This window comes from Leucoraja erinacea, chromosome 5 (genome assembly GCF_028641065.1).
Source record: "Leucoraja erinacea ecotype New England chromosome 5, Leri_hhj_1, whole genome shotgun sequence".
Lineage (NCBI taxonomy): Eukaryota > Metazoa > Chordata > Chondrichthyes > Rajiformes > Rajidae > Leucoraja > Leucoraja erinaceus.
The window spans coordinates 98,300,612-98,438,111 of NC_073381.1; the positions used below are offsets into that span (position 1 = coordinate 98,300,612).

Consider the following 137,500-nt stretch of genomic DNA (forward strand, 5'->3'; position numbering starts at 1 on the left):
AATATCCACTGACTTGGCCTCCACAGCCCTCTGTGGCAATGAGTTCCACAGATTAATTATCCTGAAGAAGTTCCTCCTCACCTCCTTTCGAAATTCCCTTTAATTCTGAGGCTACGACCTCTGGTCCTAGACTCTCCCATGAGTGGAAACATCCTCTCCACATCCACTCTATCCGAGCCTTTCACTATTCTCTAAGTTTCAATGAGGTTCCCCCTCATTCTTCTAAACGCCAGCGAGTACAGGCCCAGTACTCGAGGCCTCAGCTAGGTCACCGCGTATTTTTCAACATGTTAAAAAAAATGCCTGGGAGTAAAATAAGGTCTCCATGGAAAAAAATTTTTTTTTACTCGTAGGGTTGAAGTAGTTGAAGTAGGTCGTAGTAGGTCGGCATGTTAGTCATAGATAATCGAGGGTAGTCAAAGGTAATCGTAGATAGTCTTCATCATAGTCGAAGGAAGGTCAAAGGGAGGTCGAAGGAGATCGATGGAGGATGTCTTGACTCTCCACTATTCGGTGTCGAATTTTCCCGAAGTTAGTCGAAGGAGGTCTTCAACATAGTTGAAGGAGGTCTTCAACATAGTCGAAGGAGGTCTTCAACATGACACTTTTTCAAGCTCTCCTAAACTCTTCTAAACTCACCAATTAGGTTGCCGCAGTGGGACAGCCCCTTAACTTCCACTTTGTTCTACCTATTGTACTTGAGATTGACTTGATTGGATGAATGTATGGTATTACCTGATGTGGCAGGATAGCATGGAAAAGCTCCCGGTGGCTGCTGTTGTACACCAGCAGCAGGCCCGACTCTCCTGGCGTGGAACCGGGAGCGGCCTGGGGGGGGGAGCGGTCGAGCTCTGGAGACCGGCAACCGGTGAGGATGGAGGAGGGAGCGGGAGGCGGTCTCTGGAACAAAGGGCTGGTGAGAAGAACAGGGGTCTTACCTTCTGAAGCCTCCAGGTTGGCAGCAGGAGACCCCCCCCCCCCCCGGGGCAAGAAGTGGGCGGGTAAGGAGAGGGACGACGGTTCACGGGATGATCCACACGGAGGGGACGGCTGCAACGGGCCTTGATGGCCAACTGTAGCTGGGACTTTGGAAATGGAGACAAAACACGGCCGTTCTTGCATACGGACTCAGTGGACTGTTTACATACATTCTGTACACAATCTGGGATTGTGTTTGCGTTTAGTTTAGAGATACAGAGTGGAAACAGGCCCTTCGGCCCACTGTGTCGGCACCGACCAGCGATCCCCGCACACCAACACTATCCCACACACATTAGGGACAATGTACAACTTTTTACCAAGCCTATTAGCCTACAAACCTGTATTGTGGGACGAAACCAGAGCACCCGGAGAAAACCCACGTGGATCACGGGGAGAACGTACAACTTCCGTGGAGACAGCACCCGTAGTCAGGATCGAACCCGGGTCCCTGGCGCTGTGAGGCAGCAATTCTACCGCTGTGCCCCATGTACAGTATGTATTGGCAATTATCTTACTGAACTGTAAGCAAGAAATTATTTTTTTCTGTGATAGTAGAATTATTGACAGCTAAGATTTTCACCGTACCTGGGTACAGGAGGTGATAATTTACCTAAACACGACCTTCCATCAACCCCCCTCTACACCTCACGCTGCCTCGGCAAGGCCAGAAGCATCATCAAGGACCAGTTGCACCCTGGCCACTCCCTCTTCTCCCCTCTCCCACCTGGCAAAAGGTACAGAAGTGTGAAAACGCACACCTCCAGATTTAGGGACAGTTTCTTCCCAGCTGTTATCAGGCAACAGAATCATCCTACCACAACCAGAGAACAGTGCTGCACTACTATCCACCTCATTGGTGACCCTCGGACTATCCTTGATCGGACGTTTGTTTAAGAAAGAGCTGCAGATGCTGGAAAAATCGAAGGCAGACAAAAAATGCTGGAGAATCTCAGCGGGTGAGGTGGCATCACCCGCTGAAGTTCTCCAGCATTTTTTGTCTATCTTGGTCGGACTTTGCTGGCTTTACCTTGCACTAAACGTTATTCCCTCATCATGTATCTGTACACTGTAAATGGCTCGATTGTAATCATGTATTGTCTTTCCGCTGACTGGTTAGCACACAACCAAAGCTTTTCACTGTACCTCGGTACACGTGACAATAATCTACACTGAACTGAACCCATTGCGGAGCTGTCAAATTGTCCTAAAACCACATCTGCTTCACTGATATCCCTTCAGGAAGGAAATTCAGACAGAAAGCAAAAAAAAATAAATTCCAATACGTTTCCAGTTGGAATGTCTTGCTCTGCATTTCCTCAGAAGCGCGTGTGTGTGTGTGTGTGTGTGTGTGTGTGTGTGAAGTCAAGTCAAGTCAAGTTTATTTGTCACATACACATACGAGATGTGCAGTGAAATGAAAGTGGCAATGCTCGCGGACTTTTGTGCAAAAGACAAACAACAAAACAACCAAACAAATTATAAACACAATCATAACACACATATTCTTTTACATAGTAAATAATGGAAGGAAAAACGTTCTGTAGAGTTAGTCCCTGGTGAGATAGGCGTTTACAGTCCGAATTGCCTCTGGGAAGAAACTCCTTCTCAACCTCTCCGTTCTCACCGCATGGCAACGGAGGCGTTTGCCTGACCGTAGCAGCTGGAACAGTCCGTTGCAGGGGTGGAAGGGGTCTCCCATGATTTTGTTTGCTCTGGAGTTGCACCTCCTGTTGTATAGTTCCTGCAGGGGGGCAAGTGAAGTTCCCATAGTGCGTTCGGCCGAACGCACTACTCTCTGCAGAGCCTTCTTGTCCTTGTCAGAGCAATTCCCAAACCAGATGGTAATGTTCCCGGACAAGATGCTTGTGCTTTTCCAACTGGTCCCTGACTGGCCTAACTCCAATCAATCAACAGTTCTTACTGTGTGTCGGGAGGAACTGTAGAAACGTTGGTTTAAACCGAAGATAGACACTAAAGGCTGGAGTAACTCAGCGGGACAGGCAGCATCTCTGGAGAGAAGGAATGGGTGACGTTTCGGTACCCGAAACGTCACCCATTCCTTCTCTCCAGAGATGCTGCTTGTCCCGCTGAGTTACTCCAGCTTTTAGTGCCTGTCTTCAGTTACCGCGTGATGCCCCTGGATTGAATTCTGACCACGCCACGTTGTGAGCAATCCACAGTTTCATCGATCAGAAAGGGACAAGGTAATCCTGGCAATCCAACTGAAGGCATACATTCGAACACCAGACATCATGATTTAAAACAGAAGTCGACAGTTCTCGAAATGTTGGGCTGGTGTGAACTTCTGGGAGATCTTTGCTCCCCAAGCTTGCATTTGTGTGCCAAGCATTAATCCGATACAAGACAAACTGGATTTCTACTCCGGCTTCCACGAGCTGCCAGAGGAGGTCGTTGAGGCTGGGACTATCCCAAATCAAGTCAACCTTTATCGTCATCTTGCAAAGCAACAATTGCACAGTGCAAAATGAGAAGACGTTTCCCAGGGAATACGGGAGCATCGCACATGAAACTTAAACATCTCACACATAATAACAGTAAAAACAATCCAGTCCCTGATGAAACAGTTAAAAAGCAGGTAAAACAGCAACATTAAAATACAGTAAAACCAATCATTACAATGTCCAGGGCAGCTGATTTGAGTGGCCAGTGCCAGAGTAATTAAAAATGTCAGTGCAAAGCCGCAGAATCAGGTGACTGTGAGTACAGAGTGACTGTTTAGCAGCCTCACAGCCTGTGGCAGGAAGCTGTTTAGCAGTCTGGTAGTCCGGGCTTTGATGCTACGGTATTTCTTGCCTGATGGCAGGAGATCCATGTGTGTGTGGGCACATTGGGATGAAGGGCCAGTTTCAGATGAAGGGGAAAAGATTTAATACGAATCTGAGGCGTGTTTTGTGTTTGATGGGACGAGTGTAGCTGGGATATAGTTGGCCGGTGTGGGCAAGTTGGGCCGAAGGGCCTGTTTCCACGCTGTATCACTCTATGACTACGACACATGATCTCGATTATTTCTTCTTCCTACTGTCAATTTAGTTCCGCTCAGAGATACGGCGCAGAAACAGGCCCTGTCCGGCCCACCGAGTCCATGCCGACTAGAGATGATATGATATGATATGCCATTTATTGTCACTATACATGTACAGTGAAAATGAAAGCTGCTCGTACTCAGTGCATACATACAATTTAGCACAAAAAACAAGAAACAGAAAAAAACAAAAACAGAAGGGGAGGGGGGGGGGGGGGGGGGGGGGGGGGGGAATAGGTGCACAAATTCTGCGGCGCTACATACATATATACATATATACAGATGGAAGTCCGTGTTGGGCGGTGTAGTCAGTGCATGTGTGAATTTGAATTTATAGTAGATATAATTCTCGGAAAGCAACTATTCCTGAGTCTGTTTGTCCTGGATTTGATGCACCTATAGCGCCTTCCAGAGGGCAGCAGGTCGAACAGTCCAAACGCAGGATGGGAGCTGTCTTTGATGATCTTCTTTGCCCTGCTAAGGCAGCGGGAGGTGTAGATGTCCATCAGGGAGGGGAGAGGGCAGCCAATGATCCTCTGCGCTGTCCTAGTTACCCTCTGAAGCCTCTCCCTGTCTGCCATGGTGCAGCTGCCATACCATGCTGTAATGCAGTATGTCAGCAGGCTCTCGATGGACGAGCGGTAGAAGGTCAGCAGCAGGTTAGAGTCCAGGTTGTGCTTCCTGAGGACCCTCAGGAAGTGCAGCCGCTGCTGAGCCTTCTTGATGACCGCTGTCGTGTTGCCCGTCCAGGAGATGTCAGCAGCGATATGGATGCCGAGAAACCGAAAGGTGTTGACCCTCTCCACACACTCGCCGTTAATGTGTAGGGGGACTAAGTCGGTGCTGTGCCTCCTGAAGTCGACAATGAGCACTATCCGACACAGAATAGGGACAATTTACAATCTTTACCGAACCCAATTAACCTGCAAACCTGTACGTCTTTGGTGTTTGGGGGGGGGGGGATGGGAAACCGGAGCGCCCGGAGGAAACCCACGCGGTCACGGGGAGAACGAACAGCATATAGACAGCACCCGCAGTCAGAATCGAACCTGGTCCTCTGGCGCTGTACGGCCCCAGGTTAATTGGCCCTGTGTAAAATTGCCCCCTAGTGTGTAGGGAGTGGATGGGAAAGTGGGATAACATAGAACTAGTGTGAACGGGTGATCGATGGTCGGCATGGACTCGGTGGGCCGAAGGGCCTGTTTCTGTGCTGTATCTTTAAAACTAAAACAAAACAGGTGCGTATCTACGTATAAATTTGGTCTTTCAGTAATTTGGTGATGTAACAGATAATGATGTTTCTTCTTAACTCCAGCGATCTCAGCCTACGTGCCTGCGATGGTACGGCAAGCTATTAATTATACCTGAACTTCAATAGACAATAGACAATAGACAATAACAGGTGCAGGAGGAGGCCATTCGGCCCTTCGAGCCAGCACCGCCATTCAATGTGATCATGGCTGATCATCCCCAATCAGTACCCCGTTCCTGCCTTCTCCCCATATCCCCTGACTCCGCTATTTATTAAGAGCCCTATCTAGCTCTCTCTTGAAAGCATCCAGAGAACCGGCCTCCACCGCCCTCTGAGGCAGAGAATTCCACAGACTCACCACTCTCTGTGAGAAACAGTGTTTCCTCGTCTCCGTTCTAAATGGCTTACTCCTTATTCTTACCCCAAGGCTCAGTACTGGGACCCCAGCTATTTACAATATATATTAATGATCTGGATGAGGGAATTGAAGGCAATATCTCCAAGTTTGCGGATGACACTAAGCTGGGGGGCAGTGTTAGCTGTGAGGAGGATGCTAGGAGACTGCAGGGTGACTTGGATAGGCTGGGTGAGTGGGCAAATGTTTGGCAGATGCAGTATAATGTGGATAAATGTGAGGTTATCCATTTTGGTGGCAAAAACAGGAAAGCAGACTATTATCTAAATGGTGGCCGATTGGGAAAGGGAGAGATGCAGCGAGACCTGGGTGTCATGGTACACCAGTCATTGAAGGTAGGCATGCAGGTGCAGCAGGCAGTAAAGAAAGCGAATGGTATGTTAGCTTTCATTGCAAAAGGATTTGAGTATAGGAGCAGAGAGGTTCTACTGCAGTTGTACAGGGTCTTGGTGAGACCACACCTGGAGTATTGCGTACAGTTTTGGTCTCCAAATCTGAGGAAGGACATTATTGCCATAGAGGGAGTGCAGAGACGGTTCACCAGACTGAATCCTGGGATGTCAGGACTGTCTTATGAAGAAAGACTGAATAGACTTGGTTTATACTCTCTAGAATTTAGAAGATTGAGAGGGGATCTTATAGAAACTTACAAAATTCTTAAGGGGTTGGACAGGCTAGATGCAGGAAGATTGTTCCCGATGTTAGGGAAGTCCAGGACAAGGGGTCACAGCTTAAGGATAAAGGGGAAATCCTTTTTTAAAACCGAGATGAGAAGAACTTTTTTTTTCACGCAGAGAGTGGTGAATCTCTGGAACTCTCTGCCACAGAGGGTAGTTGAGGCCAGTTCATTGGCTATATTTAAGAGGGAGTTAGATGTGGCCCTTGTGGCTAAGGGGATCAGGGGGTATGGAGAGAAGGCAGGTACGGGATACTGAGTTGGATGATCAGCCATGATCATATTGAATGGCGGTGCAGGCTCGAAGGGCCGAATGGCCTACTCCTGCACCTAATTTCTATGTTTCTATGTTTCTTAAACTGTGGTCCCTGGTTCTAGACTCCCCCAACATCGGGAACATGTTTCCTGCCTCTAGCGTGTCCAAGCCCTTAACAATCTTATATGTTTCAATGAGATATCCTCTCATCCTAAACTGCTGAGTGTACAAGCCCAGCTGCTCCATTCTCTCAGTATATGACAGTCCCGCCATTCCGGGAATTAACCTTGTAAACCTACGCTGCACTCCCTGAATAGCAAGAACCTACACAATATGTCACCGCGTGTACCTATACAATAAAATCGACTTATACTGAAGATAGACACAAAGGGCTGGAGTAACTCAGTGGTGCAGACAGCATCAATGGGTGACGTTTCGGGTCAAGATTTATGCTCTCGCGACCTCTGATGCTGTCTGTACAGAGTTTGTACGTTCTACTTGTGACCACGTGGGTTTTCTCCGGGTGCTCTGGTTTCCCTGCACTTCCCAAAGTCGTGCGAGATGATCTGTTTAGTTTACTTTAGTTTCGGGATACAGCATGGAAACAGACCCTTCGGCCCATCGAGTCGGCACCGACGTTCGATCGCTGGTCCACGCCAGTTCTGTATTATCCCGTTTTTCCTGCATCCACCCCCTACACATCACTGAAGCCAATTAACCCACAAACCCGCACGTCTTTGGGACGTGGGAGGAAACAGGAAAAACCCACGCGGTCACAGGGAAAGCATGCAAACTCCTCACGGACAGCACCTGAGGCCAGGATCAAACCCGGGTCTCCGGCACTGTGTGGCAGCAGTTCTACCCGCTGCTCCACTGTGCTGCTCAATGGTTGGCTGCTGCTAATAATGTCTTGGGAGTATTGATCAAAATGGGACTGGACCTTCCCCTTCGAAAATGTCTACGACAACCTACTACCTACTGTAGTCGATGTCAAACTACGGCAAGCTACCGACAACCCCTTAGGACGTCCACCTACGACCACACCTACGCCAACACAGGCGACAACCTACGACAACCAAAGTCAACCTACGTCCACCCGCGATGAGCTACGACAAGCTACGACCCGGTCGGCGACAACTGCAGCCAATTCAGTCGCCGGTACCTGTTGCCGGTGGGCGTAGGTTGACGTAGGTAGGCGCGACTCACCCGTTGCAGCGGCCCCTACAGCCTGTCTGTCTTTTTTTTAATTTTTTGTCTAGTTAAATGTAGTGTTTGGTGTTTTTTAATAGTGTTTTTAAATGTGTACATGTGGGGGGCGGGGGGGGGAGGGGGAAACTGTTTAAATCTCTTCCCTGTCTGGGAGACCCGACCTTTTCCCTGTCGGGTCTCCGTTGTCGTTGGGGCCTAGCACCGTGGAGCGGCCTCCAACCCGAATGACCCGGGGGCTCGGGAGACTGCGGAGCTGCGGACTACTCACCATCGTGGGGCTGGCCGGCCTCGGAGCGTGGGGAGCAGTGGTGACTCGCTGCTGCAACGCGACTCCTGGGGCTCGGAGGCTCCAGCAACGCAGCCGCAGGTCCGGTGAACTGGGACATCGGGAGCTCACGGGTCCGGGGGGGAGAGACCGCTTCCCGGAGCTCCCACAACGCGACTTCTCCAGCCCGTGTCGCGGGGTTGGAACAACCCGGACCGGGACCGTACATCACCTGGCGCGGCTTCATGGCCGTGGGACTCACCATCGCCCGTGGGGGTTCCAACCTTGTACTTTCAGACCGGGAGCGGGGCCGTAAATCGCCCCGCGTGGCCTAATATGGCCGTGGGACTTATCATCACCCGCCTGGGGCTTGGACATCGGGAGAGAAATTGAGAGCAGGGGAGAGAAAAGACTTTGCCTTCCATCACAGTGGGTCCACTGTGATGGATGTTTGTGTGAATTTAATTGTGTGTATGTCTGTAGGACATTGTCTTTGTTTGTATGGCTGTGGAAACAAAATTTCGTTTGAGTCTCACTGGGGCTCAAATGACAATAAATTTGTATTGTATTGTATTGTATTGTAATGGAATTCACCAAAGTCAGCACCCGGCAACAACCTACGTCACCTAGCGACAACCTACGACAGCACCTACGTCAGGAGAAGACAAGCTACGCTCATTGGCGTCAAACCCACTGTTTAAACATGTGAATGAAATAAAATACCAGAGCAAAAGGAGGCTACAGACTTCTGGTTATTGAGTAGAGCTACTGCTCGTGGAAAAAAAAACTGTTTTTATGTCTGAAGCCCCTGTCCCACTTAAGCAATTTTTCCGGCGACTATAGTCGACTAGGCCGTCGCCACATGGTCGTGGGGTGACGCCTGTATGGGCGTGAGTCGTCTCCTCAAGTCGCCTAAAGAGTCGTAACTTTTTCTTGTCGCCACTGGATTTTTGAAATGTTCAAAACTTTTCAGCGACTGTGGGCTTGACGTAACTTGTCTTCTCCTGACGTGCGTGCTGTCGTAGGTTGTCGCCGGGTGACGTTGGTTGTCGCTGGGCGCTGACTTCGGTGAATTCCATTGGCGACTACCTAAGCCAACTTATGTCAACCGGAGACAGGTACCGGCGACTGAATTGTCTTCAGTTGTCGCCAGGAGGCTGCAGTGAATCTTTCGATCAGCTGAGAAGGTTATTGGCTGCAACCTTCCCTCCATTGACGAACTGTACACTGCAAGGGCCAGGAAGCGAGTGGGCAAGATCATCTCTGACCCCTCTCACCCAGGCCACAAACTCTTTGAATCACTTCCCTCTGGAAGGCAACTCCGGATTGTCAAAGCTGCCACAGCCAGACATAAACACAACTTTTTTCCACGAATAGTAAAGGGCCTGTCCCACGAGCATGCAACTGCATGTGGCAAGCGCGACCTAACATGGTCACTAGAGCCGTACGGCCTCGCAGGGCCAGTCCCACTTCGATCGCTGGAGCCGTATGGAGTTGTGAGGAGCTGGTCCCGACATCGCGCGGTTGACATCCGAAAAACTGACCGTGTTTAATAATTCCGTGTGGCAACGGCCTACCGGCCCGCAGCCGCATTGAGGCCGTACACTCCGCAGCGTCTTGGCGTCGTACGTCACACGCAAACTTCCCGCGGACTTCGCTCGAACTTCACCTCACTCACTCCACCTCCGCAAGGCCCCCACTTCCGGTTTGGTTGTGCTTGCCGCTTGCAATCACATGCTCGTGGGGCAGGTCCTTAAGTCTACTCAATAACCAAATGTCTGTAGCCTCCCTTTGCTCTGTTATTTTATTTCATTCACATGTTTAAACTGTAATGTTTTATTATTAATGTTTAATGTGTCATTCTTAACTGTCACTGTATGTCATGCTGTCACTTGCGGGCGGAGCATCAAGGCAAATTCCTTGTACGTGAATACTTGGCCAATAAACTTATTACATAATTAATTAATTAATCTACTAGAGAGTAGTCCTGAGCTGCCATCTATCTACCTCACTGAAGATCCTCGGACTATCTTTAATTGGACTCTACTGGACTTTAACTTGCACTAAACGTTATTCCCTTTATCCTGTATCTGTACACTGTGGACGGCTCGATTGTAATCATGTATAGTCTTTTTGCTGACTGGATAGCACGCAACAAAAGCTTTTCACTGTACCTTTTAGTTTAGTTTAGAGATAGTGAGAAAACAGGACATTAGGTCAACCGAGTCCTCACGGACCAGCGATCTCCGTTACACTGGCACACAATATAACCATATAACCATATATAACAATTACAGCACGGAAACAGGCCATCTCGACCCTTCAAGTCCGTGCCGAACAATTATTTTCCCTTAGTCCCACCTGCCTGCACTCATACCATAACCCTCCATTCCCTTCTCATCCATATGCCACCCAATTTATTTTTAAATGATACCAATGAACCTGCCTCCACCACTTCCACTGGAAGCTCATTCCACAACGCTACCACTCTCTGAGTAAAGAAGTTCCCCCTCATATTACCCCTAAACTTCTGTCCCTTAATTCTGAAGTCATGTCCTCTTGTTTGAATCCTCCCTATTCTCAAAGGGAAAAGCTTGTCCACATCAACTCTGTCTATCCCTCTCATCATTTTAAAGACCTCTATCAAGTCCCCCCTTAACCTTCTGCGCTCCAGAGAATAAAGACCTAACTTATTCAACCTTTCTCTGTAACTTAGTTGTTGAAACCCAGGCAACATTCTAGTAAATCTCCTCTGTACTCTCTCTATTTTGTTGACATCCTTCCTATAATTGGGCGACCAAAATTGTACACCATACTCCAGATTTGGTCTCACCAATGCCTTGTACAATTTTAACATTACATCCCAGCTTCTATACTCAATGCTCTGATTTATAAAGGCTAGCATACCAAAAGCTTTCTTTACCACCCTATCTATATGAGATTCCACCTTCAAGGAACTATGCACGGTTATACCCAGATCCCTCTGTTCAACTGTATTCTTCAATTCCCTACCATTTACCATGTACGTCCTATTTTGATTTGTCCTGCCAAGGTGTAGCACCTCACATTTTTCAGCATTAAACTCCATCTGCCATCTTTCAGCCCATTTTTTCAAATGACCTACACCAGGTACCATTTACAATTTTCACCCAAGCCAATTAACCTGCAAACCCGCACGTCTTTGGAGAGAGGGGGGAAAACCAACGCGGGTCGAGGGCAGAACGTGCAAACTCGGTGCAGACAGCACCCGTAGTCAGGATTGAACCCCTGCCTCTGGCGCTGTGAGGCAGCAACACTACCACTGCGCCACCCCAAATCTATCAATAATAAAGTGAACTAAATGAATGTCCCCGTAAAGCTGCAGAAGGTTATGATTTAATTGTCCCGTTTCATGCCCAATGCATATCACAGATAAACTCTGCTGTCTCTTGACTTAAATCAACCTCTCTGTTGGACGTGGAACGGGAGGAAAAGGCAGATTTATGACCCTGAAAGATATCAGTGAAACAGATGGGGTTTTTTTACGACGATGCTAGAATTCTGTGGTTTCCGTTGCTGAGATTCACGTTATATTCCAAATTTATTTCATCGCTGGAATTTGGATTTCCTAGTTGCCACGGTGGGATTTGAACAATGCGATTAGGCTCATGGGTTAATGCAAGCAAAACCGGGCGCAGCGGTAGAGTTGCTGCCTTACAGCACTAACTGCGCCGGAGACCCGGGTTTGATCCCGACTACGGGTGCTGTCTGTACAGAGTTTGTACGTTCTCCCCGTGACCTGCGTGGGTTTTCTCCGAGATCCTCGGTTTCCTCCCACACTCCAAAGACGTACAGGTTTGTAGGTTATTTGGCTTGGTATAAATGTAAAATTGTTCCTAGTGTGTGTAGGATAGTGTTAATGTGCGGGAGATCGCTGGTGGCACGGATTCGGTGGGCCGAAGGGGCTGTTTCCGCACTGTCTCCAAACTAAACTAAACCATTTTCCGCTAATCCCATTTTACGCTACTGATAGCAGATCAGATGATAGAAACTGTCTTTTCTTCCTCAGCTGGGTTGATGGAATGGGCTGCATGGATGGTTTATGGGTCTTTACTTAGACTTTAGAGAGACAGTGCAGTAACAGGCCCTTCAGCCCGCTGAGCCCGCGCCGACCAATGATCACCCCGTACACTAGTTTTATCGCACATACTAAAGACAATTTACAATTTTTACTGGAACCGATTAACATACAAACCCGTAGGTCTAAGGAGTGCGGGAGGAAACTGGAGCGCCCGGAGAAAACCCACGCAGTCCCATGGAGCGAGTACAAACTCCATACCTATAAGATTGAACTCTGGCGCTGTGAGATGGCAACTCTACCGCTGTGCCACTGTGCTGCCCTAGTACCTTACGGGCAGTCACAGTGGCGCAGCGGTAGAGTTGCTGCCTTGCAGCGATTGCAGCGCCAAAGACCCAGGTTCAATCCTGACTAAGGGTGCTGTCTGCACGGAGTTTGCACGTTCTCCCCTGCGTGGGTTTTCTCAGAGATCTTCCGTTTCCTCCCACACTCCAAAGACGTGCAGGTTTGTAGGTTCATTGGCTCGGTGTAAATGTAAAAACTAGTGTGGGATGGTGTTATAGTGTTAATGTGCGGGGATCGCTGGTCGGCGCGGACCCGGTGGGCCTGTTTCCGCGCTGTTTCTCTAAACTAAACTAAACTAAGCTAAATAAAAAAATTGACACTGCCTGGTCCTGACCTCCCCAATATATTGACTGGTTGCATCACAGTCTGGTTCGGCAACTTGATCATCAGGAAATGACGGAGATTACGGAGAGTGGTGGACAATCCCTGCTCCATCATGGCTTCTGACCTCCCCACCATCGACAGGATCTACAGGAGTTGCTGCCTCTAAAAGGTAGCCAGCATCACCAGAGACCCACACCATCCTGGCCACACTCTCATCACAATGCTATCATTAGAAAGAAGCTACAGGAGCCTGCGAACTGTGATCGCCTGGTTCTTCCCAACAAGTATCAGGCTCTTGAACACTACCACAACACTAACCTCAGCAAACGGAATCTTTTATGGAAGATACAAGGAGACAAAGTAACCCAGCATCTCTGGAGAACATGCAGAGGTGACGTTTTGAGTTGGGTTCAGAGTCACTCCAGCACTGAGTTACTCCAGCACTTTGTGTCGTCTTTTGTAAACCAGCACCTGCAGTTCCTTGTTTGTACATGATCCTCTGTGGACTGTGTCTTTGGTTGCACTGTAGACTTGGGCTTTGGACTATTAAGGTTACTTAGTATGAAGTCATTGTATTTTTGATTGTTGTGTGTCACCTGCGTTATTGCGTTTATAGGCCTGTTAAGCTGTAGTAGGTAAGAATTTCATAGAGAATGCTGGAGTAACCCAGCAGGACAGGCAGCATCTCTGGGTAAAAGGAATGGGTGACATTTCGGGGTGACTCCCTTCTTCGGACTGAGCTGAGTTATATTTTGTGTCGGCCTTCGGTGAAAACCAGCATCTGTTTCAGAATCAATTTAAGAAACAGTTGGACGGGGTACATGGATAGGGCAGGTTTGGAGGGATATGGACCAAAAGCAGGCAGGTGGGACTAGTAATGATGGGACATGTTGGTCGCGTGGGCAAGTTGGGCCGAAGGGCCTGTTTCCACACTGTATCACTCTGTGACACAGTCTGCAGTTTCTTCTTAAGAATTTCATTGTTCAGTTGTCGGTACGTGTGACAATAAATCATTCTTGACTCTCTCCAGGAACATTTTTTCCTTGTCAATTGAAGCCAAGTGAAGGAAATTGTTGGAACATTGTCCTCGCTCGACTCCTCTTCTCATTCAATGAAAGGAAATCACATGGATGGGCCTGTGCCACTGACGCGGCTTTTTAGGCGACTACAGGAGACTATGCGGTCACCACAAGGTTGCCGCATGTTCGCCGGAGTTTGCCCGGGGTGTCGCCTGCATGGTGGTGAGGAGTTCCCGCATTCTCAACATGTTGAGAAATTAGCGGCGACCAGAATTCTGACGCCATGGAGAGTGGCGAGAATTCCCGTGCCGTAGGTGCAGCGGTGGTGGGTCGCCAGGAGATCGTAGGTTGTCATAGGTTGTAGCCGGTGCTGACCGGTGAATTTCATTGGCTCATTGGGGAAAAAAAACATCAACAGTAGTTTTCAGAACCAAGGATAACAGACCGGTGATGTTAATGTCTGCCGAGCTTCACAGCCGTGTATCTCCGGCTTCTTGAAAGTTGTCTCCACTCCTTCTCTCCCCCCTCTTTTAAAAAACTTACGTGACCTTTCCCGTACACTGTGCTTTCACCGTCTTAATTACATAGCCAACCTTCCTGTTCATCGCAGTGTGTGTCTGTATCACATTGACATTGCACCGTGTGAATTTCACTCAGACAGCGCTCCCCCCCGCTTGCCCTGTCCCCCGCCTGCATAACGGGCTGGTGAAGGAAGCGATGTGCATGTGTGCGTGCATGCGTGTGCGTGTGTGTGTGTATGTGTGTGTTCCACTCTGACAGTCGCCGTTCCAACCGCTAGTTTTTCCAGTGACCTGCTACGACTTGTACCTAGTCTCCTGACAAATCGCCTAAGTGGGACGGACAGGCCCATAACTTTCCCTTTCCGTGTCTATGTTTACCTGCAATGCCCCTGGTGGCGAGGATGTTTCCACTAGTGGGAGAGTCTAGGACCAGAGGGCACAGCCTCGGAATAAAAGGACGTACTTTTAGAAAGGAGACGGGGAGGAATTTCTTTAGTCGGAGGGTGGTGAATCTGTGGAATTCATTGCCACAGAAGGATGTGGAGGCCAAGTCAGTGGATATTTTTAAAGCAGAGATTCTGGATCAGTAATGGTGTCAAAGGTTATGGGGAGAAGTCAGGAGAACGGGGTTGAGAGGGAAAGATAGATCAGCCACGATCGAATGGCGGAGTAGACTCGGTGGGCCGAATGGCCTCATTCTGTTCCCACGACATGAACTTATTATGCAGAGAATTAATTCAGTATATAAAATAGTGGAACGTTTTCTGATTTCACTGATAAGTTTCACAGCCAATCCAACAATTTTTTTTCATGAGATCCAGGGCAGGATTTTTGTGGTCACAATGGGCTAATATTCAGAACTTCGGCTTCCAGTAAGTCAACCACAACCCTACCTCAGTGTTCTCGCAACGTGGGAGGTAGGAAGGGGATTGCCAAGGTGGGAGATGGTGGATGAGGGTGGATGAAGCTGCAGAGAAGTTGCTTTAATGTTGCACTTCCTCAGTAGCAGGTACACTTCACGCTGCCTCGGCTGAGCCACCAACATAACCAAGGACCACACCCACCGCACGCTCGCAAGGGCGTTTTGTTCAAAGGCAGCTTTATCCTCCACAAGAAAGCCAACCTCCCCTTCCATTGACTCCATCTGCACCTCACGCTGCCTCGGCAAGGCCAGCAGCATCACTGAGTTGGATGATCAGCCATGATCATATCGAATGGCAGTGCAGGCTCGAAGGGCCGAATGGCCTACTCCTGCACCTATTTCCTATGTTTCTATGTTTCTATCAAGGACGACAATAGTCAATAGACAATAGACAATAGGTGCAGGAGTGGGCCATTTGGCCCTTCGTGCCAGCACCGCCATTCAATGTGATCATGGCTGATCATTCCCAATCAGTACCCTGTTCCTGCCTTCTCCCCATATCCCCTGACTCTGCTATTTTTAAGAGCCCTATCTAGCTCTCTCTTGAAAGCACCCAGAGAACCTGCCTCCACCGCCCTCTGAGGCAAAGAATTCCACAGACTCACCACTCTCTGTAAGAAAAAGTGTTTCCTCGTCTCCGTTCTAAATGGCTTACCCCTTATTCTTAAACTGTGGCCCCTGGTTCTGGACTCCCCCAACATCGGGAACATGTTTCCTGCCTCTAGTGTGTCCAAGCCCTTAACAATCTTATATGTTCATATGTTTCAATGAGATCTCCTCTCATTCTTCTAAACTCCAGAGTGTACAAGCCCAGCTGCTCCATTCTCTCAGCATATCACAGTCCCGCCATCCCAGGAATTTACCTTGTAAACCTACGCTGCACTCTCTCAATAGCAAGAATGTCCTTCCTCAAATTAGGGGACCAAAACTGCACACAACACTCCAGCTGTGGTCTTACCAGGGACCTGTACAACTGTACAACTCTTTGCTCCTATATTCGATTCCTCTTGACGAGTCGCACCCTGGCCACTCTCTCTTCTCCCCTCTCGCATCGGGCAAAAGGTTCAGAAGTGTGAAAACGCACACCCCCAGATTCAGGTTTCTTCCCAGCTGTTATCAGGCAACTGAATCATCCTACCACAACCAGAATGGCGGAGTAGGCTCGGTGGGCAGAATTGTCTAATTCTGCTCCAATGTCTTATGGTCTTAGGGATTCATGCAGGGATGAGTTTTCTGCTGGGGGTACTGGATGCTGGAATGTTTAACAAGTAAACAAAGTGCTGGAAGAACTCAGTAGGTCAGGAAGCATCTGCGGAGGGAACGGACAGATGGCGTTTCAGGTTGGGACCCTTCTTCATCCTCGACTGTCCATTCTCCTCCACAGATGCTGCCTGGCCCGCTGAGTTCCTCTGGCACTTGTTTATAACCATATAACCATATAACAATTACAGCACGGAAACAGGCCATCTCGGCCCTACAAGTCCGTGCCGAACAAATTTTTTTTCCCCTTAGTCCCACCTGCCTGCACTCGTACCATAACCCTCCATTCCCTTCTCATCCATATGCCTATCCAATTTATTTTTAAATTATACCAATGAACCTGCCTCCACCACTTCCACTGGAAGCTTATTCCACACCGCTACCACTCTCTGCGTAAAGAAGTTCCCCCTCATATTACCCCTAAACTTCTGTCCCTTAATTCTGGTCATGTCCTCTTGTTTGAATCTTCCCTATTCTCAAAGGGAAAAGCTTATCCACATCAACTCTGTCTATCCCTCACATCATTTTAAAGACCTCTATCAAGTCCCCCCTTAACCTTCTGCGCTCCAGAGAATAAAGACCTAACTTATTCATCCTATCTCTGTAACTCAGTTGTTTCTCCTGATGTTTCTCCTGGCTGGAGCCTGGATTGAGTTATAGAGACATACGGCTGGCCCTTCGGCCCAACCTATCCATGCTGACCAACATGTCCCATCTGCACTAGTCCCACCTGCCCGAGTACGGCCCATATCCCTCAAAAAGCCCCCCCTCTGCATGAGCCTGTACAATATTTTTAAAACGCTGTGATGGTCTCCAAGAAAGAGTTGCTCCCACCACCACTCATTCTTCTAAATCTGGGCCGGGAGGGGGTCATAAGTTCATAAAGTGATAGGAGCAGAACCAGGCCATTCGGCCCATCATCTGCTCTACCATTCAAGCATGGCTGATCTATCTCTCCCTCCTAACCCCATTCTCCTGCCTTCTCCCCATGAGGGTAGATTGGTCAACAGGGAAACAATAGTAAGATTAAACGAGAACTTACCAGTTTGAAGTTTGATCTGTATTTTATGAGGATTTACGATGAGGGATTACGTGAAGAACCCGCTCAGTGCGCAGGCGCGACATACTTCCAAGCAGCGGTGTGGAATCACAGATAGACACAATATTTGAAGTAAACATAGTAAAGATAAAGAGACATCAATTTATCAGTTTGATCCATACAATGAGGGTGGGAGCGGAGGGCACGTAATCCCTCATCGTAACTCCTCATAAAATACAGATCAAACTTCAAACTGGTAAGTTCTCGTTTAATCTTACTATTTTACTTCGGAGTCACGTGAGTGACTACGTGAAGATTTCAAAGCTCTGTGATTTCAAACCGTGTAACAGTTTTTATTTCACTCACTGCCGAAGTTCTTGAGGGAGGAAGTGTTATCGTAATTAACCAATGAATCTGTTTTTCAAGAAACAAAAAGGTATTTATTAACAATAACAAAAATAAATAGCTCCCCCGGGCTTAAATTAAATATTTGCAACTTCTAATATCTTTGCTGCAAATAAATCAGGTTTCATCAACGGCTTATGGTAAAATGTTCTGAATGTTGATTCCCTCGACCATCCTGCTGTATTCAGAATGAGGTCTTGCTGCCGTTGATGTGGATGCTGCCCTAGTGGAATGAGATTTAAAGGTATTAATATCTATCCCGGCAGCTTTCAGTACCTGTTTTAGCCATCTTGAGATGGTTTGGCTTGTTACCCGGCCATGAGGTTTTTTGTGGCTGACCCATAAGGCTTGTTCACTCCCTCTGATGTTGTGGGTTGTGTCTATATACTGTAGTAGATGGGTCACCACACACAATCGTGGCTCTGGTGGGTAGGCCCGGAATACCACTAGTGGATTGGATGTTCCTGGCCTGCTTTGTTTCACCAGACCTTGTAGAATGAATGTGATCTGGTCTGGGGTTGTCACCATGTTGTCCAGCCTCAATTTGTGTAGTGACTGGACCCTCTGAGTGGATACGAGAGCCATCAGCATGAGCATCTTCAGTGTTGATTGCTCAAGGCTGAGGGATCTAGCTGGTGGCCATTCCCTGAGGTATGTCAGTACGACACTGATATCCCAAATATGGGTATACCTGGGTTTGGGAGGCTTAATGTTATAAATGCCCCTCATCAGTTTTACCACCAGTGGATGGGATCCCATTGCCTGTTGTCCTGCTGGTTTGAGGTAAGTGGAAAGAGCACTACGTGCCCTGTTGATGGCACTGTAGCTGATCCCTTCATGATGGTGTAGATGGGCCAGGAACTCCAATACGTTGGTTACTGTGGCTGTTTGATATGTTCTCCCTGTTTGCTGGCAGTACTTTTCCCATTTTTTGATGCTGGTTAAGTACTGCCTTTTGGTGGATGTTCGAAGGGATGCCGACATGGTGGTGATGGTTTGTTCGGACAATCCCAGGTCCAGGTAAGGTCTGTTCAGAACCTGCAACCCAGGAGTTTAATGTCTTCAGGGCATGGGTGGCTTATGCCTGATACTGGGTGAGTTAATAGTCCTGGATCACTGGGAAACACCAAAGGTGATTCTACCACCATGTCATGTAGGACTGGGAACCATGGCTGTGTAGGCCAGTCAGGCACCATCAAAATACCAGAAGCAGAGTCCATCTGTATTTTGCGAAGTACCCGACTGATGAGGCAGAAGGGGGGAAAGGCATAGAAAAAGAACTTTCCCCAATCCAGCGTGAAGGCATCTACCGCTGCTGCCTCTGGGTCTGGTTCCCAAGCGGCATACATAGGTAACTGGTGATTTAGTCTTGATGCAAATAAATCGATATCTGGCATTCCATATTGCTTGATAACTTTAGCACATACTTTAGGGTTTAACATCCATTCGATGTTGTCATTGAATTTGCGTGACCTGGTGTGTGCCACTGTATTTAGCTTACCTGGTAGATAGGTAGCTGAAAGCCAAATATGTCTTTCGACACACCATTGCCAAATCATATTGACCAATTTGTCGCATGATAAAGATTTTATGCCGCCCATATAGTTAATATAAGCCACCACCGTAGTATTATCAATTTGTAACCGAACATGCAAGTGCTGCATATTTGATGCATATGCTTTTAAACCATAATAGGCGCCCAACATTTCCAAATAATTAATGCCCAGTGTAGATAGTAATGATGACTCTGGGTTAGTCCATCTACCACCTGTGCTGGCTATGGAGTTAGTTGCTCCCCAGCCTTGAGCACTGGCATCTGTCTGAAGAACTAAAGTAGGGTTAGTGATGATAATAGGACTGAAACTATGCCAAACATTTTTTGTCCACCACTGTAGTTCTGATATTGCTTTTGTGGGTAATATCATGACACAGTCATGGTGACCTCTATGTCGTTTTAGTGCCTGTACCTTTGCTCTTTGTAAATTTTGATAGTGCAAAGGTCCAAATTGTGTAGCCGGAAATGCTGCTACCATTTTACCAATCACTGTTGCTACTTGTCGAATAGTTGGTCTTTTGTTGACCATTAAATTATTGCATGATTGTGCTAATCCAATCATTTTCTCCCTTGGCAGGGTAACAGTCATATGGACTGAGTTAATTGTGAAACCCAGGCAGTCCATGATAGTGGATGGAATTAACTTAGATTTATCTGGATGTAGGACGAACCCCAGAGTTTCAAGGAGCTGTTTTGTAGCTGAGACTGCTGCCACAGCCAGTTTCATAGCAAAAGGATTTGAGTATAGGAGCAGGGAGGTTCTACTGCAGTTGTACAGGGTCTTGGTGAGACCACACCTGGAGTATTGGTACAGTTTTGGTCTCCAAATCTGAGGAAGGACATTATTGCCATAGAGGGAGTGCAGAGACGGTTCACCAGACTGATTCCTGGGATGTCAGGACTGTCTTATGAAGAAAGACTGGATAGACTTGGTTTATACTCTCTATAATTTAGGAGATTGAGAGGGGATCTTATAGAAACTTACAAAATTCTTAAGGGGTTGGACAGGCTAGATGCAGGAAGATTGTTCCCGATGTTGGGGAAGTCCAGGACAAGGGGTCACAGCTTAAGGATAAGGGGGAAATCCGTTAAAACCGAGATGAGAAGAACTTTTTTCACACAGAGAGTGGTGAATCTCTGGAACTCTCTGCCGCAGAGGGTAGTCGAGGCCAGTTAATTTGCTATATTTGAGAGGGAGTTAGATGTGGCCCTCGTGGCTAAGGGGATCAGAGGGTATGAAGAGAAGGTAGGTACGGGATACTGAGTTGGATGATCAGCCATGATCATATTGAATGGCGGTGCAGGCTCGAAGGGCCGAATGGCCTACTCCTGCACCTAATTTCTATGTTTCTATGTTTCCATTGTTTTCCCCACTATGAGGGTATCATCCAAGTATGCCTTGACAATATGTTTAGGTGTCTGCTATGATCCTTGTGTATGGGTATTAGATAGTAAGCATCTTTGAGATCAATGCTTGCCATGTAGTATCCTTTGGAAAATCAGTTGTCTAGCAGTAACAAATGTTTCCATTTTGAAATGTATATACTTAACAAACTTGTTTAGTGATGTTAAGTCAATGATGATGCGACATCCACCATCTTTTTTGGTTTTGGTGAATATATTGGATACAAATTCCAAGGGTTCATGTTTGGTCTTTTCTATGACCCCCTTTGTGATAAGTCTCACCAGTTCAGCTTGTCCCTCCCGTTGCTCTTTGACGGAGGGAGAAAATACCCTTTGGGGCCAATGTTGAACTGGCGGCGTTTTTTCTGATATAAACTGAATTTTATATCCACTAATGCTGTTGAGTATATACTTGTCACTCGTGACCATACCCCATGCTTCTTTAAACAAGTGTAATCTCCCCCCTGTTAGTAAAGCACCCTTATTCTCTATATGTTGGTAGGAACCAGACCCACCTACCTCCATGGTTATTGGCGATTCTGTTTTTTCATTATCCTGAAGTTTCTGTTCTGACATGCTGGCGATGTTGGGGGGAGGCGCATTTTCCAGGGGGTCCACTGCGGGCCCTGACCTAAAAAAGATCTTTGGGGATAATGTGCGGACCCCAAGCGTTCACCAGTCCCATATTCCGGACATCGACTGGTGGATGCCGTGGGGTGCTGCCGCTTGGGTATCGGAGGTCTTGGTTTCCTCGTCCCGGGGCCTGCCCTCATTAGGCCGAAGGTTTTCGATGCTTCCTCCATCTCCTTCAGTTTTTTGTTGAGATCTTTCCCAAATAGCAGTGAGTCAGCCTCCGCAGCTGGGGCTTTACACAAGCCAGCAAATTTGGGATTGAGGGCAGGTCTTATGATTTCCCTCCGGAGATTGTTGATCTCAAATTGTGTGGTACACATTAATGCCAGCACATCCTGCTGGCATGTATCCATCTCCGTCGTCTCCACGGAACGAGCAAAGGCTGTGATGGCCGACGTCAGGAGCCTTAGGATCCGCTGTAGCTTGAGTTCTTGGGTCTGGATGTGTGACCCCACATGCCCCCAGATTTGGCTGTTGACACTTTTTACTTTGAGGGCCTCACAGTTTTCTGGTGCTGTGTGTTGTTCTAGCACCTGAGCGAGCACCTTTTCCAGTAAGGGTTTATTGGATAGATGGTTGATGCTGGCCGCCATTCTTGGCTCCAGCGGTGCTCCAGCCCGTGGGGTTGCTACAAAGTGGTCCACCACACCCAACAGCTCTTCCTGTTCCTGCACCCCTGGCATACTCCCGAATTCGTCCGCCTGCCCCTGTTCCAGCCCAGCCCAGCCCTGGTCACCAATGCTAGCCTCCAGTAATGAGGGAGCAGAGGGCAGTGCACAAGACACTGTGGAGGAGGTACCTGTCCTTTCTCCCCGGGAGCGCTGCTGTTCCCGGTGGACCATCTCCTCCAGGAGCTGCTGAATGCAGCTCAGGCGGCTGTCTCTCCTCCGCTTTGGTGGAGACATGTCCCCCTCCGACGAATCGGAGATGACCGGCCGATTGGACTTCCTGGCCGCTTTCCCAGTCCGCCGTGCAGGCTTTGGCGAGACTGGCTTGGCTCGATCTCGGGGATAGCGAAACGCTCTGAGAGCGACGCTGCCGCCGGTTGCTGCCCCGCTGGAATGGAACGCTCCTCTGGTGGAGTTGAAGCGGGGGCAGTTCTCTTTGAGAGTTTTCTGCGTTGTGTCGACATCTTTTTCTGAAAGCCTGCAAAACACAACTGCAACTCTCCTCCGTTATTCCAACGCACCATATACTTACCTGACGGTCCGTTTTAAAGTGCAGCTGGAGAGCCTGACTCCAGCTGCCGCCGCTGTTGCACTGCTGGCGTAATGCCGCGCCTGCGCACTGAGCGGGTTCTTCACGTAGTCACTCACGTGACTCCAAAGTAAAATTGGGAATTAACAGGGCACTTGAGAAGCAAGTGGCTCTTGAAATTGCCCTGGACATTGTGGCTCTCTGGGCTATTCAACAACCGTGTGTTTTAATCATGGATATCTTCAGTGAAAGTTGCAGTATTCACCTGGATTATTATTCTCACCTGTAAGATGAATGGAGAAACTTTGTTTTGTGTCCCATACTAGAGAGCATCACACATGAGTACAGTCAATCCATGCAACACGCACAGTGCAAAGAGAAAGCACAAAACAGAACAGAATATAGTGGAAGTGCAATATTTTTTATTTTAAAGTGCAAAGAGGTAGATTGGAAGATCGGGTATTCATCCATAAGAGTACGGGAGGTTTACTGAAAGGTCTAAGGATGGGGTTAAACCTATGACATTGCCACAGGAGACTGATTTAGCTCAGTTTAGAGATACAGCATGGAAACTGGCCCTTCGGCCCATCGAGTCCAGGCCGACAGCAGTGAGCCGGACACACAAGTCAGTCAGCACACCGCCGGCAGTTGTGACGGAAAGTTTGCTCCCGTCTGGAGGATTTGTGCGCGCTAATTCTGTAGTTTCGTGCCTTTCAAAAAAGTATACAGGTTTATTTAATCATATTAAAATTCCACAGCTGCCTGATGGGATTTCAACTCATGGCCCTGGGTCAATGATTCAGATGTGAATCCAGAGACATTAGCACTACCCTAGCAGTGTGTGTGTTTGTGTGTGAGTATGAGTGTATATGAGTGTGTGAGTATGTCTGTACATGAGTACTTGTGTGTTTGTGTATGAGTGTGTAAGTACTTGTGTGTGTGTGTGTGTAAGTGTGGATGTGTATCCCGTGTGTGCGAGTGATTGTGTGTGTGTGTGAATGTATGTATTAGTAGGTGGGTATGTGAGTGAGCGAGTGTGTGTGTGTGTGTGTATATGCGAGTATGTGTGAGTAAATGTGTATGTGTGTGTGAGCATGTGCGTATATTTGTGTTTGTATGTGTGCGTGTGCGTGCGTGATTGTGCAAGTGTGTGTGTGCGCGCGTGTATGTGTGCATGTGAGCAAGTGAGCTTGTGTGTGCATGTGCGTGAATGAGTGAGTGTGCGCATGTTAGTGAGTGTGTGCACATATGAATGTGTGGGTGCATGCGAGTGAGTGTGTGTGTTTGTGTGCATGTGAGTGTGTCCACACAAGTGTGTGTGTGTGTGTGTGCGAGTGTGTGCGTGTGAGTGTGTGTGTGTGAGTGAGTGTATGTGTGAGTGTGTGTATGTGAATGAATGTGAGTGTGTGTGAGATGTGTGAGTGATAAATTAGTGTGTGTGTGAGTGTGTGTGTGTGTGTGTGTGTGTGTGTGTGTGTGAATGAATGTGAGTGTGTGTGAGATGTGTGAGTGATAAATTAGTGTGCGTGTGTGAGTGTGTGTGTGTGTGAGTGTGTGTGTGTGTGTGTGTGTGTGTGAGTGAGTGTGTGTGTGTGTGAGTGTGTGTGTGTGTGTGAGTGTGTGAGTGTGTGTGTGTGTGTGTGTGTGTGTGTGTGTGCCAGTGTGTGTGTGTGAGTGTGTGTGTGTGTGTGAGTGTGTGTGTGTGTGTGTGTGTGTGTGTGTGTGTGTGTGTGTGTGTGTGTGTGTGTGTGTGTGTGAGTGAGTGTGTGTGTGAGAGTATGTGTGTGTTTGAGCGTGTGTGTCAGTGAGTGTGTGTGTCAGTGATGCATGAGTGTGTGTGCGTGTGTGCGTGTGTGCGTGTGCCCATATGTGTATGGGGCAAATCGGTTTGTGAGTCTGGTTGCCTGTACATCTGTGTACATCTGTGGGGCAGATGAAGTACTGCACCCATCTGCTGAAAACATAATCAAGGGCCAGTCACAACCTGATCATTCTCTGTCCTGTTGGGCAGATGATACGGAAGCTTGAAAGCACCTACCACCAGATTCAGGAGCCGTTTCTTCCCCGCTCATATGCTGGAGATGTGTTCCCGATCCTTCAATCTACCATGTTGCAGCCTTTGCACTTTAAACAAAAATCTGCACTTTAGTTGTGGTTTGTTTCCTTTCTCAGTGTCGTTTATTGTCATGTGTACCGAGGTACGGTGAAAAGCAGAAAGACAATACGTGATTACAATCGAGCCATTTACAGTGTGCAGATACATGATGAGGGAATAACGTTTGGTGCAAGGTAAAATCCAGCAAAGTCCGATCAAAGGTAGTCCGAGGGTCACCAATGAGGTAGATAGTAGTTCAGCACTGCTCTCGGGTTGTGGTAGGATGATTCAGTTGCCTGATAACAGCTGGGAAGAAACTGTCCCTGAATCTGGAGGTGTGCGTTTTCACACATCTGTACCTTTTGCCTGATGGGAGAGGGGGGAAGAGGTAGTGGCCAGGGTGCGACTCGTCCTTGATTATGCTGCTGGCCTTGCCGAGGCAGCGTGAGGTGTAGATGGAGTCAATGGAAGGGAGGTTGGTTTGTGTGGGATAACAGCTGGGAAGAAACTGTCCCTGAATCTGGAGGTGTGCGTTTTCACACTTCTGTACCTTTTGCCCGATGGGAGAGGGGGGAAGAGGGAGTGGCCAGGATTCTTACATTCTGAAGTTATGTTGATGTGCTCATTCATATATGATATTATTCTTATTTGCCTGGAAACCATGCAAAGTTGGAGGCACAAGGAACTACAGAAGGTAGACAAAAGTGCTGGAGAAACTCAGCGGGTGCAGCAGCATCTATGGAGCGAAGGATATAGGCAACGTTTCGGCCCGAAACATTGCCTACTTCCTTCGCTCCATAGATGCTGCTGCACCCGCTGAGTTTCTCCAGCACTTTTGTCTACCTTCGAATTTCCAGCATCTGCAGTCCCTTCTTAAACAAGAGATTGCAGATGTTGGTTTACCAATTAAAGGACTCTACAGGCTGGAGAAATTCAGTAGTTCAGGCAGCATCTCCGGAGAACAGTGATAGGTGATATTTCAAGTCGGGACCTTTCTTCACTTAAGCAATGATTTTCACTGTGTTTCAATATACATGACAATAATAACTGAACGATAATTCAGAGGCAGCACGGAGGCGCAGCGGTAGAGTTGCTGCCTCACAGCGCCGGAGACCTGGGTTCCATCCTGACTATGGGTGCTGTCTGTATGGAGTTTGTACGTTCTCACCCCCCCACCGATCGCGTGGGTTTTCTCCAGTTTCCTCCCACATCCCAAAGTCGTGCAGGTCTGTAGGTTAATCGGCCCTCTGTAAATTTCCCCTAGTGTGTAGGAGTGGATGAGAAAGTGGGATAACATGGAAATGGCGTGTTTGCTTGATCACTGGTCAGCATGCACTCGATGGGCTGAAGGGCCTGCTTCAATGCTGTACGCTCTTGCCCAGGGTAGGTGAATCGTGGACCATAGGTTCAAGGTGAAGGGGAAAAGATTTAATAGGAATCTGAGGGGTAACTTTTTTCACACAAAGGGTGGTGGGTGTCTGGAACAAGCTGCCAGAGGAGGCAGTTGAGGCTGGGACTATCCCAACATTTAAGAAACAGTTAGACAGGTAAATGGATAGGACAGGTTTGGAGGGATATGGACCAAACGAGGGCAGGTGGGACCAGTCTGAAGAAGGGTTTCGGCCCGAAACGTCGCCTATTTCCTTCGCTCCATAGATGCTGCTGCACCCGCTGAGTTTTCTCCAGCAATTTTGTGTACCTTGTTGGGACATTGTTGGCCGATGTGGGCAAGTTGGGTCGAAGGGCCTGTTTCCACACTGTATCACTCTATGACTGTGACATAATGGAGCTAAGATCATTTGGCTGCTGCCTGTATGCTGGTCTGTGCCTCCCTCTGCTGGTGGTATGAGGATGTGCAGTGAGCATCCCGAAGCAGTGAGATTAGAACAGGCCCTTCAGCCCACAAGGTGATACCAAGACCAACTCCTACCTGCCTGCAAGTGATCCATATCCCTCCGCTCCCTGCATATCCGTGTGCCTATCCAAAAATATTTTAAACACCACAATCATATCTGCCTCCACCACCCCCCCTGGCAGCGCATTCTCGTCATCCACCGAGTAAAAGAACTTGCCCTCACATCTCCTTTCAACTTTGCCCCTCTCAGTGTAAAGCAATGCCCTCCTGCCTCGTTTCACCCAAATCCTTTAAAAAAATGTTTTAAGACATGTCTGCACATCTCCTGTTAAAATATTAAATGTTAAAATAAAATATAAAATGATAAAGCTATGTCCGCCAGTCTTTGCCATTTCCTCTGATAATCTGAGTTTAGTTTATTGTCACGTGTACCGAGGTACAGTGGAAAACTTTTTGTTGCGTGCTAACCAGTCAGCGGAAAGACAATACATGATTACACTCGAGCCGTCCACAGTGTACAGATACATGATAGAGGGAATAACGTGAATGACGTTTAGTGCAAGATAAAGCCAGCAAAGTCCGATCAAGGATAGTCCGAGGGTCATCAATGAGGTAGATAGTAGTTCAGCACTGCTCCCTGGTTGTGGTAGGATGATTAAGTTGCCTGATAACAGCTGGGAAGAAACTGTCCCTGAATCGGGGGGGTGTGCGTTTTCACACTTCTGTACCTTTTGCTTGATGGGAGAGGGGGGAAGAGTGGTCAGGGTGCGACTGGTCCTTGCAGAATAGAATAGATGATGCTGCTGGCCTTGCCGAGGCAGCGTGAGGTGTAGATGGAGTCAATGGAAGGGAGGTTGGTTTGTGTGATGGTCTGGGCTGCGTCCACAATTCGCTGCAATTTCTTGTGGTCTTGGATGGAGCTGTTCCCAAACCGTGCTGTGATGCATCCTGATAAAATGCTTTCTGTGGTGCATCTGTAGAAGTTGGTGAGAGTTGTCGGGGACATGCCGAACTTCTTAACCCTTCTAAGGAAGTAGAGGTGTTGGTGTGCTTTCTTGGTAGTTGCTTCAATATGGGTGCTTCAGGAGAAGTTGTTGGTGATATTAACTAACAGGAATCTAGTGTGATTAGGCCGAGACTGGATCTCAGCCTCTCCAATTAGATAACACTATTTTTAAAAGTTAGCTTATTTACCGGTTCAAATTGAAAAGTAATTAGCTATTCCATGGAGACTTCAAACCAAAACTTTAGAAATAAACATATAGGTTTAGTCTAGAGAGACAGCATGGAAATAGGCCCTTCAGCCCACCGAGTCCACGCTAACCATCGATCACCCGTTCACACTTGTTCTATGTTATTCCACTTTCTCATTCACTCCCTACACACTGGGGGGGGGGGGGGGGGGGGGGGGGGGGGCAATTTCACAGAGGGCTGGAAACGCATGCAGTCATGGGGAGAACGTGCAAACTGCGCACACACACACACACACACACACACACACAACACACACACACACACACACACACACACACACACACACACACACACACACACACACACACACACACACACACACACACACACACACACACACACACACACACACACACACACACACACACACACACACACGGACAGCACCCGAGGTCACACGGACAGCACCCGAGGTCAGGATCGAACCCGGGTCTCTGGTGCTGTGAGGCAGTTGCTCTACCCGCTGTGCCACTGTGCCTGAGACAAGTATCAAAGCAAAAATGTATTGTTCCTTTCTTAGAAACACTGAAGCTGCTGCGGCCCCCAGCAGACTTGGAAACCGCTCATCTCAGTCCGAAATGGCCTGCCCCTTATTCTCAAACCCTTGGTTCTGGACTCCCCCCAACATCGGGAACATCGTTCCTGCTTCGAGCCTGCCCAATCCCTTAAGAATTTTATGTTTCTATAAAATGCCCTCTCTTCCTTCTAAATTCCAGTGAATATAAGCCCAGTCGACCCATCAGTCAGCCTAGGTGGAGTTCTCGGCTGCTCACTGCCATGACCCATGAATGTCCAGCTTGGCCAGGCCCAGTGCAATGCCAACCTACGACCGACCCACTCTCCCCTCCCCTTCCGCACCAGGTACCCAAAGATCAGCAAATCCCCGGTTTCCTCTCATGTCCCAAGGATGTGTGGGTCTGTACGTGAACTGGCTCTCTGTAAATCGTCCCTAGTGTGTGAGGAGCGGATGTGAATGTGGGATAACGTTAGGGTTGCCAACTGTCCTGTATTAGCCGGGACATCACGTATATTGGGCTAAATTGGTTTCTCCCGTATGGGACCGCCCTTGTCCCGTATTTGACCGCTACTACTCGGGTCGAGGGGACTGTCGGGTCGTAGCGCCGCGTCCGGCCCCGACGTAGTGCAGCCCGTGGAGTGCAGCAGCAGCAGCAGCAGCGCCTTGCCCGTGGCCCCGTCGGCCAGCAGCCCGGCCAGCTGTCCAACCTTCGCTTACCGCCGACACCACCACCCCTCCTTCTCATGGCCGATCATCGGTCCATGAGTTGGATGGGGCGCCGGACTTTGCGCGCAACGGCGTGTGGCCCGGGCCAAAACTCCTCAGCTGGCCCGCCGGCTGGGCTTTGTGTGCAGTCCAGCACCCGGGCCAAATGCGGACCAACTGGCTGGAGTTTTTACGGACATTTTCAACCTCTCACCTCTGAGGTCTGAGGTCCTCACCTGCTTTAAAAGGGCATCAATTATACCGGTGCCCAAGAAAAGTAAGGTGACGTGCCTCAATAACTATCGACCAGTGGCACTATCAACTCCTACCTCGACAAAAACCTGGTCCCACTGCAGTTAGCGTACCGCCACAACAGATCAATGGTGGATGCGATCTCGCTGGCCCTCCGCTCCGCTCTGGACCACTTCGACAACAAAAACTCATATGTCAGGCTGTTATTCATCGATTACAGCTCGGCATTTAACACAATCATCCCCTCCAAGCTGGTTACCAAACTCGCAGAACTGGGTCTCTGCGCATCCCTCTGCAATTGGATCCTTGACTTCCTCATTCACAGACCACAGTCTGTTCGTATTGGTGGAAGTGTGTCAGCCTCGGTAACAATCAGCACGGGAGCACCTCAAGGCTGCGTGCTCAGCCCCCTGCTGTACTAACTCTATACTCATGACTGCGTAGCCGGTCATAGTGCGAACTCCATCATCAAGTTCGCTGACGACACCACTGTTGTGGCACGTATCACTGATGGGGATGAGTCAGAGTACAGAAGAGAGATCGAGCAACTGTCCATATGGTGCCAGCGCAATAACCTGGCCCTCAACACCAGCAAAACCAAGGAACTGATTGTGGACTTTGGAAGGAGTAGGAGGGGGACCCACAGCCCCATTTATATCAACGGGTCGATGGTTGAAAGGGTCAAGAACTTCAAATTCCTGGGCGTGCACATCTCTGAAGATCTTTCCTGGTCCGAGAACACTAATGCAATTATCAAAAAAGCTCATCAGCGCCTCTACTTCCTGAGAAGATTACGGAGAGTCGGTTTGTCAAGGAGGACTCTCTCTAACTTCTACAGGTGCACAGTAGAGAGCATGCTGACCGGTTGCATCGTGGCTTAGTTCGGCAAATTGAGCGCCCTGGAGAGGAAAAGACTACAAAAAGTAGTAAACACTGCCCAGTCCATCATCGGCTCTGACCTTCCTTCCATCGAGGGGATTTATCGCAGTCGCTGCTTCAAAAAAGCTGGCAGTGTCATCAAAGACCCACACCATCCTGGCCACACGCTCATCTCCCTGCTACCTTCAGGTAGAAGGTACAGGAGCCTGAAGACTGCAACGACCAGGTTCAGGAATAGCTACTTCCCCACAGCCATCAGGCTATTAAACCTGGCTCGGACAAAATTCTGATTATTAATAACCCATTTTCTGTTATTTGCACTTTATCAGTTTATTTATTCATGTGTGTATATATTTATATTATGGTATATGGACACACTGATCTGTTTTGCAGTAAATGCCTACTATGTTCTGTGTGCTGAAGCAAAGCAATAATTTCATTGTCCTATACAGGGACACATGACAATATACTCACTTGAACTTGAACTTGAAATCATCATTCACCCAGCCACGGCCGAGTCGGTCAATGAATTGCTTTTGTGATTTTTGAGCTTTGTCCCTTATTTTGCAGTGTGAATGTTGGCAACCCTGGATAACATAAACTAGTGCGAATGTCCAGTGGCCACTTGATCATTTGGACCCCAATACAATCATTAAAATTTGTGAAGTGGCACAGAACAAGATTCATATTCCAAACTGTATTTAACTTTCAAAATCCATGACTTTTTAAAACATATCGGGATCTGCTTATATTTTATGCTTCAAATTAAAAAAAACGATTATTTTATTAATTACAAAATGGATCAACTAAAACTCTGGGTTCCTGCGTGTGAAGGGATAGTGAGATTGAGATTCAAGGCAACAGCTTTGTTGGCCTATTCCCAACCATTTTAGTGCAGGGAAGTGAAGTCAAACATCAAAAGAAGGGAAAAAAAAGACACAAAGTGCTGGAGTAACTCAGCGAGCCAGGCAGCATCTCTGGAGGACATGGCTAGGTGGCGTTTCGGGTCGGGACCCTTCTTCAGACCTGGCTGCTGGTCTCTGCTGCCCTCCGCTGGCTGAGCCAGAGTGTGCAATGTGTATCAGAGGCAATGAATACAGAACAGTATGGGGTAGATACAAAATGCTGGAGTAACTCAGCGGGACAGACTGCATCTCTGGAGAGAAGGAATGGGTGACGTTTTGGGTTGAGACCCTTCTTCAGACTGAAGTCAGGGGAGTGGGCGATAGAATGTAGTCAGAGACAGTAAGACTGGTGGGAGAACTGGGAAGGGGAAGGGGATGGAGAGGGAAAGCAAGGTCTATTTGAAGTTAGAGAAGTCAATGTTCATACCGCTGGGGTGTAAACTACCCAAGCGAAATACGAGGTGCTGTTCCTCCAATTTTCACTGGGCCTCCTCACTCTGACAATGGAGGAGGCTCAGGCCAGAAAGGTTAGATTGGGAATGGAAGGGGGAGTTGAAGTGCTGAGTCACGAGGAGATCAGGTTGGTTAAGACGGTGTTCAGCGAAATGATCGTCGAGCCTGCGCTTGGTCTCGCCGATGTAGAGAGGTTGACGCTTGGAACAGCGGATACAGTAGATGAGGTTGGAGGAGGTGCAAGTGAACCTCTGCCTCACCTGGAAAGACTGTTTGGGTCCTTGGATGGAGTCGAGGGGGGGAGGTAAAGGGACAGGTGTTGCATCTCCTGCGGTTGCAGGGGAAAGTACCTGGGGAGGGGGTGGTTTGGGTGGGAAGGGACGAGTTGACAGGGAGTTGCGGTGGGAACGGTCTCTGCAGAAAGCACAAAGGGGGTGGAAATGGGAAGATGTGGCTGTGGGTTTTTCTCCGGGAAGCTCCGGTTTCCTCCCACAATCCAAAGACGTGCAGGTTTGTAGGTAAATTGGCTTCTGTAAATTGTAAATTGCCCCTAGTGTGTGTAGGGTAGTGCTAACATACAGGGGTGTGGGGAGCGGATAATAAAGTGGGATAACACAGATATAGTGTGTATGGTTGATCACTGGTCAGCATAGACTCGGTGGGCCGAAGGGCCTATTTCCACGATGTTTCTCTGAAAGTATTAAAAAGCTAAACGTCCGATTCACCTCTGTCCCATTGAGGACACTAGGCTTTGTCTGTGGAACTGGTGCGCTACAATGCTGAGAACTACATTCTGCACTCTGTATCTTCCCCTTTGCTCTACCTGTTGTACTTGAGTTTGACTTGCTTGTGTTTGCGTGTAGCACTATGCATCTGCTGCATTTTGTGCTCCTGATATTTTAACTCCCCCTCCCATTCCCACACTGACCTTTCTGTCCTGGGCCTCCTCCATTGCCAGAGTGAGGCCCAAATCGGAGGAACAGCACCTCATATTCCGCTTGGGCAACTTCCACCCCAGCGGTATGAAAATGTTATTCTCCAATTTTAGATAGTTAACCAACTTCTACTGTTCCCTTTCATCTATAATCCCCACATCAGCGCCTCTACTTTCTGAGAAGATTACGGAGAGTCGGCATGTCAAAGAGGACTCTCTCGAACTTCTACAGGTGCACAGTAGAGAGCACACTGACAGGTTGCATCGTGGCCTGGTTCGGCAACTTGAATGTCCAGGAGCAGAAAAGACAGCAAAAAGTTGTGACCCCTGCCCAGCCCATCCCCGGCTCTGACCTCCCCACCATCGAAGTGATCTATCACAGTCGCTGTCACAAAAAGGCAGCCAACATCATCAGAGACCCACACCGTCCTGGCCACACACTCGTTTCACCATTGCCATCAGGAAGAAGCTACAGGAGCCTGAAAACTGCGATGTCCAGGTTCAGGAATAACTTCTTCCCTACAGCCATCAGGCTATTAAACACGACATCAAATAAGCTCTGAACTACAATAGACTATTATTATTATTGCACTGTCATTGTTTGTTCTTTTATTTCTGAGTATTTGTTATATTATTTGTTATGCTTACATATTCGGTAGTGCTGCAGCAAGTAAGAATTTCATTGTTCTATCTGGGACAAATGACAATAAAACACTCTCGACTCTTCTCTCCTTATCCAACACCATTTTGTTGTTTTTTTTCCATCTCCAGCCTTTGTCCACCCATCTGCCCATCACCCTCCCCCCTCCCCTCACCTATATCCACCTATCACTCACCAGGCTTTGTCCCACCTGGAGTATTGTGTCCAGTTTTGCCTCCATTCCAGTTTTCTTCACTCCTACTACAATCAGTCTAAAGAAGGGTCTCAACCCAAAATGTCTCCCATTCCTTCTCTCCAGAGATTCTGCCTGTCCCGCCAGCATTTCGTGTCAACCAGCATCTGCAGTTCCTTCTGCGTTTATCCAAGTTCTCCGGAGATGCTGCCCTGAGCCGATGAATTACTCCAGCACTTTGTGGTCTATGCAAGATTCCAGCATCTGCAGTTCCTTGCATCTAGTTTCATTTAGAGATACAGCATGGAAACAGGCCCTTCAGCCCACCGAGTCCACACCGGCCAGAGGTCCCCGCACACTAACACTATCCTACACACACTAGGGACCATTGACACATACACCAAGCCAATTAACCTACAATGTGGGTGGATCAAAAGATCTTGGAGAAACCCTGCACAGGTCCTGGGGAGAACGTGCAAACCTCATACAGATGGAACCAGGGTCTCCGGCACTGCAAGCACTCTAAGGCACCAACTTGAGAAGGAGAAGGTTAAATCGGAAGTGTCAGTGATGTAGCTGAACAAAGGGGGCTATGAAGGCATGAGAGGGGAGCTGGCCAAGGTAGACTGGAAAGGGATCCTAGCAGGAATGACGGTGGAACAGCAATGGCAGGGATTTCTGGGCATAATCCGGAAGACGCAGGATCATTTCTTCATATTGTTCCATCAGGGACTGGATTGTTTTTAATGTTATTATGTGTGAAGTGTTTAAATTTCATGTGCGATGCTCCGCTATTCACTGGGAAACGTCTTTTCATTTTGCACTGTAACAACTGTTGCTTGCAAGATGACAATAAAGGTTGATTGATTGATTGATTGATTGATTTCATTCCAAAAAGGAAGAAAGATTCTAAGGGGAGTAGGAGGCAACCGTGGCTGACAAGAGGAGTTAGGGATAGAATAAAACTAAAAGAAAAGATGTATAACACAGCAAAGAGTCGCTGGAAGCCAGAGGATTGGGAAACTTTCATAGGCCAACAGAAGAAAACAAAACGGGCAATACGGGCTGAAAAGATGAAGTACAGAGGGAAGCTGGCCAGGAATATAAAGGACAGTAAAAGCTTCTTTAAATGTTCAGGGATAAAGAGTAGCAAAGTCAAATGTAGGTCCCTTGAAGGCAGACAGGGGTGAAATGATTATGGGGAACAAGGAAATGGCAGAAGAGTTGAACAGGTACTTCGGATCGGTCTTCACTAAGGAAGACACAAACAATCTCCCAGATGTACTGGAGGACAGAGGATCTAAGGGGGGTCGAGGAACTGAAAGACATTTTCATTAGGCAAGAAATAGTATTGGGTAGGCTAATGGGACTGAAGGATGATAAATCCCCGGGGCCTGATGGACTGCATCCCAGGGTCCTCAGGGAGGTGGCTCTAGAAATAGTGGACGCATTGGTGATCATTTTTCAATGTTCAATAGATTCAGGATCAGTTCCTGTGGATTGGAGGATAGCTAATGTTATCCCACTTTTCAAGAAAGTCGCGAGAGAGAAAACAGGGAATTACAGACCAGTTAGCCTGACTTTGGTGGTGGGAAAGATGTAATAATGGGGCATTTGGATAGCAGCAAAAGGATTAGTCCAAGTCAGCATGGATTTATGAAAGGAAAATCATGTTTGACCAATCTTCTGTAATTTTTTGAGGATGTGACAAGTAAAATGGATGAAGGGGAGCCAGTGGATGTAGTGTATCTAGACTTCCATAAAGCCTTTGATAAGGTCCCGCCGGGAGACTGGTGACTAAAATTAGAGCACGTAGTATTGGGGGTAGGGAGTTAACATGGATAGATAATTGGTTGGCAGACAGGAAGCAAAGAGTAGGAGTGAATGCATCCTTTTCAGAATGGCAGGCAGTGGCGAGTGGAGTGCCACAAGGCTTGGTGTTGGGGCCGCAACAGTTTACGATATATATTAATGATTTGGAAGAGGGAATTAGGAGCAACACTAGCAAGTTTGCAGATGACACAAATCTGGGTGGCAGTGTGAACTGTGAAGAGGATGTTAGGAGGTTGCAGGGTGACCTGGACAAGTTGAGTGAGTGGGAGTGGGCAGATGCAGTATAAAATAGATAAATGTGAGGTTATCCACTTTGGTGGCAAAAACAAGGGGGCAGATTATTATCTCAACGGGGTAAGGGGGAGGTACAGCGAGACCTGGGTGTCCTTGTACACCGGTCACTGAAATTTGGCGTGCAGGTACAGCAGGCAGTGAAGAAAGCTAATGGAATGTTGGCCTTCATAACAAGAGGATTTCAGTATAGGAGTAGAGAGGTTCTTCTGCAGTTGTATAGGGCTCTGGTGAGACCACATCTGGAGTATTACGTATAGTTTTGGTCTCCTAATTTGAGGAAGGACATCCTTGTGATTGAGGCAGTGCAGTGTAGGTTCACGAGATTGATCCCTGGGATGGCGGGACTGAGGAAAGATTGAAAAGACTAGGCTTGTATTCACAGGAGTTTAGAAGGATGAGAGGGATCTTATAGAAACATATAACATTATAAAAGGACTGGAAAAGCTAGATGCAGGAAAAATGGTCCCAATGTTGGGCGAGCCCAGAACCAGGAGCCAGTCTTAGAATAAAGGGGAATAAAAAACTTTTTCACCCAGAGAGTTGTGAATTTGTGGCATTCTCTGCCACAGAGGGCAGTGGAGGCCAAATGACTGGGTGGATTTAAGAGAGAGTTAGATAGAACTCCAGGGGCTAGTGGAATCAAGGAATATGGGGAGAAGGCAGGCACGGGTTATTGATTGGGAACGACCAGCCATGATCATAATGAATGGCAGTGATGGCTTGAAGGGCCGAATGGCCTCCTCCTGCACCTATTTTCTATTTCTACGTAACTCTACCGCTGCACCACCGTGCCCTGCTGGTTAGTGAAAGGCCATTGCCTGGATCAGATGGATATAGTGCTACTTCATGGAATTAAAAGCTATGAGAAAAACACACAATGACAAATGAATACGAGAGCCACAGGCATGTTTTAATGTTGCTGCCAAAATAAAGATCTGCGTTATAAATTTGCCACTTACGCATCAAAGTTCAACATGCCATTAAGATAAACATTTTCCCTTCCAAATCAGCGTCTCTGCGTCAGAGGCCGAAGGTAACTGCGCCAATGAGGGCGGTGAGCAATGTACTGGAAGTGACTGCAAATAGGACTTCCTGGAGAACAGTCATACAGCAGGGAAACAGGCCCTTCGGCCCCTCTCATCCATGCCGACCTAGAAGTCCCATCTAAGCTCATTTGGCCCGTTTCCCTCTAAACCGTTCTTATCCATGTGCCTGGCTAAATGTCTTGAAAATGCTGTTATAGCCCCTGCCTCAACTACCTCCTCTGGCTGCTCGTTCCATACACCCACCACCCTATGTGTGGAAAAAGTTGCCCCCCCCTCGGTTCCCATTCAATCTTCACCCTGTCACCTTAAACCTATGTCCACTGGCTCTTGGTTCCCCTAAACAGACACAAGGTAGTCACGGTGGCGCAGCAGCCAATGCAGCGCCGGAGACCCGGGTTCGATCCGGACTACGGGCGCTGTCTGTACAGAGTTTGTACGTTCACCCCGTGTCCTGCGTGGGTTTTCTCTGAGATCTTCAGTTTCCTCCCACACTCCAAAGACTCCAAAGAATTGGCTTGGTAAATGTAAAAATGTCCCTAGTGTATGCAGGATAGTGTTAATGTGCAGGGATCGCTGGTCGGCGCGGACCCGGTGGGCTGAAGTGTCTGTTTCAGTGCTGTATCTCTAAACTAAAGTGAACTAAATTTGAACCCGACCTAATTTTCGTTAGACACAAAGTGCTGAAGTAACTCAGTGGGCCAGACAGCAAATTATGATACCGAAACTGCACACTATTCTCCAGGTGTGGTCTCACCAGGGCCCTGTACAAATGCAGAAGGACCTCTTTGCTCCTAAACTCAACTCCTCTTGTTATAAAGGCCAACATGCCATTCACTTTCTTCGCTGCCTGCTGTACCTGCATGTTTACTTTCAGTGGCTGATGAACAAGGACCCCCCAGATCCCGTTGTACTTCCCCTTTTCCCAACTTGATGCCATTCAGATATTAATCAGCCTTACTGTTTTTGCCACCAAAGTGGATAACCTCACATTTATCCACATTGAATTTCATCTGGCACGCATCTGCCCACTCCCCCAACCTGTCCACCCTGCATTCCCATAGCATCCTCCTCACAGTTCAGTCACCCAGCTTTGTGTCATCTGCAAATTTGCTAATGTTACTTTGAATCCCTTCATACAAATCATTGATGTATATTGTAAATAGCTGCGGTCCCAGCACCGAGCCTTGCGGCATCCCACTAGTCATTGCCTGCCATTCTGAAAGGGACCCGTTAATCCCTACTCTGTTTCCCGTCTGCCAACCTATTTTCTACCCATGTCAGCACTTCACCCCCAATACCATGTGCTCTAATTTTTCCCATTGATCTCCTATGTGGAACCTTGTCAAATGCTTTCTGAAAGTCCAGATACACTACATTCACTGGCTCTCCCTTGTCCATTTCCCTAGTTACATCCTCAACAAATTCCAGAAGATTAGTCAAGCACGATTTCCCCTTCGTAAATCCATGCTGACCCGGACTGATCCTGTTACTGCTATCCAAATGTGCCGCTATTTCATCTTTTATGATTGACTCCAGCATCTTCCCCACCACCGATGTCAGGCTAACTGGTCTATAATTCCCCGTTTTCTCTCTCCTGCCTTTCTTAAAAAGTGGGATAACATTAGCTACCCTCCAATCCACAGGAACTGATCCCGAGTCTATAGAACATTGGAAAATTATCACCAATGCATCCATGATTTCTAGAGCCATTTCCTTCAGTACCCTGGGATGCAGACCATCAGGCCCTGGGGATTTATCAGCCTTCAGTCCCATCAGTCTGTCCAACACTATTTCCTGCCTAATGTGAATTTCCTTCAGTTCCTCCGTCACCCCAGATGTACGTTAAGTTGCGAGGGGCAACTTTTCCCACTCAGAGGGTGGTGGATGTATGGAACAGAGGAGGTAGTTGAGGCTGATACTATGAGAGCTTTTAAAAAGGACACTTGGAGAGGATACATAGATAGGACAGGTTTAGAGGGATTAGGCCAAATGCAGGCAGGTGGGTCTAGTGTGGATGGGGCATGTTGGTTGGTGTGGGCAAGTTGGGCCGAAGGGCCTGTTTCCATGCTGTATGACTCTAAACAAGCTGCGATTAAATATCACAGCTGAGATTTTGACACATCTCTTGATTAATAGTCGAGCCTTTTGAATCAAATCTGATAAGGTGGGACATCTTGGTCAGCATGGACATGTTGGGCTGAAAGGCCTGTTTTCACACTGTGCGACTATGACTGTGACTCTTAATGGAACTAATTAGATGGGGTGACTTGGTTCGAATGGGCGAGTTGGGGCGAAGGGCCTGTTTCCGTGCTAGATGGGTTTATGACTATTAATGGGACGAGTTTAGATGGGGTATCTTGGCTGGAATGGGCGAGTTGGGCCGGTTTCCGGGCGAGATAATTTTATGACAATTAATGGGACGAGCTTAGATGGGGTATCTTGGATGAGTTGGGCCGAAGGGCCTGTTTCCCTGCTGTGACTCAATGACTCTCAATGGTACTAGCATAGATGGGGCATGTTGGTTGGCATGGGTGAGTCGGGCTGAAGGGCCTATTTGAGTGCTGAGTGACTCTAATGATGAAGCAATGGGCGCTAGGGGAGAGGAGGCTAGAAGATGGGGGAGGGTTAAGGTGTGTTGGACGGGTCCTTGCCCGGGCGATGGAAGTCTCCTCGCTGCCCGCCAGTCTTGCTCACCAGCCTGATGTCCTCCAGCACGATGTCGTGGCTGACAGCCTTGCACATGTCGTAGAGGGTGAGGGCAGCCATGCTGGTGGCCACCAGGGCCTCCATCTCCACCCCCGTCTTGCCATGGGCAGCGCAGGTTGCCGTGACCACCACCGCCAGGCGGGCCGGGTCGAGGTCCAGGCAGACGTCCACCCGATGGAGGGGCACGGGGTGGCAGAGGGGGATCAGGTGAGGGGTCATCTTGGCAGCCGATATGCCAGCCAGCCGGGCGGCGCACAGCGCGTCCCCTTTCTTCAGCGCCCCCTCGCGCAGTAGGCCGAAGGCCCTCTCGCCCAGCCGCACCGTCGCCCGGGCGACCGCCGTGCGCAGGGAGTCGGGCTTCCCGCCCACGTCCACCATGACTGCCATCCCTCGCCCGTCCAAGTGCGTCAGTCCCTCGGGCTCCGCCGGGCCTTGCTTGGCAGAGTCCTCGCCCCGACCCCCGTTGCCGGGGGCGACGACGTAGGCCCGGACCCCCCGGCCCACCGCCCACCCCTCCACACCGCCCAGAGGGAGCGGCACAACCCGTCCCGGGAGCACTGCCTTCCGGAAAATTCTTCCCTCGGGAACAGGCACAGTCGGCTTCACGGCGGATGCAGCGACCTCTCCCCCTGGTGGTGGAAAGGAAAAGGACGGTCAGACAATGGGAAGCACGATGCAGGCCGCTACCACAGAAAGCACACAACCGTTGTTTAGTTTTAGTTTAGAGATGCAGTGTGGAAACAGGCCCTTCGGCCCACCAAGTCGGTGCCGACCCTCGACCACATTAGTTCTGTGATATCCCAATGTCCCACCCACTTCCTGCACGCGAGGGGCAATTCGCAGAGGCCGATTAACCTCCAGACCACTGGGGTATAAACTGCCCAAGCAAAATACGAGTGGCTGTTCCTCCAATTTGTGCTAGGCTTCACTCTGACAATGGTGGAGGCCCAGGAGAGAAAGGTCAGTGTGGGAATGGGAGGGGGAGTTGAAGCGTTGAGCAACTGGGAGGTCAGGCTGGTGTAGGCGGACTGAGCGGAGGTGTTCAGCAAACGATCGCCAGGTTTGCGCTGGGTCTCGCCGGTGTTCAAGTGTGTGGGGAAACTTGCACGGTCACTTGCTCCACCCTTCCATCAATCGCACCCATCTACGCCCACCTATTAAGAGTCATAATCATGGAGTCACCCAGCATGAAAACAGGCCCTTCGGCCCAACACATCCATGCTGACCAAGATGCTCCATCCACAATCCACATCGCCGGGCATTGTCCTGCCCCCACTGCTCTCTTTATGGGGAGAAGGCAGGAGAAGGTGGTTAGGAGGGAGAGGTAGATCAGTCATGATTGAGTGGCTGAGTAGACTTGATGGTCCGAGTGGCTTAATTCTACTCCTATTACTTATGACCGCTTCCAGCTTTCTCTCCCCCCCCCCCCACTATAATAAGCCTGAAGAAGGGTCCCAACCCGAAACGTCACGTGTTCAGAGCCAAGTTGTACCACTGCGGCCACATGTGGCACAGCGGTAGAGTTGCTGCCTTACAGCGAATGCAGTGCCGAAGACCAGGGTTCGATCCCGACTACAGGTGCTGTCTGTACGGAGTTTGTACGTTCTCCCCGTGACCTGCGTGGGTTTTCTCCAAGATCTTCGGTTTCCTCCCACACTCCAAAGGTTTGCAGGTTAATTGGCTTGGCGTAAATGTAAAATTGTCCCTAGTGGGTGTAGGATGGTGTTAGTGTGCGGGGATCGCTGGTCGGCGCGGACCCGGTGGGCCGAAGGGCCTGTTCTGCGCTGTATCTCTAAACTAAACTTGTGTATGACTTGATAACAAGTAAGCCAAGGTTTTCACGGCTTGTTGAAACACGTGGCCATAATAAACCACTTAAACAGCCCAGGCTTCATCTAAGCTCTTCCCACCTGCCCGTGTTTGGCCCTTATCCTTCTAAACCTTTCCTATCCATGTACCTGGCCAAGATGCTATTAAATGTTGATTTAGTTTAGAGATACAGCGCGGAAACAGGCCCTTCGGCCCACCGAGTCCGTACTGACCAGCGATCCCCGCACGTTACCACTATCGTGCAAACTCCGTACAGACAGCACCCGTAGTCAGGATGGAAGCCGGGTCTCTGGCGCTGTGAGGCAGCAACTCTACCGCTGCGCCACTGTGTCGAAACAGTTGGGATAGTACCCGCCTCAAGTAACTCTTAGAAACATAGAAACATAGAAATTAGGTGCAGGAGTAGGCCATTCGGCCCTTCGAGCCTGCACCGCCATTCAATATGATCATGGCTGATCATCCAACTCAGTATCCCGTACCTGCCTTCTCTCCATACCCCCTGATCCCCTTAGCCACAAGGGCCACATCTAACTCCCTCTTAAATATAGCCAATGAACTGGCCTCAACTACCCTCTGTGGCAGAGAGTTCCAGAGATTCACCACTCTCTGTGTGAAAAAAAGTTCTTCTCATCTCGGTTTTGGCCCCCTTTATCCTTAAGCTGTGACCCCTTGTCCTGGACTTCCCCAACATCGGGAACAATCTTCCTGCATCTAGCCTGTCCCACCCCTTAAGAATTTTGTAAGTTTCTATAAGATCCCCTCTCAATCTTCTAAATTCTAGAGAGTATAAACCAAGTCTATCCAGTCTTTCTTCATAAGACAGTCCTGACATCCCAGGAATCAGTCTGGTGAACCGTCTCTGCACTCCCTCTATGGCAATAATGTCCTTCCTCAGATTTGGAGACCAAAACTGTACGCAATACTCCAGGTGTGTGGTCTCACCAAGACCCTGTACAACTGCAGTAGAACCTCTCTGCTCCTATACTCAAATCCTTTTGCAATGAAAGCTAACATACCATTCGCTTTCTTTACTGCCTGCTGCACCTGCATGCCTACCTTCAATGACTGGTGTACCATGACACCCAGGTCTCGCTGCATCTCCCCCTTTCCCAATCGGCCACCACCTCTTCTGGCAGCTTGTTCCATCTCCTCACCACCCACTGAGTGAAAATGTTACCCCTCAGTTTCCTATTCAATCTTGCCCCTCTCACCTTAAACCTATGCCCTCAGATTCTTGAATCCTCCAACTGAGTAAAAGATTCATCTCATGATTTTATACATCTTGATTCTCAGACCCTGTATACACCTCATGATTTTATGTTTCATACATCTCCTCTTGATTTTGATGTTCCCGAGGTTGGGGGAGTCCAGAACCAGGGGCCACAGTTTAAGAATAAGGGGTAGGCCATTTAGAACGGAGACGAGGAAAACTTTTTTCACACAGAGAGTTGTGAATCTGTGGAATTCTCTGCCTCAGAAAGCAGTGGAGGCCGGTTCTCTGGATGCTTTCAAGAGAGTTAGATAGAGCTCTTAAAAATAGCGGAGTCAGGGGATATGGGGAGAAGGCAGGAACGGGGTACTGATTATGGATGATCAGCCATGATCACATTGAATGGCGGCGCTGGCTCGAAGGGCCGAATGGCCTACTCCTGCACCTATTGTCTATTGATTCTCTTGCTCTGGGTTTTAGATCCTGTGCATTCGTTCCGTACACCCACCACCCTTTGAGTGAAAAAGTTACCCCTCAAGTTCCCATTAAATCTTTCCCCCTCACCCTAAACCCGTTTCCTCTGGTTCTCGATCCCCCGACTCCGGGTATGTGTCTACCCGAGCTATTCCTCTCATGATTTTATCAATCACTAGTGGGAGAGTCTAGGACCAGAGGTCGTAGCCTCAGAATAAAAGGACGTTCCTTTCGGAAGGAGATGAGGGGAAATTTCTTTAATCAGAGGGTGAAAGAAATCCCGGAAAAAAATAATAAAAATAATCGGCAGGATCTGGTAGGGTTGTGTGACAGTCTCTTAAGAGCTGTGGATGCTCCTGTCATAAGAGGAATAGATCAGGTAGATGCACAGAATCTCTTGCCCAGAGTAGGGAAATCGAGGACATGGCTTTAAGGTGAAGAGGAAAAGATTTAATAGGAATCTGAGGGGTAACTTTTTCACACAAAGGGTGGTGGGTGTATGGAACAAGCTGCCAGAGGAGGTAGTTGAGGCTAGGACTATCCCAATGTTTAATGCGCAGTTAGACAAGTACATGGATAGGACAGGTTTGGAGGGATATGGGGCAAATGCAGGCAGGTGGGACGAGTGTAGATGGGACGTTGGCCGGTGTGGGTGAGTTGGGCCGAAGGGCCTGTTTTCACGCTGAATCGCTCTATGACTCTATAAGTGTGAAACAAAATTGAAATACCAATGGGACGTAGTGCTCCATCACCCACCGATCAGAATCATCGGACGGTTCTTCATCTGTGATATGTTGAACATCCCTGCAATGAAATATCAGATTCGTATTAAAGCAGAATAAAGTGTGTAGGAAGGAAGTGCAGATGCTGATTTTACATCGAAGATAGACACAAAGTGCTGGAGTAACTCAGCAGGGTAGGCAGTATCTGTAGAGAAAAGGAATAGGCGACGTTTCAAAGTGTTCCTCCAGACACTCTACTAGGGCGGTCACGGTGGCGCAGCGGTAGAGTCACTGCCTTGCAGCAAATGCAGCGCCGGAGACCCGGGTTCCATCCCGACTACGGGTGCCGTCTGTACGGAGTTTTGTACGTTCTCCCCGTGACCTGCGTGGGTTTTGTCCGAGATCTTCGGTTTCCTCCCGCACTCCAAAGACGTACAGGTTTGTAGGTTAATTGGCTTGGTATAAATGTAAATGTAAATGTAATGTAATGTAATTCCCTAGTGGGTGTAGGAGCGTTAGTGTGCGGGGATCGCTGGTCGGTGCAGACCCGGTGGGCCGAAGGGCCTGTTTCCGCGCTGTATCTCTAAACTAAACAAAACTAAAAGTGCTTGAAGCATTTTACAAATTCAATCACACCTTCTTCAGACCAGCGGATTCATGTTTTGGGCCACATATCCGAGGAAGGATGTGCCTTCACTGGAGAGGTTCCAGAGGAGCTTTACGAGAATGATCCCAGGAATGAGTGGGTTAACCTATGCTGAGTGTTTGTCGGCACTGGGCCTGTACTAGCTGGAGTTTAGACACAAAATGCTGGAGTAACTCAGCAGGACAGGCAGTATAGAAAGATGAGGGGACACCTCATTGAAACGTACAGAACATTGAAAGGCCTGGATAGAGTGGATGTGGAGAGGATGTTTCTACTAGTGGGTTGAATCTCGGACCAGCCTCAGAATAAAAGGATGATGCGTTCAGTAGTTTGAGAGCAGAGAGGAAGAAACTGTTCCCGAATCTTTAGTACATTCATGTCCTTCCTGCACTGTAGTCACCAGAATTACGTTCAGTACTCCAACTGCTGCCAGTTTAGCTTAGAGATACAGTGTGGAAACAGGCCCTTCGGCCCATCGAGTCCTCACCGACCAGCGATCACCCATTCACACTGGTTCTATCCTGGGGACAACTTACAGAAGCCAATTAACCTACAAACCTGCGCGTCTGTGGAGTGTGGGAGGAAACCGGAGTATTCGGAGAAAACCCACTTGGTCACGGGGAGAACGTGCAAACTCCGAACAGGCAGCACCCGAGGTCAGGTTCGAACCCGGGACTCTGGCGCTGTGAGGCGGCAACTCGACCTCTGCGCCACCGTGCCGCACTGGATTGTAGAAAGGAGAAGAGAGGCGGGGGCAGGACAAAGCCTGGAAAATGATCGGTGGAGATTGACACATGGTGCAGGAACAACTCAGCAGGTCAGGCAGCATCTCTGGATACCTGGCGTTTTGGTCAGGACCCTTCTACAGACTTCTTTGGACTTCCAGAAATGTCATCTTTATATCAAGAGGAGTTGAGGATAGGAGCAAAGAGGGCCCTTCTGCAGTTGTACAGGGCCCTAGTGAGACCACACCTGGAGTATTGTGTTCAGTTTTGGTCCCCTAATTTGAAGAAGGATATTCTTGCTATTGAGGGAGTGCAGCCTAGGTTTACAAGGTTAATTCTCGGGATATGCTGTGAGAATGGAGCAGCTGGGCTTGTACACTCTGGAGTTTAGAAGGATGAGAGGAGATCTCATTGAAACATATAAGGGTATGGACAGGCTAGAGGCAGGAAACATATTCCCGATGTTGGGGGAGTCCAGAACCATGGATCACAGTTTAAGAATAATGGGGCAAGCCATTTAGAACTGAGACGAGGAAACACTTTTTCACACAAAGAGTGGTGATTCTGTGGAACTCTGCCTCAGTGGAAGCGGGTTCTCTGGATACTTTCAAGAGAGAGCTAGATTGGGCTCTTAAAGATAGCGGAGTCAGGGGATATGGGGAGAAGGCAGGAACGGGGTCTGATTGGGGATGATCAGCCATGATCACATTGAATGGCGGTGCTGGCTCGAAGGGACGAATGGCCTACTCCTGCACCTATTGTCCATTCCTTCTCTCCAGGGATGGTGCCTGACCGCTGAGTTACTCCAGCACTTTGTGTCTATCTTTGGTGTAAACCAGCATCTGCAGTTCATTTTCAGTATATTATTAAGTGCTAGGTGGATACAGGTGAGGGCGGGTTGATGGGCGGACAAAGACCAGAGATGAGGGGGGGGAGATATCTGCCCCTCACCCTCCGCCCCTCACCGACACATGCAGCAAGCTTACCTGCGTGTTGCTTCTTCTTCCTGCCCACCGCCGCCCCCACGATCTCCAGGAGCTCCTCCTCCGTGGCTCCCGAACGCAACACGTCCCGCAGTGACACCTCGGCATTCCCAAAGAGGCAGACCTGCGCGGCAAAGCACAAACAACAGGTTCAGGTTCATTACTAGCGCCTGGACCGAGCTACCGTGGACAGCTGGTGACACCATATTAACAGGTTTTCTATCATTCGGACAGCAGAATAAGGCCATTCAGCCCATCAAGTCCACTCCACCATTCAATCATGGCTGATCTATCTCTCCCTCCTAACCCCATTCTCCTGCCTTCTCCCTGTGGCTTTCATCATCCACAAGGTCCGATTCTGCCCAAGGCCACAAGAAGCACCAGAGAGTTGTGGATGTGCCCCAGTCCGTCCCACAGACCAGACTCCCCACCATCGACTCCATCTACACTTCGCGCTGCCCCGGGAAAGCAGCCGACACAATCAAATACTTGTCCCGCCCAGGTCATTCCTTCTTCTCCCCGCTCCCAACCAGCAGAAGGCACAGAAGCTTGAAAGCGCGCACCACCAGACTCAGGAACAGCTTCTTCCCCTCTGTTATCAGGCTTCTGCACGGTCCTTCCATAAGCTGGGGCACTGTCCGATTCACCTCTACCCCATTGCGGACATTGGACTTTGTCTGTGGAACTGGTGCGCTACAATGCTGAGAACTACATTCTGCACTCTGTATCTTCCCCTTTGCTCCACCTGTTGTACGTGAGTTTGACTTGGTTGTATTTATTCAGAGTATTATCAGATCTGTTTGGATGACACGCACAACAAAGCTTTTCACTGTACCTCGGCGTACGTGACCATAATAGTCCCAAACTTAAACGTGGATCTGCAGGGAATGGAGGGATATGGATGTGGAGCAGGCAGGGGAGATTAGTTAGCAATGGCATCATGTTCGGCACAGGCACTGTGGGCTGAGCGGCCTGTTCTTCTGCTGTGCTGTTTTATGTTTAAGTAAACATTTCAGACAGCACGGTGGCGCAGCGGTAGAGTTGCTAGCCTCACAGATCCAGAGACCCGGGTTTGATCCTGAATGCGGGTGCTGCCTGTACGGAGTTTGCACGTTCTCCCCGTGACCAAATTGGTGCTGTCTGTCGGTGAGTGTGGAGTTTGTACATTTCCTCCGGGTGCTCCGGTTTCCTCCCGCATCCCAACGATGCGCAGGTTTGTTGGTTAATCGGCCCTTTGTAAATTGTCCCTAGTGTGTAGGGAGTGGATGAGACAGTGGGATAACATAGAACTAGTGTAAACGGGTCAGTGTAAGCTCGATGGGACGAAGGGCCTGTATCTCTTAAGCTAGTTGAGTTCAGTTTGGTTTAGAGATACAGCATGGAAACAAGCCCATCGGCCCACCGGGTCCACACCGACCAGTGATCCCCGCACATTAACACTTTCCTACACACACTGGGGACAGTTTACATTCATTCCAAGCCAATTAACTTACAAACCTGTACGTCATTGGAGCGTGGGAGGAAACCAAAGATCCAGACTTACAGGTGCTGACTGTGTGGAGTTTGTACGTTCTCCCCGTGACCTGCGTGGGTTTTCTCCAGGTGCTCCGGTTTCCTCCCACACTCCAAATTCTCCCGAGCTTGCCCCTTGATCCAAACTCAGAGAATTGTGGTAATAGCCAGACAAAGGTACTCGGGGCTTTTTTTGTTTTTACTTGTGGACATTTTTCAACATGTTGAAAAAAAGGCCCGACTTACCTGATGCCCCGAGTACCTACGGCTGTCATTACGGGTTTGTGGGTTATTTGGCGTTGGTGTCCCTGTTTCCGTGCTGCATCTCTAAACGTAACACACTCAAGAGCCCAGGCCTCGAGCAACTGAGATGGGGATGGTTTGGGGCTCGAGGGAAAGGATTCCGAGCGGAATGTCACACCCCCCCTCCTCCCCGCCCGCAAGAACCACGAGACCTTTGGCCTGCCTCTTACCTTCAAATTGCCGTCCGCGGTGAGTCGCAAACGGTTGCACGAGCCGCAGAAATGTTCCGACATGGAGGTGATGAACCCGATCTGGCCCCGGAAACCTGGAACTTTGTACGCCTGCGGGAAGGACAGGAGACACAGGAACAGAATTAGTTTCACGTGTGGGAAGGAACTGCAGATGCTGGTTTACGCCGAAGATAGACACGAACTGCCGGGGTAACTCAGCGGGACAGACAGCATCTCCCGAGAGAAAGAACGGGAGAAGTTTTGGTTCCTTTAGTTTAGTTCAGAACAGTTTATTGTCACGTGTACCGAGGTTGCTTTTGTTGCGTGCAAACCAGTCAGCATACATGATTACACAAGCCGTCCACAGTTCAGTTTAGAGATACAGTGCGGAAACAGGCCCTTCGGCCCACCGGGTCCGTGCCAACCAGCGATCCCTGCACCTTAACACTATCCTACACCCACTAGGGACAATTTATACAATTACCAAGCCAAGTAACCTACACGTCTTTGGAGTGTGGGAGGAAACCGAAAATCTCGGAGAAAACCCACGCAGGTCACGGGGAGAACGTACAAACTCCGTACAGACAGCACCTGTAGTCGGGATCGAACCTGGGTCTCTGGCACTGCATTTGCTGTAAGGCAGCAACTCTACCGCTGCGCCACCGTGACTGGCCACGATCAGTGTAGATACACGATAAAGGGAATTATATTTAGTGCAAGGCCAACAGAGCAGCTCACTAGGCAATTATACCATTCGGCCCATCAAGTCTACTCCACCATTCAATCATGGCTGATCTTTCTCTCCCTCCTAACCCCATTCTCCTGCCTTCTCCCCATATCGCCTGACGCCCGTACTAATCAAGAACCTATCAGTCTCTGCCGTAGAAATATCCACTGCCTTAGCCTCCACAATCTTCTGTGGAGAATTAATTCCACAGATTCACCACTCTCTGACTAAAGAAATTACTCCTCATCTCCACTCCTTTAATTCTGAGGCTGTGCCCTCTGGTCCTAGACTCTCCCACCAGTGGAAACATCTTCTCCACATCCACTCCTTTCATTATTCAATATGTTTCAATGAGATCAATCTATCAATCCCCGCTTTAAAGCCGAAACCAAAAAGGACACAAAGTGCTGGAGTAATTTGTTGGGTTACTCCAGCACTTTGTGTGCCTCTCCTCAGAACTAATACCTGCTCGTCCAGGTAGCATTTTGGCAGTGATGGTCCAACTATGTACTGCCATCGTAGAGTCTGTCCTCACCTTCTCCATCATGGTCTGATTTGGCTCAGCCACCAAGCACAACACCCGGAGGCTGCAGCGAATCGTCCGATCAGCTGAGAAGGTTATTGGCTGCAACCTTCCCTCCATTGATGAACTGTACATTGCAAGGGCCAGGAAGCGAGCGGGCAAGATCATCTCTGCCCCCTCTCACCCTGGCCACAAACCCTTTGAATCACTTCCCTCTGGAAGGCGACTCCGGACTGTCAAAGCTGCCACAGCCAGACATAAACACAGCTTTTTTCCCCACGAGTAGTAGCTCTATTCAATAACCAAAAGTCTGTAGCCTCCTTTTGCTCTGGTATTTTTTAATTTCATTCATGTTTAAATTATAAATTATAATATTTTTTCATGTTTTATTTTTAATTGTTTACTGTATGTCGTGGTGTTACCTGCGGGCGGAGCACCAAGGCAAATTCCTTGTATGTGTAATTACTAAATGTATTCATTCACTCATTCCTATTCTGTGCCCATTCGAAAAGCCACTACATCCTTCCAGCAAATGACCAGAACAGCACATTGGCCCTTTTACCATTTAAAAATTCTTCCCACATTCCCATCGATACTTGATTAGTACGGTAGCCAGGGGTTATGGGGAGAAGGCAGGAGAATGGAGTTGGGAGGGAGAGATAGATCAGCCATGATTGAATGGCGGAGTAGACTTGATGGGCCCAATGGCCTAATTCTCCTCCTATCCCTTGTGACCTTATGACGCCTTGGCACGCTCCAAGTATCCCAACGAAACTCCCAGGTTTGAAGCTGAAATGGTGGTCGAAAACTGTGCAGGAGGAATGTAGAATAGACGTGAATGGGGGGAGAACAGGCTAGAGCGAAACCGAGCGATGGAAATTTAGTTCAGTTTAGAAATACAGCTTGGAAACGGGCCACCTAGTCCGTGCAAACCAGCGATCACCCTGTACACTAGCACTATCCTGCACACACTAGGGATCATTTACAGCTTGTACGTCTTTGGAGCGCGGGAGGGGGTGGAAGATTGCAACCTTCACGTGGTCCGCCCTGTTTCGTCTAATGCAATCAACTCGACGTGCACACACGGAACATCAAATAGAACAAGCTGTCCTACAACTTTAGGCTGTGCACACCACACAAAAGAAGAAGAGTGCGGGAGGAAACCGGAGCACCCAGTGGAAACCCATGCAGGGCACGGGGAGAAGGTGCAATCTCCGTACAGACAGCGCCTGTAGTCAGGATGAAACCCAGGGTGTCTGGCGCTGTGAGGCAGCAACTCTACCGCTGCACCACCGTGCCACCCTTCCCATTGTTCTATCAACCGGGATGAGCACGACGGGCCTACACACACTAGGGACAATTCACAATTTTACCAAAGCCAATTAACCTACAAACCTGGGGGGGGGGGGGGGGGGGGGAAACTCACCTTAGAAGTTCCGGAATCTTCCGAAGGCAAATTTTGCAGCTCAGGCCACCTCTGCCTGATGACACTCAGCATCTCCTGGTAACTCACCATCTTCTTGAAGTTCCACTTGTTGCCTGCAGAGAGAACACAGGCCACACGGAGGGAGACAGTGAGAGGGCCACGACTGTTTTGTGGCACGTGTACTGACAATGATATTCTTAAGTCCCTGTCCCACTTTCCCCGAGTTACTCACGAATTCTCCCGAATTTTCCCCTTGTTTCAAACTCGGAGAATGCCCGTAGCGAGTCCGTAGATATATCGTAGCGGTTCGTAATGCCAGCCGTAGGTACTCGGGGCATCAGGTAAGTCGGGACGTTTTTTCAACATGTTGTAAAATGTCCACGAGTAAAACAAATAGCCCCGAGTACCTTCGTCTGGCTATTACCGTAATTCTCCGAGTTTGAATCAAGGGGCAAGCTCGGGAGAATTTGTGACTAACTTGGGAAAGTTGGACACGGGCTTAACTAGCTGCAGCACAACAGGCCTGTAAAGACAGCAAGAGAGTTCGGTGTTACAACTGCGCATGCCCAGATCAAGGGTCATTCGGGATAAACATTCTGGCCAGCTGAGCTATTGTGTGTGTACGGGCCTGCGTTTCATACGTATTATCCAGTTTTGCTTCTTTGAGGTAAGAAAATACTGCTTTCAAAATTATTAAACAAGTGTATTTATGGTTAATTTGTACAAAACTGCGATGATTTTTGGGGTTTTATTGCTTTCTGCTTCGGTGAGTGAGCGAGCTTGCAACGACAAATAACAACCACTTTTGATATGGAGAGGGGGGGGGGGGGGGGGGAGAATGAAATGAAATGTATGATTTCTAAAATTATCAACAGATAACATGAAAAGTATCTGCGGGGTTTTCACCTCTTACTATAACGAAAGAGTTAGTTGTAAATCGATTGTTGTCATATTTAAGCTTTCCTGGTGTAAAAAGCCAATTGTATTGCATGATGGGATTTGGCCAAAATTATCATGACAAGGTTTTTTTTACGTAAGTTGAACAGTTCACAGCTCCCTTACAAGTTTTTTATGTAAGTTGAACAGGTTAATCAGATAAGAAGGGGCCAGAGGATGCCATTGGGATGACTGGCTTTTGGCAACGAGTGAAAAACAACTCCATATTTGGAGGTGGCTGATGGTTCCTGGTACATTACCTCATGCAATTGGTATTATGTGTGTAGGTATATTAACCCCGGTTTTCTGGTATTTCTGTGTGTGTGTTGCTGGAGTATTCAGACGCAAAACTGGTGCCTCTGGGTCTCTAGGCCCACACCCGTCAGACGTTAAATCAAAGCTTTGTATGGTCTTAAGAATTTGTGCTTTGTCAATGTTTAAAGTGAACTTTTTCCAATACTAGGCAGTATGGATATTTGTTAACTTCTGAATGAGTTCTGCATGTACAATGTGTAAGTAAAGTTGTGTAGTACAAAACTTTGTCACGAGTCTCTTGACTAATCATGTCTCTACTGATACCGATTACGTTGGATCATTTTAATCGGTATTTGACATTCCAATTTTGCAGCGTAAGTAAGAGCAGGGAGCTCGTATTTTCTTCCCGCCTTTTTCAACCCCCTTCAAAAGCTTTGACTTTCCATCGCAAAAAATCATCCAGGGTCACATCGTCATAATTTGGGTCAGCCACAACCAATATAAGATTCAAAGACGAAAACGCAGGCCGAAAATGTACTCACAGTTTATACAGCGCTGCGTTTGTTTTTTTAAACTCTACCGCTGCGCCACAGAGCACAAAACTGCTCACAATAATCCAAAATGAGGCCTGATGAAACGTCAGCTCATTGGAGGCAGTGGAGGGGGGTGAGGGTGAGGGGGAGCTGAAGGGGGAACATGAAAGGTCGATGAGTTGACCTAGTCCCAACGCCCAGTTGTACAGGGCCCTGGTGAGACCACACCTGGAGCATTGTGTGCAGTTTTGGTCTCCTAATTTGAGGAAGGACATTCTTGCTATTGAAGGAGTGGTTCAGCGGAAAAAGCTTTTCCCACTGAGAGTAGGGAAGATTCAAACAAGGGGACATGACATGAGAATTAAGGGACTGAAGTTTAGGGGTAACATGAGGGGGAACTTCCAGTGAAGGTGGTGGAGGCAGGTTTGTTTTTATCATTTAAAAATAAATTGGATAGTTATATGGATGGGAAGGGAATGGAGGGTTATGGTCTGTGCGCAGGTATATGGGACTAGGGGAGATTATGTGTTCGGCACGGACTAGAAGGGTCGAGATGGCCTGTTTCCGTGCTGTAATTATTATATGGTTATATGGTTATATGGAGTGCAGCGTAGGTTCACCAGGTTAATTGCCGCGATGGCGGGACTGTCATATGATGAAAGAATGGGTTAACTGGGCTTGTATTCGCTGGAATTTTAAAGGACGAGAGGGGATCTTTTGGAAAAATATACAATTCTTAAGGGATTGGACAGGCTGGATGCAGGTAAAAATGTTCCTGTTGTTGGGGGAGTCCAGAACCAGGGGTCACAGTTTAAGAATAAGGGGTTGGTCATGTAGGGCTGAGAAGAGGAAACACTTTTTCACCCAAAGAGTTGTGAATCTGTGGAATTCTCTGCCACGGAAGGCAGTGGAGGCCGATTTACTGGATGTTTTCAAGGGAGAGTTAGATATAGCTCATGGAGCTAACACAATCAAGGGATATGGGGAGAAAGCAGGAAGTGGGGTACTGATTTTGAATGATCAGCCATGATCATATTGAATGGCGGTGCTGGCCCGAAGGGCTGAATGGCCTCCTCCTGCACCTATTTTCTATGTTTCTGTTTCATCGCCCCCTTCAATACACGGCTCGATGCATACCCACCATCAAACGGCATGTACTCGATGAACCGCACGTCCAGAGGCTTTGTGGCGGTGAACTCCACAAAGTCCAGCAGCTCGTCCTCATTCACACCCCTCATCACCACACAGTTCACCTGAGTAAGGACGAGAAGGGGGGGGGGGGATTAAAGGTCAGTCCCGGCCTTACTTGGAGGAGGTGAACATACAACACTGCAGAGAAGCGCCCATCGGCCCACATTGACTACACACTATTCACAGACTACAAAGAGATTCCTTTTCGTTTCCTTCCCAAAGAGACATCCTTCCATTGCGAATATGCGTGTGTGTGTGCGTGTGTATGCGTGTGTTTTTCTTTTTTCACCTGCTAATTCTATTGTTTACAGTGTACTATGTTTACATTTACCAGGATGTTGTCAGGACTTGAGGGTCTGAGCTACAGGGAGAGGATAAGTAGGCTGGGATTCCTTGGAGCGCAGGAAGATGAGGGGTGATCTTATAGAGGTGTATAAAATCATGAGAGGAATAGAATAGAATAGAATATGTTTATTGTCATTGCACAAAACTGAGCAATGAAATTCCATTTGCTTCTCCTCCGTTAAAAGAAATACAACACGACACCAATCCACATATGTACAGTTAATAGTAGAATATAAATACATTTTTAAAAGAGATTAAAATAATTTAGCGGTATTCCTCGAAGTTACTTCTTGCTTCCCAGTGTTCACTATTGGAGTTAAGCTCTTTTATCGGACAATGGTAGAAACTATTTTTTAGTCTACCAGTGCGAGCCTACAGAGACCTGAATCGCCTCCCGGAGGGTAGCAGAGTAAAACGATGGTTGGCAGGGTGGGATGTGTCCTTCTTGATATTTATGGCCCTGCGCAAGCATCGGGCCCTGTATATGTCATCCAAGGAGGGCAGGTTAGCGTTTGTAATGCGCTGCGCAGTTTTTATAATTCCCTGCAGCGCCCTCCTCTCAGCCACAGTACAGCTGGCAAACTACACCAGGATTCGATAGGTGAGGATACTTTCCACGGCGCATCGATAGAAGGACAGCAGCAGCGGCTGTGAGACGTTTGCTCTCCGTAGAGACCTTAGGAAATACAGCCGCTGATGAGACCTCTTCACGAGAGTGACGGTGTTCATTTGCCATTTGAGGTCCTGGGAGATGTTTATTCCCAGGAACTTAAAGTCGTTGACTCTCTCCACCATGTCTCCTTTGATGTATAAGGGAGCAGTTTCCTCTCTCCTCTTCCTCCTGAAGTCAATGACAAGTTCTTTTGTCTTTGATGGGTTTAGTACCAGGTTGTTTTAGGTACACCAGACGGTCAGTTTTTGGACTTCATCCCTGTAGGCAGACTCGTCATCATTGTTTATCAGTCCCACCACAGTCGCATCGTCCACAAACTTGATGATCCGGTTTGTACTGTGTGTTGGTATACAGTCGTAAGTGTATATTGTACACAAGATGGGACTCGGCACACAACCTTGTGGTGCACCTGTGCTAAGCGTCAGGACTGGGGAGTAATTGGACCCCATCCTGACAGTCTGTGGGCGGTCTGTTAAAAAGTCCTTAATCCATCCACATGTGTTTGCATTAACACCTAAATCAGACAGTTTGTCCACCATTCTGCTGGGGATGATAGTATTAAATGCAGAACTAAAATCTACAAATAACATCCGCACATATGAGCCAGGACGCTCCACATGTGCCAGTGCAGAATGTAGAGCTGTGTTGATGGCTGAATAGATCGGGTAGATGCACAAAGTCACTTGCCCAGAGTAGGGGAATCGAGGACCAGTGGACATAGGTTTAAGGTGAAGGGGAAAAGATTTAATGGGAATCTGAGAGGTAACTTTTTCACACAAAGGGTGGTGGGTGTATGGAACAAGCACGGGCAGGTGGACTAGTGTAGCTGGGACATGTTGGCCGGTATAGGCAAGTTTGTCCAAAGGGCCAATTTCCACACTGTATCACTCTATGACTCTAAACAGTTTCTTCCCAGCTGTTATCAGGCAACTGAATCATCCTACCACAACCATAGAACTGTGCTGAACTACTATCTGCCTCATTGGTGACTCTCGGACTATCCTTGATCGGACATTGCCGGCTTTACCTTGCACTAAACGTTATTCCCTTTATCATGTATCTGTACACTGTAAATGGATCGATTGTTACCATATATTGTCTTTCAGCTGACTGGTTAGCACGCAACAAAAGCTTTACACTGTACCTCGGTACACGTGACAATAAAATACACTGAAACTGAGCACTGCCTTTAACACCATTATCCCACCCAAGCTCACCGCCAAAGTCGAGGGACTTGGTGTCTGCACTCATCTCTGTAACTTGACTTCAGTTTACTTGGCATTCCCATTAGCACACAATATCTGTGGTGAGCCAAACTAATTTCTTCAAAGAAGAAAGTGGGACAAGTCTTAGATTATATCGGCTGCTTTTCCAAGGCAGGGGGAAGTGTAGATGGAGTTAATGGTGGCAATGAACTGTTCCAATGGTTCATTCACCTTTGCTGCTAGAAAACTTTTATACCTCCTTCCAAAACTTGCTTTGTTCCTCCAGTTTCTGTTGCAGACCCTCCCCTCCACCCACCACCACGTTTTTAGTTTAGTTTATTGTTACGTAAGTAAGCAAGTCATTTTTATTTATATAGCACTTTTAAATCAAATCATGTTGAAGCCAAAATGCTGTACAGAGAAAAGCATTAGATTACCATACATCCATATAAAATAACCGAGGTACAGTGAAATGCTTTTTTGTTGCGTGCTATCCAGTCAGCGGAAAGACAATACACGATTCCAATCAAGCCGCCCACAATGTACAGACACAGGATAACGGGAATTTTATCCGCAATAACCCGTGGTGAAAGGCTGAAGTTCACATCAGCTTAACCCCAAATTCCATGTCTTGCTGCATCACGGCTTGGTTTGGGCCCAACACCACAAGAAATCGCAGAGAGTTGTGGATGTGGCCCAGTCCATCGCACAGACCAGACTCCCCACCATCGACTCCATCTACACTTCACGCTACCTCGGAAAAGCAGCCGATATAATCAAAGACTAGCCTTGGTCATTCATCCTGCTCCCTGCTCCCGCCCGGCGGAAGGTACAGAAGCTTGAAAGCGCGGACCACCAGACTCAGGAACAGCTTCTTACCCTCTGTTATCAGGCTTCTGGATGTTCCTTCCATAAACTAGGGTACTGTCCGACCCCTCCCCCCCCTCCCCTCCCCCGTGTGGGTTTTCTCCAAGATCTTTGGTTTCCTTCCACACTACAAAGACGTGCAGCTTTATAGGTTAATGAACATGGTTATAAATGTAAATTGTTCCAAGTGGGTGTAGGATAGTGTTAATGTGCGTGGATCGCTAGTCAGCACGAACCCGGTGGGCCGAAGGGCCTGTTTCCGCGCTGTATCTCTAAACTAAACTAAATTCTGCACTCTGTATCTTCCTCTTTGCTCAACCTGGGTGGTTTGATCGCATTCACGTATAGTATTATCGGATCTGATTGGGAGGCGCGCACAGGAAAGCTTTTCACTGTACCTCGCTACAGGCGGCAGTGATAAACTCGGACGATGATTTCTGACCTACCTTGACGGGGTCGTAGCCCAAGTCGATCGCTTTGTCAATGCCCTCGATCACCTTGTGGAAGCCTGAGGAAAGATCGGCGGGCACAGGGGGTCAGGGACAACGACCAGTGGAACTACCCGCTGCAGAAAACACCGGGCAACGCCCCCCTCCGGGGAGTCCCCAACTGAACCAGGGGGTCACAGTTTAAGAATAAGGGGTTGGGCCATTTAGCACTGAGATGAGAAACAACCTTTTCACCCAGAGAGTTGTGAATCTGTGGAATTCTCTGCCAATAAGGTAGGTATGTTACAAAACCTACCTGAATCGTGGCTGAGCATCTGCCCCACCCCTTGTGTGTGATGTTGGCGCTGTTTGGAGGGGGCGGGTTTAAAACGCGATTTTTACTAGGCTGTTCCAATCGCAGATGTTCAGCCTAGTAAATCATTAACGGAGAATCGCTGCAAGACCCGGTCGCAAAAGCTATTATTAGTTTTATAGGCCTCGAATAATAGATATAATAGTTTTAAAAGCTCTCGTTCACTCCGCAACCTCTCGCAGCCCCAGGGTTTTATAAAGCAAACTATTAAAGGTATGTACCTTATTTTTACATTAAATGGGGCATATATATAACCCTATATATCAAGTTATCTATAGCGAGTAGTTCATTTTGGGCTTTTTATATCCCGCAGTATTTTTCTCGGCATTTGAGGGCACTAATCCAGCGCGATATCAACGTTCTAAACCAGCGCGTTCCACATGAACCCACTAGAAAGCCGATTTAAATGGGCATTTATTTACAGCAATTGAACACTAAATTCCTTCCATTTGGCCTATAAATGAATGTAAATTAGATATAAAAATCATGTTATATTGTGAATTATTTGTGAATAATCTTTGGACACTTAGGCTATTTAAAAATGTTAATCTTTCCTTAAGAAATGGGCTTTTGACTATCCAAGATCACAGCTTTTTTGTAATGTCCATTGAAAATCAATAGGGAACAAGATGCTAATTTCCGAGTATGAAAATGGCCATCACTTTTTTAATACTTGAGATATGAAAGTGAATTTGGTGTCAAATTAAACTTATTGTTATGCTTTATCTGATGGGATAAATTGCAGACTTGATTTTTAAAATCTCAAAATTTTGTAACATTGCTAAATAAGGCTGTGGAGGCCAACTCACTTGATGTTTTCAAGAGAGAGTTAGATTTAGCTCTTAGGGATCTTAGCTCTTAGCCCTCTGCCTCAGAGGGCGGTGGAGGCTGGTTCTCTGGATGCTTTCAAGAGAGAACGAGATGGGGCTCTTAAAAATAACGGAGTCAGGGGATATGGGGAGAAGGCAGGAATGGGGTACTGATTGGGGATGATCAGCCATGATCACATTGAATGGCGATGCTGGCTCGAAGGGCCAAATGGCCTACTCCTGCACCTGTTTTCTATGTTTATATGCCAAAGTGAAACTAATCTCCTCCTCCTGCACGTGATCCATATCACTCCATATCGACGTGCCTATCTAATGTAAAAACATTTAAACGCCACTATCGTATGCTTCCACCACCACCCCTGGCAGTGCGTTCCAGGCACCCACCACCCTGTGTGTACAAAAGAAAAACACAGCCCCGCACATCTGAGACCCTCACCTCTCCTTCGGGCGATGAACTCGAACTTGGCGGGTACCAGGGTGTCCAGGCTGACGTTGAGCAGGTCCAGTCCCGCTGTCTTCAGGCCGGGCAGCAGTTTGGCCAAGTTGATGCCGTTAGTGGTCACTGCGATGGTCTTCAGGTTCTCCATCTGCCGCAGGCGGCCTGCGCGACCAGCAGGGGGAGCCGGTGGGAACGGAAGGACAGAACGCACCACAGTTAGCAAGACGTCGTCTTTTTCATTCAGAGCAAACGGGTGATGTTTCGGGTCGAGATCCACCTTCAAACTGAAGAAGGGTCTCGACCTGAAACGTCACCCATTCCTCCTCTCCAGGGACAAGACACAAAATGCTGGAGTGACTCAGCGGGGACGGGCAGCATCTCTGGAGAGAAGAAACGGCTGACGTTTCTGGTCGAAACCCTTCTTCAGGCTTTCTTCTCTCCAGAGATGCTGCCTGTCCCGCTGAGTTACTCCAGCACTTTGTGTCTGTCTTCAGCGTAAACCAGCATCTGCAGTTCGTTCCTACACATTTCTTATCCACATTACCAACGTGACCCCAACATGTCCCTCAGCCCTGATTCTTAGCCTGAGGAAGGGTCCCGACCCAAAACGTCACCTATCTGTGCTCTCCAGAGATGCTGCCTGACCTGCTTAGTTACTCCAGCATTTTAAGTCTATCTTCAGTCATTCTACATCACTTGATAATCGTCTGCTTTGATCTGTCGTTTTCACATCTTACATTTTATTTTAGTTTAGTTTAGAGATACACCAGGGAAACAGGCCCTTGGGCCCACCGAGTCCGCGCCGACCACAATATATCTGTAGTGCCATATCGCAGGCTCTGAACATCTCACTGTTATTACCAATTATTACCAACTGTTAAACCAATATTATTCCAGCATTACATGCCTATTTTTGACCTCAGAGTGATACAGCATTGAAACAGGCCCTTCAGCCCAACTTGTCCATGCCGACCAACATACGCAAGAAAGAACTGCAGATGCTGGACGTGGGATCAGTCTGAAGAAGGGTCTCGACCCGAAATGTCGCCTATTCAATTTCTCCAGAGATGCTGCCTGTCCCGCGGAGTTACTCCAGCATTTTGTGTCAACCTTCCACCAACATGCCCCAGCTACACTAGTCCATCTGCCTGCATTTGCTCCATGTCCCTCCAAACCTGTCCTATCCATGTACCTGTCTGAGGGTTTCTTACACGTTGCGATAGCACCTCGTTTCCATTCTTTCATGCGGTCGGTCAAGGCAGTACTCAACTCCCAATCCCCTGCAGTCTCTGTACATCAGTACAACACAGGAACAGGCCCTTCGGCCCACAATGTCTGTGCCGAACATGAAGGTAAAATTAAACTGATCCCGTCTGGTGCACTTGAGCCATATCCCTCCATATTCAAATGCTTTTCGAAAAGCCTCAAATACCACTATTGTATTGAGGGTGGCACGGTGGCGCAGCAGTAGAGTTAAAGAAGCCAAAGACCCAGGTTCCATCCTGACCACGGGTGCTGTCTGTACGGAGTTTGTATGTTCTCCCCGTGACCTGTGTGGGTTTTCACCGAGATCTTCGGTTTCCTCCTACACTCCAAAGACGTGCAGGTTTGTCAGTTAACTGGCTTGGTGTATGTGTAAATTGCCCCTAGTGTGTGTAGGATAGAGTTAATGTGCGGGGATCGCTGGTCGGCGCGGACCCGGTGGGCCAAAGCGCCTGTTTCCGCGCTGAATCTCTAAACCTAATGTATCATTACTACATTATGGTCTGGTTCGGCAATTTCAAATCTTGGGAAGGAAGGAGACATTATCCCACACACGCTACAGACAATTTACAATTCACATAAGCCAATTAACCTACAAACCCGCACGTATTTGGAGTGTGGGAGAAAACCGGAGCACTAACGGAGAAAACCCACGCGGTCACGGGGAGAACATGCAAACTCCGTACAGACAGCACCCGTGGTCAGGCCGCAACTCTAACGCTGCGCCAACATACCCACCTGCGAGATCACGTTCTCAATACGCCATTTGCTGCTTCCAGGGTCTACAGTGGCTTATAAACATTTACAATGCCGGCACGGTGGCGCAGCGGGTAGAGCTGCTGCCTCACAGTCCCACAGACCGGGGTTAGATTCGGACTGCGGGTGCTGTCTGCGCTGAGCTTGTACGTTCTCCCCGTGACTGCGTGGGTTTTCTCCGGGTGCTCCGGCTCCCTCCCACATTGAAAAACGTGCGGGTGGTAGGTTTAATTGGTCTCGGTAAACATTGCCCCCTAGTGTGTAGAGGGGGAGGACGTCAAAGTGAGAAAATGGAGTCAGTGTGAACAGGGTGATCGATGGTCGGAGCGGACTCGATGGGCTGAAGGGCCTGATTCCATGCTGTATCTCTGAACTCAAGGCCGCCTGCTGCTAATTTTCAGCTGGGTGCAGAGATAAACAACTCATGTCCCAAGGCTGACGCTGGTGCAGTTAGGGAGAGTCTGTAAATAGCTACACCCAAGATAGACTCAAAATGCTGGAGTAACTCAGTGGGACAGGCAGCATCTCTGGAGAGAAGGAATGGGTGACGTTTCGAGTCGAGACCCTTCCTTCTCCTATTCCAGCTTCTCCAGAGATGCTGCCGGTCCCGCTGAGTTACTCCAGCATTTTGCATCTTTCTTCTGTGGAAACCAGCATCTGCAGTTCCTTCCTACACAACAGTTACACCCAGATCAACAGTCAATCCATGGTGCCTTAAGAAACGTGAAGTTCTCTTATCTTTAGCACACAGTTAAGTAACGCCGTACGTAAACACAAACCCTGATTAACAACATGTGCAGAAATAGTCCACCGAGGACATGCCAGAATAACGGTGGCGCAGCGGTAGAGTTGCTGCCTTACTGCGAATGCAGCGCCGGAGACCCGGGTTCCATCCCGATTACAGGAGCTGTCTGTACGGCGTTTGTACGTTCTCCCCGTGACCTGCGTGGGGTTTCTCCGAGATCTTCGGTTTCTTCCCACACTACAAAGACGTACAGGTTTACCTATGGCTTGGTAAATGCAAAAATTGTCCCTCGTGGGTGTAGGATAGTGTTAATGTGCGGGGATCGCTGGACGGCGCGGACTCGGTGGGCCGAAGGGCCTGTTTCCACGCTGTATCTCTAAACTAATCTAAAGAGGCACCAGGTTTTGGCGCCATTTTCAAAGTCCAGTCAGCGCTCCAGGTTTTATAGAGTAGTGCCCAATCCAGGCGAGCTCCAGGAGCGGAGTCAATGGGCCGAATCGCCTGTTTCCGCACTGTCTCAATACTAAACTAAACTAAATGCATAGAACATAAGCGATCAATTGTAATTGAATATTAAACATATTCAATCAAATCAGATAATACTATGCATCAATATAATCAAACTTGATTACATCCACTGAGTCCGCGCCGCCCAGCGATCCCCGCACACTAAAGGCCTGTCCCACTGTACGAGTTTACCCAAGAGCTCTCCCAAATTTAAAAATAAAAATCAAACTCGTGGTAAGCACGTAGAGTGTACGTCGGAGCTCGGGACGTCTCTTAACGGCTCATAACGCTAACGGCAGGTACTCGGGAAACGTGGTAAGCTCGTGAATACTCGTGAAGATTTTTCAACATGTTGAAAAATGTCCACGAGAGCCCCGAGGACCTACAAGCGGCTATTACCGTAAATGTCCGAGTTCGAATCAGGGCAAACTCGGGAGAACTCTTGAATTACTTCATACAGTGGGACAGGGCTATTAACACTATCCTACACACACTAGGGACAATTTACAATTTACACCAAGCCAATTAACCTACAAACCTGCCCGTCTTTGGAGTGTGGGAAGAAACCGAAGCACCCGGTGAAAACCCACGCAGGTCACGGGGAGAACGTGAAACTCCGCGCAGATAGCACCCGTAGTCGGGATCAAACCCGGGTCTCTGGCGCTGTGAGGCAGCAACTCTACCGCTGCGCCACCGTGCAGAGTCCGAGCCGAGACTCACCAATGATGTGCTGCACGTCGGGCCGGATAAGGGGTTCCCCACCGGTCAGTCGGATCTTGTCCACCCCCTCCGTGACGAAGAGGCGCGCCAGGGTGACGATCTCCTCGGCCGTCAGCAGCTGCGATCGGGGGGTGAGCTGGACCCCATCTTCAGGCATGCAGTACTGACCTGTCGCAGGGAGGGGGTGGGGGGAGACACACACAAACGGGCAGTCAATGGGCAAGGCCGTCACACAGTCACAGTCGTACAGCCCATAGCCGGGCCCTTCAGCCCACTGGGTCTGTGCTAACCCTCAACCACGCCGACACACTATTTTCACATAGTGCAGAGTCGTAGAGTTGTCCGGCACAGAAACAGGTCCATGCTGATCGTCAACCACTCGTACACACTGTTCTCACATATAGTTATACAGAGCAGGATCAGTCCCTTCGGCCCATCAGGTCCATCCTAACCCTCAAATACACTAATGTTACATACTGTCAGAGTTGTACAGCACAGAAACAGGCCCTTCGGCCCATGCCAACCATCACCCATTCATACCGTCCCCACATACAGGACAGGAATAGATCCTTCGACCCATCCCAAACCTCAACCACGCACACGCACTATTCTTGCAGAGTTATGCAGAGCAGGCACAGTCCCTTCTGCCCATCGAGTCTGAATCACACTACCCTCAACCACACTAATGCTACACACAAATACTATTCCTACATAACGTCGTACAACACAGGAACAGGCCCTTCGTGACCATCCACCACTCACACTACTCCCACGTATAGTCAAGAGTTATACAGCACAGAACAGGCCCTTCAGCCCATCGAGTCCGTTCCTGCCATCAACCACTCACACACACTAATGCTACATATGGTCGTCTCTCTCTCTCTAGTTATTTGAGAGGGGCAAAGTTTAAAGGACATGTGCTGGGCCAGTTTTTTTTTTACCTGGAACGTGCTGCCAGGGGTGGTGGTGTAGGCAGATACGATAGTGGCCTTTAAGAGGCTTTTAAATAGGTGCATGGATATGCAGGGAATGGAGGGCTATCGATCACATGTGGAGTCAGATTAAAAACTGGTGCTAGCAGCATGTACAGCACAGACATGGTGGGCCGAAGGGCCTGTTCCTGCACTGTATTGTTCTATGTTCTTGTGTCATATTCAATAGTGTTCACACCTATCTTTAAACAACTCATTTTCTGCACATCATTCATTTGTTTAGTTTAGAGATACAGCGTGGAAACAGGCCCTTCAGCCCACCGGGTCCGCGCCGACCAGCGATCACCCCGCACATTAACACCATCCTCTTCCCACTAGGGACAATTTTTTACATTTACCAAACCAATTAACCTACAAACCTGTACGTCTTTGGAGTGTGGGTGGAAACCCAAGATCTCGGAGAAAACCCACACAGGTCACGGGAGAGAACGTACAAACTCCGCACAGACAGCACCCATAGTCAGGCTTGAACCCGGGTCTCCGGTGATGCATTCACTGTAAGGCAGCAACTCTACCACTGCGCCACCGTGATCTCTCGTTTCCCTTTCCCCTGACTCTCAGTCTGAAGAAGGGTTTCGACCCAAAACGTCACCCACTCCTTCTCTCCAGAGATGCGGCCTGTCGCGCAGAGTTACTCCAGCATTTTGTGTCCACCTTTGCTAACCATCTGACCCACTAGGGCGATCTCCCATCCCTTGATGGTAGTGTGTCCCCACCAGATATCCCCTCCAATGTCCAGCAGCGGAACGACCCTAGACTGTGGTCCTCCGCCACCGAGCCTTGGCGTTGACTGCACCGAGGTTCAGCATGTCCCTCTGTACTCCTGCAGTCTGGAGCGGGCCAGTTGGCAACATTCCCCCATGGTCACCTCGCTCTGCTGGGAGGTCAACAAAGCTTGGACCGACAAAAGAGCGTCTTTCACCGAGTTGATGACCTTCCAGCAGCACTTGGAAGTGGCACTTAGGGCAGCACGGTGGCGCAGCGATAGAGTTGTTGCCTCACAGCACCAGAGACCCGGGTTCGATCCCGACTATAGGTCCTGTCTATACAGAGTTTATACATTCTCCCCGTGACCTGCGTGGGTTTTCTCCGGGTGCTCCGGTTTCCTCCCACACTCCAAAGACATACAGGTTTGTAGGTTACACAAATCTCCAGCAAGGATTCTCCAGCATCTGCAGTTCCTTCTTAAACACAGGTTTGTAGGTTAATTGGCTTGGTATAAAAGTAAATTGTCCCTAGTGGGTGTGAGATAGTGTTAATGTGCAGGGGTCGGCACGGATCCTGTGGGCCGAAGGGCCAGTTTCCACGCTGTATCTCTAAACTAAACTTGATGTCCGTCTCTGAATGTGTACCTGGGAACAGCCTGATTCTTAATGGCGTTCTGCAGCACTGGGTCTCGAAGCAGACGGAGACAGGGGGGAGGGGGGGGCTCGGAAAGGGGAGTCGAGCGGGTACTCACATCGCAGGTTGCACTTTTCCGTCAGCGAGATCCTCAGATAGTTGTGCTGCCTCCCAAATGCGTCCGTCAGGAACGCCGAGAAGGGCAGGGGCCGGGAAGCAAACCGGCTGGTGGATCCCAGATCGGGCGAGGCCTGAAGAGGAACAGAAGGGGGCGTTAGAATGGCGGCGTTCCCGGTCACACAGCAATTCCCGGGACCGGTCGACATCACAGAGTGAGAACACAGGACAGCACAGGAACAGGCCCTTCGGCCCACTATGTCTGTGCTGAACCAGACCAACCCCTGTGCACATTTAGAGACGGACATCAAGTCTAGTTTAGAGGTACAACACGAAAACAGGCCCTTCGGCCTTCCCCGTCCATGCCGACCAGCGATCTCCCGTACACTAGTTCGACCCGACACACACTAGGGACAATTTACAGAAGCCAATTAACCTATAACCCTGTCTCCACATAATGCATTTCCTTCCATTCCCTGCACATCTGTGTAACTTTGGAGATACAGCCTGGAAACAGGCCATTCGGCACCACCGAGTCCGCGCCGACCAGCGATCGCCCAGTACACTAGCACTATCCTACACACACTAGGGACAGTTTACAATTTACAGAAGCCAATTGACCTACAAACCCGCACGTCTGTGGAGTGTGGGAGGAAACTTGGAGCACCCGGAGAAATCCCACGCGGTCACGGGGAGAACGTACAAACCCCGTACAGACAGCACCCGTGGTCAGGATCGAGCCCGGGTCTCTGGTGCTGTGAGGATGCAACTCTACTGCTGCGCCACCGTGCCTATCTAAAAGCCTCTTAAACGCCACTATCGTATCTGCCTCCACCACCACCCCTGGCCATGTGTTCTTGTCACCCACCATCCACTGTTTATAAAACCTGCCCCACACATCTTCAACATTTGCCCTTCTCATCTTAAAGCTGTGCCCTCTAGTATATGATACCTCCACTCTGCAAAGAAAGCTTCTAACCCCCCAGTCTATGCACTCTCTTTGGTGCTGGATACCCTAATGTTATGGGACACTTAAAGGCCTGTCCCACTAGGCTATTTTAAGGTGACTGTCATAGTCGTAGCAGGTCGCCGGAAAACCAGCGACTGGACTAATGGACTGGACTAGGATGTCAACAAAATAGAGAGAGTACAGAGATTTACTAGAATGTTGCCTGGGTTTCAACAACTAAGTTACAGAGAAAGGTTGAACAAGTTGGAGCTTTATTCTTTGGAGCGCAGAAGGTTAAGGGAGGACTTGATAGAGGTCTTTAAAATGATGAGAGGGATAGACAGAGTTGACGTGGATAAGCTTTTCCCACTGAGAGTAGGGAAGATGCAAACAAGAGGACATGACTTGAGAATTAAGGGACAGAAGTTTAGGGGTAACATGAGGGGGAACTTCTTTACTCAGAGAGTGGTGGCTGTGTGGAATGAGCTTCCAGTGAAGGTGGTGGAGGCAGGTTCGTTTTTATCATTTAAAAATAAATTGGATAGTTATATGGATGAGAAAGGAATGGAGGGTTATGGTCTGTGCGCAGGTATATGGGACTAGGGGAGAATACGTGTTCGGCACGGACTAGAAGGGTCGAGATGGCCTGTTTCCGTGCTGTAATTGTTATATGGTTTATATGGTTAATGGGCCTGTCCCACTTAGGTGATTTTTTTAGGCGACTGTGACAATGGAATTCACCGAAGTCAGCACCGGCGCCAACCTGTGTCATCCTGGAGACAACCGACGTCAAGAGATGACAAGCTACGACAAGCCCCCTGTCGTCCAAAAGTTTGAACATTTCAAAATCCAGCAGCGACCAGAAAGACGCTACAACCCTTTGGGCGACTGAGATGACTCACGACCGTACAGGCGGCACCCTGGCGATAGCCTAGTCGCCTAAAAAATAGCCTAAGTGGGACAGGCCCTTTAGTAAGTGGGAAAAGAGAAGGAGCAGGCCATTCGGCCCTTGCAGAATTCAAGCCCTTTCAATGCACAGTGGCGGATCATCAGAATGTAGACTTCCTTTTCCAGCTTTCCTTTCCACCAAACACGAGTATTCCCAATCTCTGGAATCCCCTCCCCTACACCACATGGTCGCAGCAGTAGAGTTGCACGCCGACCAGCGATCGGAGACCCGGGTTCGATGCCGACCTCAGGTGCTGTCCGTACGGAGTTTGTACGTTCTCCCCGTGACCTGCGTGGGTTTGCTCCGGTTTCCTCCCACACTCCAAAGATGCGCAGGTTTGTGGGTTAATTGGCTTCGGTAAAAATTGTAAATTGTCCCTAGTGTGTGTAGGATAGTGCTAGTGTGCGGGGGTCGCTGGTCGGCACGGACTCGGTGGGCCGAAGGGCCTGTTCCCGCGCTGTATCTCTAAACTACATTCTAAACTTAAACCCACATGGGCACAGGGAGAAGATGCAAACTCCACACAGACAGCACCCGGGGTCAGGATCGAACCCAGGCCCCTGGCATCGTGAGGCAGCTGCTCTACCAGCTTTGCCACTGAGCCACATTTGTTGGCCATTTGGGGAGAGTTAGGATAGGGTCAGTGTAAAAATTGGTCCTCGATATTTGGCAGGGACTCAATGGGCTGAAGGGCCCCTCTCGGTCTGTTTCTCTACAACTATAACACTTTCCTCCAGTCAAGGTGGGCGTAATGATCATAAAGACCAGAAGACATGGTAGAATTAGGCCATTCAGCCCATTGAGTCTGGTCCACCATTCAACCATGGCTGATCTATCTCAATCCCATTCTCCTGCCTTCTCCCCGCCTTCAGAGTTCTCTCTGGGAAAGATTAGGAAAGATAAGGTTGAGAGGAGTGTGGGCCAGGCAGAGGCAAATGCGACCGACTTGGATGGGGCATCGTGGTCTGCATGGAGGATTTGGGCCGAAGGGCCTGTTTCCGTGCTGTGTGACAGCATGGCTGGAGCGGAGGCTGTGGAAGAAGCTGGGATAGAGAGGAGGGCGTGAAGAAAGGAAAAGGACGCCACAAATCCATGGCTCCAACCCCTCTCTTTGCACACTCAGTAAACACACACCGCCACTGTTGTGTACCCACATGACACGCACACACACACACAAACATGCGCACACACACAATCTGACACACGCACACACACACCACACACATATAATCTGACACGCACACAAAAACATGCACAAACTGACACACGCTCACACACACAATCTGACACACGCACGCATACACACGCACGCACACACAAACATGCGCACATATTCAAACCACACAGACATGCACACACAATCCGACACAGAAACACACACAATCTGACACACACACATATAGACACACACAGACACACTCACAGACACACTCACTGACACACTCACTGACACACACACACACACACAGAAACACACACACACACAGAAATATGCGCACACAGACACTCGCACACAGAAACACGCGCACACAATCACAGTCTGGTGTCAGGTTGTGTTAAAATACCAAACTAAAGCCCCTTGATGTATTGGTTACTGGCTGTGAGATGCTTCTAAACAATGTGGGCATGGGGCTGCCTGTGTATCTGCTGCCTCTCTCCCCACAAACAACACCCTACCCTCAGGAGCAGTGAGGGAGGCCTGGCTTGGAGAGGAGTGCGAGAGAGTGAGTGCTAGAAATAATGCGAGTGAGAGTGAGAGTGTGTGTGTGTGTGAGTGAGAGTGTGTGTGTGTGAGTGAGTGAGAGTGAGAGTGTGTGTGTGTGTGAGAGTGAGAGAGTGAGAGAGTGAGAGAGTGAGTGAGAGAGTGAGAGTGCTTAGAACCATATGATAGCAGCCATAGCTTGCGACCCACACTCTCTGCTGACCCCGTGCTTTGGCAATGCCGTGGACTTTGTGCTTGTCAACAGGAAGTACAGCAAATGCCGGCCAGGAACTCTCACAACACGCCGGTTCCAGAAACCAGTGGGGATGACAACTGTTCCCGGCAGCTCCTGGCTCACAGACATCAGCCGGGTCAATTAACCGCTGTGGGCAATCCGTTCCCAACTCGCACAAACACCATGACTCCATCCCCAGAAACCCTATCCGGCGCGGTGGCGCAGCGGTAGAGTTGCTGCCTCACAGCGCCAGAGGCCAGGGTTCAATCCTGACTACGGGCGCTGTCTGTACGGAGTTTGTACGTTCTCCCCGTGACCTGTGTAAGTTTTCTCCAGGGTGCTCCGGTTTCCTCCCACACTCCAAAAGACGTGCAGGTTTGTAGGTTAATAGGCTTCCGTAAAAGACCTGGGAACTGCAGATCCTGTGACCCACGGTGTCCATGCCGACCAGCAATCACCCCGTACACTAGCACCATCCGATACACTAGGGACAATTTACCGAAGCACTTAACCTACAAACCAGCACGTCAAAAACATGGGGGAAATTGACCCCCATCTCTCAAAACAAGGGGGGGGGGGGGGGGGGGAAATCGCCCCCCCCCGACCACCCCCCCCCCCCAGGATTTCAGCCCATGCTATGATCTTCAATGGACCGCGTCTTTGGTTGCACCATGGACTTTGATTTTTGTGCTATTGTGGTTGCCTAGTCCTATGGTTATTAATTTATTCATTTACTATATTATTGATTATCATATCTTATCTTTGTGTTTATGGGGCCCGTTAAGACGCCGCGCTGTTCTGTTGTAGGTACATATGACAATTAAACTCTTGACTATTGAAAAATGTACCCCTCAGAACTCTGCTAAACTTCTTTCCCCTCTCACCTTAAACTTGCGTGCTCCAATTCTACACTCCCCTGCCCCCGATAAAGGATCCTATCACTGCCCCTCATAAATTTTTTGCAACTCTCAAAGGTTCATAAGTCATAGGAGCAAAATTAGGCCATTCGGCCCATCAAATCTACTCCGCCATTCAATCATGGCTGATCAATCTTTCCCACTCAACCCCATTCTCCTGCTTTCTCCCCATAACCCGTGCTAAACAGAATCTATCAATTTCTGCTTTAAAATTATCCATTGACTAAGCCCCCGCAGCCTTGTGTGGCAATTAATTCCAGAATCACTACCCTCTGATTAAAGAAATTCCTCCTCATCTCCTTTCTAAAGGTACATCCTTTTATTCTGAGGCTTTGACCTCTGGTCCTAGACTCACCCACTAGTGAAATCCTCTCCACATCCAGGCCTTTCACTATTCTGTACGTCTCAATGAGGTCCCCCCTCATTCTTCTAAACTCCAGTGAGTACAGGCCCAGTGCCGACAAACGCTCATCATATGTTAACCCACTCATTCCTGGGATCATGTAAACCTCCTCTGGACCCTCTCCAGAGTAAGCACATCCTTCCTCAGATATTATGCCCAAAACTGCTCACAATACTCCAAATGTTGCAATGGTCTTTGGACGAAGGGAAACTGTGTTGAAGATCAAGATCTCGGACTTGGTACAAGCCTCATGGGCAAACAATTAATTAGTGTGCCCTCCCCACATGCCTGTGGGAGAAATAAGGAACAAAGTGCCGGAGTAACTCAGCGGGTCGGGCAGCATCTGCGGAGAACATGGAGGCATCAAACGTGCATCATACATTGACCCGATCATCCCTTTAGCTCCCCATCAGTTGAACAGATAAACAATTCCACAGCCAAACCAGCCATGCATCTTTCAAGGGTCTCGACCCCAAAACCCAGGAATGAGTGGGTCAGCCTATGATGAGCGTTTGTCTGTACGGGCTGGAGTTTAGAAGAATGAATCATACAGAACAGTGAAAGGCTTGGATAGAGTGGATGTAGAGAGGATGTTTCCACTAGTGGGAGAGTCTAGGACTAGAGGTCACAGCCTCAGAATTAAAGGGCCTTCTTTTAGAAAGAGATGAGGAGACATTTCTTTAGTCAAGAGGGTGGTGAATCTATGGAATTCTTTGCCACATTGGGCTGTGGAGGCCAAGTCAGTGGATATATTTAAGGCAGAGATAGATAGATTGTTGATTAGTACGGGTGCCAGAGGTTATGTGGAGAAGGCAAGAGAATGGGGTTAGGAGGGCGAGATAGATCAGCCATGATTGAATGGCAGAGTAGACTTGATGGACCGAATGGCCTAATTCTACTTCTGTCACTTATGACCTTATGAAACGTCACCCATTCCTTCTCTCCAGAGATGCCGTTGAGTTACTCCAGCATTTTGTGTCTATCTTTGGTCTAAACCAGCATCTGCAGTTCCTTCCAACACATGGCACCTTCCAAAGTGATAGAGTGGATGTAGAGAGGATGTTTCCACTAGTGGGAGAGTCTAGGACTAGAGGTCACAGCCTCAGAATTAAGGCCCAAAGTGCCCGGGGCTGATGCTGACATTGTTCCTCTGGAACTTGCCTTGACGGCAAACACACAATTTGGAGAGACATGTCCTCTCCAACCTCGTGATAAACCCTTGGCTGCCCACGCCCTAGAAACTGTTGGCTTCCTTCCAAACCCTGTTGCAAAATCAGACGGATCACAAAAATCCCAGGGACACTGGTAATATCAACCGCCATGTACGACATGGGAGCTGAATTTGGCCATTCAGCCCATCCAGTCGGCACGGTGGCGCAGCAGTAGAGTTGCTGCCTCACAGCGCCAGAGGCCCGGGTTCGATCCCGACCACGGGTGCTGTCTGTACGGAGTTTGCACATTCTCCTTGGGTTTTCTCTGGGTGTTCTGTTTCCCACCCACACTCCAAAGTCGTGCAGGTTTGTGCATTACTTGGCTTCAGTAAAAATTGCAAACTGCCCCTAGAGTGCCGTGTATGGGATGATGGCTTGGTTGGCGCAGACTCAGTGCGCCGAAGGGCCTGTTTCCAGGCTCTATCTCTGAACTAAACGGAGTTAGTCAAAATTATTTTCCCATGGTGAGGAGAGAAAGATTTGATAGGAACTTGTGGGGTCACTTTTTCCACACAAAGGGTGGTGGGTGTGTATGAAACGAGCTGCCAGAGGAGGTAGTTGAGGCTGGGACTACCACAATGTTTAAAAGGCATTAGGACAGGTACATGGATAGGACAGGTTTAGAAGGATATGGGCCAAATGCGGGCAGGTAGGACCAGTGTAGATGGGGCACGTTGGTCGGCGCGGGACAAAGAGCCTGTTTCCACGCTGTAGGTCTCTGCATGTCACCACCAAACGGACTTGGATTTAAAGTGACAGGAAAGAGCCTTTAGGAGATATGTGGGGAAAGATTTTATGCACAGATAGAGTTTGGATATCTGGAGCGTATTGCACGAGAAGGTGGCTGAGTCCATCCCTATGTTTAAGAGACATTTAAACAGGTACTTGAAAAGGCAAAGGCATTGATGGGTAAAGCCCTAATGTGGGAAAATGGGATTAGTGTTTGAGCAACGAGACTGAGGGGAGACCTGATAGAAGTTAATAAAAATACAATCGGCACACAAAGTGTTACAGTTGTCCCAGGTGGAAATATCAAAGACCCGAGGCCATAGCTTTAAGGTGAGAGGGGCAATTTTTAAATGTTCAAGAAGGAACTGCAGATGCTTGAAAATCGAAGGTAGACAAAAATGCTGGAGAAACTCAGCAGGTGCAGCAGCATTTATGGAGCGAAGGAAATAGGCAACGTTTCGGGCCGAAACGTTGCCTATTTCCTTCGCTCCATAGATGCTGCCGCACCCGCTGAGTTTCTCCAGCATTTTTGTCTACCTTCAAATTTTTAATATGATGTGCGGGGCCAGTTATTTCACACAGTGGTTGCCTGGAACGTGCTGCCAGGGGTGATGGTGGAGGCAGATATGATAGTGACATTGAAGAGGTTTTCAGATAGGTAGACACAAAATGCTGGAGAAACTCAGCGGGTGAGTCAGCATCTGTGGAGGGAAGGAATTGGCGACGTTTCGGGTCGAGACCCTTCTTCTTTGGGTCAGGATCCGTCTGAAGAAGGGTCTCGAACCAAAACGTTGCCAATTCCTTCTCTGCTTAGTTGAGGTGAGTTTCTACAGTATTTTGTATCTACCTTCAATTTTCCCAGCCTCTGCAGTTCTTTTAGATAGGCACATGGATGTGTAGGAAAGGGGTGAAAGCTATGCCCTTGTAGTCTTTTAATTTCTCCATCCTGGGGTAAGATAGTGGCATTTAAGAGGCTTTGGAAAGGCACATGGATACACAAGGAGTAGAGGGATATGGTTCGCATGCAGGCAGAGGAGACTACTGTAACTTGGAATCATGTTCGACACGGCCATTTTGTTTCTGTGTTGTGCTGTTCTGTGTTTCACTAATCTTTTACAAGAGGAAGTCTAATGGTTCCGATAGAATTACAGGAGTGGAGGGGAACAAAGGGAATGCCTGGGAGACGGGGTGGAGCTCGGGTGAATCCGAGCCGTGGTCACAGAGAGACATTCAGCGTGGAGACAGGCCCTTCGGCCCACCTTACCCCCTCCGACCAACATGCCCCATCTACACTAGTCCCACTTGCCTGCATTTGGCCCATATCATTCTAAACCTGTCCTATCCATGTACCCGTCCAAATGTTTCTTAAACGTTGCGATAGTCCCTGCCTCAACTACCTCCTCCAGCAGCTCGTTCCATACACCCACCACCCTTGGGGTGAAAAAGTTACCCCTCGTGTTCCTATTAAATCTTTTCCCCCTTCACCTTGTCCCTATCTCCTCTGGTTCTAGATTCTCCTATCTGGACCAGGGACGTTATTCCTCTCATGATTTTATATACCTCTATAAGATCACCCTCCATCCTCCTGCACTCCAAGGAGTAGAGTCCCAGCCTACTCAATCTCAAGACAGTGGAGTGAGGGGATATGGGGAGAAGGCAGGAACGGGGTATTGATTGGGGATGATCAGCCATAATCACATTGAATGGACGACAGATGGCACAATGGGCTAAGTGTTCGGCTGGCAACCTGAAGGTGGCCGGTTCGAATCCTGCTTGGAGTGTGTACTGTCGTTGTGTCCTTGGGCAAGACACTTCACCTACCTTTGTTTAAGAGGGAACTGCAGATGCTGGAGAATCGAAGGTTACACAAAAAAGCTGGAGAAACTCAGCGGGTGCAGCAGCATCTGTGGAGCGAAGGAAATAGGCAACGTTTCGGGCCGAAACCCTTCTTCAGACTGGTCTGAAGAAGGGTTTCGGCCCGAAACGTTGCCTATTTCCTTCGCTCCATAGATGCTGCTGCACCCGCTGAGTTTCTCCACTTTTTTGTGTCACCTACCTTTGCCTGGGACTAGAGACGGAAATTAGCTACTGATTGGCTACAATCTCGCATATTTACATGCAAATGTTCATTAATATGCACTGTCCCTATAAACAAAACATTATTATATTATTAGTAATGGCGGTGCTGGCTCGTAGGGCCGAATGGCCAACTCCTGCACCGATTGTCTATCGTCTCCCTATAGCTCAGACCCGCTTGTACTGGCAACATCCTTGCAAGTCTGAAGAAGGGTCTCGACCCGACACGTCGCCCATCCCTTCTCTCCAGACCCGCTGCCTCACCCGCTGAGTTACTCCAGCATTTTGTGTCTACTTTCGATTTTTCACCAGCATCTGCAGTTCTTTCTTACACATCCTCGTAAATCTTCTCTGCACCTTTTGGGGCTTGACAACATCTTTCCTGTAAGTTGGTGCCCAGAACTGGACACAAATACTCTGTAAACACCATGTCTATCTTCGGTTTAAACCAGCATCTGCAGTTCCTTCCTACACAATACTATAAATGCGGCCTCACCAACGTCTTATATAAGAGCAGCATGACCTTCTAACTTCCATACTCAGTAACCTGACTGATTAGTTCCAAGGTGCTGACATTTTTTTTGAGCCGCCTGTGATACCACTTTCAACGACCTCTGTACCTGAATCATTGACTGTAACTACATCCGAACAATAATTCCTGGAAGTGAACTGGGGGAGGTAGTAAAAGAGATTGCCGGACTGACCCCGAGTTACTCATTGAACACAGCTACTCTCTCTAACTCATGTCATTCAACTTCCCCCCCCCCCCCCCATCTCCCTCTTTCCACTTTCTCCCGATATTTAAAACTTTTATCTTTTCCCAGTTCTCACCGAGGGTTGTCTAATTTTTCCAGCACGTGATTTTAATAGAGCAGCGCACGCGGGCGCAGCTGGTGGAGACGCTACCTCACAGCGCCGCAGGAGCGTGGAGAACCAGCTGGGGACAGACTTCGCCACCTCCGCAGTTCACTGCTTCACCGAACGCCACGGCCCCGCCCCCGCCCGGCTCTGACCTGCCCCGCAAAGAGCAGGTCGCCCTGAACTGGCTCCGTACAGGGGTCGGCCGGTTCAACGCCAACATGCATCGCTGGGGGCCTGCGTTCATCTGCAGACTGCGTGTGCGGAGCAGACCCGCAAACATCGCGGCACGTCATTTCCGACTGCGCTGTCCTCCCCCCCCCCCCCCCCCCCCCCCCCCCCCCCCCCACCCCCCCCCCCCCCCCCCCCCCCCCCCCCCCCCCCCCCGGTGGAGGGGTAGACCTCTGGGCCCTGGACAACAGCACATTGAACTGGCTACAGCACCTGGAGGCCGTTACATAACCTCCGCTGCCTCAAACGCAAGAAGAAGAACAGCGCCAGAGACCCGGGTTCGATCTTGACCTCAGTTGCGGTTGCTGTGTGTGTGTGTGTGTGTGTGTGTGTGTGTGTGTGTGTGTGTGTGCACGCGCAGATTTTGCACGCTCTCCCTGTGACCACGTGGGTTTTCGCCGGGTGCTCTGGTTTCCCCCCCCACGAGGTTTGTCGGTTCATTGGCCTGTGAATTGCCCCTAGTGTGTAGGGTGTGGATACTAAAGTGGGATAGCACAGAACTAGTGTGAAAGGGTGATCAGTGGTCTGGGTGGACTTGGTGGGCCGAAGGGCCTGTTTCCATGCTGTATCTTTCAACCCTTCAACATTACTTGCCTTACAATTCCCACAGAGTGACGTTTAGCAACAACTATGGCAAGTTGTACAGCAAGGTTATACGAGTCCCTCGCAGTCTGACAATCCTTATCCCCACACTACTTAATCCCTTTACTCAAAAGTCAGTCATACAGTGTGAAAATAGGCCCTTCAGCCCAACTCATCCATGCTGACCAAGCAGTCCCATCTAAGCTAGTCCCATTTGCCCACATCTGACCCTTAAACCCTCTAAACAATTATTGTCCATGTACCTGCTCAAGTGTTACCTGTTACTGTACCTGCCTCAACTACCTCCTCTGGCAGCTCGTTCCATACACCCACCACCATCTGAGTGAAAAAAAGTTGCCCCTCAGGTTCCTATTAAATCTTGTCCCCCTCACCTTAAACCTACATCCTCCGGTCCTTGATACCCCCAGTTCTGAGTAAAAGGCTGTGGATCGACCTGATCTATTCATCTTGTGATGTTGTACATCTCAGTAAGATCACCCCTCGTCTTCCTGCGCTCCAAGTCCCTGCCTGCTCAACCTCTCGTTATAGATTTCCCCCGTATTCTGGGTGAAAGTGTGCATTCCACCTTATCTATTCCACGTCATGATTTGATACAGGAATGCTTGCTCTGTGAGAGAGTGGTCCCATTGCAGAGGTGTCAATATTCGAGAAGGCATCGACGTGTGCATTCATGAGGCCTGGATCATATGCTTCGGGACCCTAATGCAAGCGGTGGGCACCATCGTCAAGGAGTTGGCTCACTGTACACGCAGGGATCGGCATTCTATGGCCCACGGGCTGGACCTGGGAACTACAGCCAGACCTGGGGCAGGCAAGCCGACCTGGGGCACTACAGCCAGACCTGGGGCAAGCTAGTCGACCTGGGAAATACAGCTAGTCCCAGGCCACGTGAGCTGACCTTGGAACTACAGAAAACTAATTGAAAAACACAAAGTGAAAACTAATGCAAAAAAACCCACCAAGTATCACACTATGGCGATAGATGTGACCCGCCATCCACTCACAGACACGAGTCCTGACCCCTATGCAGAACACCCCTGACCCAGTGATACTTTCAATCTACTCAATCCATTTTGTAGCCATGATTCTGAAGAGGGGTCTCGACCCGAAACGTCACCGATTCCTTCTCTCCAGAGATGCTGCTTGTCCCGCTGAGTGACTCCGGCATTTTTTTTGTCTATCTTCGGTTTAAACCAGCACCTGCAGTTCCTTCCTGCACATTTTGTAGCGTGACAGGAATCTCGTCCCCGGGCAGGGCCCCATGACCCTCCTCGATCACAAGCATGTATAATCTGGTTATTTCTCCACAATAGCTGCCTGTGAAGGCAGAGCTCAAAATGGCCACCCGACATTCCTGACGGGGACCACGGTGTCTCTGCTTGTGAGGATAATCTCCCAGACTGTCAAACTACTGGAATCTGCTACAAGATTACTGCACGCACACTCAGTCAAAGTAGACAACGCAACATCCCAACACATATAGGAGACGTAGAGTCACACAGCACAGAAGCAGGCCCTTCGGCCCAACTTTGTCCATGACGACCAACATGCCCTGTCTATACTAGTCCCAGTTGCCCAGGTTTGGCCCATATCCCGCTATACCCGTCTATCCATGTACCTGTCCAAATGTCTTTTAAATGCTGTTATAGTCCCAGCCTCAACTACCTCCTCTGGCAGCTCGTTCCATACACCCACCACCCTTTGTGTGAAAAAGTTGTCCTTCAGGTTCCTATTAAATTTGAGAACCAGAGGACATAGGTTTAAGGTGAGAGAGGGGGGGGGAGATTTAATAGTAATCCGAGGGGTATCTTCTTAACATTGTGGGTGGTGGGTGCATGGAACGAGCTGCCGGAGGTAGTGAGGCTGGGACCATCACAACATTTAAGAAACATTTAAACAGGAACATGAATAGAACAGGTTTAGAGGGATATGGGCCAAATGCAGACAGGTAGGACTAGGGCAGATGGGATATATTGGCGTGTGCGGGCAAGTTGGGCTGAAGGGCCTGTTTCCACACTGTATCACTCTCAGACTCCAAATATTTCACCTCTCACCTTATACCCATGTCCCCTGGTTCTTGATACCACTGCTGTGGATAAAAGACTCAGTGCATTAACCCGATCTATTCCCCTCGTGATTTTATATACCCTTATAAGGTCAAATCTCAACCTTCTGCGCTCCAAGGAATAAAGTCCTCTCGCCTGCCAAACCCCTTCTAATAGCTCAGACCCTCAAATCCTGGCAACATCCTCGTAAATCTTCTCTGTACCCGTTCCAGTTTAACAATATATTTCCTATAACAGGGTGACCAAAACCAAACACAATACTCTAAATGTTCATGTGATAGGGGCAGAATTGGGCCATTCAGCCCATTAAGTCTACTCCGTCATTCAATCGTGGCTGATCTATCGTTCCCTCATAACCCCATTCTCCTGCCTTTTCCCCATCGATCTATGCCATAAAAATATCCACTGACTTGGCCTCCACAGTGAATTCCACAGATTCACCACCCTCTGACTAAAGAAATTCCTCCTCATCTCCTTCCTAAAGGAATGTCCTTTAATTCTCAGGCCATGACCTCTGGTTCAAGAATCTCCCACTAGTGGAAACATCCTCTCCACATCCACTCTGACTAAGCCTTTCACTATTCTGTACGTTTCAATGAGGTCCCCCCTCATTCTTCTAAACTCCAGCGAGTACAGGCCCAGTGCCGACAAACACTTCACCAAAGGTCCATCTGTTTTCACTTGGACGCCTTGCATCTCCAAACATCTCTGGCACTTGCGCCCACACTGCACTGGAATTTGCCATTGCCAGGAACAAATTTATTAAAATATGTAAATATTTTTTAAAGAGCATATCTGGAGCTGGCTAAGTGACAATGTCGGCTTGAGATTAGGAACATGTGTTCCATCCCTGCTAAACACCGAGTTAGGTCGCTGGAGGACCTCAGGCAACGTCTGTGGATGGACGTTTTGGGTCAGATGCTGGTTTACAAAGATGCACACAGGCCGGCACAGTGGCGCAGCGGTAGAGTCGCTGCCTCACAGCGCCAGAGACCCGTGTTCAATCCTGACTACGGGTGCTGTCTGTACGGAGTTTGCACGTTCTCCCCGTGACCGGCATGGGAATTTTCCGGGTGCTCCGGTTCTTCCCACATGCCAAAGACTTGCAGGTTTGTAGGTTAATTGGCTGCTGTAAATTGTCCCCAATGTGCAGGATCAAACTAGTATACGGGGTGATTGTTGGTCGGCATGGACTCGGTGGGCCGAAAGGCCCGATTCCACACTGCATCTCTAAACTAAACTAAACTAAACACAAAGGAACTCAGCAGGTCAGGCAGCATCCAAGGAGGAACGAAGTGCCAGAGTGGGTGAAAAGTGGGTGTGAAGAAGGGTCTTCACCTGAATCGTCACCTATACATGTTCTCCACAGATGCTGCCTGACCCGCTGAATTACTCCAGGAAACTTAATATCTTGCTCTGGATTCCTGCATCTGGAGTCTCCATCGAGTGTGATGAATGCAGGCCATTCCACCCATTGAGTTTGTGCTATCTCACAAATGAGCAAGCATGTTAATTCTGCTGCAGAACACAAAGTACTGCAGGAACTCAACGGGTCAGGCAGCATCTGCGGGAGGGAATGGACAGACATGCCAGCATCTTGCAATGTTCTTGTTTCTCCATAGATGCTACCTGACCCGCTACCGAGTTCCTCCAGCACTTTGCATTTGGCTCAAGATTCCAGCATCTGCAGTTCCTTGTTCTCCCCCACAGATATTGTCTGAATCACTACAGGGTTCCTCCAGAACTTTGTGCTTGGCTCAAGACTCCAGCATCTGCAGTTCCTAGATTTTCCACATCAATCCCTGCCCTACCTTACTCGTAAACACCCCAAAGCTACTTTCGTTCCCATTGCATCGTTTGACTTGGGGGAAACCCTCGGTGACTCCAAGCAAGTCCCCCTTGCATTTATAATTGCTTTTCTCTATTGCGAAGCAAATTAAAGACCCCCCACCCACCTCCTCCTTGCATCTCTCCGGTTAACAACCAAAGGAGGCAGGAAACTTTTTTTGCAAACTCACCTCAGCAGGCAGCCGGCCAGGTGCAGAGGTGGGTGCCGGCTGGGGGCTGCATGTGTCAGCGAGGGTGCAGTGAATGCATGCTCTCCTGAACACGGGGGCAGCGGCCGCTGCAAAGCTGCTTCTACAGCCTCGGAACATCGCCGCGAAATGGAACGCTGGCCCGGCCGCCGCCTGTCACTCAAAGCCACCCCTCTCGCTCTCCAGACCCCGCGCATGCTCCGTCTGCCCGCCGCCGCGCACTGCCCCCTGGGGGTTGTAGTCCTCAGCTCCCTCCCTCCCTTGTGACGTAAGCCAGTCACAGTGGAGCCAAGTAGGAGCAGAATCAGACCATTCAGCCCATCATGCAATCAGGAGCAAAAATCAGCAGGGGAATAGATTGGGTAGAGGCGCTTGTGGAAGAAGGAACTGCAGATGCTGGTTTACACCAAAGGTGGCCACAAATTGCTGGCGTAACTCAGCGGGACAGGCGGCATCTCTGGGGGGAAGGAATGGGAGACGTTTCGGGTCTTGACCCTTCTTCGGACTAGGCAGATGCACTTGCCTACTCTTGCCCAGAGTACCAGAGGACCTACGATACAATATCATATGGAACTTTATTTATCCCAGGAGGGAAATTGATCTGCCAACATTCATAAAACACAACAAGATACATGAGTGGAATAACTGAACTAAACTAACCACTGCCTCTGTTTGCCAGCATTTCCCCACCCTACTGATAACAGCTGATAATGCTGGCAACTCCCCCCATGTTGTCACGCAAGACCTGTGAGAAATATATGTGGCTAACTTTATGTGAAAGATCACGTTGAATTCAATTTTGTTTCCAAAATTAATCCTTATCCAGAATTTTTTTTTAAATATACAAAACCTGAACAGTGCAAAAAAAAATCCATACATTGTAGTCCTCGCCCACCGAGCCTTGGCGTTGGCTGCGCCGAGCTTCAGTGCATCCCTCAGCACGTACTCCTGCAGTCTGCAGCGGGCCAGTCGGCAACATTCCCCGACGGACATCTCGCACTGCTGGGAGGTCAACAAAGCTCGGGCAGACCAAAGAGCATCTTTCACCGAGTTGTTGACCCTCCAGCAGCACTCGATGTCCATCTCCAAATGTGTCTCTGTGAACAATCCGTGAATCACAGAGTCCTCTGTGACGGAGATGTTCGGGATAAATCGTTTCAGGAATCCTATCAATTTTCTCCAGACTCTCTTTGCAAATCCACACTCTGCGAAGAGGTGGGCAACCGCCTCCTCTCCATAGCAGCCTTCCCGAGGGCAGCGTGTGCTGGTAGTGAGGTTCCGACGGTGCAGGAAGGATCAGACTGGGAGGGCTCCCCTCACCACCAGCCAAGTCAGGTCTTGATGCTTGTTGGTGAGTTCTGGTGATGAGGCATTTTGCCAGATAAGCTGGACAGTCTGCTCTGGGAACCAGGCCACAGGATCCAGTGCCGACCACATCAGTAATGCAGAGACCGCATGCAGGTACAGCAGGCAGTGAAGAAATCTAATGGCATGTTGGCCTTCATAACAAGAGGAGTTGAGTATGGAAACAAAGAGGTCCTTCTACAGTTGTAAAGAGCTCTGATGGGACCACACCTAGAGTCTTGTGTCCAGTTTTGGTCCCCTAATTTGAGGAAGGACATTCTAGCTATTGAGGGAGTGCAGCGTAGGTTTACAAGGTTAATTCCCGGGATGGCGGGACTGTCATATGCGGAGAGAATAGAGCAGCTGGGCTTGTACACTCTGGAGTTTAGAAGGATGAGAGGGTATCTTATTGAAACATATAAGATTGTTAAGGGCTTGGACACGTTAGAGGCAGGAAACATGTTCCCGATGTTGGGGGAGTCCAGAACCAGGGATGCTTTCAAGAGAGAGTTAGATAGAGCTATGGGGATATGGGCTATCCATATCAAGGGATATGGGGAGAAGGCAGGAACGGGGTACTGATTGTGGATGATCAGCCATGATCATAGTGAATGGCGGTGCTGGCTCAAAGGGCCGAATGGCCTCCTCCTGCACCTATTGTCTATTGTCTATTGTCTATTCTCTGTACAAATCTCTCAGCAGTAATTGTAATACTTCAATTGAAGGGACACCCGGCATCATCAGAGACTCACACCACCCTGGTTACACACTCTTTTCTCCCATGCCATCGGGAAAAATGTACAGGAGCCTGAAAACTGTAACGCCCAGTTTCAAGAACAGCTTTTCCCCTACAGCCATCAGGCTATTAAACACGACAACCTCAAATAAGCTTCAAACTACAATAGACTATAATTATTATTATTGTACTATTATTGGGTTTTTTTAAGTGTGCGTGTGGCACTCATAAAACTAGGGTTGCCAACTTTCTCATTCCCAAATAAAGGACAAAAGATCAAAGTACGGGACAAATTCCCGACGGCAATCCGTTGACCGACTGGGCCGTGGCTGGGTGAATGATGAGTTGTCCCGGGTGCTGGACTGCACACAAAGCCCAGCCGGCGGGCCAGCTGAGGAGTTTTGGCCCGGACCATGTGACGTCGCGCGCAAAGTCCGGCGCCCCATCCAACTCATGAACCGATGATCGGCCATGAGAAGGAGGGGTGGTGGTGTCGGCGGTAAGCGAAGGTCCGAAGGTCGGACAGCTGGCTGGGCTGCCGACCGACGGGGCCACGGGCGAGGCGCTGCTGCTGCTGCTGCTGCACTCCACGGGCTGCACTACATCGGGACGGGTGAGGCGGGGCCGGACGCGGCGCTCTGACCCGATAGTCCCCTCGACCCGAGTAGTAGCGGTCAAATACGGGACAAGGGCGGTCCCGTACGGGACAAACCAATTTAGCCCAATATACGGTATGACCCGGCTAATACGGGACAGTTGGCAACCTTAATATATACACACGCTGAACTTTTTTGTTCTTGTTTATTATATTGTTTGCTGTGTACTATGTTTACATATTCTGTTGTGCTGCAGCAAGTAAGAATTTCATTGTCCTATCTGGGACACGTGACAATAAAACACTCTTGACTCTTATTGAGTTGGAAGTTTCAAAAGAACAAAGGTACTATTAAGTCCTGTAATGAGTATAGAAGTTGAGAAGTCATGTTGCAGTTATGTAAGATATTGGTGAAGCCGCCGTTAGAGTATTGTGTTCGTTTCTGGGCACCATGTTATAGGAAACGTGCTGTCAAATTGGGCCAAAGGGCATGTTTCCACGCTGTATGAATCAAGAGAGTTCACCATCAAACAGCTGCATTATTGAGGAATAGAATGATCTTCCAGAGGACACAGAGTGCTGGAGTAGCTCAGCGGCTCAGGCACCATCTCTGGGGAACATGGATAGGAGACGTTCTCCAAGAAAGGTCCCGACCTGAAACATCACCTACCCATGCTTGCTGACTTGCTCAGTTACTCCGGCACTCTGTGTCCTTTTATGTAAACCAAGTCTGAAATTCCTTGCTTTTTAGCCAAGTGCTGGAGAAACTCGGTGGGTCAGGCAGCATCTGTGGAGGGAATGGACGTGCAACGTTTTGGGTCGGGGCCCTTTCTTCAGAATGATGGCGGCGAAGTAGAGATGGTTGATGGCACGTTCTTGGGAATGTATACGTAACCACTTCTCCGTAGACTGTCACCTTGTCGTGGTGGAGAAGCTTGTGTGGTCCTGAGATCCTGAGAGCGATGCCGTCTGGAGCGATGCCGTCTGGTAGGGTCACCCATGGCGGTAAGGTCAAGGGGGAGGTCTCTGACAAAGAGCAATCCAACCAAGACCTCAACGGTGGAACAGGCGGAGGACGATGGCCGACCTTAGTGGAGCGTCACAACGGCTGGGAAGGCGGATGAAGGCTGCAGCAGAAAAGGGTCTCCGGTCGTCTTGGACTCCATGCCACTGGATCCTGACCCAGATCTGTCAAGGACCGTGGGGTGGCTGTCTGTGTGCCAGTCTCCCCATGTTAAACAAAGTCACGCACAGGCGTCCTCCATATAGGGAATAGCACCCTGGAGCACCCATGGGCAGCCACGACTGAAGGGGGCCTAAGATCTATAACCAGCAGTTTGCCCCAGTGAAGCCACAGTGATGCAATGGCCTAGTAATCAGACCAACGCCTCTACTGCCTTAGAAAGCTTCAGATGTTTGACATGTCCTCCGGTACTCACACCAACATCTACAGACACTGTGGGTTGAGAGACTTGTATCTGTGCTGTACTGTTCAATGTGTCTATGCTTCTATGTTCAATGTTCTATGTTCAATGTTTAGATGTAACCTTAGTTCAGTTTACTCAGGTGTCAACTTCTCTACATCGGCGAGACCAAGCGTAGACTCGCCGATCGCTTCACCGAACACCTCCGCTCAGTCCGCCTTAACCAACCTGATCTCCCGGTTGCTCAGCACTTCAACTCCCCCTCCCATTCCCAATCTGACCTTTCTGTCCTGGGCCTCCTCCATTGTCAGAGTGAGGCCCAGCGCAAATTGGAGGAGCAGCACCTCATATTTCTCACCCACGTTCCTCAATGTGGTGGAAGGCAAAAAAGTCCATCTTCTTCCTCTTTATTTCTGCCGTGGTCTGGGCAGTCGGGGCCATCGAAGCTCCCGCAGTCGGGGCCGTCGAAGTACCGCAGTCGGGGCGGTCAAAGCTCCCGCGGCTTGGAGATCCCGATGCAACAGGCCTTGATGGCCAACTGTAGCTGGGACTTTGGAAATGGTGTCCAAACCCGGCGAAACCTGCATATAGTGGACTGTTTCTATACATCTTGAAACATATAAGATTATTAAGGGTTTGGACACGCTAGAGGCAGGAAACATGTTCCCGATGTTGGGGGAGTCCAGAACCAGGAACAAGGGGCAAGCCATTGAGAACGGAGATGAGGAAACACTTTTTCTCACAGAGAGTTGTGAGTCTGTGGAATTCTCTGCCTCAGCGGGCGGTGGAAGCCAGTTCTCTGGATACTTTCACGAGAGAGCTAGATAGGGCTCTTAAAGACAGCGGAGTCAGGAGATGCTTTCAAGAGAGAGTTAGATAGAGCTATGGGGATATGGGATATCCATATCAAGGGATATGGGGAGAAGGCAGGAACGGGGTACTGATTGTGGATGATCAGCCATGATCACAGTGAATGGCGGTGCTGGCTCAAAGGGCCGAATGGCCTACTCCTGCACCTATTGTCTATTGTCTATTGTCTATTTCTGCCGCTAAAGAGCACGGTGGCGCAGCGGTAGAGTCGCTGCCTCACAGCTCCAGAGACCCGGGTTCGATCGTGGCTATGGGTGCTGTCTGTACGGAGTCTGTACGTTCTCCTCGTGACCTGCATAGGCTTTCCCCGGGTGTTCCAGTTTCCTCCCACACTCCAGGTTTGTCAATTAATTGGATGGGTATGAATGTAAATGTGTGTGGGGATAGTGTTAATGTGCGGGGATCGCTGATGGGTGCGGGATCGGTGGGCCGGAGGGCCTGCTTCTGCGCTGTATCTCTAAACTAAACAGATAATCGGAGGTGGACCTGTAATAAAGAAACATTGAACAATTGAAGTAATTACACATAAATTACACATACGTTCTGGAAGAGATTAAAGCCCCTGTCCCACAGAGGTGATTTTTTCGGCGACTACAGGCAACTAGGCTGTCGCCACATGGTCGCAGGGTGACGCCTGTATGGTCGTGAGTCGTCTCCTCAAGTCGCCTAAAGAGTCGTAACGTTTTTCTTGTCGCCGCTGGATTTTGAAATGTTCAAAACTTTTCGGCGACTGTGGGCTTGACGTAGCTTGTCTTCTCCTGATGTAGGTGTTGTCGTAGGTTGTCGCCAGGTGACGGTGGTTGTTGCCGGGTGCTGACTTTGGTGAATTCCATTGGCGACTACCTATGTCAACCTACGTCAACTCACGTCAACCGGCGACAGGTACCGTAGCTTGTCGCGGGTGGACGTAGGTTGACTGTAGGCGTGGTCGTAGGTGGACGTCCTAATGGGGCGCCATTTGGTAGGTTGTCATAGACATTGCCATAGCGGGAGTCCAGTCGCCGGTTTATTGGTGACCTGCTACGACTGCGACAGTCGCTGTCAGCCGCTGTCAGTCGCTGAAAAAAACCGCCTATGTGGAACATGCCCTTAAAAAGGAAAAATCTGAAAAAAAAACTTTAGTGCAAGAAATAAAAAACGGCGTGGGTTAAGATATGATGTGATTTACATTTAAATGGCGCTTTTATTTAGTGATGATATGTGCCTGTACAGAGTACTGGATGTCTAAAAAGTTAAACACTAGATTGATGAACAGTTCCCAAGAGAGTGATGAGTAGGAAGGAACATCAGATGCTGCTTTAAACCAAAGATAGGCACAGAATGCTGGGGTAACTCAGCGGGACAGGCAGCATCTCTGGAGAGAAGGAATGGGAATGATGTGAATTGTTATATACATGCTGGCACCTTTTTGTCTACGAGAAATTGCATTGAAGTGATTTATATTGTGATACGATTCATTTTAGTTTTAGTTCAGAGATACAGCTCGGAAACACACCAAGCAGCGATCCCTGCACACAAGCACTATCCTACACACTAGGGACAATTTACACATTTACTGAGGCCTATTTACTTACAAACCTGTACGTCTTTGGAGTGTGGGAGGAAACTGGAGCACCCGGAGAAAACCCACGCAGGTCACGGGGAGAACGTACAAACTCCGTACAGACAGCGCCCGTTAAGGGGGGACTTGATAGAGGTTTTTTAAATGATGAGAGGGATAGACAGAGTTGACGTGGATAAGCTTTTCCCACTGAGAGTAGGGAAGATTCAAACAAGGGGACATGACTTGAGAATTAAGGGACTGAAGTTTAGGGGGAATTTCTTTACTCAGAGAGTGGTGGCTGTGTGGAATGAGCTTCCAGTGAAGGTGGTGGAGGCAGGTTCGATTTTATCATTTAAAAATAAATTGGATAGTTATATGGACGGGAAAGGAATGGAGGGTTATGGTCTGAGCGCAGGTATATGGGACTAGGGGAGAATACGTGTTCGGCACGGACTAGAAGGGCCGAGATGGCCTGTTTCCGTGCTGTAATTGTTATATGCTTATATGGTTATATGGTTGTCGGGATCGAACCCGGGCTTTGTTGCTGTATGGTGGCAACTCTACCGCTGCACCACCATTTAGTGGCACCGTTTAGTGGTGTATTTTATTATAAGATTTACATTTAAATTCACAATCATGACGTATCTCTGCCTCCTAATCCCATTTTCCTGCCTTCTCCCCATAACGCTTGATTTGAGCAAGATTTTGATGTGTGTTCAATTCCATCACACCATTCAATGTTTAAATCACAAAACAATATGAACCATTTGAATTGTAATCATCAATAAACTAAACTTACATGATGCAAATTTTTTCAAATTAGTTTTTTTTTTTACATGACCAATGGCCGTGAGATCAGCACTGATCAAAAACAGTATTTTGGGGGATTTTTTCTCCCAACTGAACCGCGTAATTTGATCCGTAACTAAGGGCGGCACACAGTGGCGCAGCGGGTAGAGTTGGTAGAAAGGGTAGAGCCGTTGCCTCACAGCACCGGAGACCCGGGTTCGATCCTGACTACGGGTGCTGTCTGTGTGTGTGTGTGTGTGGAGTTTGCACGTTCTCCCTGTGACCGTGTGGGTTTCCTCCGGGTGCTCCGGTTTCCCTCCCACATAAACAACGACGTGCGGGTTTGCAGGTTAATTGACCCTCTGTAAAATTGCTCCCCTAGTGGTCGGGAGTGGATGAGAAAGTGGGATGACATAGAACTAGTGCGAGTGGGCGATCGCTGGTCGGCACGGACCCAGTGGGCCGAAGGGCCTGTTTCCACGCTGTGTCTCTAAACCTTAAACTAAACTAAACTAAACTAAACTGAACTGAACTAAAATAAATTATTGCTCACTCTTTATTGTACTGAACTGGGTAGGTTAGTTCATGTTTATAAGAGCAGAATTGGGCCACATGGCCCATCGAGTCTACTCTGACTATTCACATAACCTTTGACGCCCTTACTGATCTGTCAATCTCCGCCTTCAAAATACCCACTGACTTGACCTCCACAGCCTTCTGTGGCAATGAATTCCACAGATTCACCACCCTCTGACTAAAGAAATCCCTCCTTGTCCCGATTTTAAGGAATCATTATTTGATTCTGAGGCTGTGCCCTCTGGTCCGGGACTCTCCCACTAGTGGAAACATCCTCTCCACACTATAACCTCATCTAGTGTATCCAGTGTTGCTGATGTGGCCCCATGTACATCGGTGAGACCAAGCGTAGACTCGGCGATCGTTTCACCGAACACTCGTGCTCGCTCTGCCCAGCCCTGCTGGATGTCCCGGTTGCCGACCATTTTAACTCCCCTTCCCATTCCCACACTGACCTTTCTGTCCTGGGCCACCTCCATTGCCAGAGTGAGGCCCAGCGCAAATTGGAGGAACAACACCTCATAATCCACTTGGGCAGCTTACACCCCAGCGGTACCAGCGTTGAATTCTCCAATCTTAGGTGACTGCCTGACCCGCTGAGTTCTTCCAGCCCTCATGTTCAGCCTGTGTGGCACTGGGGCTGTAGGCGTTGAACAGCAGAGGGCTCTGTTGTACCACAGAACAATACAAAGCAGGAAGGAAATTCTACCGCTGCTCCACCATGCTGCCCTTCTAAACATGTATATACTCTTCTTTGACCAGTTAGCGCACTGCACTTTGTGCTGCACCTCTGCACACAGGACAATAATAAACTAAACTGGAGATGAGAACACTACTGACACCATTCAATTTACATACATGGCACAATTCATATATCTATATAGACTTTTGCATCCTTTTTTTATTTTGTACGTATTTTATTACGAATTAAGTTTAATTTTGGTATAAAATAATCTGGAATTGTGAAAAGAGAGGGAGGGAGAGAGAGACATAGCGAGTGAAACAATGTGGAAACAGGCCCTTCGGCCCAACTTGCCCACACCGGCCAACAATGTCCCAGCTACACTAGTCCCACTTGCCTGTGCTTGGTCCATATCCCTCCAAACCTGTTCTATCTATGTACCTGTCCAACTGTTTCTTAAATTATGGGATAGTCCCAGCCTCAACTACCTCCTCTAGCAGCTTGTTCCATACACCCACTGTGTGAAAAAGTTATCCATCTGAAAAAGTTACTCCTATCAAATCTTTTCCTCTTCACCTTGAACCTATGTCCTCTGGTCCTCGATTCACCTACTCTGGGTAAGAGACTCTCTACCCAATCTATTCCTCTCATAATTTTATACACCTCTATAAGGTCATCTCTCATCCTCCTGCGCTCCATGGAATAGAGACCCAGCCTACTCAACCTCTCCCTATAGCTCACTCATGCCCTCTAGTCCTGGCAACATCCTCATAAATCCTCTCTGAACCCCATCAAGCTTGAATGCTGAATTGAATGCTGCAGAACATTCTAGACCTCGCCATGACCTTCAGAGGGATTCAGTGGGGAAGAGCACAGTTGGAGGACATGTTTGCATCGGAGATTAAGGCATTGCATCCCGTGTAACGACATTCCACGCAGTTCACGGGTGTGTTGTTTCAAGTGGAATCACAGTGCTCGCGGGTCCCTGGTGGGAGACCGCTTTTCGGAGCTCCCGCAACGGCAAATTTCGGCCGCCCGCCCGAATCGAGTGGTTTAAATTGACCCGGAGCGGGGCCTTACATCGCCCCGTGCAGCTTAAACAGCCACGGCAGTTACCATCGCCCGCCGGGGGGGGGCTCTAACTTTTAACATCAGGAGCCTTGATCTGCTCGATGCAGCAGTTTGACTGCTTGACTGCGGGAGAGGAATGGGCACAGAGAACGGGGAAGAGATAAGACTTTTGCCTTCCATCACAGTGAGGAGGTGATTGGGGATTCACTGTGATGGATGTTTGTGTGGAATTGTGTTAATTGTGTGTTTTTTTTTTTTGTTTATATTATAACTGCAGAAACGCAATTTCGTTTGAACTTATGTTCAAATGACAATAAACGATTCTGATTCTGATTCTGTCTAATGATATTGGTGCTTTGTAACAATTATGTATTGGGGTAGAGAACATAGAGCAGTACAGCGCAGAAACAGGCCCTTCAGGTTAACGGAATCAAGGGATATGGGGAGAAAGCAGGAACGGGGTATTGAATGGTTTGAAGGGCCGAATGGCCTATTCTTGCACCAATTTTCTATGTTTCTATGTTTCTATTCCTGTTAAATCTTTTCCTCTTCAATGGCTCGGTGAATGCATATATTTCAATGACAAACTGAGGAGGAAGAGGCAGACACTGATTGTATTGTGTATATATTTTCAACCTGCCACCGATTCTAGAATTGCTAGGGTTTTTTTTAACCTTGGCAGTCATGATGTTTGTATTAATTTCCAGGCAATTGGCTTTTATAACACTCCGCGTAACTGAAATAAAATCTAACCTGAACGTCTAATTATCCCATGAATAATATAATTAGGAAGTTAAAATGATGTCGTTGAATTAATATAAACATACACTGATATAAACATACACGCTGAAAACAAAGATGTGTGTGGCAATTGCATTTAATATAGTTCTGCTTGAGTAGCTATGTGTGTACCTGCTGCTGGTATCAGGCAAGTGAATCCTATCACCAACTAGAAAGCGGTTCTGACCTGCCATCTACCTCCTTGGAGACCCTCGGTCTATATTTAATCGGACTTTACTGGACTTTATCTTGCACTAAACATTATTCCCTTTACCCTGAATCTGTACACTGTGGACGGCTCGATAGTAATCATGTATTGTCTTTCTGCTGACTGGATAGCACGCAACAAGAAAGCTTTTCATTGTACCCCGGTGCATAATCATAATCATACTCTATTAGCCAAGTATGTTTTGCAACATACGAGAAATTTCATTTGCCATACAGTCAAACCAATAAAAAGCAACGGAACACACAAAATACATTTTAACATAAACATCCACCACAGTGACTCCTCCACATTCCACACTGTGATGGAAGGCCAAAACAAATATTCAACCCTTCTTTGTTCTCCCGCGGTCAGGGGCCTTGAGCCTTCCGTTGATGGGACGATCTTGACTCCTATAGCCGGCAGCGTTTGGGCCTTCCGCATCGGGGCGATCAAGCTCCTGCATCGGGGAGATGTCAGCCCCCCAGCGCCGGGCGATCTGACCCTGGATCCGGGCTGGCCGAAGCCTTTTGGAGCTTCCCGATATCGGTCTCTACCCGAGACTGCGAGCTCCTTGATGGTGAAATCCGCAGGCCGCGGTTGGAGCGTTGATCCCAGGCAAGGGATCAGCAGGCTCCGATGGTAAGTGACATGTGACAATAAACTAAACTGAATCATGTGCAAATCTATGTGATTTCAAAGTCGAAGTGATTCAGAATACACAATATTTATTTCCCTTTGATCCAGTGTGAAAATGCATTGATTATTTTTAATTTCTGGAGTTCTGGAGATACAACGGACATTTGAGGCCTAAGAAACATATAACTGATTGTGGGGAAAAGCATGGGGTTTGGAGATTAGGGCCAAGAACTTAGTTTTAGTTTCGGGTTTAGAGTTGTGGCGTGGAAATAGGCCCATCGTCCCACCGAGTCCACACCGACCATCGGACACTAACACTATCCTACACACACCAGGGATAATTTACAATTTACCGAAGACAATTAACTTACAAACCTGCATCCGCTGCTCTAGATGTCAGCAGATTTACATCGGGGAGACTAAGCGGAGGTTGGGCGATCGTTTCGCCGAACACCTCCGTTCATTCCGCAATAACCAACCTGAACTCCCGGTGGCTCAGCACTTCAACTCCCCCTCCCATTCCCAGTCCGACCTCTCTGTCCTGGGTCTCCTCCATTGCCAGAGTGAGCAACACCGGAAATTGGAGGAACAGCACCTCATATTCCACCTGGGTTGCTTGCGTCCTGATGGCATGAACGTTGAATTCTCCCAGTTTTGCTAGCCCTTGCTGTCTCCTCCCCTTCCTTAACCCTCGAGCTGTCTCCTCCCATCCCCCCGCCCTCGGGCTCCTCCTCCTCCCTTTTTCCTTCCTTCTCCCCCCCCACCCCCCATCAGTCTGGAGAAGGGTTTCGGCCCGAAACGTCGCCTATTTCCTTCGCTCCATAGATGCTGCTGCACCCGCTGAGTTTCTCCAGCGTTTTTGTGTACCAACTTACAAACCTGCATGTCTTTGGAGTGTGGGAGGAAACCGGAGCAGCCGGAGAAAACCCACGTGGTCACGGGGAGAAGGTACAAACTCCGTCCAGACAGCACCCGTAGTCAGGATCGAACCTGGGTCTCTGATGCTTCAAGGGAGCAACTCTACCGCTGCGCCACCGTGCCACACCCCGACACTTTCTCTCCCTTCTCTCTCATCTTTCTTTCTTCTCTTTTTCTTCTTTTTTTTAGTTTAGTTCATCGTCAGGTGTACTGAGGTACTGTGAAAAGCTTTTATTGGCATGCTATCCACTTGCGGTGAGACCAAATGTGCAGGAAGGAACTGCAGATGCTGGTTTAAACTGAAGAAATAGAAATGCTGGAGTAACTCAGCGGGACAGGCAGCATCTCTGGAGAGAAGGGTCTCGACCCGTGACGTCACCTATTCCTTTTTTGCAGAGATGCTGCCTGACCTGCTGAGTTACACCAGCATCTTGTGCCTACTGGTGGTAAAACTATCCTGCATCTTTTCCCACCCTCTCCCTTCTTGAAACAAGTTCTGGAAGGTTTTTTCAACAAGCGCGCTTAATTTCTGCAAAATTGGATAACGTTTTACGCCTCTAACATGTCAGCCAGAAGAGCCCTTTCCTGAGCTGGAGAACTCTGTGGCCCCCCAGGGAAACATAGAAACGTAGAAAATAGGTGCAGGAGTAGGCCAGCACCGCCATTCAATATGATCATGGTTGATCATCCACAATCAGTACCTGTTCCTGCTTTTTATGGCGTATTAACGTGCGGTGTTTTGTCAAGTGTCGCAACAGTTTTTTTGTTGCCGCTGGATTTCGAAATGTTCAAAATCTTTTGGCGATGCTGATATGACGCCGGCAGTCGCAGAAAAAAATCTCCAAGTGGGACAGTCCCTTAACTCTCAGAGAGTGGTGAGTCTGTGGAATTCTCTGCCTCAGAGGGTGGTGGAAGCAGGTTCTCTGGATGCTTTCAAGAGAGAGCTAGATAGTGCTCTTAAAAATAGCGGAGTCAGGGGATATGGGGAGAAGGCAGGAAAGGGGTACCTATTGGGGATAATCAGCCATGATCACATTGAATGGCGGTGCTGGCTCGAAGGGCCGAATGGCCTACTCCTGCACCTATTGTCTATTGTCTCTCTCTTGAAAACACCCAGGGAATTGGCCTCCACTGCCTTCTGTGGCAGAAAATTCCAGAGATTCAAAACACTCTGGATGAAAAACTTGTTCCTCATCTCAGTCCTAAATAGCCGACCCCTTATTCTTAAACTGTGACTCATCCTCGGCGCCAGTTAATACAAGATAGAACTGGATATTCAGTCCACGATGCCATAAGACTCAAATTGAAGGCTTGTATCTGAAACATCTTCACACTGAGAGGCGATCGATCCCTGGAAAAGTATCCTGGGTCCAGTTGAGAAAGCACACCCGAGGAAATGTTTAAATATCGATCGAATGGCTGCTGCTGCAATTTACTGAACAGATAAAATTTAGCCACAACTGTTTTCTCCAATAATTGTCTTATAATCATTGCAATCTGAGCGCAGTCGCACTCAGTTAAGGCCTGGACCATTGATGTTTGATCCAGGTCTCTAGTTATGGAGTGAACAAACACGATAATAACTAGCATGCTTTCCAATGTCCACGCTGAGCTGCTCTGAAGATGTCATTGGGGACACCATTTACACTGTCACGCTTCTCTGGTTTCATCTCGACTCTATGACTAGTACGCACCCTAGCACGGTGGCGCAGCGGTAGAGTTGCTGCCTTACAGCGTTTGCAGTGCCGGAGACCTGGGTTCGATCCCGACTATGGGCGCTGTCTGTACGGAGTTTATACCTTCTCCCAGTGACCTGCGATGGTTTTATCCGAGATCTTTGTTTCCTCCCGCACTCTAAAGATGTACAGGTTTGTAGGTAAATTGGTTTGGAATAAATGTAAATTGTCCCGAGTAATTGTAGGGTGGTGTTAATGTGCGGGGATCGCTGGTCGATGTGGACCCGGTGGGTCGAAGGGCCTGTCTGTTTCCGCGCTGTATCTCCAAAACTAAAAACAAAAGCTTTTATTTAACAAGGGATACGCTGCAACGATTGGTCCGGTTAAAAAGGAGGCCATTCAGGCCCATTCTCCTGTGCTATCTCTTTGCAACAAAAACCTCTCTTAAACCAAAGGTATAAACGTTGTGTAGGAAGATACTGCAGATGCTGATTTACACTGAAGGGACACAAAATGCTGGAGCAACTCAGCGGGACAGGCAGCATCTCTGGAGAGAAGGAATGGGTGACGTTTCAGCTCGAGACCCTTCTTCAGGTGCAGACTCGAAGGGCCAAATGGCCTACTCCTGCACCTATTGTCTATGTTTCTATGTTTCAGACTGGGTCAGAGGAGGGGAACATCAAAGGGGACGAAGATCAAGGAAAATGTAGAATAGATCATTGTTAGCTAGGGGAAGGTGACAACGAAGCAAACAGAGATAACATTTAATCAGGAGGACAGTCAGACTAGTTGGAAAACTAGGATGGGGGAGGGGATGGAGAGAGAGGGAAAGCAAGTGTTACTTGGTTAGAGAAGTCAATGTTCATACCGCTGGGGTGTAAGCTGCCCTAGTGAAATATGAGGTGCTGTTCTTCCAATTTGCAATGTTCTCCAGTTTTAAGTAACACCCCTCCCCTCCCTTCCCTTTCTCTGTTTCCTTGGCAACTCCTATGCGAGTGTACACCCATTTTGGTTGGTTTGGTTTAATTTAGTTTAGTTTAGTTTACTTTAGTGATACACCGTAGCAACAGGCCCTTCGGCCTACCGAATCTGCGTCAACCATCGATCACCTGTTCACACTAGATTTATCCCGCACAATGGGGACAATTTTACAAAAGGCAACTACCCTACAAACCTGCACGTCTTTGGATACTTATTGGGGATGATCAGCCATGATCACATTGAATGGCGGTGCTGGCTCGAAGGGCCGAATGGCCTACTCCTGCACCTATTGTCTATTGTCTCTCTCTTGAAAACACCCAGGGAATTGGCCTCCACTGCCTTCTGTGGCAGAGAAGTCCACAGATTCACAACTCTCTGGGTAAACATAATCTACACAATCTATGCCCTGAGTGAATCACTACCAACCTGGGTGGGTTAACACTTTCTTTTACAAATCAATTTTATTTAGAGGCACCAAATAGCAATTAAAACACAATTCTAAGGGGAACTCAATCTAAAAGTAAAATAATATACGTATAAGTTTAGTTTAGTTTAGTTTAGTTTAGACATACAGCACGGAAACAGACCATTCGGCCCACCGAGTCCATTCATCCATCGATCACCCGTTTACACTAGTTCTATGTTATCCCACTTTCTCATCCACTCCTTACACACTAGGGGGCAATTTACAGAAGCCAATTAACCTACAAACTTGTGCGTCTTTGGGATGTGGGAGGAAACCGGAGCACCCGGGGGAAACCCACGCAGGTCACAGGGAGAACGTGCAAACTCCATACAGGCAGCACCCCAGGGTCGGGGCGGAACTCGGGTCTCTGGTGCCCTGAGGCAGCAGCTCTACCCGCTGCGCGACCATGCCATTGCAAGAAGGGGAATTATCAGATGGCCTTTATAACAAGAGGAGTTGAGTATAGGAGCAAAGAGGCCCTTCTGCAGTTGTACAGAGCCCCAGTGAGACCACACCTGGAGTATTGTGTGCAGTTTTGGTCACCTAATTTGAGGAAGGACATTCTTGCTATTGAGGGAGTGCAGCGTAGGTTCACCAGGTTAATTCCCGGGATGGCGGGACTGTCATATGCTGATAGAATGGAGCGGCTGGGCTTGTACACTCTGGAGTTTAGAAGGATGAGAGGGAATCTTATTGAAACATATTAGATTATTAAGGGTTTGGACACGCTAGAAGCAGGAAACATGTTCCCGATGTTGGGGGAGTCCAGAAAATGGGGCCACAGTTTAAGAATAAGGGGTAAGCCATTCAGAATGGAGATGAGGAAACATTTTTTCACACAGAGTTGTGAGTCTGTGGAATTCTCTGCCTCAGTGGAGGCTGGTTCTCAGGATACTTTCAAGAGAGAGATAGATAGGGCTCTTAAAGATAGCGGAGTCAGGGGATCAGGGCCGGCCTTAGGAGGTGTGGGAACAATTTTGGTGAGCCCAGGGTACCCAGCCAAGGTCTGTAGAACCATAGAAATATAAATAAAGTCTATTCTGGACTTTATATCTCTATGGTAGAATGGAAAGAAATGAAAATGTGTGCTTAAAATGTGCCTTAAAATGTGAGTTAATGGGCCAAACAGATCTAAGCTACATTTTAATATAAAATTGCACACATGTAAGCCTACAAGTAACAAACAAAATGTGTAATCACCTCTGAAAAGTACATAGTTACAATACCACATGTTTTAGTGACTGTGAAATGAAAACAAAAATTAAAAACGTAATTTAATTAACTAGATCCTGGAAAACCAATAACCATTGGTGAACAACCTGTCCAGGTATTACAATGGGCTTCAGCCCCATCCTAACTTAGTTATAGAAACATAGAAACATAGAAATTAGGTGCAGGAGTAGGCCATTCGGCCCTTCGAGCCTGCACCGCCATTCAATATGATCATGGCTGATCATCCAACTCAGCATCCCGTACCTGCCTTCTCTCCATACCCCCTGATCCCCTTCGCCACAAGGGCCACATCTACCTCCTCTTAAATATAGCCAATGAACTGGCCTCAACTGCCAGCACGGCGACTGGAGGGTCGGGCAGAGAGTTCCACCACCTCCCCATCTCCCCTTTCTTTCACCACTCTCTGCGTGATCTACCCGAGAAAAAAGTTCTATTGGGAGCAATTGGTCCAATTGGCTTAAGGTTATGTGTACTGATTGGGTGTGTGCAGGGCCGTGTGTGCCTATTGTCTCATCGTCTCCAGCAAGCGGCGATGGGAGCTGAATAGATGAGTGAGAATGTGACTGACAGAGGAAGTATGTGCTGAGTGCTCCGAGCTGTCAGGGTGATGGATGGCTGGGAGCAGGCACGGGGTTACCACGCTCAGCACTGGGAAAGTCCGTCTGACAGAGGCTGATGGAAATCAATCATCGCCCGCACGGACTGAATCAAATAACCAACGGCGGAAACCAATGACAGTGAGAGCCACAAAAACATTTAAATTCCTTATCGGTCTGTTTGCTGAAAGAAGAGAATCTCGGATGGTACTCGCGGAGAGCACTATGACAGCCAGGTGCATTTTACAACGCGTCTCCAACACGTCTCCAGTTTAGTTTAGCTCAGAGATACAGCAGCGTGGAAACGGTCCCTTCGGCCCACCGAGTCCGCGCCGGCCAGCGATCCCCGCACACCGCACGTTGGCACGTGAGGGCGGCACGGTGGTGCAGCGGTGGAGTTGCTGCCTTAATGGTTTGTCCCACGTGGTGATTTTTTCGGCGACTTCCGGCGCCATATCAGTGTCGCCAAATGATTTTGAACGTTTCAAAAATCCAGCGGCGATAAAAGAAATGTGGCGACACTTGAAAAAACACCGCGCGGCTTACGTCATCACGCCGCGTCATGCCGCAAATGTTTCGGTGGCCTGATACATTAGTCAATGATGCCGACAGTCGGCGAAAAAATCGCCAAGGAGGTCAGGCCCTTTACAGTGCTTTCAACGCCGGTGACCCGGGTTCCATCCCGACTACGGGTGCTGTCTGTACGGAGTTTGTACCTTCTCCACGTGACCGCGCGGGTTTTCTCCAACATCTTCAGTTTCCTCCCGCACTCCAAAGACGTACAGGTTTGCAGGTTAATTGGCTTGGTGTAAAATTGTCCATGGTTTATGTGTGTAGGGTAGTGTCAGTGTACGGGGATCACTGGTCGGCACGGATCTGGTGGGCCGAAGGGCCTGTTTCCGCGCTGTATCTCCAAACTAAACTAAGCACATGAACACTACCCTACACACACTAGGGACAATTTACAGTTACACCAAGCCAACTAACCCACAAACCTGTACGTCTTTGGAGTGTGGGAGGTAATCAGAGGTCTCGGAGAAAACCCACGCAGGTCACGGGGAGAAGGTACAAACTCCGTACAGACCCGTAAATTGTCCCTTGTGTGTGGAGGATAGTGTTAGTGTGTGCATATCACTGGTCGGCGTGGACGGTGGGTTGAAGGACCTGTTTCCACGTTTTATCTCTCAAATAAACTAAACCAAACTCCTATCCATGTACATATCTACTGTTTCTTAAATGCTGTGATAGTACTTGCTGCAGCTACCTTCTCTGGCTGCTCGTTCCGTACATCCACCACCCTTTGTGTGAAAAAGTCACCCATCAGGTTCCTATTAAATCTTTCCCCCCTCATCTTAAACCTATGCCCTCCGGTTCTTGATTTCCCTACTCTGGATAAAAGACATAGAAACATAGAAACATAGAAATTAGGTGCAGGAGTAGGCCATTCGGCCCTTCGAGGCTGCACCGCCATTCAATATGATCATGGCTGATCATCCAACTCAGTATCCCGTACCTGCCTTCTCTCCATACCCCCTGATCCCCTTAGCCACAAGGGTCACATCTAACTCCCTCTTAAATATAGCCAATGAACTGGCCTCAACTACCCTCTGTGGCAGAGAGTTCCAGAGATTCACCACTCTCTGTGTGAAAAAGACTCCGTGCATCCACCCTATCTATTCCCGGCATGATATTACACATGTCAAGATCGTAGAAACATAGAAACATAGACAATAGGTGCAGGAGTAGGCCATTCGGCTTTTCGAGCCTGCACCGCCATTCAATGTGATCATGGCTGATCATCCACAATCAGTACCCCGTTCCTGCTTTTTTTCCGATATCCCTTGATTCCTTTGGCCCTAAGAAATAAATCTAACTCTCTCTTGAAAACATCCAGTGAATCGGCCTCCACTGCATTCTGTGGCAGAGAATTTCACAGATTCACAACTCTCTGGGTGAAAATGTTTTTCCTCATCTCAGTTCTAAATGGCCGCCTCTTATTCGTAAACTGTGACCCCTGGTTCTGGACTCCACCCAACATGGAGACCATTTCCCCCTGCATCTATCCTGTCCAATCCTTGAAGTATTTTATATGTTTCTATAAGATCCCCTGAGATTACCCCTCAGCCTCCTGCAGCCCAAGGAGTAAAGTCCCAGCCTGCTCAACCTCTTTTCCCCTACTCTGGGCAAGAGATGTTGTGCGTTCACAAGATCTTTTCCTCTCATGATTTTGTACTGGGTGACCATCCAGATTTGTCACAGACCATCTCCAACAGCTCACACACTCATGAGGATGTTCCATCATCATCTGGCAGCTCAATGCCTTGGTCTTATCACTTGGCCGAGACACACATCAGAACCTTGGCAGACATGAACGTTCTGCTGTAATCGTGTCCCTGAGATGTGAAGTGGAACTGTCACTTTTCCCGCAGAATGTCAGTGGGAACCAGGAGCATTTCTTTGCCCAAATCAACGGGGCAATCAATTGGTTTCTTCATTATCCCGTGTACCGGGGTGAAATACTTTTTCTTTTGTATACAGATCAGCAAGACTATGCCGTACATCGGTCACGGTGGCGCAGCGGTAGAGTTGCTGCCTTACAGCGAATGCAGCGCCAGAGACCCTTGTTCGATCCTGACTACGGGTGCTGTCTGTACGGAGTTTGTACGTTCTCCCCGTGACCTCTTCCTTCCAAACTATCTTCCTGATATAGTAGTGGCCAGAGGATCTGGGGTGACAGAGGAACTGAAGGAAATCCACATTAGGCAGGAAATGGTGTTGGATAGACTGATGGGACTGAAGGCTGATAAATCCCCAGAGCCTGATGGTCTGCATCCCAGGGTACTTAAGGAAGTTGCTCTTGAAATTGTGGATGCATTGGTGATAATTTTCCAATGTACTATAGACTCAGGATCAGTTCCTGTGGATTGAAGAGTAGCTAATGTTATCCCACTTTTTAAGAGAGGCGGGAGAGAGAAAACAGGGAATTATAGACCAATTAATGTGACATCGGTGGTGGGGAAGATGCTGGAGTCAATTATAAAAGGTGAAATAGCCACACATTTGGATAGCAGTAACAGGATCAGTCCGAGTCAGCATGGATTTACGAAGGGGAAATCATGCTTGACTAATCTTCTGGAATTTTTTGAAGATGTAACTCGGAAAATGGACAAGAGAGAGCCAGTGGATGTAGTGTACCTGGACTTTCAGAAAGCATTTGATAAGATCCCACGTTGGGAAAAGGGGAAGTACAACGGGATCTGGGGGTCCTTGTACATCAGTTCATGAAAGTAAGCATGCAGGTACAGCAGGCAGTGAAGAAAGCGAATGGCATGTTGGCCTTTATAACAAGCAGAATCGAATATAGGGGCAAAGAGGTCCTTCTGCAGTTGTACAGAGCCCTAGTGAGACCACACCTGGGGTATTGTGTGCAGTTTTGGTCCCCTAATTTGAGGAAGGACATTCTTGCTATTGAGAGAGTGCAGCGTAGGTTTACAAGGTTAATTCCCGGGATGGCGGGACTGTCATATGCTGAGAGAATGGAGTGGCTAGAAACATATAAGATTGTTAAGGGCTTGGACACACTAGAGCAGGAAACATGTTCCCGATGTTGGGGGAGTCCAGAACCAGGGGCCACAGTTTAAGAATAAGGAGTAAGCCATTTAGAACAGAGACGAGGAAACACTTTTTCTCACAGAGAGTGGTGTCTGTGGAATTCTCTGCCTCAGAGGGCGGTGGAGGCAGGTTTTCTGGATCCTTTCAAGAGAGAGCTAGGTAGGGCTCTTAAAAATAGCGTAGTCAGGGGATATGGGGAGAAGGCAGGAACGGGGTACTGATTGGGGATGATCAGCCATGATCACATTGAATGGCGGTGCTGGCTCGAAGGGCCAAATGGCCTACTCCTGCACCTATTGTCTATTGTCTATTGTCAATTGACCTGCGTGGGTTTTCTCCGAGATCTTCGTTTTCCTACCACACTCCAAAAACATGCAGTTTTGAAGGTTAATTGGATACAAAGGATACAAAGGACATTTATTATCCCATACACTAAATGGTGTAGTGAAATGTGACTTGCCAATGCAGCACACGAATAAAGATAAGACACAACATTAAAGAATTTAACAATAAACATAAAAACATCGCCCCACAATGGTCCTCCATAATTGGCTTGGTAAAGGTAAAAATTGACCCTAGGTGGGTGTAGGATAGTGTTAATGTGCGGGGATCGCTGGTCGGCATGGACTCGGTGGGCCGAAGGGCCTGTTTTCGCTCTGTATCTCTTAACTAAACTAAACTAAACATGAGCAGAATCCCCCAAATAGTACAAAATGTACAGAACAGGCCTTGTAGGGAGGAACTACAAGTGCTGGTTTAATCCGAAGACAGACAAAAGAGATGAGGACCAGGTGTGGGGGGTTGGGGAGGGGAACAAAGGAGGACATACTTTGTCACCATGTCAGCGCCCTTTCTGTGGCGACTCTTTGCATACCTTGTGTAAGCAAAACAAAGAATCTCACTGTGACCCGTCACATGTAACAATAATGTATTCATTCATTCATTCATTCATTCATCATTCATACATTCAATCATTCATCCATTCATGCATTCACTCATTCACTCATTAATTCACTCACGCATTCACTCATTAATTCATTCATTAATTCATTCACTCATTCATTCACTCACTCATGCATTCACTCAATCAAACATTCACTCATTCATTCATCATTCATTCATTCATCATTCATTCATACATTCATCATTCATCATGCATTCATCATTCATTCATTCATCATACATTCAATCATTCACTCATTCATCCATTCACTCATTCATTCACTCATACATTCACTCATCATTCACTCATTCAATCATTCATTCATTCATTCATTCATTCATCATCAATCATTCATTACAATCATTCATTCATACATTAATTCACTCATGCATTCACTCATTTATTCACTCAAACATTCATCATTCAATCATTCACTCATTCATTCACTCATTCATTCACATAATGCTGGAGTAACTCAGCGGGTCAGACGGCAACTCTGGAAAAAAGGAATAGGTGGCGTTTCGGGTCGAGACTCTTCTTCAGACAATAAAATATCCAAGTTAGACAATCAAATGCCCAACTGATATATCGGTACTAGATTTCATTCCTTCCCAAATTGACCATCTTTCCACTAATTGTGAATCTGGATATATAGTTCTATCCTACACACTAGGGTCAATTTACAGAAGCCAACTGACTTACAAGCCTGCATGTTTTTGGAGTGTGGGAGGAAACCAGAGCTCCAGGAGAAAACCCACGTGGTCACGTTGAGAACGTGCAATCAGTCTGAAGAAAGAATATTAACTTCCGTTTTGGTCACCATGTCATAGGAAAGATGTTGTCAAGCTGGAAAGGGCACAGTGAAGATTTACAAGGATGTTGCCAGGATACGGTCTGAGTTACAGGGGGAGGCTGGGCAGGCCGAGACTTTATTCCTTGGAGTGCAGGAGGATGAGGGGTGATCTTTACAGTTTACAGTTTAATTTATTGTCACGTGTACCGAGGTACAGTGAAAATCGTTTGCTGCGTGCTATCCAGTCAGCTGTAAGGCAATACGTGATTACAATCGCAACGCTTATAGTGTGTAAATACATGATAAGGGAATAACGTTTAGCGCAAGGTAAAGCCAGCAAAGTCCGGTCAAGGATAGCCCGATGGTCACCAATGAGGTAGATAGTACTTCAGCACTGTTGTCTCGTTGTGAGAGCAATTATTTTGAGGTGTCACTCATCCAAGGGCTGAATAAATATAATAATATTATCACTCTTTGTGTTTTTAATTATCTTGCCTGTTCATATTTTTTTCTCATTATCCACTTGCTTTGCCAGCAGGCTCCTTATCTTCTCAAGGCCACACTACATAGAGTTGAAGTTATCTGCAGTGACACTCTCACCACTGATCAATCGTGACTGCTTTCAATGTATTGTCCTTGGCTCATGGTACCAGCATATATACACTCTCTCTCTCATTAAAAGGATCTCTCTCTCTCTGTTGACTCTCTCAGAGAAGAAATACACTGCGTTCTCTCTCTCTCTCTCTCTCTCTCCCCTCTCTCTCTCTCTCTCTCTCTCTCATCAATAAATGTCTCTCTCTCTCATCTTGACTCCGCCATCTCTCTCTCTCTCTCTCTCTCTCTCTCTCTCTCTCTCCTTTCTCCTCTCTCGTTCTCTCTCTACATTTAGCAGTAAGTCGTTCTCTCTCCAAGGTGCTCTATGCAATCTCTTCGATCTCTCTCTCACTTCCTGGGGTAACTAATGCCAGTAGCTGTTTTTCTCCTCTCTCTCTCTCTCTCTCTCTCTCTCTCTCTCTCTCTCTCTCTCTCTCTCTCTCTCTCTCTCTCTCTCTCTCTCTCTCTCTCTCTCCATCTCTCGATAAATTGCATTTATTAAACCCCCCCCCCTCTAAACGGCGCCAAATTCGCGCACACCCGCAGCGACAGATTTTCAGCGACGTTGCAGGTAGGATTTGCAACATACCTATAAATAGGAGGGGAGAATGAAATGGGCGCATGTGCGGAGCTCTTCTAGAGTGTGCGCATGTGCAGGACATTTCCGGAGTGTGCGCATGTGCAAGGTATTTCGGGCGGGAAAAGCCTGCGGAATCAGCCATGTTTGCCAGCCGTTTCTGAGTTTATGTATTAAAGAAATAAGTTGCTTAAAGCTTAAATAAAGTTCAGTTAATTACGAGTAGTTAAAGTTTCATTTATCTCACAACAATATCCATGTGCCGATCCAACTCCCATAAATCGTTAAATGCCTATTAAACATTGCTATCATATTTGCCCCCTGGCATTTGACATTCTGCAAATTATGATACATTTCTAAATGGGGAGCGGATTCAGAAATCAGAGGTGCAAAGGGACTTGGGAGTGCTGGTGCAGGATTCCCACAAGATTGCAAGTTGAATCGTTAATAAGGAAGGCAAATGCAATGTTGGCATTTATTTTGAGAGGACTAGAGTATAAAAACAGAGATATAATGCTAAGGCTCTGTAAGACTGGGCAGACCACATTTGGAGTATTGTGAGCAGTTCTGGGCCCCATATCTGAGGAAGAATGTGCTGACTCTGGAGAGGGTCCAGAGGTGGTTTACAAGAATGATCCCAGGAATTATTTGTTAGAGTGTGATGAGTGTTTGTCGGCACTGGGCTTGTACTCGCTGGAGTTTAGAAGGACGAGGGGGGGACCTCATTGAAACTTACTGAATAATGAAAGGCTTGGATAGAGTGGATGTGGAGAGGATGTTTCCACCAGGGGGAGAGTCTAGGACCAGAGGTCATAACCTCAGAATTAAAGGACGTTCCTTCAGAGAGGAGATGAGGAGGAATCTCATGTCGGAGGGTGGTGAATCTGTGGAATTTATTGCTACAGATGGCCTGAGACGCCGTCAATGGATATTTTTCAGGTGGAGATTGCCTGGTTCTTGATTACAAAGAAACATAGAAAAGGTGCAGGAGGAGGCCATTTGGCCCTTCGAGCCAGCACCACCATTCATTGTGATCATGGCTGATCATCCCTTATCAATAACCCGTGCCTGCCTTCTTCCCATATCCCTTGATTCCACTAGCTCCTAGAGCTCTATCTAACTCTCTCTTAAATCCATCCAGTGACTTGGCCTCCACTGCCATCTGTGGCAGGGAATTCCACAAATTCACAACTCTCTGGGTGAAAAAGTTTTTTCTCACCTCAGGCTTAAATGACCTCCCCTTTATTCTAAGACTGTGGCCCCTGGTTCTGGACTCACCCAACATTGGGAACATTTTTCCTGCATCTAGCTTGTCCAGTCCTTTTATAATTTTTATATGTTTCTATAAGATCCCCCCTCATTCTTCTAGTACGGGTGTCAAAGGTTATGAGGAGAAGGCAGGAGAATGTAGTCGAGAGGGAAACAGGAAACAGAGTAGACATGATGGGCCGAATGGCCTAAACCTACTTCTCCAGCGAGTACTGGCCTATAGGTGTCAAACCCTCTGGGAAGACTCCTTAGGGTGGCATGGTGGCGCAGCAGTAGAGTCGCTGCCTCACAGCGCCAGAGACCCGGGTTCGATCCTGACTACGGGTGCTCTGTGCGGAGTTTGTACGTTCTCCCCGGGACCGCGTGGGTTTTCTCCGGGTGCTCCAGTTTCCTCCCACACTCCAAAAAGTACAGATTTGTAGGTTAATTGGCTTCAGTAAAGATTGGAAATTGTCAAGAGTTAAGAGAGTGTTTTATTGTCATGTGTCCCAGATAGAACAATGAAATTCTTACTTGCAGCACCACAACACAATATTTAAACATAGTACACTGTACACAACGAGAAAAAAAAGTTCAGTGTGTATGTATACACACATATTCAAACACACACACACACTCTCACACACACACACACAGTCACACACACACATATACACTACACACACACACACACACTCACACACACACACACACACTCACACACACACACACACACACACACACACACACACACACACACACACACACACACACACACACACACACACACACACACTCACACACACACACACATGCACCCTCACACCAACACACACACACACCCACACTCACACACACACGCACTCACACACACTCACACACACACTTACACACACACACTCACATACACACTCACACCCAAATAAAAAAAGCGCACATACACACCAACACAAACACACACACACACACACACACACCCACCCACACACACACACACACACACACCACCACACAGATATATACATATATAAACAAAATAGACACAAAATGCTGGAGAAACTCAGCGAGACAGGCTGCATCTCTGGAGGGTAGGAATGGGTGACATTTTGGGTCGAGACCCTTCTTCATACTGTGTGTATATTCATATATACAGTCATACATATATATTCATATATACAAAAACATACACACATATATGTACACATAAATACCAAACAGCATTGGTAGTGCAACAATAACAATAATAGTCTATGTAGTTTGGAGCTTATTTCAAGTTGCAGTGTTTAACAGCCTGATGGCTGTAGGGAAGAAGCTGTTCCTGAACCTGGACGTAACCGTTTTCAGGCTCCCTTTTGTCCCTAATTGTCCCTGGTGTGTGTAGGGTAGCGCTAGTATGTAGTGTGTAGGGTGATCACTGGTCGGGGCAGACTCGGTGGGCCGAATGGCCTGTTTCCGCGGTATCTCTGAAGGTTTAAGTAAAGTCTAATATGCAATACGTTCCACTCAACTGCATTGAGGTAAATGAAGATGTACAAGAGTCTGGAGCAATTTTAATAGATGATAACTAGAGCCAGGATATTTAGGCGCTAAATAACTGAAATAGGCAGGCAAAAACGCATAATAAAATTGCAAAAAAGGCATGAACAAGGCACATTGACAACAAAAGGCATAACAAGGCATATATTTCCACCCCACAAAATATGGTTAAAAATGATAATATATAGGTATTCTACACTAAATGACCAAAGTTGCCCTGTTGCACATAATTCCAAGCAATCTTTTCAAATTATCTGGTGTTAAATTATGCCGCCTCAGACAGAATATGCTTCAGTTGTGAAAAACTTATTTCTACCTCAGCTGAGGTCACTGGTGCATACACAAAACAAGCTACAGACTCTATATTCATGTCGATATCTTGTGCATTACAACTACCTTTGAGAACTTTAGCTATGTTTTGTATTTCTTCAAGATTTTTGTTAGCTAAAATCACTCTCTCACATTTTCCTTGTATGTCTTTACCTACATCGTCAGGAATTATACGGATATCGTCAGTTACTTTGTTGAAAACCTGCAAGTTATTCACTAATGTTTTGCCACATTTCTCAAGGGAAGTGATAGCTTGTGGGAAGTTTGCAAAATTGGAAGCAATAAACACAAGATCGCGGTGGAGGAACCTTTTCTGCATGATTTCACTGACGGTCACGACTGCAGTAGATTCTTCTTCTTCAAAACAGTTGATGAATTATTTTATGTTTTCAAAATTTGCAGCATAGTAGAGTACAGCAGAGAGTCATGTACCCCACCTAGTCAAAACGGGCTGAGGAGGTAGCGGAATCTCGGGTGCCATTCCTTTGAACATGCTTTGAGGAAGATTTTCTTGACATTGGAAACCAGGCGATCGACATTTGGAAACAAACTATGTATGTGCTTGACAATTCTATGAAGTCCTTGAGCTAAGCATGTCAAATGCAACATTTTGGGGGAATAGCATTTTAAGAGCATGAGCAGATTTTTTCATGTCCGGAGCTGCATCAGTCACAAACAGAAGAACATTCTCGTGTTTTATATCTTCTGGCCAAAGATCAGCAAGTGAAGATATAAACAACTGAGTAATAGTTGAGCTGTTTGACTTCTCCAATAGTTCCAATGTCAACAAGTACTCCTTTGATGGTTGACCTACCTCCAGTGTACCGATGACCACATTGGCAACAAATCTCCTCACAACATCGGTTGTTTCGTCTATTGAGATCCATATTATGTTGCATGCAACTTCAACTCTAATTTTCTGCACAACAATGTTGAAGTTGATGTCAACATGATTTTTCCGTAATTATGACTCACTTGGTATATGTTCCTCTGTGTGTTTCTCGAAAAAAATCTCTGAGAGATTTGTTTTCAAATTTCCAAATGGAATTCCAGCATCAATGAATGCCTTGCATAGACCACTCGAAAACTCAGATTTGCTACTGGAGCCAGCAGTAAATGTAGTGAGGAGACAAGCTTGGGTATTTCGCTTGTGTAGTCTACACCCCAGCAATATCAACATTGACTTCCCTAATTTTAGATAGCCCTTGTCTTCTCCCTTCCCTCCTCCCGCTCACCCTTTCCAGCTCTCCTTCTAGTCCTACTGTCTCTGCCTCTTCCTTTCTTTTTCCCAACTCCCCCCCGCCCACATCAGTCCGTAGAAGGGTCTCAACCAGACACGTCGCCTATTCCTTCTCTCCATTGATGCTGCCTCACCTGCTGAGTATCTCCAGCATTTTTTGTCTACCAACAATTTTTCCAGCATCTGCAGTTCTTTCTTAAATAGATCTTGGAGAAGGCTGAACCAGCGGGTAGTGGCATGAACAAATGAATGACCGGCAGTGGCGCCCCCGGTTTCGCCCCGGTGGTGGAAATTTTCTTGTAAGTTATACTATGTTAACACGTTAATAATAACATTAATATTAATGTGTTAACATAGAAAACATAATCGAAATTCACGGCGGCAGTGACCCGACTTCGGAGGTTCGGCCGGGGGCCCAGTAGACAACATCGTCGGGAGCTCGCAGGTCACAGGTTTCTTCCTCTGGACTGGAGGGCAGCAGCTTCGACCACCCCGGGCTGCGGAGATTGAACTGGCCCATTAGCGAAGCACGGTTGAGCCACGGGACTAAAGTACCCTCACCCGGCGGGGTCACAACATCGGAGGCCTGGATCGCCTCAGCGCAGAGGGAGAACAAGGAGCGAAGAGACAAAGACTTAAGATTTTTGCTCTCCATCACAGTGAGGAGGTGTCTGGCGAACTCACTGTGGTGGATGTTAAATTTGTGTTTATTGTGCATTTTGTTACTTTATTATACAGGTGCACAACCTTTTATCCGAAAGCCTTGGGACCAGCCACTTTTCGTAATTCGGAATTTTTCGGCTTTTGGAATGGAAGATTTCTAGCGTAGATTTTAACGGCTGGCTCAGTGGTAGAGTGCTCGGCTCATATCCGCAAGGTCGCGAGTTTGCGCCTCGATCCCGGCCTTTGAGCAAAACGGCAAAAAAAAGTCTGATTTAGGCACTCAGAATTGTGAAAAAGGCATTATTCTCTGCGTGATGATCTTAGTGCGGGAGAAAAGTGTAGGAGAGGTGTACTGAAAGGCAGAACTTTGGAAGTGATTGTCCACCATGGCAAAGCCCTGTGTCTCCCTGTCCCTGAGATAGCAGGGGGCGATCAAACAGCACAACAGGAATCCGCTCCCCGATGGGCTTCTACAGCGACAAGTGGCAGTTCGCCCACAGCCCGAGATGCGCCCCCTCATCCGCAACCCGGGTTCCTCTGGAGTTGGAACGGGGCTGGGCTGCTGCTGGCTGTGGGTCTCTGGGATCTCAGTGCTTGCAGTGGGCCTGGGGGTCGGTGTCCGTTGGTCCTGACGTCTCCGGTGACTGGCACTGACCTGCTGGCATCGCCGACGTGAAGACAGTGCAAAGCTCCCGCGCCGGTGCAATTTACATTTATACCAAGGAAGGGGTCACACACATACGGGACGGCTTTGGGGTGTTGGAGGAAACTGAAGGGAGCGACCGATCTGCTGCTGTGCTATTGAGGGAGTTGCACGCGTAGGTACACAAGTATCGTGATTCTACATGGGAAGGATAACTCAGGCGCAGACAGCAGCATATGCTGATTAAAATGGAGCGGCTGGGCTTGTACACTCTGGAGTTTAGATAAGAGGGGGCATTATTGAAACATTTAAGATTATTAAGGGCTTGGACACACTAGAGACCGGAGGGAACATGTGTCCCGACCGGGGCCGTTCGGGGGGAGTCCAAGGACCGAAAAAATGTCCGCTATTCGGAGCTTTTCGTTATTTGGAATTTCGGATAAAAGGTTGTGCACCTGTAGGTATTACTGCGAGGCAACAAAATTTTGTTCAGACCGAAAGGTCTGAATGATAATAAAGTTTCCAAGATCTAATAAATCATGGTACAACTAGAGAAAATAGCACGACCTTTGAGCAAAACGGCAAAAAAAGTCTGATTTAGGCACTCGCTCATGAAAAAGGCATTATCCTGGTGAAATCATCCACAAAAAGGCACGAAAGGCACATGGCATTTATGGCAAAATCCTGGCTCTAATGATAACGGATCACCTTCTGGGACTGGCATGCAGAGTCGCCACACTCCACCCCATCTCATGTGTTTCTTTTACTGAAATGAGCATTGGTGCTTTGGACTGCATTTTAGTTTAGATATACAGTACGGAAACAGACCCTTCGGCCTTCTGAGTCCGCACCGACCAGTGATCCCCGCACACTAACACTATCCAACACGTACTAGGGACAATTTACATTTATACCAAGCCAATTGACCTACACGGCTTTGGAGTGTGGGAGGAAACTGAAGAAACCGATGGGCACCCCTTGGTGCAGAAGGTTGGATGAAATCTTCCCGGGATGGCCCCTGTACGAAATGGATGCCTTCTGGTCACTCTTCTAAGAGTAAGGGGCACGGTTATTGCAACGGTAAGATTATTAAGGGCTTGGACACACGCTTGCAGGGAACATTGTCCCGATGTTCGGGGGAGTCCCCAACTGGGGCCACAGTTTAAGTATGGGTAATCCATTTAGAACGGAGATGAGGAAACACTTTTTCACACAGAGAGTTGTGAGTCTGTGGAATTCTCTGCCGGTTCTCCAGATACTTTCAAGAGAGAGCTTGATCGGGCTCTTAAAGATAGAGGAGTCAGGGAATATGGGGAGAAGGCAGGAACGGGGTACTGATTGTGGATGATCATCCATGATCACATTCAATGGCTTGGCGGGCCAAAAGGCGTACTCCTGCACCTATTGTCTATTGTCTATCTCGGAGAAAACCCACGCAGTTACAGGGAGAACGTGCAAACTCCGTACTGACAGCACCTGTAGTCAGAATTGGACCCAGGACTTTGGTGCTGCAAGCGTTGTAAGGCAAGAACTCCACCGCTGCGCCACCGTGCCGCCCCTTGGTGCAGAAGGTTGGATGAAATCTTCTCTGGCCCCTGTACGACAGATGCCTTTCTGGTCTCCTTCTGAGAGTAACGGCATGGTGGCGCAGCGGTAGAGTTGCTGCCTTACAGCGCTTGCAGCGCCAGAGACCTGGGTTCGATCCCAACTGCAGGCGCTGTCTGTACGGAGTTTGTACATTCTCCCCGTGACCTGCGTGGCTTTTCACCGAGATCTTCGGTTTCCTCCCACACTCCAAAGACGTGCAGGTTTGCAAGATAATTGGCTTTGTATAGATGTAAAAATTGTCTCTAGTGTTGGATAGTGTTAGTGTGCGGGGATCGCTGGTCGGCACGGACTTGGTGGGCCGAAGGGACTGTATCTCTAAACTAAACTAAACTAAACTAAACTGCTGTTGGCGTCCAGACAGCATTTAGTCATCCGTATGGTGAGGGTATCCTGATCAACTGAGGTTAGTGCACATTGAGGGGAAAGCAGCCTGTAGTTGGAGCCATAAATCACAGAGGGGAAGAGAGAGACAGAGAGACAGATAGCTGTGACTGCTGGAGGTCAGTCATTCCCAGTTTGAGAACCGCAGTGTCCTTGGCACATTTTTGGCTTTCATGAACGTCCTTGTGTGGACATGATAGGGGACAGAGAGTCATAGATTGACACAGCGTGGAAACAGGCCATTAGTCCCAACTTGCCACCACACCGACCAACAAGACCCAGCTACACTAGTCCAACCGGCCCATATCACTCTAAGCCTGTCCTATCCATGTACCTTTCGAAAAGCTCCTGAAATGTTGCGATAGTCGCTGTCTCAACTACCTACCTCCTCTGGCAGCTCGTTCCATACACCCACCAGCCTTTCTGTAAAAATGTTACCCCTCAGGTTCCTATTAAATCTTTCCCCCCCTCACCTTAAACTTATGTCCTCTGGTCCTCGATTCCCCTACACTGGGCAAGAGACTCTGTGCATCTACCCGATCTGTTCTTCTCATGATTTTGTACACCTCTATAAGATTACTCTTCATCCCCCTGTGCTCCAAGGAATAGAGTCCCAGCCTACTCAACCTCCCCCTATAGCTCACACCCTCTAGTCCTGGCAACATCCTTGTAAGTCTTCTCTGCGCCCTTTCCAGCTTGACAACGTCTTTTATGGGGGGGGGGAAGATTTAATCAGAACCTGAGGGGTAACTTTTTCACACAAGGGGTGGTGGGTGTATGGGACGAGCTGCCAGAGGAGGTAGTTGAGGCTGGGACTATCCCATCGTTTGAGAAACAGTTAGACAGTTAGACAGGTACATGGATAGGACAGGTTTGGAGGGATATGGACCAAACAAACACTAAACCAGTACAGGTGGCAGAGGTTATGGGGAGAAGGCAGGAGAGGGTTAGGAGGGAGAGATAGATCAGCCATGATTGAATGGCGGAGTAAACGTGATGGGCCAAATGGCCTAATTCTACCCCTTTTCCTTATGATAAGTGATAGGAGCTGAATTAGGCCAATCTGCCCGTCAAGTGATAGAATTGAGCGGCTGGGCTTGTACACTCTGGAATTTAGGATGATGGGGATCTTATTGAAACATATAAGATTATTCAGGGATTGGACACGCCAGAGGCAGGAAACATGTTCCCGATGTTGAGGGGACTCCAGAATAAGGGGTAGGCCATTTAGAATGGAGATGAGGGTAAACATTTTTACCCAGAGAGTTATGAATCTGTGGAATTCTCTGCCTCAGAAAGCAGTGGAGGCCAATTCACTGGATGGCGGTGCTGGCTTGAAAGGCCTAATGGCCTACTCCTTCACCTATTGTCTATTGTCGAAGTCTACTCCGCCATTCAATCACGGCTGATCTATCTCTCCCTCCTAATCCCATTCTCCTGCCTTCGCCCCATAACCCCTGACACCCTCATTAATAAAAAGCCTATCAACCTCCACCTTAAAACTTGGCCTCCATTGACTTGGCCTCCACAGCCGTCTGTGGCAATGAGTTCCACAGATTCACCACCCTCTGAATAAAGACATTTCTTCTCATCGCCTTCCTAAAGGTATTACCTTATATTCTGAGGCTATGACCTCTGGTCTGAGACTCTCCCACCAGTGGCATAGTGAAGTGGCTGTAGCGTTGATGCCTTACAGCGATTGCAGCGCCAGAGACCCGGGTTCGATCCCGACTACGGGTGCTGTATGTACGGAGTTTGTACGTTCTTCCCGTGACCTGCGTGGGTTTTCTCCGAGATTTTCGGTTTCCTCCCACACTCCGAAGACGTACAGGTTTGTAGGTTAATTGGCTTGGGAAATGTAAAAATTGTCCCTCGTGTGTGTGGGATAGTGTTAATGTGCGGGGATCGCTGGTCGGCGTGGACCCGGCGGTCTGTTTCTGTGCTGTATCTACAAACTAAACTAAACTAACCTCGTTGAGACATCCTCTCCACATCCAGTCTACCCAGGCCTTTTCGTTTCAAAGACAATGGCAAATTTTCTCCACCTGTTTCGTGTTCTTCAGGAAGAGTACATTGCATTGAATTTAAATTCAGGCTTTAAATTTAAAAAATCCTCCAGAGAATCAGTATTAAATTACAGTGTCTCACACTAAATGCAGCATAATTGCCTGAACCAATTAACTGTATACAGGATCACCTTGAAAATAATAGGATAGCAGCAGATAGCCAAGTTAGTTTCAACAGTGGGAAACAAATAGTTTCATTGATGAATGTATTAAGCTTGTTAGTGAAGGATGAATCATCCAGCGTTATTTACCTGGACGTTTTAAGGTGTACAACATCATCGCTTACGTATATAGATTCAGTGTTATATGATCATTCACTTAAAGCCCAGTCCCACGGTACGAGTTCATTCCAAGTGCTCTCCCGAGTTTGCCCTGATTCGAACTGGGAGATTTACAGTAATGGCGAAGGATGGGTAGGGAAGTACTGTGGATGTTGGCTTATACCAAAGATAGACACAAAGTGCTAGAGTAACTCAGCGTGTCAGGCAGCATCTCTGGAGAAAAGGAATAGGTGACGCTTTGGGTCGGGACGCCCAAAACGTGGGTGAGGTTTAGACGTTCTTTCAGGCAGGAGGTGAGGAGAAATTTCATTAGTCAGAGGGTGGTGAATCTGTGGAATTCTTTGTCAAGTCGGAGGATATTTTTAAGGTAGAGCTAGATAAATTCTTGGTTAGTACAGACAATAGACAATAGAGGTGTCAGGGGTTATGGGGAGAAGGCAGGAGAATGGGGTTGGGAAGGAGAGATAGATCAGCCGTGATTGAATGGTGGAGCAGACTTGATGGGCCGAATGGCCTAATTCTGCTCCTATCCCTTACGACCTTAAGGGACAGTTTCGACGCTGCACCTCTAAACCAAACTGAACTCCATTCACGGTTTGTGAGCCTGTAAACAAAATGAAAAACGTTGCTTTATTTCGCAGCATTTTACATTTTAAAAAAATGTTTGCGTCAGAAGGGGAGAGATTGCAGCGATGGTGCGGACCTGAATAATATGCCTCATATCCGCAAGGTATGCGACTTGCCCAGAATGAAATATGACCTCATTCCCCACTGTTCGATGGCGCGGCTGGGTCAATGGATCACAGGGCACTTACTGTTGTCAAGACCAACAAACGTGATGGTGCTGCAGGCTCTCGGCAAAATCGGGATTGGGATGTGTGTTTTTTTAGGAATGGGAATGAGTCATACTTCAGAGGATAGGGCGGCATGGTGGCGCAGCTGTAGAGTAACAAAGAACCATTTGGCCCTTCGAGCCTGCACCGCCATTCATTATGACCATGACTGCCTAACCCGTGCCTGCCTTCTCTCCATATCCCTTGATTGCACTAGCCCCATGAGCTCTATCTAACTCTCTTCTAAATTCATCCAGTTAATTGACCTCCACTGCCCTCTGTGGCTGAGAATTTCATCAATTCACAACTCTCTGGGTTAAAACGTTTTTTCTCATCTCAGTTTGAAATGGCCTCCCCTTTATTCTTAGACTGCGGCCCCCTGGTTCTGGACTCCCTCAACATGGGGAACATTTTATCTGCATCTAGCTTGTCCAGTCCTGTTATAATTTTATACGTTTCTCTAAGTTGCTGCCGTACAGCAGCGCTTGCAGTGCCAGAGACCCGGGTTCGATCCTGACCACGGGCGCTGTCTGTACGGTGTTTGTACGTTCTCTCCGTGGGATTTCTCTGGGTGGGATTTCTCCGGGTGCAAAGACGTGTGGGTTTGTGTGTTAATTGGCTTCTGTAAATTATCTCTAGAACTAGTGTGAACCAGTCTGCGTGGACTCGATGGGCCGAAGGGCCTGTTTCCATGCTGTATCTCAGAACTAAATCTCAGATTAAACTGCTGAAGCACTAGGATAAACCCACGCAGGTCACGGGGAGAACATACAAACTCCATTCAGACCGCACCCATAGTCAGGATGGAACGTGGGTCTCTGGCGCTGTGAGGCAGCAACTCTACCGCTGCGCCACCGTGACGCCCACCAATTAATTGTAAGGTGGACAAAAATGCTGGAGAAACTCAGCGGGTGAGGCAGCATCTACGGAGTGAAGGAAATAGGCAACGTTTCAGGCCTAAACCCTTCTTCAGACTGATGTAGGGTGGGGGGGGGGAGAAGAAAGGAAGGGGAGGAGCCAGAGGGCTAAGGGAGAACTGAGAAGGGGAGGAGACAGCAAGGGCAACCGGAAATTGGAGAAGTCAATGTTCAAGCAGCCATGGTGCAACCTGCCCAAGCGGAATATGAGGTGCTGCTCCTCCAATTTATGGTGGTCCTCACTCTGGCCATGGAGGAGGCCCAGGACAGAAAGGTCGGATACGGAATGGGAGGGGGAGTTGAAGTGCTGAGCCACAGGGAGGTCAGGTTGGTTAATGCGGACCGAGCGGAATTTTTCGCCGAAACGATCGCCAAGCCTGCGCTTGGTCTCACCGATGTAGATCAGCTGACACCTAGAGCAGTGGATGCAGTAGATGAGGTTGGAGGAGATGCAGGTGAACCTCTGCCGCACCTGGAAACGACTGCTTGGGTCCTTGGATGGAGTCGAGGGGGGAGGTAAAGTGACAAGTGTAGCATTTCCTGCGGTTGCAAGGGAAAGTGGCCGGGGGAGGGGGTGGTGCTGGTGTGAAGGGACGAATTGACCAGGGAGTTACGGGCTTTGCGGTCTGAAGACAATTAATTGGAAGGCACTGTTTTCACCCAAGTAGCAAATCAATGATCAAAGCGAGAATCTGTTGCGGGAGAAATTGGGCCAGAACAGCTCCTCACGGCATTCACTGGTGCAGTGAAATGTAATTTACCATGCAGCGTTACTATTAGAAAAGGACACAATACACAACATAATTCAACACAGACATCCACCACAGCATTCTTCACTGTGGGTGGAAGGCAATGCAGTTCACAAAGGTCCTCCTCCTCCTCCTCCTCCCATGTTCACCAGATGGCCGTGTAGAATTGGACCATCATTGCTATGGAGGCTTTGACAGACCGGAGTCGCCTTCCAGAGGGAAGTGATTCAAAGAGTTTGTAACCTGGGTGGGAGGGGTCAGAGACGATCTTGCCCGCTCGCTTCCTGGCACTTGCAGTGTACAGTTCATCAATGGAGGGAAGGTTGCAGCCAACAACCTTCTCAGCAGATCGGACGATTCGCTGCAGCCTCCAGGTGTCGTGCTAGGTGGCTGAGCCAAACCAGACCATGATGGAGAAGGTGAGGACAGACTCTACGATGGCCGTGTAGAATAAAAGCACATCTCTGTCCATATGACCATCATTGCCTGTGGCAGATTGTGCTTCCTCAGCTGCCGCAGGAAGTACATCCTCTGTTGGGCCTTTTTGACTGTGGAGTCGATGGTGGCCCCCCATTTAAGGTCCCTGGAGGTGATGGTTCCCAGGAACTTAAAAGACTCCACAGATGTGACTGTGGTGTTGTTGATGGTGAGTGGGGTGAGGGGAGGGGGAGCTCTCCTAAAGTCTACAGTCAATTCCACCGTCTTAAGAGCATTGAGCTCCAGGTCGTTGCTATGGCACCAGGACACCAGCTGTGTCACTTCCTGTCTGTAGGCAAGATTCCTCCCCATCCTGGATCAGTCCAATCAAGGTTGTGTCTTTCGCAAACTTGAGAAGCTTGACAGAGGAGCCTGCGGAGGTGCAGTCGTTGGTGTAGAGAGAGTAGAGTAGAGGAGGGAGAAGAGTACGCAGTCTTGCGGTGCTCCTTTGAGTATGTGAAGGGGCTGCCCCTCACATTCTGGGCTCCACTTCAGTGCCACCATCCTCATCTTTGGGCAACGTACATACGGGAGTGGATAGAGCTGAGGATCTCCTGGTCGGGTTGCTGGCCATTCATGGGTCAAGGTGCCGGGCTGATGGCCCACAGATTGTACGCAGAAACAAAGCACATCTCTGTCCATCTGCCAATAAAGAATCTTTGAATCTTTGAATCAGATGATCCATGTCCCAACCTCCTCTGGTAGCTTGTTCCATATACCCTTTGTGTGAAACAGATACCCCTCAAATTCCTTTAAAATCTCCCCCCCACACATTAAATCTGAGTTGGTCTGAAGAAGGTTCTTGACATGAAACGTCACCTATTCCTTTACTCCAGAAACGGTGTTTGACCTGCTGATTCTTCCAGCTTTTTGTGTCTATCTTCAGTATGAATTCAGAACTTTTTTTCCAAGATATAAAATTGATGTTGGATCAATTTGTTAATAATAAGTCTAAACTTTAGTAAACTTTATTCATGGAAAACATCAAAAGCTTGGACAGAGACGTGGATAGCACGGACTTAGGGGGATATGGGCCACATGCTGGCAGGTGGGACTAGTGTAGTTGGAGCATCTTGGTTTGTTTGGGCAAGTCGGGCCGAAGGGCCTGTTTCCCTGCTGTGTGACTCTAGGGAAACAAGGGAGATACAGGGATTGTCCGTGGATTGTCACCTTGTCGTGGTGGAGTAGCTTGTGTGGACCTGAGATCCTGAGAGCGATGCCGTCTGGAGCGATGCTCCTGGTAGGGCCACCCATGGTGGTAAGGTCGAGGGGGAGGTCTCTGACAATGAGCAATCCAACCAAGACCTCAACGGTGGAACAGGCGGAGGATGATGGCTGACCTTAGTGGAGCGTCACAACGGCTGGGAAGGCGGATGAAGGCTGCAGCAGGAAATGGTCTCCGGTCGTCTTGGACTCCATGCCACTGGATCCTGACCCAGATCTGTCAAGGACCGTCTGTTCACCAGTCTCCCCACGTTAAACAAAGTCACGCACTGGCGTCCTCCAACCCTGGAGACACCCATGGTCAGCCGTGACAGAAGTGGGCCTAAGGAGGGAGTTAAACGACAGATTAAATCTTCCTCTTAAATCTTTTCCCCTTCACCTTGAACCTATGTCCTCTGAGATGAGTTTAAGTTGACATCACATCCAGCACGGGCACTGCGGGCCGAAGGGCCTGTTCCTTCGCTGTACTGTTCCTGTTCTATGTTCCATGAACACAGAGGAGAATGAGACCTGCATAAACCAGCTGTGAAGACATAGGATAGTGGGCCAGTCTTGAGGGGCAGAGTCACCTCCTTCTGCCAGTGCTTTTGTGAAAGGCTTCCGAAAGACACTGGCATCTGGGGACATGAGGGGAAGCCAATTACTGCCGTCCTTGTGATGGACACAATCCCTTAGCGACCAAGAAACCTAAATGTATTCCTCCTTCCGTTGACATCGATCCTGTCACGAAATGCAGCTACTAATTTGTCTTCATACATGTCAGCCGGAAATGTCTTCCTGAGCTGGATAACTCTGTGACCCCCAGAGAAACATAGAAACTTAGCAAATGTGCAATAGTAGTAGGCCATTCGGCCCTTCGAGCCAGCACCGCCATTCAATATGATCATGGCTGATCATCCACAATCAGTACCCCGTTCCTGCCTTCTCCCCTTGATTCCCTAATTGGCCCTGTCCCACGGTACGAGTTTATTCCAAGAGCTCTCCCGAGTTTAAAACATATCAAACTCGTGGTAAGCACGGAGAATGAACGCAGCGGGTACGTCGGAGCTCGGGGACGTCTCTTAACGCTAAAGGCAGGTACTCGGGAAGACTCGCTAATGGCAGGTAAGCTCGGGAAGATTCGTGAAGATTTTTCAACATGTTGACAAATGCCCACGAGCGCCCGGAGTACCGACGAGTGGCCATTACCGTAAATCTCCGAGTTCGAATCAGGGGAAACTCGGGAGAGCTCTTGGAATGAACTCGTACCGTGGGGCAGGGCCTGGTGCCTGAAGAGCTAAATCTAACTCTCCCTTGAAAACATCCAGTGAATAGGCCACCACTGCAGTCTGTGGCAGAGAATTCCCCAGATTCACAACTCCCTGGGTGAAAATGTTTTTCCCCCATCTCAGTTCTAAATGGCCGACCCCTTATTCTTAAACTGTGACCCCTGGTTCTGGACTCCCCCCAACATCGGGAACATTCTTCCTGCCTCTAGCCTGTCCAATCCCTTAAGAATTTTATATGTTTCTATAAGATCCATTTATAGGACTAAAAGTTTTTGCTTCGGGTTAGGTGGCAGTGACATTTGCACTCACCCTTCACGTTAAAGGGTACAAGTATCATGCGCTTCAAAGGTTCGATTCCTCGCCTGCTTATAAAGACCGACAGACACAAAATGCTGGTGTAACTCAGCAGGTTAGGCAGCATCTACTGGAGAGAAGGAATAGGTGAATAGTCTGTGGGATTCTCTGCCTCAGAGGGTGGTGGAGGCGGGTTCCTTGGATACTTTTAAGAGAGCTAGATAGGGCTCGTAAAGATAGCACACGGGATATTGGGAGAAGGCAGGAACGGGGTACTGATTGTGGATGATCAGCCATGATCACATTGAATAGCGGTGCTGGCTCGAAGGGCCGAATGACCTATGCTATTGTCTATTGTGACATTTTGTGTCGGGACCCTTCTTCAGACGCAAAAGATGTGCGTGTTTGTAGGTTAATTGGCCTCTGTATATTGTCCCTGGAGTGCAGGGAGTGGATGGGAAAGTGGGTAACATCGAACTGGTGTGAACGGGTGATCGCTGGTCAGCATGGACTTGATGGGCCGAAGGGCCCGTTTCCATGCTGTATCTCTAAACTAAGCTTTAAAATAAAATTAAAACTTCAAAACTTTAAAATGTTTCGAGTGGAACATCACCCATTCCTTCTCCCCAGGGATGCTGCCTGACTCGCTGGGTCTGAATTCAGTTGAAACCAGCATCTGCAGTTTCCTTCAGACACATGTTAGATGCACCAAGAGATTCACCTCAGCCAGGGTGCTGAGGGCACTTCTCTTTCTCGCTATTTGTTGCCGCAAAGCCCTCAAGTGAAATATATTTTAAGAAGCAAATTGTGCTGAATCGGCAGCAGGAGCGACGTGGGTCTCTGAGGACTGAGCTTCATGGCAGACCTGAACGCTGTGATTCATGGATGCCTTGCTGTGTGCCTCTGCACACTGTCTTTGTCCTGCACAGTTGTCATGCCTGACAACAGCGGGCGGTCACGGTGGCGCAGCGGTGGAGTTACTGCCTTGCAGCGCTTGCAGCGCCGGAGACCCCAGTTCCATCCCCGCTACGGGTGCTGTCTGTACGGAGTTTGCACGTTCTCCCCGTGACCTACGTGGGTTTTCTCCAGGTTCTCCGGTTTCCTCCCACGCTCCAAAGACGTACAGGTTTGTAGGTTAATTGGCTTGGTATAAAATGGATACATGTACTGTAAATTGTCCCTAGTGGGTGTAGGATTGTGTTAGTGTGCGGGTAAGGCTCGTCGGCATGGACCCGGTGGGCCGAAGGGCCTGTTTCCGCGCTGTATCTCTAAACTAAACTCAACTAAACTAAACCCCACAACGTGGCCTCACCTACCTTTTGTACGACTAACAAAACACACCAGTTTGTACATTCAGTTCTCCGGAAATGCCATCTGACCCGTTGAGTTGCTCCAGCACTGTGACTAGTTCTTACTGTTGAACTTAGAGCATGGAACAGAACAGCACGGGGCTTCTACACGTGTACAGTAGTTCTCAGCATTGTAGTACATCATTGAAGGTAGAGCTCTTCGAGCTATTAAAGACAGTGGAGTCACGGGATATGGGGAGAAGGCAGGAATGGGGTACTGATTGTGGATGTTCAGCCATGATCACAGTGAATGGCGGTGCTGGCTCGAAGGGCCGAATAGCCTACTCCTGCACCTATTGTCTATTGTCTATTCCAATAGTTTAGTTTAGTTTAGTTTAGAGATACAGCGGCCCCACTAAGTCCGCACCGACCAGCGATCCCCGCACATTAACAATATCCTACACCCGCTAGGGACAATTTTACATTTTTACCAAGCCGATTAACCCACAAACCTATACATCTAAGCAGTGTAAGAGGAAAAGAAAGATCTCGGAGAAAGCCCACGCGATCACGGGGAGAAGGTACAAACTCCATACAGACAGCACCCGTGGTTGGGATGGGACCCGGGTCTCTGGCACTGTGAGACAGCAACTCTACCGCTGTGCCACCGTGCCATGCTGTAGATAATGTCCAATGTCCACAATGGGGCAGAGAGAGGTGTGTCGGACAGGACCCTAGCTGATGCAAGGGCCATTTAGGAACCAGGATAACAGAGGGGGGGGAAACAACTTGGCCGGCATGGATGAGTTAAACCCCTGTCCCACTTTCACGACCTAATTGGCGACCTCTGTCGAGTTTGCCCTTGACTCATATTCGCAGCATGGACGTCACAAGATCGTAGGAGGTCTTCGTAACTCTTCCTCGTGCTCGTGAGTGGTCTCCGCGTACTCGTGGCCTCAAGTAGGTCACGGCTTTTTTCCAGCCTAATAAAAAATGTCCAAGAGTCAAAAAAACGTTGGCATGGAAAAAATTGATACTTTTTACTCGTAGATAAGTCATGGGTAGGTCGTAGCAGGCCGATTTGGTAGTCGTGGGCAAAGATCTTATAGCAGAGCAAGATGGATTACTCTCACGCAAACGTGAGGTACGCTCATGGGCGGATTCATGGGTGATTATAGGACACATTTTAGCAAGCTGACTCCGCCATCTTGGTCCGCCATCTTGTTTCGCTTTCTTGCTCCCGCCTTCTTGCTTCCGGCCAAAGATTGGATCCGCAGCGGGGAGAAGGAGTGCGGAGCCCGGGGCAGCGGGGAGAGAGAGTGTGGGGCCCGGGGCAGCGGGGAGAGAGAGAGTGCGGGGCCCGGGGCAGCGAGGAGAGAGAGTGTGGGGCAGCGGGGAGAGAGAGTGCCCCAAGACAATGTTTCTTATTTATAATGTTTCTTATTTAATGTCCCTTGTCTAGTCTGAAATAAAGTTCATTATTGGATTAGAAGAAATATAATTGTGTGTGTTATATACATTTATATAATTTTCATGTATGTGTGTTTATAAACATTTTATTCTATAACAAGAATCAACAGAATTATGAACTAACAGAATTATGAATCTAACCCTATATCACGCACAAAAAGTCCCCCCCTGTCAATCACCCTGCGAGTCGGGTCGGTTCCGGTTACTACAAAATCAACTCCAACACTGCTTGTGAGCCATTTAAAAAGAAATGATTTAAAAAACATTAAAAAAGACAATTACCAGAATCAAATTTTATTCTTGACAAGAAGTTTGAACTGACAGATTTATGAATCTGACCCACACAAACTGTTGCCCCGCAACATTGATTACAGTGCGAGTCGGGTCGGGTTAGGTAGGCTCGGGTTGCTAAAATGGGCGTGGAAAAATGCCCATGATCCCCTCCATAGCGTACTACACGTCAGTCCATTGCATTTAGCAGGAGTGGCCTATCTTGCTCCGCTATAAGATCTTTGGTCGTGGGTAGTCGTAGGTCGGTAACTAGCCCGAGAAAAAAAATGCAAACATGACATCCTTTTATCATGTGATCATTTTCCACTCGTAGCTAGTCGTAGTTGGTCTTAGGTCTGGAAGACTGAGGTCAAGGGGGGTCGTAGGAGGTCGTAGACATAGTCGTAGGAGGTCGTAGACATAATTGTAGGAGGCCGTAGACTTAGTCGTAGGAGATCGTAGGAGGTCTTTTACTTTGGCGAGTCAACACGACCTTGACATTTGTTTCAACTCGTCTACGTCGTCCAAGTGGGACATGCCCTTTAGGTTGAAGTACTTTCTTCCATGCTGCATGAGCCTACAACTCTAACTGATTCCATCGCACCCTTTCCTAAATAAGAAGCTCAGAACCATAGGCAGCTGTGGTGAGGTGGTCTCACCAATCTCCTAAACCCATTGCACATTGTTCAAGTGCAAGTTTGCGTTTATTGTCACGTGTTCCAATTAAGGCACAGTAAAATTTGAGTTGCGATACAGCCATATTTCAGGGCCTGTCCCACTGTACGAGTTTAACCAAGAGCTCTCCCGAGTTTAAAAAATAAATCAAACGTAAGCACGTAGAATTTACGTAGCAGGTACGTCGGAGCTCGGGGACGTCTCTTAGCGGCTCGTAACGCTAACGGCAGGTACTCGGGAAACGCGGTAAGCTCGTGAAGACTCGTGAAGATTTTTCAACATGTTGAAAAATGTCCACGAGAGCCCCGAGTACCTACGAGCGGCTATTACCGTAATTCTCCATGTATCGGGGAAACTCGGGAGAACTTGAATTAGCTCGTACAGTGGGACAGGCCCTTGAGTGAAAAGCAACAAGACACACAGCCATATAAAGATCCACCACAGTGGAATCCACATTCCTCACTGTGATGGAAGGCAACAAAGTTCAGACATCTTCCTCCTTTGTTAAACGTTTGTGCAGGAAGGAACTGCAGATGCTGGTTTGCTGAGTAACTCAGCGGGACAGGCAGCCTCTAAACATTATTCTCTTATCGTGTACCTGTACTCCGTAAATGGATCGATTGTAATCATGTATTGCCTCTCCACTGACTGGATAGCACGCAACAAAAAGCTCATCACCGTATCTCTGTACACGTGACAATAAACTAAACTGATCTCTGGAAGAAGGGTTCCGCATCAAAACGTCACCTATTCTGTTTCTCCAGAGACGCTGCCTGACCCGCTGAGTTACTCCAGCACTGTGTGTCTATCTACAATATTATCGGTTGCTGCATGAAGTTTTACGCTTCCATTCCCTTAGATTTATTGCAACCTGTTTGGGTATTCGTAACTCCTAGGTATGGTCGATAAATGTTCCTAATAAGAAGAAGCCTTTTTACAACCATTATGCCCAAAGGGATTTAAAGCAGTTATTTCTTTGGCAGCAAATTTCTGTGGGTGGCACAGTGGCACAGCTAGAAGTGCAGTTGCCTCACAGTGCCAGGGACCCCTGTTCGATCCTGACCTCGGGCACACTCAGTGTGGCATTTATTAAGTTTATGGAGTTGAGTTTATGTCACATGTACCGAGGTACAGTGAAAAGCTTTTGTTGCGTGCTAACTAGTCAGCGGAAAGACAATACATGATTACAATCGAGCCTTTTACAGTGTATAGATACATGATAAAGGGAATGACGTGAATTATGTTTATTGCAAGATAAATCCAGCAAAGTCTGATCAAGGATAGTCCGAGGGTCACCATTGAGGTAGATAGTAGTTCAGCACTGCTCTCTGGTTGTGGTGGGATGATTCAGTTGCCTGATAACAGCTGGGAAGAAACTGTCCCTGAATCTGGAGTGTGTGCGTTTTCACACTTCTGTACCTATTGCCCGATGGGAGAGGGGAGAAGAGGGAGTGGCCAGGGTGCGACTGGTCCTTGATGATGCTGCTGGCCTTGCCGAGGCAGCGTGAGGTGTAGATGAAGGGAGGTTGGTTTGTGTGATGGTCTGGGCTGCGTCCACAATTTGCTGCAATTTCTTGGGGTCTTGGATGGAGCTGTTCCCAAACCGTGCGGTGACGCATCCCGATAAAATGCTTTCTGTAGAAGTTTGCACGTTCTCCCTGTGACTGCGCATTGTCCCCCGGGCTTTCCGGGTTCCTCCCTCATCCTTAAGACAAGTGGGTTTGATCGGTAAAATAGGCGTTTATAAATCGCCCCCTGGTGACGGGTACAATCTGGTGGGGAGGAGGTGTTGCTGAGAATGTGGGGGAGAACAGGAAATGGGATCAAATTTGGGTGGTACGGTGGCGCAGCAGTGTAGTTGCTGAATTTACTGGTGCCCTCCCCTAATTCCCCCATTACTAGTGCCCTACCGTAATTCCCCATTTACTGGTGCCCTCCCCTAATTCCCCATTTACTGGTGCCCTACCGTAATTCCCCCATTACTAGTGCCCTACCGTAATTCCCCATTTACTGGTGCCCCACTGTGCCAGCCTCACTGCACCAGCCTCACTGCACCAGCCTCACTGCACCAACCCCACTGCACCAGCCCCACTGCACCAGCCCCACTCAAAGCCACCAGCCCCACTGCATTAACCCCACTGCACCACCCCCACTGCACCAGCCCCACTGCACCAGCCCCACTGCAACAGCCCCACTGCACCAGCCCCACTGCACCAGCCCCACTGCACCAGCCCCACTGCACCAACCCCACTGCACCAGCCCCACTGCACCAGCCCCACTGCACCAGCCCCACTGCACCAGCCCCACTATGCCAACCTCACTGCACCCAGCCCCACTATGCCAACCCCACTGCACCAGCCCCTGCACCAGCCCCACTGCACCAGCCCCACTGCACCAGCCCCACTGCACCAGCCCCCGGTCTGCACCAACCCCACTGCACCAACCCCACTGCACCAACCCCCACTGCACCAACCCCACTGCACCAGCCCCACTGCACCAGCCCCACTGCACCAGCCCCACTGCACCAGCCCCACTGTGCCAACCCCACTGCACCCCCCCCCTCTGCACCAGCCCCACTGTGGCAGCCCCACTGCACCAGCCCCACTGCACCAGCCCCCCACTGTGCCAGGCCCCCACTGACACCAGTCGCCCCTCTGCACCGCCCCACTGTGGCAGCCCCACTGCACCAGCCCCTCTGCCACCAACCCCACTGCACCAGCCCCCCCTAATTCCAGCCCCACTGCACCAGCCCCACTGTGCCAACCCCACTGTGGCAGCCCCACTGCACCAGCCCCACTGCGCCCACCAGCCCCACTGCACCAGCCCCACTGTGGCAGCCCCACTGCACCAGCCCCACTGCACCAGCCCCACTGCGCCAGCCCCACTGGGCCACCCCCACTGCACCAGCCCCACTGCACCAACCCCACTGCACCAACCCCACTGCACCAACCCCACTGCACCAGCCCCACTGCACCAGCCCACTGCACCAGCCCCACTGTGCCACTCTGCTAGTATGTGGAGTTTGTGCAGGAAAGATACAGATACAACATACAGATAATATATTAGCCAAGTATGTAAGAACATACATGGAATTTAATTTGCCACAGTCATACCAAAAAAATCAGCAAGATACACAACTACATAAAATTGAACATAAACATCCACCTCAGCGTACGGTGATGGAAGGCAATGATGTATTGATCATATTCGTCCATTTTTTCCCATGGACAGGGCAGTTGAACCATCCGCAGTCGGGACCATCGAAGCTCCCACTATTTGGGGGATCGAAGCTCCCGTGATCAGGGAGGTCAAAACTCCTGCGGCTTGGAGCTCCCAAAGTCGATCCCTAACCAATGGACCGCCCGCCAGCTCCGCGATGTTAAGTCCACAGGCTCCTGCAGTTGGAGCTCCCAAAGTCGAACTGCAGCACGCAGCCACGATGTTAGGCAGCAGTGCGGACGCAGATACGACACAGAAAAATTTGCATCTCCGTGGAGGAAAGACATTTAAAAACGTTTCCCCCATCCTCCACATAAAACTAAAGATACAGTAAAACATGCATTTAACAACAAACTAAAGACAACAAAAGAAGCAAAGGAGGAGACAGACTTTTGGCGAGGCTGCCATCCTACAGCGCCACCTGGTGGTAAAGTGACGCTGATGTAAAGATAAGTTTAGTTTAGATATAGATAGATAGATAGATAGATAGATAGATAGATAGATAGATAGATAGATAGATAGATAGATAGATAGATAGATAGATAGATAGATAGATAGATATAATTTAATTGCCACACAACCAGGGTCGGTGGAATTTGTGTTGCCAGCAGCGGTACAGTAATAAAGAACACACAACCACAATAAAAATTTAACACAAACACCCACCACAGCATTTCATCACTGTGGTGGAAGGCACAGAACTTGGCCAGACCTCCTCCATTTCCCCCCGTGGTCGGGACCTCCACCCTCCACAGCTGTTGCTGCGGGCGTCCAGATGGTAAGGGACAAAGTCAAAATCAAGGTGAGTCCAGGATCGGTTCTTCCCAACCAGAGACCGCGGCTTCAGGCTGGTGTAGGCCGCAGGCCGGCGGTCAAAGTTTTAAAGTATCTGCTGTGCCGCAGCCGGAAGCACCGCAGTCTGCAGGGCCAACGGTCGAAGCTCCCCTCCAGGGGAGATGGTAAGTCCATACCGCGCCAGCGATAGAAGACGGCCGCGGGCCGGCGGTGGAAGCTTCTTCTTCCCCCCGGGTCCTCCACGAGGGATCCCGGGCTGTAGACGCCGCACCAGCTGGAGTTCTGCAGACCGCGGCTTCAGGCTGCCGGCTGCCGCGGGCCAGCGTAACGGAGCACTCCCTTCCGGCGAACCCCAGCGAGGTCTCACCCGCTCCGCGCCGAGAGTCCACGCTGCGCCCGCCGCTGAAGCTCCGGGCGCGTCTTCGGGAAAGGCCGCGCCGATCCTCGATGTTAGGCCACGGGGGAGGCGACCTGAAAATAGTTGCCTCTCCATGGAGGAGGCAGCCAAAAACGGTTTTCCCCACCCCCCCCCCCCCCCCCCCCCACACACCCCCCACACACATAACACACAAAGAAACATTAAAAACAGATTTTTAAACATACTAAAAAAATTTAAAAAGTTGAAAAAAAACGGACACGCTGCCGACAGGCTGCTGCCGGTGCAGCACCCCCCACGTTTGGAACGTACAGCGTGGAAACAGGCCCTTCAGCCCACCGAGTACGTGCCAACCAGCAGTCACTCCATACACTAACACTATACTACACACACCAGGGACAATTTACAATTTTACCAAAGCCAATTAATCAACAAACCTGTACGTCTTTGGGAGTGTGTGAGGAAACCCGGAGAAAACCCACGCGGTCACGGGGAGAACGTCCAAACTCCGTACAGACAGCACCCGTAGTCAGGGCTGAACCCGGGTCTCTGGCGCTGTAAGGTAGCAACTCTACCGCTGCGCCACCGTAAAGGATTAGAGACGGTCTGACTGCAAGCTAGAACAAGCGCGAGGGGCTGAAGGGTCTCATCCACTCACCTTGGGCACTGATACGCAGCAGTTCCTGAACATCACTCTAAAATGCCAGCCTGCATTAGGAGCCTAATTTCCTCTGGGTACCCTCTGGTCTTCTGCCTGGGAAGATGTGTTCATCAAACTGACATAGAACTGAACCCAATGGGCATAATTAAAGAAACTGCTTACAATGTGCTGACTAGCTTCTGCAGAAACAATCTCAAGAGACCTTCCATCTCCACTAACACCCAGCAGCAAATGAAGTAGGAACCTGCACTTATGCACTGTATTCTGCACTCTGTATCTTCCCCTTTGCTCTACCATTTGTACTTGGGTTCACCCTTATAGATTATTTCATCTGGTTTCACTCGCTAACTCGCAAAGCAAGGCTTTTTCACCGTACCTCAATGCACCTGAAAAATTATAAACTGCAATTTAAACCTACATTCAGTCTGCAAAAAGGACACAAAATGCAAAAGCTAGCCCGGACCATCACTCGAACCAACCTCCCTTCCATTGACTCCATCTACACCTCACGCTGCCTCGGCAAGGCCAGCAGCATCATCAAGGACCAGTCGCACCCTGGCCGCTCCCTCTTCCCCCCTCTCCCATCGGCAAAAGGTACAGAAGTGTGAAAACGCACACCTTCCAGATTCAGGGACAGTTTCTTCCCAGCTGTTATCAGGCAACTGAATCATCCTACCACAACCAGAGAGCAGTGCTGAACTACTATCTACCTTTTTGGTGACCCTCAGACTATCCTTGATCGGACTTTGCTGGCTTTACCTTGCACTAAACGTTATTCCCTTATCATGTATCTGTACACTGTGGACGGCTCGATTGTAATCATGTATTGTTTTTCTGCTGACTGGTTAGCTTTTCACTGTACCTCGGTACATGTGACAATAAACAAAACTAAACAAAGTGCTGGAGTAACTCAACGGGTCAGGCAGCATCTCTGGAGAACATAGATAGGTGATCTTTTGGTTCACAGTTAAAGGTACACTATGCTGCTTAATGGCACTTTCCCACTGTACGAGTTCATTCAAGAGCGCTCCCGAGTTTTAAAAAAAAACTTATGGTAAGCACGTAGAATGTACGTTGCGGGTATGTTGGAGCTCGGGGACGTCTCTTAGCGGCTCGTAACGCTAACGGCAGGTAGTTGTGAAACACGGTAAGCTCGGGAAGATTTTTCAACATGTTGAAAAATGTCCACGAGAGCCACGAGTACCTACAAGCGGCTATTACCGTAAATCTCCGAGTTCGAACTAAGGGAAACTCGGGAGTACTCTTGAATTAGCTCGTACGGTGGGGCAGCCCCATAAAGCTCGGCTGCACCTCTGAACTTTAGTGATACTTTACTTTAGAGACAGCATGGAAATAGGGCCTTCGGCCTACCCAGTCCGTACCGACCAGCGATCCCTGTACACTAACACAGTCTTACACGCAAGGGACAATTTACAATTTTACCAAAGCCCATTAACCTACAAACCTGTACGTTTTTGGAGAGTGGGAGGAAACTGGAGTCATTGAAAACATGCGCAGGTCACGGGGTGAGCGTATAAACTCTGTACAGACAGCACCCATAGTCAGGATCGAACCGGGGACTCTGGCGCTGTGAGGCAGCGACTCTACCCGCTGTGCCACTGTGCCACCCCGGAAGAAGGAGGCCGGAACAAGGTACTATAGCAACATTTCACTAACACAATGGGATGTCACGGTGGAGCTGCTGCCTAACAGCGGCAGAAACCCGGGTCTGATCCTGACTACGGGTGCTGTCTGTGTGGAGTTTGCACGTTCTCTCTGTGATTCCGGTTTCCTCCCACATCCCAAAGACGTGCGGGTTTGTAGGTTAATCGGCCCTCTGTAAAATGTCCCCAAGTGTGTAGGGAGCGGATGAGAAAGTGGGATGATGTAGAACTAGTGTGAACGGGTGATCGGCAGTCAGCGTGGAAACGGTGGGCCCTGGGCTCTGTGTTGGATCTCTTACCTAAACACAGCATTTCAAAAGGAAAGATTGCAACAAAAAACAATACATCAGTCCAAAGTACAAAAATAAAACAAGTCCATGATGGTGCAAGAGCTCGGGATACAAGGAAAGTGCTGATGTAGTTGACTTTTTTACTGCAGCTAACTTTCACTCAACTGCCAACTCTTCCTTAAAAAATACCTCATGACTTGGCCTCCACATCCACCACAAAGTAGTTCTAAAGTAACGAGGTGTACGCAGGAAGGAACTGCAGATGCTGGTTTAAATCGAAACCAGGCACAAAATGCTGGAGTAACTCAGCGGCATCTCTCAGGTCACGTCGGGGGTGGGAGTTCCCCCCGCCACGGGTACCATGTAATCCCATGCCACCTGCTCCATGGTCGGATAGTCGGCGACTAAACCGTCTCCCCCACCTGGTTTGCTGGTGAGGAGGGGGCTGTGGACCCCCAGCAGGACCAAAAACAAGACCTGTCAAAGGGCGGATGAGCTCCTAGCGAGCCAACGGCCATCCACACTTCAGTAGAAGTTGCGATCACTGTCGCACATAGCATTGTAAGGAATGATGACAAAGCACACACACACCAAAATCCCAGACTTCCAGCGGCGGAAGTCCGCAGGAACTGGAGGACAGAGACGTGTGGTGCGTCCGTCACCGTTCCCGTTGGGAACAGGCACCACTGCGTCACTGATGTTTTCAACGATGATGAATGAATGATGAAATCTCTGGAGAGAAGGAATGGCGATGCTTTCAAATGCCCCTTGTCCCACTTAGGAATCCTGAACGGAAACCTCTGGAGACTTTGCGCCCCACCCAAGGTTTCCGTGCGGTTCCCGGAGGTTCCCAGAGGTTTTTGTCAGTCTCCCTACCTGCTTCCACTACCTGCAACCTCCGGCAACCCACCTGCAACCTCTGGGAACCGCACTGAGATACTAAAATAAGACCTTGGGATTGGGGCGCAAAGTCTCCAGATGCAGGGATTTTCCGTTCAGGGGTTTCCTAAGTAAAGGGGACAGGGGAGAAAAGTCTGAAGAAGGGTCTCGACTCCCCAAAGGGTCGCCATTCCTTCTCCCCAGAGGGATGCTGCCCTGTGGCCCGCTGAGATACTGAGTTAAAATAAAGAATGGCGGTGCAGGCTCGCTACCTGGCTTTAACCAGTTCTATGTTTCTATGTGTGCCTTTAACTAGTGAAGTGAGCAATGGATGTATTGTCTCTCCCCCTGATGTTGTCAGGTAAATAACAGCAGCTCTGAGTGTTGGCAGCGGCCGCAAGTGCAGATAATGAGCAGACACAATTAGGTTGGCACTCTTCCCGCGGTTACAGTCTATAAACATTGGATAATCAGCTCTCACTGTCCCTGCACACCCTATTCCAGGGCTGCCAATTGACATCTTCACTGATGTAAATGTTAGGAATATGAGATAAAGGCAGAAATATATAGGTTTAAGGTGAGGGGGGATGGTAAGACTTAATAGGAATCCAAGGGGCAACTTTTTCATGCAAAGGGTGGTGTGTGCATGGAAGAAGCTGCCGGAGGACTGCAGTTGAGGCTGGGACCATCCCAACGTTTAAGAAACAGATAGACAGGTACATGGATAAGACAGGTTTGGAGGGATATGGGCCAAGCACAGGCAGGTGGGACTGGTGCAGGCAACAAGATGGAATTGTGGAGAACTTAAACACAAACGGAAACAAGGAACTGCAGATATAAACACAAAAGGATCAATGGAGAACATGGACATAGAAACATAGAAACATAGAAATTAGGTGCAGGAGTAGGCCATTCGGCCCTTCGAGCCTGCACCGCCATTCAATATGATCATGGCTGATCATCCAACTCAGTATTCCGTACCTGCCTTCTCTCCATACCCCCTGATCCCTTTAGCCACAAGGGCCACATCTAACGCCCTCTTAAATATAGCCAATGAACTGGCCTCAACTACCTTCTGTGGCAGAGAGTTCCAGAGATTCTCCACTTTCTGTGTGAAAATTTTTTTTCTCATCTCGGTCCTAAAGGATTTCTCCTTTATCCTTAAGCAGTGACCCCTTGTCCTGGACTTCCCCAACATCGGAAACAATCTTCCTGCATCTAGCCTGTCCAACCCCTTAAGAATTTTGTAAGTTTCTATAAGATACCCCCTCAATCTCCTAAATTCTAGCGAGTACAAGCCGAGTCTAACCAGTCTTTCTTCATATGAAAGTCCTGACATCCCAGGAATCAGTCTGGTGAACCTTCTCTGTACTCCCTCTCTGGCAAGAATCTTTTCTCAGATTAGACCAAAACTGTACGCAATACTCCAGTTGTGGTCTCACCAAGACCCTGTACAACTGCAGTAAAACCTCCCTGCTCCTATACTCAAATCATTTTTGCTATGAACTGTAGTTGAGGCTGGGACTATCCCAACATTTAAGAAACAGTTAGACGGGTACATGGTTTGGGGGGATATGGGCCAAGCACAGGCAGGTGGGACTGATGTAGATGGCGCATGTTAGTTGGGCTGAAGGGCCTGTTTCCACACTGTATCACTCGATGACTGACATATTGAAAGCAGGCAACAAGATGGGATTGTGGAGAACTTAAACACAAACAAAAACAAGGAACTGCAGATACAAACAAAAAAAGGATCTCTGGAGAACATGGACTCTGAAGAAGGATCTCGACCCGAAATGCTACCTATCCATGTTCTCCACAGATGCTGCCTGACCCGCTGAGTTACTCCAGCACTCTGTGAAACGTCACCTATCCATGTTCTTCAGTGATGCTGCCTGGTTCACTGAGTTACTCCAGCACTCTGTGAAACGCCACCTATCCATGTTCTCCACAGATGCTGCCTGACCCGCTGAGTTACTCCAGCACTCTGTGAAATGTCACCTATCCATGTTCTTCAGTGATGCTGCCTGGCTCACTGAGTTACTCCAGCACTCTGTGAAACGCCACCTATCCATGTTCTCCACAGATCCTGCCTGACCCACTGAGTTACTCCAGCACTTTTTGTCCTAACAGATCATGATGTGTTTAAGAAGGAACTGCAGATGCTGGAAAAATCGAAGGTAGACAAAAGTGCTGGAGAAACACAGTGGGTGAAGCAGCATCTATGGAGCGAAGGAATAGGTGACGTTTCGAATCGAGACCCTTCTTCAGACCACACTGTGTATCCTGTTTAGCTATTAGTTTTGCATTTTGCATTTAGTTCAGAGATACAGCATGGAAACGGGCCCTTTTTCCCACCCGGAGAAAACCCACGCGATCACAGGGAGAACGTACAAACTCCGTACAGACAGCACCCGTGGTCAGGATGGAACCTGGATCTCTGGCAGGATCTGTGAGGCAACAACTCTACCACTGCGCCACTGTGCCACCTCTTTTCACTTTCTTGGAAAGCTTATGTATAATTTGTGTATAATTGATGTTTTTGTGTGCAGTCTGAGACTATGTGCCTGTGATGCTGCTCCAAGAGAGAGAGTTAGATTTACGCAGCTCTTTGGGCTAATGGAATCAAGGGATATGGGAAGAAAGCAGGAGCGGGGTACTGATTGTGGATGATCAGCCATGATCACATTGAATGGCGGCGCTGGCTCGAAGGGCCGAATGGACTACTCCTGCTCCTATTGTCTGTTTCAATGTTTACCTCCACCTCACCGACCAATGTGATCATGTGGCTTTTCACTGGGTGCTCTGGTTTTCTCTCCCATCCAGTAATAATAATAATAATAATAATATAATAATCTTATTTATATAGCAAATTTTTAGTCAACTTGCATTGACCCCAAAGTGCTTCACATAATTACATTACATTTACACACAGGCAAAGGTGGGTGAAGTGTCTTGCCCCAAGGACACAATGACAGTATGCACTCCAAGCGGGATTCGAACCGGCTATCTTCCGGTCGCCAGCTGAACACTTAGCCCATTGCGCCATCTGTTGTCCCAACAGTAGATGCACTGGATCCAGTTGGTTGGTTAATTGCTGCTGTAAATTGCCCCTTGTGTGTAGCTGAGTGGTAGAAAGTGGGGAGAATTGATAGGAATAAAAGGATTAGTGTAGGGCTAGTGTAAATGGACAGCACAGATGCTGTCTGTACGGAGTTTGCACGTTCTCCCCCCGATCTGCGTGGGTTTTCTCCGAGATCTTCGGTTTCCTCCCACACTCCAAAGACGTACAAGTTTGTAGGTTAATTGTAAAAATTGTCCCTAGTGGGTGTTAATAGGGTGTTAAAAAATTGTCCCTAATAGGATGCTGTTAATGTGGGCTGAAGGGCCTGTTTCCGCTCTGTATCTCCAAACTAAACTAAACGATATGCAGAGAATGGAGGAATATGGCAGAGAAGATTAGTTGAACCTGACAACATGTTCGGGATGGATATTCTATTCCTGTGTAAGAAGGAACTGCAGATGCTGGTTTAACCTGAAGATTGGCACAAAAAGCTGGAGTAACTCAGCGGGACAGGCAGCATCTCTGGAGAGAAGGAATGGGTGACGTTTCGGGGCGAGACTCTTCTTCTATTCATATGCTCGCCAATTAATATTTGATGAGCATTTGACGGCACTGGGCCTGTACTCGCTGAAGTTTAGAAGAATGAGGCGGGACCTCATTGAAACGTGCAGAATAGCGAAAGGCTTGGATAGAGTGGAAGTGGAGAGGATGTCTCCACTAGTGGGAGAGTCTAGGACTGGAGGTCACAGCCTCAGTATTAAAGGATGTACCTTTAGGAAGGAGATGAGGAGGAATTTCTTTAGTCAGATGGTGGAGAACCTGTGGAATTCTTTGCCACAGAAGGATATGGAGGCCGAATCAGTGGATATTTTTATGGCAGAGATAGATAGACAATAGACAATAGGTGCAGGAGGAGGCCATTCGGCCTTTCGTGCCAGCCCCGCCTATCAATATGATCTTGGCTGGTCATCCCCAATCAGTACCCTGTTCCTGCTTTCTCCCCATATCCCCTTGACTCCGCTATTTTTAAGAGCCCTATCTAGCTCTCTCTTGAAAACATCCAGAGAACCTGCCTCCACCACCCTCAGAGGCAGAGAATTCCACAGACTCACCACTCTCTGTGAGAATAGATTCTTGATTAGTATTGGTGTCAGGGGTTATGGGGAGAAGGCAGGAGAATGGGGTTAGGTGAGAGAGATAGATCAGCCATGATTGAATGGCGGAGTAGACTTGATGGATCCGAATGGCCTAATTCTGCTCCTATCACTTTTGACCTTACGACCTTAGTTCATTCACTAAACCTTTCACAAAAGTCCTTGAATCAAATTGAAGTGTAAGTTATCTCGTCAAAAGAAATTGGAAATGCCAGCAGACATAGACCCAGAATCCATTCTGAAAAGTGTACAAGGAAGGAAGAGATTGACAAACAGAGGAGACAGATAGTTTGAAGTTGCGTTGAAATCAATATTCAGTCCGGGACTAATCTTCTAAACTTGTAGTGCATATTATATTCCCAATTGAGGTGACACACTTTGAATACGGTACAGCTTGCTCGGAATGATATACTTCACTTCCTGATTGATGTACAATTTAGCGCATTCACCCGGTGCCAGTCTGATTAACTTCATCATTTTCTCCCTGCCTTCTCTGTCAGAGTTGACATCTCCGGCTGTCAGTCACGACTCGAATTAATAAAAGAGAGAAAAAGTTCATCGATCGAAGATTAATGCATGGAACAACTGATTTTGCGACGATTTGCATGGTCTCTCATTAGATTATGTCTTTTGTGCCTACAAATGACTCTGCTCAGATTGTAATGAGGCAGAATTAAAGTGAGTGATGACAATGGTTCTCCAATTATCGTTTTTTTAAGGATGTTTTTCCTCCTTTATTTGCTGTTATTACAAAATTAAACCCAATTGCAAAATAAATAATCTAGGATTGCAGAAATTTATTTTTAGTTTAGTTTAGTTGAGAGATACAGCGCGGAACCAGGCCCTTCGGCCCTTCGAGTCCGCACCGACCAGCGATCCCCGCACATTAACACTATCCTACACACACTGAAGGCATTTACAATTTATCGAAGCCAATTAACCTACAAACCTGTACGTCTTTGGAGTGTGGGAGGAAACCGAAGCACCTGGAGAAAACCCACGTGGTCACAGCGGAAACTGGCAAACTCCGTACAGACAGCACCCACAGTCAGGATGGGTCTCTGGTGCTGCGAGGCAGCAACTCTACCGCTGCACCACCCTAGTGTTTAAGTTTTAGAGATACAGCGTGGATTGGTAATATGGGGGTCGGCTTGGCCCAGTTGGTGAGTTTGTAGAGTGATACAGGGGTGGGAGATTGCAACCTTCGCATGGTCCACCCTGTTTCGACGAATGCAATCAACCTGGCGTGCACAAACAGAAGATCAAACAGAACAAGTTGCCTTACAACTTTAGGCTGTGCACGCCATACACAAGAAGAAGAGTGTGACACAAACATTTGCTGGTGTAGTGGCCAGTGTTTTTAAATTTGGTTCAGCGATACAGCATGGATATCAGAAAGTTCACAGTAAATCTTTCCCTGAGCACAATTTGTTTGAAATAACCCCATACACTTTGATTCTCTCTGTATAGAAAAATCAGTGGGTTGAACAGAACATGGAGCAGTACAGCACAGGTACAGGCCATTCGGCTCATCATGATGTTGCCCGGACCAAGCTTAACCTGTTTGCATGTGATCCATTCCCTGCTTATCCATGTGCCGATTCAAAAGCCTCCTAAACGTCAGGGGAGGGGAGAGGGGAGAAGAGGGAGTGATCGGGGTGAGGCTCGTCCTTGATTATGCTGCTGGCCTTGTCGAGGCAACGTGAGGTGTCAGATTGTGTCAAGGGATAAACACAAAATGCTGGAGTAACTCAGTGGGGTCAGGCAGCATTTCTGGAAAAAAGGATGGGTGACGTTTGGGTCAGTACCCTTCTTCAGACTCACAGGTCACAGGGTACCTACATACAGTAGATTAGTTTGTGTGATGGTCTGGGCTGTGTCCATAACTCATACATCATCACAGACTCACAACTCTCAGTGAGAAAAAATGTTCCCTCATCTCCGTTCTAAATGGCTTACTCCTTATTCTTAAACTGTGGCCCTTGGTTCTGGACTCCCCCAACTTCGGGAACATGTTTCCTGCCTCTAGCGTGTTCAAACCCTTAATAATCTTATATGTTTCAATGAGATCTCCTCTCATCCTTCTAAACTCCAGAGTGTACAAGCCCAACTGCTCCATTCTTTCAGCATATGACAGTCCCACCATCCTGGGAATTAACCTTGTAAACCTACGCTGCATTCCCTCAATAGCAAGAATGTCCTTCCTCAAATTAGGGGACCAA

The 137,500-nt window shown here is 48.4% G+C and overlaps 1 protein-coding gene across 2 annotated transcripts; it reads right to left on the bottom strand.

Annotated features, from left to right (window-relative positions):
- Positions 1-36,476: 36,476 nt before the first annotated feature.
- Positions 36,477-80,246, bottom strand: mocs1 (molybdenum cofactor synthesis 1). Of its 2 annotated transcripts, none has more exons than XM_055636343.1 (11): positions 80,054-80,246; positions 65,108-65,240; positions 62,657-62,824; positions 58,663-58,827; positions 57,042-57,103; positions 53,456-53,567; positions 50,591-50,703; positions 47,915-48,025; positions 45,933-46,053; positions 43,610-43,657; positions 36,477-39,968 (listed from the first exon to the last, which is right to left on the bottom strand). In XM_055636343.1, exons 1-11 carry the CDS (start codon positions 80,189-80,191, stop codon positions 39,259-39,261), a joined length of 1,881 nt encoding a protein of 626 aa, XP_055492318.1. In that variant the 5' UTR covers positions 80,192-80,246; the 3' UTR covers positions 36,477-39,258. The 2 variants fall into 2 exon arrangements, with proteins under 2 accessions (XP_055492318.1, XP_055492319.1); XM_055636344.1 differs by having other exon boundaries at positions 39,843-39,968; positions 43,582-43,657; positions 80,054-80,242.
- Between the last annotated feature and the right edge of the window lie 57,254 nt (positions 80,247-137,500).

Coding starts and splice junctions, on each gene's coding strand:
- mocs1 (XM_055636343.1), bottom strand. CDS start 80,191: ATGTTCCGAGGCTGTAGAAGCAGCTTTGCAGCGGCCGCTGCCCCCGTG. Junction 62,825..65,107: donor GGAAAAGTGCAACCTGCGAT/GTGAGTACCCGC, acceptor TCCCTGCGACAG/GTCAGTACTGCATGCCTGAA. Junction 46,054..47,914: donor CCGCGGACGGCAATTTGAAG/GTAAGAGGCAGG, acceptor TTTGCCGCGCAG/GTCTGCCTCTTTGGGAATGC.